This window comes from Gymnodraco acuticeps, unplaced genomic scaffold (genome assembly GCF_902827175.1).
Source record: "Gymnodraco acuticeps unplaced genomic scaffold, fGymAcu1.1, whole genome shotgun sequence".
Lineage (NCBI taxonomy): Eukaryota > Metazoa > Chordata > Actinopteri > Perciformes > Bathydraconidae > Gymnodraco > Gymnodraco acuticeps.
The window spans coordinates 450,086-594,264 of NW_022990502.1; the positions used below are offsets into that span (position 1 = coordinate 450,086).

The following is a 144,179-nucleotide window of genomic DNA, read 5'->3' on the forward strand; positions in this document are numbered from 1 at the left end:
AAACCGAAAAGCAGGTTTATTGCTCATGGATTATCAGAAATCATTCAAAGTGACACAGACACATTGGATTCACCTATGGATTAACTTCAGCATCGTTTTTATCGTTGTAATGCCATTGAAGACCACTTTTGACCAGACTACCACACAGGTGAGCCATTTTGCCGTTTTTAGCTAACTAGCTCCACATGTTTTGATGTACGTTTTTGTTGATAACGTCGCGAATTTTTATCTTTCAGTGTTAAGGTGGGCACCGTTAGATTCTGTGTCTCCTTGCAATCATAAACGATGTGTTGGATGTGCACCTAGGATAAGTAATAAGGGAGCTAGGAGTGATTATCGGTGCAGTAATAGGTTAGCATTTTTCGCTCGGGGGTCATTTAGATGCTTCTTATGAGACTTGTGTTTTGTTTTGGTAAAAATGGTTTGTATCGTCAGTTAGCTGAGATTATTCCCGTTAATCTGGTATAACAAATTAATAGGTTCTTAAATATTAAGATCCCCTGAGACAAAGTGTCGTGAGAAAAAAAAACAAGGGTAGGCCTACCCGCCGGCGGGGACCTTGGGGCTTAACAGGCTTTTAGCATCCTTGCCCTAAAGATGATGTCGATATGAAACTCCTTCTCAAATGGTACAATTATGGTTCACGCCACTTAACAGGACTCCCAATCATGTGAGTTTAATTTCCTCCCTGCAAGCAGCATGACTGCTTTAGAAAACACAATAACAACCAAGATGGCGATTGCCTTGTTTTGTGCGTTAATTCAGTTTTAACTTTTTGGGTTGTTTTACTTTAAAACATGGAGGTGTAAGGGGAGCATCAGTGACTGCAGTACAGTTCACACAGGGGTTAGGGCTGAAGGTTAAATAGAGAATGAACCATGAACCCCCCCCCCTCCTCCTTCAAAGCCTCTTTTCTGCAGCTTCTCCTAATTTACCCTGAAACAGAGGAATGGGTAATAGTGAGCCGAAAACAGGTTTACTTTGCTATCCTATTAAAAACACACATGGTGACAATGTCCTTCCTGTGCGATCACAGAGGCAGCACTAATGCTCTCGGCTTCACACACATGAATGCACAAGGTCTGGGTGGGAATCTCAAAATGAGAGGTGGGATCACACCGGTGGTATAACACTACAGTTACTCTCTTCTCTTTTGGAGGAGGGTGTCTGGTTGCTGCACAAACCTCTTGTTCAGGAGTCCTAATTTCCTCATGGTCCCACAGTGACAGAGACTTCATGGGGAAAGATTTTTTCATTTTTGTTATCATTCCCAACAATGGAGCTCACACAGGGACATAAATGGGTCACAAATGGATTATGTAGTTTGTGTTTGTTTGTTCTTTGACACTTCTTTCATTGAGTTCTATATTTAGATGGTGTCATTATTGTCCCTTTGATAAAGTGGCTGAGTCGTGCATACCGTCTGTCTGTCTGTCTGTCTGTCTGTCTGTCTGTCTGTCTGTCTGTGTGTGTGTGTGTGTGTGTGTGTGTGTGTGTGTGTGTGTGTGTGTGTGTGTGTGTGTGTGTGTGTGTGTGTGTGTGTGTGTGTGTCTCTAGTTTCTTTACATAATCTGCTCATAAATAATTGTATTATGTTTAAGATGTTCATTTATATGATCTGTTTATTTAGTTGGATAAAAAAACAACAACAATACAATAATAATAATATTAAATCAGAATTACAAATATATATATATGTATATAAACAAAAGAAGATAGTAAGAGTGTAATGTATGAGTGTAAAATAAAAATGTAATAAATATTAAAATATAAAATACAAATAAAATAGAATAAACAATTTTTTGGCATTTACTTGGCTTATTATTATACACTTAATACAAGCTATCAAATAATAATAGTAATATTATTATTATAAAAATAATGAATCAAATGAAATAATAATTATAAAATAGAAATGGATTTATACAGTGCTTTTAAAACATGTAATCCCATGTGCATTCACTGTGGGCTCCTGGATCCCTCCACCCTTTCCATCAGCAGAATGCTCCACTCAATGAGCAGCACCATGACAGTGGTTTGTCATCCTGCTGCCATTACTCCTTTTATGGCTCACCGTGTGGTAATTAGCCCGGCTGTCACCACACCAGTGGGAATGTAAGGGCAGCTCGTGACCTCTGGGTCAGGCCAGATCAAAGGTCACTTCAGGGCCATCCAGAGAGGTAAGCACAAATCACACGTACACTCACACAGGGAATCTCACACAGATCTGCCGCCCCTCATTATATTTGAGAGTGCATCTTTGAATTTAACGACCGGCAGTGTTACTCGAATCAGTAAAGGACGAGTAAACAGCGGCTTCTGAGCAGCTCTCCTCTTTGCTACATTACTGTAAGGTTGAAGGGTGAATGTGGCCCGGGGACACGAGCCAGTACATGGTGATGGGCTTACTGAGAGTGACATTTAAGATAGAAATGACATCAAGTGTGGCTCCGCTGTGCCCTGTGGCAGGCCACCACATGGAGACAATGTCAGCATGATCTGACTTAGCCCCAAAATGCAGCAAATCCCCCCCCCTCACACACACACACACACACACACACACACACACACACACACACACACACACACACACACACACACACACACACACACACACACACACACACACACACACACACACACACACACACACACACACACAGAGAGAGATATCTCTTACACACGTCAACGGCATCTCATGTCAGTGACAGTAAACAAGATCTGCCACCTTCCAGATGTGGGTGTGCTGTGCCTCAGGGGGGATTTAGCTGCATGAGGTTTATTTGAAATACACTAAAACATTTATTTTTTCAGTATCAGCAAGCCTCAAAATTCTTCATCTTATTCCCATATAATATCTTAAAGGTGCCACATTATTGTATTATATGGGAATATGAGTTCTACACAAATTAACTAAATGTTATCTTAAAGGTGCCACATTATTGTAACATTTAGTTAATTTGTGTAGAACTCACTGCGAGAACTGTAATCTAAGAACAATGCATAACATCTGATTTGAGTATATAGATATGAAACAAGTGTATTAATCTGCCAGTACAGTGAGATACTTAAAGGTGGGGTAGGTCATTTTGGAAAAACCAGCTCGAGTGCGCTAGAATTTGAAAATACACAGCCGAAAGAAATCTGCCACTTCCTTACAGAGCCCCTCCTCCAACACACACGAACGCGCACATGACCAATGAGGGCACGAGATAAGTTTGTGCACAGATGGAAGGCTGACAGGCAGGTAGGCCATCCAGTTATTTTAGCCGGGCCGGCTCAAATGATTGGTCGTGCTTTTTACAGTACCACGGCTTCCACAGATGACATTTTTTTAATGGATTTTTTGTCAAAGCACTTCAGATATTCATTGCTATCAGGATGTTGAGAGCATTCCATGGAATATAACAAAAAGTGTATCTCGAGCCGGTTTCTCAAACTTACCTACCCCACCTTTAAACCTAATAAGTATTCTTAAAATGAGAATATAAATAATTCTTCTAACAAGAAACATATCTGGATAAGTGACACATGTCCTGTTATAAGCAGAATATTCTCACAACTATCTGTCAATTCTTCCTTAATCTCTTGTTGTCTTTCTTCTTAATTGATGTCATATGATCATAACACCAGATTTTTTTACATTTTTAAATTACTAAAATGTCTGGATGCTATAAAAATTACAAATGTCTTGAAATAACCTGATTCCAACCACAGTTATAAGCCAAATATACCCAACACAAACTGCCTTTTACCATTTGTTTATATCTTGATTGAAATAAAGTGATCTTATCCTCCTGGGACCCAGCCCATTGACAGATGGACTGGGTCCATTTGTCCCCATGTTGTTAACATGCATCTCCTTTTACTCTTTTGAGGTCATCTATCAATCTCTGATGTACTGCACAGAGGACATCCTAGGCTTTCCAGTGAGATGTCATTGGTTAAAAATGCATGCTGGGAAGTTCCTCTTTCTTTTCATCCAAAATGGCTGGCATACCAAAAACAAAATGTTATAGAAGCAGGAGGAGAAGTCAAATATTTTTATATTAATTTATATTAATAATTGTTATTTTTAACATGAAAATCATATATGTTCTTGTGTATTAACATGTGAGGAACTATATAATTAGTTCTGAAAGCAATTAAATAATTCAAGTTTTCAAATAACAGCCCTTTTATAAATGTCCATTCTAGTGGACGTCAGGACCATCTTCATGGACTTTATGACTCAATATTGTTGCAGGAGACGGAACTGAAGCAGACATTTTCTGTACCAGATAGTTCAGGGAGATTAACATGTTGAGCTCTCAGATGATGAGACACGCTTTCACACCTGGGATAGAAGAGTGTCAAGAGGAAGGGGGGAAAGATGCAGGATGCTCCATGAGCGCACAGATACAGACAGAGAGACAGATAGGGACGAGCTGGAAAGAGTAGCATGCATGTCTTATTGTTGCTTTATTTTAAGTGGAGCCATGAAAAATGAGAGTTTCCTCAGGAATGCAAGCTTTGTTTCTATGAGCAGGTCAAATGGAGATCACATCCATCAAACTAGTCAAGATGACCCTACATTGACGACAAAGTCTTTGAAGATCTGGAAAGATTCACCAAAAACCAAACTAGTTTTTTATTGACCAAATAAACAGCAATGTTCAGATCAATTACTTATTCATGTTTTAAATAAAGGTGAATGTATTATTGTATTAATATCTTCTTCTTCTTCTTCTTCTTCTTCTTCTTCTTCTTCTTCTTCTTCTTCTTCTTCTTCTTCTTCTTCTTCTTCTTCTTCTTCTTCTTCTTCTTCTTCTTCTTCTTCTTCTTCTTCTTCTTCTTCTTCTTCTTCTTCTTCTTCTTCTTCTTCTTCTTCTTCTTCTTCTTCTTCTTCTTCAACACCCATATAAAACAGAACTGTAAACAGATTTACTTTTTCTTTCAACATTTATTTGAACAGCAAGTGGAGGCAAAAGTGACTGCACCCAAAACAATAAACCTGCTAGCTAACTAGCCTAAACTCAGTAACAGAATGTGGGCAACACGTTCTTCTCCACAGCCACGCGACCTCTGAGTCAGACGTCACTTCCCCCTTTTCTATCCTACGGGTACAGCCACTCCCCCTGAACCCCGTTTCCCTGCCAACCCATTGAAACTGATAGATAGAACAAAGGTAGCCTATCACAACGGCCCAGCCCAGCCCAGCCCAGTGGGGAACACTTACAAATGTGGGCCGGTAGGATTTTGATTTGAATTTTTTGGCCCTCCGGCCCACACACAGCACCGGCCCACCGGGGAAACTCCCGGTATTCCCAATGGCCAGTCCGCCCCTGGTTCCCAGGAGGATATACATTAAAATTGATGAACATGTTGAATGAGCCTAAGGTTATAGGGTATGTATAAATGTGATACAAACATTATGTGGACTTGAGTCAATATTTGTCATTATTTATGTTTTCAAATGACTTATAAGTGAAACGCGTTGACTTATACATCTCATAATCAAAGACTGAAAAGCAAAGAAAGGTGCTCTCTATTTTCACGCCCTCCCCCACAGGAGCATGGGAAATAGTTTTCCCTTTAACTGAGAGCTTATCTTGTAGTGCACTTTATAAGAGATCTGTTTTGTGTCCTACATAAGTCATCCGAACTACAACTCCCAAGGATAATAGCGATCAGATAGGGGGTCCGGCATCAAGGACAGGGAAGCCATTTAAAGGTGACATTTCAGTCAACGCAGCAGATGCTGCCAATCTGTCTTTCCTCAGCTCTATCTCCGGCTCCTTCCACATCCCTATCTCTTCCTCTCTTTTGACTTTCCTTTGCTTCCCTCCTCTGTCTCATTTTGCCTCCTTCCCCCCTCACCTCTCCTCCCCCCCCTGCATGCAAGCGCTAATGAAAGGTTGTGCGGGGTCAACACACTCACATACCTTTGCCAGGCAAGGGGAAGAGAGGTCATTTAGTCCAAGCGGACAAACTGTTTCACTTTTTGACCGGGGGTGTCAAGAGTTCAACAGGTCGCAATGAAGGACACCAGGTCGTAGCCTCTGGGCTGCGATTCTGCACGTCCTGGGGTCAGGGGTCAGCGCAGGAATGCTGGGTAAACGATAGGTTAGGAGCAGGGTCAAAGGTGAGTTCTCCGCCCCCCCCTCCCCTGCATGGACACATCAGAGTGTAATAAATCAACCTGTGTTATTCATATAGAGGTCAAACTCTACCTGCAGCTGTACCCTTTGGTTTCATTCCATTTTTAATTTACATATCAAAAGAAGAATTATGGCGTTTAATTTAATGCGATCAGGAATTACTGCATTGTATGAAATGTATGTACCTAATATAAAATCCTATTATACTCATTTTTCACAGACTCGAAATGTAGCGCTTTGAATGCAGAGCCTAACTTATAAAGAAACTGATGGGTGTTCAATGACTTATAATACCATTACATATTTATCTATAGAAGTTTTTTAATTATATAAACAAGATAAAAAGCTAAACATTTTAGTTTGAAAACATTTCTCAGTGACATCACTGATTGGAAAATATTAACAGTTGTTAGTTAGTAGAACTGAGCTGTATGAGTCTCTAATCATTCAGGAGGTGTGACACTGCCACCTGCAGGAGACATGGAGACAGACAGCGTTGCTTTAGAAGATGACAGTCTTAACCCTTTAACTGCCGGACCAAGAAAAAAGCTATGGAATTTTTTTTTTGTTGCAGTTTCTTATCAAATGGGCCACAAATAAGCACAAACTATTTTATTTTTTTTGACTGACCACACAGTTTTGTTTTTATGAGCCTCTACCAACTGGTCGAGTGCATTTTCAACAATCATCATACAGTACAGTATTTGTATGCATCAAACTCAAATAAAACACAAACTCAAATACATTTGTTTATGTTATGGAAAATGAGCAATATATACAACCAGATATATTCATAAAAGTAAAAAAATATATATATAGGGTCTATATCCTGTGTTGGCCTAACTTGCTCATCTGTGTGCAACTTTGGGCTGAATGCCATGCATGAAAGGTGCTATATAAATTATTATCGCTCTTTCACTCTAGATTTAGTAATATTACCATGAATCTAGCCATTTATTTACCATATTTTATTGAAAAACATCTCTGAAACTCTGAAAAAGTCATATTGCTAGCTTACCATAAAAGGCCAATTTGACCGATTGGTTGAGCATATTTTCAAAAAAATAATTACACCCTTGTTAAAACTTTTTTTGTGCATCAAGTTATCTAATTATGTTCAGTCAGTGCCCTGCCACTAAAATATGTCAACAATGATATGGTTACCTTACAAAAGTTGACCAAAAAGAGTGATTTCTTCAGCAGTGATTTTTAGCATTGCCAACTTTCTCAGAAGAAGCTAGCTGAAGGGCTTTCTGTTCAAACCACAGTGACATCTACAGGTTGTTTTGTGCATAACATGTCAACCAAAGTGTAGAGCTGGCTGAATCAGATGGAGTTCAACTTTTCTTTTTTTTTTTAACAAGATATCAAGACACAAAATGTGCTCTACCAAATGGTGGTGCTGGCAGTTAAGGGGTAGGTCCCATGTCATGCTTCTCTGGTTATTACCCGTCCCCTTGTGTTATGTAGCTTTTTCTGCATGTAAACGGTCTGCAAAGTCACAAACCCTCAAAGTACACCCTGTAGCGAGTACAACTCTAACACAGAAAAGATCTGTCTATGCTGCCCCAGAACGTGTTTGGGGGTGCAGGGGGGGTGCGGGTGCTAGTGGAGCCTCGCAGATGGGGGTGCTGCAGCCCCCTCAGCACCCCCCCCTCCCCGCTTCCATGGTGCTCAGGCTGAGTTCAGGCTGAGTTTCGCGACGTCTCGCAGACCCCACGCAGACCCCACGCAGCAACCAGGAAACAACACCAGTAATACAGCTCACACTGTCCCCTCCTCACAGCAGCGAGCCGCGCAACGTGCCGCCAACACGGCACCCAGACCCCATGCAGCATTCTCAGCTGTTTGTCATTACTGGTGTAATGGCTAACGCCATTGTAAAACATAATCACTGGTGTTCCGCTGTAACGGTGGTTGACTCACCAGAACAGAGTGGGCAAGCTGACCAATCAGAGCACAGTGGGTTCACAGGGTGGGGGGGGGGGGATAAATAAATATGGAATTAAGATCAGTAGAAATGGCCATGTCATGGGACCTTTAATGCAGTGATGAGAGTGGGATTGTGGGAAACAAAGGGATGAATGGTCATGTTTTGTAGATCTTGTCAATACATATATGATATATGGCAGAATACTGGATTAACTGAAGTCTGAAAAAGTGCATAGTATTTTATTACCACACTAGTGCATTGCATTTCCAGAATACATTGCACCTTACCTTGGAACAGCCCTTAATTTGAAGGTTTGGGGAGATAAAAAATACATGTAACAGGATGACGTTATCAGGATACAAGAAATAAGTAACTGTATTCTCTCACTATGACATCATCAAAGACTAATCCGATTACTGGAACACTGACTGGTTCTAGCAGGATTACAACGTTACAATACATTTGAATTAAAAAACCCAAAACAAATGCTTTCAGTGAAAACACAGCATGCTTTCAGTTCATTATTAAAAAAAAAAAAAATGTTTGTCCAAACAAAATAATACTGTGTATACCTGTTGATTTTTCTTTTCTCTTGTCTTTATTTGCATTGCATTTCATATTGAAGTAATCCAAAATGATTGGAAAGTAATGAGGTTACATTCATTTTATATTGTGATATTTACATTTTATACATTTTTGTTTACAGGTAATTAGTAATTGTAATGAAATACATTTAAAAAATGCTCCTCCCAACTAGGGGTGCAACAACTAATCGACTTAATAGATTAAAATCGATTACCAAATTAGTTGCCAACTAATTCAGTCATCAATTCGTTGGTGACGTCATCACGCGTGTTTTACGCGCCGTTAAACTCCAACGTTATTGGTCTTTTTATCGGTCCTGGAGACATTTAAAAAATATATGTCATGTATTATTGCTACATAAGCATTATATCGCAGTCTTAGTGTCGCCAACTCGTTTCTAATATGCAAAAAGACAAAAAAATGCGTCTATGATGTATTTTCGATCTTTCCAATCCAGAAGAGAGATCTTTCTCTCCCCGTCTGTGCGAAGGGGCGGGGCAGTTTACACACACGCAGCTACTACATGCATGCAACACACTAGGTAGGCTTGTTTGAGACAAGCGAGACCTGCGCAGACCTGCGCAATTTCGATCAACGTCTTGCTAGTGCGTTGCATGATGGTTAGTCATTTTGTCCGACTTGCTCTGGAGGCTCGCCTCCATGAGACGTTAAAATCTCGCGGGACAAAGACGCCCGCAGCCTTGAGAGCGAGGCGCGGCGAGCATGGATGTATAATAAGAACTGGATACAGCGTGGGAGGCGGGGCCTCATTCATTCCTATGAGAGTTGCTCATTAGCGCATAATGATAAAATGGCCCAACTTTTGAGAGAGCGAAACGTCACAGATTACCCGGCATGCCTGAGAAGTACCCGTATGTGCACTCATAGCGCATGCGCAACTTTAACCAAAATGCTCGTTTACATCAAGCACATCAATTTGCGTACACGTAACAGCACCGCACGTTCATGACAGCATGGTAATGATTTGTTATTATGATGGAGTCCGATTTAATCTGAGTCCGGCGCACTTCCTGGGGGCTTGGTCGTTTCCCATCAAGCATTTAGCTTCCGCAGCCCGTGGAGAGGAACTGCGCCGCCTCGCCGCCCAAGCCCCCAGGAAGTGCGCCGGACTCAGATGAAAATATTCGTGCTGGCCAAAGCAGCGGTACTACACTTCCGTTTGGTTGCCAGGCCCGGAAACACTTTTTCCCATTGACTTACATGGGGAAAGAGTGGTCTGTAAATCGTTGGATAATTTTTTTTAAACTAAATAAACTACCCAGTATGAACACTTGTATAGCCCTTATTAAAAACATTCGTTCCTCAAGTTGTAATAATGTGCTAATAACGTTATTCTGAGAGTTATTTCCCTCTGCATTATGAACGCGCATCTAACCCACGGGACCGCGCCGCCCGGCACGTTCATGTTACGTGTCCCGACCATGTATAATAAGAACTGGATACAGCGTGGGAGGCGGGGCCTCATTCATTCCTATGAGAGTTGCTCATTAGCGCATGATGACAAAATGGCCCAACTTTTGAGAGAGCGAAACGTCACAGATTACCCGGCATGCCTGAGAAGTACCCGTATGTGCACTCATAGCGCATGCGCAACTTTAACCACCCAAAAGGCTCGTTCACATTAAGCACGTGAATTTGCGTACACGTAACAGCACCGCACGTTCATGACAGCATGGTACTGGATTTATATTAACGGGGCGGCAGTTAGCAGCTAGTGGCTAGCTAGTAAATTATGCTAACTTACACATCAATCGTTATGTACTTTTATATTACGCTGACATCAGGATCTAGTGATATCCAAGCAACAGAGCTTTATTTAGCATGATACTTGTGTGGGTTGTACATGAAACCACTTGGTAATATATACAAATGTATATGTTGAAGCCTGTTATGATCAATTGTGAGTTAAAACTTTATCTAAAAAGTAAAGCTGATGATGGATTACTGTGGTGGAGTTAAAATAACAATAGCCTATTTCTTTTTGAAATGTGATGGAGTAAAAGGATAGTAACTGTGATTATTCATGTTAAGTAGCCCACAAGTAACTAAAACGTATAATACTTGAAGGAAAGGAGTAAAATGTTCCCATAAATACCAATATCACAGTACAACACCCCTTGTTGTTAAATACCAACCATGTGTATATATATATATATATATATATATATAAATATGCCGCTAAAACTGTGTAATATACCAGGCTTCTAAATCCTCCAAACTGTTGTTGCTGGATGTGTATTTTGTGAAATGTGTATTTTTTTTAAATTATAATTTCTTGTTTTGAATCTTTAATACTTTTATGCATACTTTGGCTCTTTTCTGCTGTAACAATGTAAATGTATTCTGATCTAATTGATGTTTTTGTCAGTTTGTTTCCCTATATTGCAAGGCAAGGCAGGCAAGGCAAGGCAAGTTTATTTATATAGCACTTTTCAACACAAGGCAATTCAAAGTGCTTTACAAAAAATGAAAGAGATTAAGAAAATGGCATTTAAAATCAGTCATTGCGACACTTATTTGGTTTAAGATTATTTCTCCTTTTTTTACAGACATCCCGAACCATAGTGGAATGCTGTTGTAAAGGATTGCATTGATCCGTGCATCAATACCTTCACCCAGCTTTGAGGCCTCCAATGAATGAACATCATCTTGTGGCTGGGAAAAATGTGAACAAATAAATCTCACAAAGAGTGACTTTCTGGTGTAATCATTATAATATCAAAGACAAGCACTTTAAGTAACAATATATAAAATCATTCAGCAGCAGAGGATGGGGTGGAAACAGCATTTCTAACTAAGATGATTACAATATTACAAGTTAAACATCAAGATGAACATACTATTATTAATTAAAAAAGTACATGGGAGACTTAAATATCCTGCAATATACCATTAGCAGAATTGGAACAAATGTGCCAAAACATTTCTAAAATAAACATAAACATAAACTGAGGGCTTTCTTCCTGAGCCGCTGGGAGTAAAGGTCCTCCATGGATGGCAGCTCCGCCCTGGTGATGTTCTATGCAGTTTACCACCCTTTGGAAAGCCTTACGATTGAGGGCGGTGCAGCTGCCGTAACAGGCCGTGATGCAGCCGTGTCCGTGATGGACACTGAGGAACCTGAAGCTGCTGACTCTCTCTACCGTAGTCCCATTGATGGCGATGGGGGGCTGTGTCCCTCTCTTTGCTGCTTCCTGCAATCCACAATCAGCTCCTTGGTTTTGCTGACGTTGAGATGGAGGTTGTTATCCTGTCACCAAGATGTCAGGTTTTCGACCTCCTCTCTGTACGCCGTCTCGTCGTCTGGGTGAGGCTGGTGAGGCTGGGGAAGATGAGTGAGGGAAAGAGAGAAACAAAACAGGGGGACTAAAATTAGTGAGGGAAAGAGAGAAAAAGACAAGGGGACTAAGATGAGTGAGGGAAAGAGAGAAAAAGACAAGGGGACTAAGATGAGTGAGGGAAAGAGAGAAAAAGACAAGGGGACTAAAGTTTAAGAGAGAGGAAGAACACCGAATGTGAGTGAACAATTTAATTAAATTACACATTTAAAAAAAATAGTGTGAGTAAGTGAAGACATCCTTACAAGGAGGACTGCCCTGTCAAATGTAAAAGTTATTCTTGTTAAATATACATATCCTGTTGAGGCTAGAATCCAAAATGCAGAACCACTTTAGATTGTAGCCTCAAGGGACTGTTTAAGGTTACTTAAAAACATATCATTTCCCAAATTGGTGAAATGAACTCCATCTCTTAGAAATATGCCAGGGCAGTCAAACTTAATGCAAGGATGCCTTACACTCTCTCCACCCAAACCACTAACACATTTACCCATCTCTCTGTTCACCCACATTCTGGCCTTGTTCAGCTTTCCCGGATTGGCTTTCCTCCAGTGACATCTCTCATTGATAGAAGATAGAATTATCTTCATCTCTGAGAAGTTGTCACTGAGGGAAATCAGGTCCTGCTTCATCGCTGTGACAAGCTCCACACCTTTGATGTTGCTAAGGTCGTTGCCGTCACAGTGGATGAGCAGGACATCCGGGACTGTTCTTCCTCTCAAGGACTGATAGAAAAAGGGAAGAAGGTTCCTCCACCTCAGACCACCCTTGCCAAACCACCACACACGGCAATTGAGACCCAGGTTGCTTCCCATGGTGTGTCTGGCTCTTTCTTCCCCACGTCTAACGTAGCTGCTCCCTATTATCCACACATTGGGACCTAGATAGAATAAAATATATTGAAAAAGGAAAAAAGTGTTTACTGGTGATCATCTTTTAGAAAAAGGCGGTACATGTAGCCTGAGTTGTCATGTCATTTTCATCATATTTTAAGACTACACAAGTTTAATTTGTATATTATATTACATATAACTCTATACTTGTATATAGAATCATGATGAAACTTTATAAGGATTAAGATTATATATTAATATTACATTAAATAATGCATGACGATTTCATGCATTATTACGAAGCAGGATGTATCAAGTCACTGACTTTTTGTGATAAGGTCACAATCAACTGATTTCACTTATCAGATGTAAAAATAAGGTACAATATATTTGTTTTTGCCATATGAAAGTAAAGGGTATGCAATCAAAAAATTACTGAAACAAAATGAATAAAAATTCTTATAAAAACTATACAGCACCTTGTCCAAGTATGGCGGGAGGCCCACTTTCCTTCAGGATTTCCTCTGGATGACGATCCGGCTATTTCTGCCATCTATAAATAAAGTACAAATGATTAGCTCTTCACGCCTCTTTAAAATAATATGTGTTCTTGAAGATTCTGTATGCATCGTCGTTTATAATGGTAGGGACATTGCATTGGAAATTAGTTGTGAAAAAGATATGTCATTTTTAGTTTTTTCATCTCACATTTATAGATTTTAAATAGAAATATATATATATAAAACGAATTATAAATGCAAAGTCTGGTTTCTAGAAAGTTAGCTAATGCATACAGAGTTAACATTGCAGAACTGCTGGCATGCATACATTTCTAGCATTTTGGTTAACTATGAAAAGTATGGAAAATTACTGTGCAAACACCCAACATTAGCTTAGCCACAGTAGCGGTTGCTGATGAGTGGTTTGGCTTATTTTACTCTTTTATATGAGAACATGTTACATTACATACAGACATTAAGGAGGCAGGTTAGAAAATAAATATGTTTTCGTATCTTACCTTTTGGAGCAAACTGTTGTCGGTTGTTAGCATAGACTGTATATATAAAGCGTTGTCTCTTTAGCCTCAGTGACGTGACAGTGAACACTGAACGTGACCGCGTGTGAAGGGGGAGGTGCTGAACACGTCACGTCACATCACATCACATGAACGTGCCGGGCAGCGCGGTCCCGTGGGTTAGATGCGCGTTCATAATGCCGAGGGAAATAACTCTCAGAATAACGTTATTAGCAGGGGTGCACATAACTTTTTTGCCCTGATTCTCAAAGGAGCACCTGGAGATGTTGCTTGGTGCTCATCCTTAAAATGAAATAAACCGTAACTTTTGAGGGGGTCTTGAACTTTATTTGCCAGACACACGGCACTGAACACACATGCAGAGGTGAACACAGAACACACATGCAGAGGTGAACACAAGACAACATTAGCACGACCAGTAATCCTACAAGCTGTCATCACTACCCTCCTGACTGTTCTCCTCACTGTCTTCCTCTCTGTCAGACATGGTAGCTGATGATGTAGGCCTACTACATTCTCTCTGGTTGAGTCTGCGATTAGCTGCTTGCATCCACAAGTCAACAGCTGGTTTTGGGTCGAAAGTCTCTGTTGTCATCTTAGAAAAGTGGATGTAATCAAATAAGTATGTGAACATAACCAATAACCTACCATAGCCAATAACAATTTAATGTAACTTATTTTATTTATGTTGTTCATTCATATCTTATTTTACCTTAACATTTATTTATTTATGCATATTTTTTTATCTCTCCAGTTTTAAAGGATATTTTTGGTTACTGTCCTATAGTATACATTGGAATGATTTCAAACCTGTTTATCCCAATAATTATAAAGGAGTGCCTTGGAAATATGTGTTTACATAAATTGTGACCAAACCGTTTGAACTTAGACTAAAGTTAACTATCTAAACACTCAAGAGTCCTTACCTCACTGAGCTGTAGTTATCAGCCTCTCAGTCTGACTGGAGAGGACTCTCCCTCCACATCATTGTAGAAACATCTTCTTCTTCCGTAACAGTCGTTAATTCTGCTGAACTGGGGCCTCATGGCCACGTATGTGGGCACTTACACTGCTATCTGGTGGTGTCAGAAGAGTACAACACACTACGGTAAAAATTCAAAATGGCGACAAACACAAGGGATCATTCAAGTGGCAGCTCCAAATACAAACCTCGACAAGGTAAGAAGTCCTATCATATTTCAAGGCTTTTTCTGATTTAGATATTTATCAAAGCATTGTACGTTTGTCATGACATGCAAATTTGACAAAAAATGTGTAAAAATAACAATTTGGTATGCTGCTAAACATGATGTATGTGTACATCGGGACTTAGGTTGGTCGAAAATGCTAATATATTAGTAAAAATGTGCACAAGTAAAATAGCTTATAGCCAGGGGTGCACATAACTTTTTTGCCCTGGTTCTCAAAGGAGCACCTGGAGATGTTGCTTGGTGCTCATCCTTAAAATGAAATAAACCGTAACTTTTGAGGGGGTCTTGACTTTATTTGCCAGACACACGGCACTGAACACACATGCTGAGGTGAACACAGAACACACATGCAGAGGTGAACACAAGACAACATTAGCACGACTACAAGCTGTCATCACTACCCTCCTGACTGTTCTCCTCACTGTCTTCCTCTCTGTCAGACATGGTAGCTGATGATGTAGGCCTACTTCTTTCTCTCTGGTTGAGTCTGCGATTAGTTGCTTGCATCCACAAGTCAACAGCTGGTTTTGGGTCGAAAGTCTCTGTTGTCATCTTAGACAAGTGGATGTAATCAAATAAGTATGTGAACATAACCAATAACCTACCATAGCCAATAACAAATTAATGTAACTTGTTTTATTTGTGTTGTTCATTCATATCTTATTTTACCTTAACATTTATTTATGCATTTTTTTTTATCTCCAGTTTTAAAGGATATTTTTGGTTACTGTGCTATAGTGTACATTGGAATGATTTAAAACCTGTTTATCCCAATAATTATAAAGGAGTGCCTTGGAAATATGTGTTTACATAAATTGCGACCAAACCGTTTGAACTTAGACTTTACTTCACTGAGCTGTAGTTATCAGTCTGAATGGAGAGGACTCTCCCTCCACATTATTGTAGAAACATCTTCTTCTTATCTCCGTTAGAGCAGCTAGCACGGCACCAGATTCTAATAACAACAGCGCTGGTACCGGTGCACCCTCCCTCGCTCACTCGCATTTTGGCTGTGAGCTGCGGGCGCCAGATAAGCCAACATCCCCCATTTTCATCACTTACAGCGCCCATCGTACAGGGCAAATGAAACGTGTAACCGGGGTGAAAAGGGTGTTTACATTTACTTAATTATGAATGTTGTTACATCAAGGCTGAAAATTAGGATGAGCCCCAACGGTCAAAATGTTTTTTTCCCTCCCAGAACTGCCAGCGCAGCGCCTCCACAGATCTGGCGCCCTAGGCGAACATCTAGCCAGTGCTACGGGCCGACCCTGAGTTCATATCATGGTTCATACATGTATGCAACTCGCAAATATCTTTCTCTCTCTCTCTTCTCTCTCTCATCTCTCCTCTATTTTCTCTTTTCTCTTCTCCCTTCTCTCTCTCCCTCTCTCAATGTTGGTACGCAAATGCGCTTTGTTTCAAATGACCCGGTGCTCTTTTTTTGGCGGAGGTGCGCATGCGCACCTGCGCACCAGTTATGTGCAGCCCTGCTTATAGCTAACTCTGGTGCAGCTAAAAAGCTGTACATTGTCCCGATGAAATAAATAACAATTAAATAACTAAATACATTAATACATACATAAATTAGTTGGGTTGAAAATGTTAATATGCTAGTACAAATGTGCCTTGCTATAGCTAATAGCTAGAGTTGTTTATAGCTAACTCTGGTGCAGTTGAAAAGCTGTACATTGTCCCAGTGAAATAAATAACAAAGAAATACATAAATGCATACATATATAAATGACATTGGTTTGTATTTGATTTTTTCATGTTTTTATTTCCAGAGCGTTTTTCTGTGCAAAGAGCATTGGAGCAACTTGAGTTAATCGATGGAGACAACTCAGATTTGGAAGACTTGTCTGACAACGATGATTCCATCCTGGATGTCAATTATCAACCCCCACCACAGGAGCAAAGCAGCAGTGAGGATGAGGATGACAGTAGTGATGATGAGGACCCCATTCCTCAGCCCACTGAGCACAGCAGAGGACGTAAACGTCTCCGTGGTGCAAATAATGGTTAGCCAAGACCCAGTGGATATTTGTTTATTTTAGGCAGGGCCTCAGGGCTAGGTGAAGGATAGGAAGCAAAATGTTAATTTACAACACTTGTTGACAGGTTCAGGGACAGAGACGGGGACAGGTTCATCCCGCACTCCCAGACGGCGCCGTCAAACTCAGCAGATCGAGGCTGATCGCTCCGATGATGACTCGGAAGAGCCAACACCAGGACCAAGCACTCTGGGACAGCCCAATAAAGGTAATTGTTATTATTTTAGCATGCCTTGAGGGTACATTTTCAAATTTCATATAAATGTCCACTCAGATTCAACTACGTTATGCACCAATACACCTCAGTGAATTGCTTGCATGGGTAAAAATATGTAACTTACTTTGCAATAAGTACTATTTGTATTCTGATTCTGGTTGTGCAGGACGTGGGTTGCGCTGGAGGGCTACTCCATTGATGCCAGACCTTGCCCAGTTTGAGCACGAGGACGACACTGAGCTAGACAGGAATGGCTGGACCCCACTGGACTATTTTGAACAGTACATAGATAGAGATTTGATGAAAATGATTTCAGATTGCTCTAATGCTATGTCACTGTCTAGGAGTGGGGATCTACTCAACACCTCTGTAGATGAGGTTTACCACTTTTTTGGTGCCTGTATTTTGATGTCCTGCATCCGATACCCAACAATCAGGATGTACTGGTCCAAAGCCTTGAGAATCACTGCTATCACTGACAAATTCACGCGCAACAGATTCTTTAGACTGAGGGGATCAATAAAAGTGCTAATTGATGATGATGTGCCAAAAGATCTGAGGAAGAGGGACAAATTCTGGAAGGTGAGGCCTTTTCTGGATCGGATTCTGCAAGGCTGCAAGTCTCAGAATCGACCTGAATGCGCATCTATTGATGAGCAGATGATTCCTTTCACAGGAACCTGTCCATGCAGACAATATCTGCCAATGAAGCCAAACCCAGTTGGCATCAAGAACTTCGTTTGTGCTACAGCAGATGGCATTGTGCTGGACTTTGATCTGTATCAAGGTAAAGGTGCACTGCTTGAGCAGGTCGAAGAAGAAGAGGTGGGCCTGGGGTTGGGAGGCTTAGTCTTGGCTCGGCTGTGTCAAACTCTGCATCGTGGCACGAAAGTGTATTGTGACCAGTTCTTCACAAGCATCCGATGTGTGGAACAAATGATGAAGAAGGAGATGTACATTACTGGTACAATAATGAAGAACCGACTCGCTGGCGCGAAGGAGAAGCTAGCCTCTGACAAAACCATGAAAAACACAGGAAGAGGTACCTCATCAGAACTTTCCACTGAAGACGGAAAGTTGTGTGTAGTGAAGTGGTACGACAACAAACCAGTATTGATGATGTCTGTTGTTCATGGCACAGAGCCTGAAGACACCTGCCAGCGCTGGGACAAGAAATTGAAAGAATATGTGACTGTCTCGCGACCAAGCATTGTCCGTGAGTACAACCTCAAGATGGGTGGAGTTGATTTGATCGATAGAATGATTAGCTACTATCGCATGAGCGCCCGTACTAAGAAGTGGACGATGCGGATGCTAATGCACTTCACGGATCTGGCTTTAGCCAACAGCTGGCTACTCTACCGCAAAGACCTCGCAATATGTGCTGCACCAAAGAAGAGCATCATGCAGTTCCTTGAGTTCCGTACGGAAATGGCTATGACCCTCTTGGCCCAGCATCACGGTCAAGGAAGCGATGCAGACCTCTCTGAACAGTCAGAGGAAGAAGACAACTCAAATCAAGGGAAGAAACGTTTTGTGACGGCAGTGCCCCATGTCTCGGTCCGCAGGAGGGCGAATGCCCATCTCCCAGAGATGATCAGCCTGAAGAACGCGGCGCGCTGCAGAGTAGCAGGCTGCACTGGAAGAACCCGAGTGCGTTGTGTGACCTGCAAAGTGTTCTTGTGCTTGCAAGGCGATCGCAACTGTTACACAGCCTTTCACACATAGGTGTGTACATGTTCCTAAAGAAAAGGGCATTCCTATTTATTTTTTTACATGACCAATGCAACATTTTCACATAAGCCATACTGTAACTGTTTTTGTTTTTGTGACTGTTTTGTTTTTTCACAATGATGTTCAAAACACATACAACAGTCGCCTATGTGGTATTATTAGATGCAACAGTGACAATGCAAAATGCTTTGAATGTTTTATATTTTGTTACAGGCATATGATGTCTTCCTGCAACTGTTTGTAGCGTTTTAAATGAGCCGTACTGTAGTTGTGACAGTCCAAAAGGAGCAAAAATGCAGTGTTTTCATGTTGTTTTTACTCTCAGATGTTCAAAACATGCAAAATGATGTGTGTATAAGTTATTAATACATGCAAAAGCAGCCAGGAAAAACTGCTGTGTTCAAGGTGGAAATAAAATAGTTTTTCACTCTATTACAAAAAGGTGACTTTTATGACTTTTTTGGAAATTCAGAACGAGTGTCCACATATGTGGACATCATTTTTCTCTAAAAGTACATCATGTCAAAAGATGATACTTAGTTGTTATACTTATCAGGTTCCAATAAGCCCAAATAGCAAAGAGAAATAAAAAATGCATATAAAAAAACAGCTTGGGTCTTAGGAGGTTATAAAAAGCAATGTTAATTTTGTTCAAAATGTGTTTAGTTAATTTAATAATGTATGTATTTTTTAATCAAGTATTCATCTTTATTGTCTTCATTGTTAGTTTCCACATGCCTAATACAACCTCAAGCTAAATCTAAAAGTTTATGGCTAAATAAGAGTGTTTGAGAAATTGTGCAAGGCGTAATAGTCCGAATAGTCCATTAATCGATAGATTAATCGATTATCAAATTAGTCGTTTGTTGCAGCCCTACTCCCAACCCTGGTTATGATGTGATGAGCTCAGACTACAGCCTCTTCCTCTCTATTGCTCTATGTATACCAGTGGCGAGCCGTGACTTTTATCATCACGAGCATCTATCGGCATCAAAAGTTGAACAATGTTCAACTTTTGAGGCTCGATGCTTGGCATCAGGCAATCAAATCCCGCGTATGCAAATCTGACAGTACAAGCGCTAGCCAATCAAACCGCGTGTATGCTGGGAGAGACTACGCAGGTCATTTCCTCATATTCAAAAAAATGGAGGGAAAATTCATTATAGCGGTAGTGAATCACCCGGTGCTGTATGATCAGTCTCTGTTCATCTACCGGGATACAAACTGGAGGAGCGAGGCATGGAGGGAGGTGGCAGAAACAGTGGATGAAACTGGTAAGTTTTCGCCTGCACTGAAAAAAGGGGCACTGGCCATCTGTTGGATTTATCCAAGCCTATTGTGTGAATGTTATACAATTGTATCATGTTCCGATGCAAAACGTAATAGTATAGTGTAGAATCTACATTGTATGAGCGTGTTTAGGTCATGTTGGGATAAAATGAGTCCATCAAATAAATGTATCAATTCCACCGCAATACCCCGCGAAATCGCGCGCAATGCATTTCTTTTTGGAAGAAGACAGTCAGTCGCAAGGAAGCCAGCTCTGTCACTCAGCTCTGATCGTTAAGTATGGATTGCTGGAATACATTGGAATATTAGTTAATGCGTAACCATATGTAGTATACTGCATTGAAAGTCACCAAAATGAGTTAATGAACTGTCATGAAGTTATTTGCTCTCGTGCTGTTGAATTACCGTGTGCTACGTTTACTCTGTGAAAATGTCCGCCCTAACAGTAACGTTAGTCAGTCGGGTGTGGCCCGCTGCAAGGTGTGTTGGTTCGTAGCTAATTAATGCTATCTGTTAATTTAGCCATTGTTAGCTAACGTAGCATTAAGATTAACATTAACTTTCAAACGAAAGCTTTGGTCAACGAGCAGTACGAGTTTACATTACTGTCGTTAAGAGGCTGGGGCGCTCACGTTTTAACCAAGCCACGCTCCAAAGTTATGCTAAATGTTGGCAAGGGAAAAACGGCCATGCTTTTTAATGTCAATGCTGTTTTTGCTGCAGCAGATTGCCGTCAGACGACCGTAGTGCCTCCGATGTGGCTCAAGTTCTGTGGTGAGTATGTATTTGATCTGTAAATAACAGGATTAGAAGTGTGGGTATTGTTTAACAGAATTATGATACCAGTAGGCTACCCTTAAAACCTGTTAAGCCCGATTGTCCCCACCGCGGCGGTGCAGATGCAACATCTTACAAGAAACTGTGTCTGAGGGCTTCTTAACATTTCACAAACTATGAATATATAATACCCAGTTATCGGGAAGAAACTCGGCTAACTCACAATATTAACAATTTTTACCTAACCGAAACAGAATTCCAACACCAAGCTCTAAATCACCACTTCGCGAAACGTGCTAACGGGGCTAACGGCTACTTAGGGGCTAACGGCTTAGCATGGTTAGCAGTCCGGTGCTGTCAGCTTTAGGGCATGTATATATGTGTGTGCGTCATTCTAGAATCTAGGTGATACAGATAGGCTATATGCTCTAGTTACCAGAAGCACATGGCTAATTATTATGCAGCACATGGCTAATTGTAATGCAGACTGACATCATCGGACTTTGACTGCGGTCAAGCCAGCCTCCACTTGGGAAAACACAGTCAAGCCAGCCCGCACGTGATATTGGGGTGCGCGAATATTAGAAGCATTACGGTAAAATCCCAGCGCTTACTCGGTCAATAACAAAAGCATCTATAAAAACAAACCAAACATATTAAATTAAGAAATATGTACTATATAATGTGATTAATAATTATTTAAAACAAACTACGTATAACTACCACGAGTAAATGTAAAATGTAAGGAGTTTTCAAAATAAAAGTCCTTTGAAATCTCATATATGAGCTATCAGCCCTGTGTTTAGATAAGAATAAAACGAAATCTCTCCCTGATCCAAGACTCATCTCACTGCAGGGTGATAGGACACCCCATCTACTCACCCAGAACAAATCAGGACATTCTGATGTGGAGTTTCAAAATAAAAGACCTTTGAAATCCCATATATGAGCTATCAGCCCTGTGTTTAGATAAGAATAAAACGAAATCTCTCCCTGATCCAAGACTCATCTCACTGCAGGGTGATAGAAGGACACCCCATCTACTCACCCAGAAAAAATCAGGACATTCTGATGTGGAGTTTCAAGATGGATGGATGGATACTTTATTCATCCCAAGTTGGGAAATTGGGTTGTCACAGCAGCATGGACTCATTGTACAGAATCAAAATAATCTTTAAATAGAAGAGAAAAAAGAAATAGAATAAATCTGAGCTTCTATAGGCTAAGACTGTCGGGGGACGCATTGCTTCTTCCTTCTTTCTGCCTGCACCTGTGTATTCTCATGTTCTGATTAACCCAGCCTCCCCCAAATTTCTCTTTTTTTTGTGTCTATATCTACGCCGGGATCCTGAGTCGAGGCTGATCCTATTGCTGTGGTCCTGTGTCCTGGATCCTCTATCCTGAGTTCTGGATTGAGCCCTGGACTTCGAGTCGTGGCTGAACCTGTCTCTGCGGACCTGCCTGACTCATCATACTACTTCCCTGATGGCTCCCACAGGATTGTCGACATCCTTGTGGATTCATCTTCTTATTATAGACACCTACGCTGTAAATGTATTATCTCTTCAATTTAAACACGGCATCTATTGCACGTCTGTCCGTCCTGGGAGAGGGATCCCTCCTCTGTTGCTCTCCCTGAGGTTTCTCCCATGTTCCCTTTAAACTGTGGGGTTTTTCTCTGGAAGTTTTTCCTTGTATGTGATGGTCTAAGGACAAAGGGTGTCTTTTTCTCATACTGACATTCTGTATAAACTGTGCTGTTGTATTTTTTGTTAAGTGTCTTTATTCTAAAGTATTTTTACTGTATGTACAGCTCTTTGGCTCGACCAAAAATCCTTTTAAAAATGTGCTATATAAATAGAACTTGAATTTATTTTTATTTTATTTGAACAAATATAGAGTAAAATAGAAGAGAAATAAAGGTTAAAGCAATAGTATCCATATTCACTGTACAATTTAAGTATCTACATCTAATTGCACACTATAGAACAGACAAGAATACATTTGAAATTCTCAAAATGATGCACTGCATGCACGATGTAAGTATGTAGCAGATGGATCAAACTAAGTTTGGTGCTGGGAGTTATCTGCTCTGCCAGGGATGAAGAGTTGTAGAGGGTTATTGCTTCAGAAATGTTTTTCTTTTTATAGTTATGTACACATGACAAATAAATAAAGCCTTTGAATTTTTGAAAAAAGTGGGTGTGGAGTCTCTCCAGTTCCTAGAATGCACTATCTTCCATGAGCTGAAACTAACATAAAATTAATATTAATGGATGCCAAGCATAGACTGTTTTTCCTAAGCCACTCCGCCTTATGTCCATTAGATATATTTGTAGGGGCACTGACATGATATGTTCACTTCCTATTCTTAAATACACTTGCACTAAGCATGTTCAACGCACACACCCTATCATGCAGCCTACCACACAAATGTCACATGTCCCTCTCTCCAGGAGCCACACCTATATATGTTCAAACTTCATCATCTCATGACATTCACACGAGCAGTCAACACACAAAGGTTAACTGTCTCTATAACCTGAGGCCTTCTCTGGACTTCCCCCATCCTCGGTGTCAGCTCACTTAAAATGAACACATCCATTGACAACCCAGAACGACCACTGTCTCTCCAACTCTGTGACCCAACTCAGTAACACACATCATATAGCTTACATGTGATCTTTAATGAATATTATAAATAGGCTTGTATTAAACATTGCTACAACAGTGGCCATGTGTGTTTCTTACCCTCCCAGCTGTGTCTTGTCCTTGTGATTAATTCCGTCTGTATAAGTGCCTGTCTGCCCCAGTGTTTCTTCTCAGTTCGTCGTTGTTCCAGCCGATGTCTTGCCCTGCGTATTCCCTCGTGTTGTCATTGTGGATTCCTGTTTCTCGTGCCTTCCTGGTTTGTTACTTTGTTTTATTTGTGTTATATTCTAGACATAATATTTACAGTTTTCCTCAGTTGCTAACACACTAAAAGTATACATAAAGCACAATTATTTTAACTGACACTGAAAGAGCAACACATCGGCTCAAATCTCCAAAACTAAACACGTTTTCAGCTTTTCACACAATTTGCAAATCAACATGGCACTTTTTGCAAACCACTGCACACGTTTCTCCACGTAAGACACAGGAATCTGACATTAAGTCACGTGTTAGCAGGTTTAAAACACTGATATTCAAAATGCCTCATAAATGGACCAATGATCAACAAACACGTTCCACCTGACCAAACACCTGAAAGCATAATTGTTGGTTCGTCAATCAGGGTGTTAGCACTATAAAAAGACCACAGGTGAGTACTTTCTTACAGCAACAATGGAAGCCAACATGGAAGCAAGAGGAAGAGGAAGAGCTGGGCTGAGAGTTGAGAGTGAGAGGAGGAGGAAGAGGTGGGGTGAGAGTGAGAGGAAGAAGAATGAGGGATAGAGGTGGAGAGAGGACGTGGACAAAGAAGAATACTCTCAAATGAAATGTTATCAATCAATCAATCAATGTTTATTTATATAGCCCAATATCAGAAATATTACATTTGTCTCAGCAAACTATGGACGGTCTTCATAGTTTGTACAGAATATCAGTATGACAATACGACACCCTCTGTCCTTAGACCCTCACATCGTACAAGGAAAAACTTCCAATATCAACCATGGTTTGACGATGAGAGAGGCTGGACAGAGGGTTCAGCCTAATCTAAGCCGATTTACTGTTGCCTCTGTAATCCGGACACTTAGACTTGATAACAGGTTACCAGTTTGTAGCTCTGCATAGTTCATGATATATCAGTGCTTATATCTGTTCTGTGAAACGTATTTACTTCATTACTGTAATTGAATTGTTGGCATGTTGCATACTATAACTGTACAAAAATCCTGCACAATGTACTGTGGTAAACTTACTTTTATGCAACACAGACACTGACCAACCACTATGTCTTTGTTGTTTATCTGAAGGACTGAGAAACAAAGAGGTGCAGGTGGAAGACTAAGGATTTTCAATGAGGCACAGGCAGCAGCAGTTAAAAACTTGGTTTTGGCAAACAATGCCATCACACTTAGAGAGATCCGAAGCATAGTAACTATGTGCTGAGATGCATGTTGCACAATGTTATCAAACTCATTTGTATTTATTCATTTACTGTATTTCTGTATACTCAAGCACTCTTTCTCTGCAGAAACCTCTATGTACAGAGCATAGCCCATAAAATATGTGGTCAAACAATCTAGTATTATGAATGAAGTGTGAATGAATATGTGGTGCTAAAGTTTGCATTTGGTAAGTGTTTAAGTAGTTTTGAGTGCAGTTCTTCACAGGAGAAATTAGGTGTTTTGCACTTTAGGTGTGTGGTTTTGTGAATTGTGTGCAATCGAGAAAAATGTAACATAAATTGTACACCTTGAAAACCATCCATTACAAAATAATAATATTCAAAACTAATAAATCAGAATATACACTTTAGCAAATACCACAAGTAAACTATAAGGACTATAATAGTGCATTTCTGTCTAAAATTTGATTTCACTTTTACCTCGCCTGCTCCTTTTTGTTTTTTGTTTTTTTGTCCTCAATATCTGCCTCCCTTGTTTTAACACTGTGTTTGGGTCCTACCTTACCATTTTATTTTGAAACTATATATCAGAATGTCCTGATTTTTTCTGGGTGAGTAGATGGGGTGTCCTTCTATCACCCTGCATTGAGATGAGTCTTTGATCAGGGAGAGATTTCGTTGTATTCTTATCTAAACACAGGGCTGATAGCTCATATATGGGATTTCAAAGGTCTTTTATTTTGAAACTCCACATCAGAATGTCCTGATTTTTTCTGGGTGAGTAGATGGGGTGTCCTATCACCCTGCAGTGAGATGAGTCTTGGATCAGGGAGAGATTTCGTTTTATTCTTATCTAAACACAGGGCTGATAGCTCATATATGGGATTTCAAAGGTCTTTTATTTTGAAACTCCACATCAGAATGTCCTGATTTTTTCTGGGTGAGTAGATGGGGTGTCCTTCTATCACCCTGCAGTGAGATGAGTCTTGGATCAGGGAGAGATTTCGTTTTATTCGTATCTAAACACAGGGCTGATAGCTCATATATGGGATTTCAAAGGTCTTTTATTTTGAAACTCCTTACATTTTACATTTACTCGTGGTAGTTATACGTAGTTTGTTTTAAATAATTATTGATCACATTATATAGTACATATTTCTTAATTTAATATGTTTGGTTTGTTTTTATAGGTGCTTTTGTTATTGACCGAGTAAACGCTGGGATTTTACCGTAATGCTTCTAATATTCGCGCACCCCAATATCACGTGCGGGCTGGCTTGACTGTGTTTTCCCAAGTGGATGCTGGCTTGACCGCAGTGGACTTTGCCAGTGCCCCATGTAGCAGTGATTATTATGATAAGGATAGGTATCCTTTGACTTGAGAAGTCGATACTACTTGGTACCAGGTTATTTCGGTAGGTACCCAGCCCTAAATATATATGTACATTGAAGAAATAAATGGTGTCATTTACATTTTCAGATGCAGAAATGTATATTGGCTATTTGTTGCTCTGCTATAAAAAAGATTGCCATCATCCCTCAAAAAAACATAATCTGTTGACCTGTAGAGTATTTACTATTTGTGTTTATAGAAATACAGTTTTGCATTGTATAAGTGTTTTTTGTGTTGCTCTTTGTTGCTGCAGATTGAAACGCGAACTCTGCCTGTCTGGAGTCTGCGCTTTTACTGTGGGCTCAAATGTATGTGGTGAGAATACAATTGTATTTTGGTTTAACCCCCTTCCACTCGGTTATGTGATTGGCCATTGTGTGATGTGTCACACTAAATGCTTTTAAAACAGTTGTGTCACTACTGTTACTTAGACCTTCCCCATTTTATTATTGATTGATGTTTCATATTTCATTTTGACAGCTTGTCTTGCATTTTTGTCAGCATTTTCTCATTTGACATTAATCCTTCTTTGTTTTCATTTCTCTTTTGCAGTGAATGGTGCTGCAAGTTCTCCAGAATGTTGCTGTGAATGTGGCGTTGTAAGGCCTGCCCCTCAGTTTTACCAAGTAGGTCCCAAATATTAAAACATTATCGAGTGAAACATAGATATTATGGGAATAATAATCGTTTTCCTTGTGTATATGTAAGCTGCCCCTGCACTTTTAGGACGTGGAATGCGCTTTTAATTCATTTGAATAGATTTCATGTGACTAAAACCAGTTATCAATCCAAGAGCTGTATATTTAGGTGCCAGTTATGTAATTGTAAGGATCTTGTCTCGGAAAGGTATTACTGGGCTCACATTAATGCACACCTTAAGAAAAATGAGGTTGTAACTTGCATGTTTTTAGATTGCAACTTTCAAACAAATATCTACGGAACATTTAAATCCCACAGGAGCAGAAAACATAGTTCTTATTCAGTTACAGATTTTAAACCAGAAATTGTGACATCAACCACCTTTGTTTCTCTGGAATCTGCGCTAAATACTTCAGATGATGAAATAGGTGAGGCATACTCTGATGCACAACCAGATTGCAGTGTTTATGCCCCGAATGACCTTCCAAATGTAATTGAACAAACTTTTGCTGCGGCTTTGCTAAAGTTAGAACATTTAACCCATGTACCAAGCACAGCAATCAATGATTTTTTGCTAGAGCTTCACCACTTAACTAGCTCTCTCTCTCGTTCCCACACTGATGGCGTTCTAGTTGATATTTTTCAGAAGCACAAGCTCCAGGTTGACAGAGCTATCAAAGAGGAAATAACCACCTCTCTGTGCACTGGGAATCCTATAAATAAAGCCATAGAGAAGGGTGGTCCTTTGAGTTCTACATATCAACGTAAGCAGTATTACAAGGCAAACTTTAACATTGTTGAACCAGTTGAATGTATTTTGGATGCTAAAGAGAACAAAACCTTCCAGTATGTCCCCATTCTTGAATCTCTACAGGTGCTGTTGAATAGGAAAGATATTGTGGACAAGTTAGTTTGTAGTCACGAAACGCAAAGGGAAACAGAGACAGCTAAAGAAATTGTGTACAAGTGTTTCAGGGATGGTCTACATTGTAAGCAAAACAGTTTATTGTCAGGTCAAGAGTTAAGGGTATCTATTGGTTTGTATGTTGATGACTTTGAGGTCTGCAACCCTCTTGGCACCTCCCGTAAAACCCACAAACTTTGTGCTGTGTACTGGGTGCTGAGTAACTGCTGAGGGTCTCATTCCTCTTTGTCCTCCATTTACTTAGCCATTTTGTGCAAAACAGACAATGTTAAGACCTATGGCTATGACAAGGTTTTAGAGCCACTTCTACGTGATCTCAGGTCTTTGGAAGTTGATGGATTTTGTCCCACAACTTGGAACATCGCTGAAAGGTACAGTTCAGACTATTGCTGCAGACAATTTAGGAGCTCATGGATTAGCGGGCTTTGTTGAGAATTTTTCAGGCACCTATTTTTGTCGTTTTTGTACTGCAACAGCTTCAGACATTGCATCGAATGAGGTTAGAGCAGGAACTTTCAGCCTCAGAACAAAATAAATACATGACACTCATGTCAGAGCAGCCCTAGATAGTGGCAGTAGCTATTTTGGAGTTAAAAGAGCTTGTCCTTTGACTAAAGCGCTTTCTCATTTTAATGTCATCAGTGGCTACCCTCCTGACATTGCCCACGATCTCTTTGAAGGCATTGTGCCTGTTGAAATAGCACATTGTCTCACATTTCTAATATCAAAGAAGTATATAACCTTGGAAGATATTAACAATTCCATTCTACATTTCCCATACAAGTGGACAGACAAAACAAATAAGCCTCACATTTTGCCACAAAATCTCTCACACAGGAAAACCATAGGTGGTAATGCCCATGAAAACTGGTGCTTGTTAAGATTGCTCCCATTTCTAATTGGGCCTAAGATTCCTGAGCATGATCCAGCATGGCAGGTCTTGTTGGACCTAAAACAGATTGTTGAGCTTGTGGTTGCCCCAGTTCACAACGACGAGTCTATTGCATACCTTGAGAGCAACATTTCAGACCATAGACAAAGGTATCGAGAGGTTTTTCCTAACAATAGACTGCGGCCCAAACACCACTACATAGAACATTACCCACAACTAATAAAGTTTTTTTGGGCCTCTTGTGGGACTTTGGACTATGAGGTTTGAGGCAAAGCACAGTTTTCTTTAAAAAGATAATCAAACACACCAGTTGCTTTAAAAATGTGCCCCTATCTCTGGCTGTGAAACATCAGTTTATGATTGGGTACCACTTGTCGTCTCCAAGTATTGATAATCAAATGCTGGATGTCTCAGATGTATCTACTGTCCCGTTAGATGTTTTGAAGGAGGAGCTAGTTCAAGCTTTTAAACAGAAAGATCCTGACATATCTGAAATACACCTTGCAAAAAATGTTTGGAGCAAGGGAATAAACTACAGGACAGGTATGGTAGTTGTCCATGGGTCTGAAGGTGGCTTGCCCGAATTTGGGGAAATCCATCAAATATGCATTTTGCATCAGAGAGTGTTTTTAGTCTTGAAACTGCTGTGTGGATGGTATAGTGAGCACTACAGAGCCTTTGAGGTGACTCCATCTCCGTCACGAGAACTTGCTCTTGTGGAAGTCTGTGAACTGGTCGATGAGTGGTTGGATGTGTGCGGATGGTGACTTTGAAGAGGTCAATCTGTGTCTGAGGTAAAGTAACAAATGAAACACTGCTAGTATGTACATACTAGGGGCTTAATGGTACACCAAATTCATGGTTCGGTATGTCCCTCGTTTTTGGGGTTGTGGTTCAGTTTGTTTTCGGTACAACAGGGATATTTCTAAAAATCCAGAACATATATATATATATATATATATTATTTTGAATAATGTAACATTCTTCCTGTTAAAGTTAAGGCACTCAAATACTGGCATATAAGAAAAACATAAATAACTAAAATAAATATTACAAATGTCAGGAATGTAATGTTAATTGTGGAAAATGCAGTGACTTTATTTTTACTACTAGAATTACATTTGTTTTTATTACAGACTAAAGTACCGAAAATAGGTACCGTTGGGTACTGGTATCGGTACAAATGTGAACAGTACCCAACCCTATATATTGGTCCAATACAATTCCAGATGTTTTTCACAATGAACCCTTTAAAAAAAATTACAAGCGTTCACTCTTCTCCTACCAAGCCCCATGTACTTGAAATAAACTAATTCTAAACCTTTTATTGTTTATTTACTCTCTTTCCTAACAGACGGTGAAGAAAGACCATGATGACATCAGCTGTTCTCAGAGTAATCCTAGGAGCAGACAGCTGTCAGAGGGTGGTGATTTATGCTGGCCTGCCTTCAACTGTGAAAGAACTGGAGAACGAGATAAAGACTCAGTGTAATGTAAAGGAACCCTTTCGGCTGCAGTTTATGGACACGCTTTTTGGCAATGAATTTATGAACTTAACTTCCATGGGAGAAATACAAGACAAAGCTACAGTCAAGGTCATATACACATCCTGCAGACCTCTCAATGCTGGTGCAGATCGATGTGTGGACAGTTGCTCCTTTCCAACCAGTCATCCTGATGAAACCACATCTTCTCTAGGCGACAGCACCGTGATTCTCACATCTCCAGAGTCCACTTCTTCGCGGTCTTCATGGCCAGATTTCTTCCATGTTCCCCGTTTTTCTTATGATGCAGAGATTATGCTTGAGAAGGCCCACGGAGTTCTCAGAGAAGAAGGGACACTGTTGATCCCTGATTCAAAGCTCAAAATTCAAATTTAGGGAGGAATTTGGGCCTAGAGTTAAAAGAAAAATACCGTGATGTCACAAATTAAAATGACTGCAAGTTTTGTGTAGCACAAGTTCTTATTATACCTCCTTGACAACAGAAACACACAGCCCATACTGCTGGTGTTATGTCCCTACTGGTTTTCAGACTAACTGGTTTCCATATGTTGTGTTTACCGAACGCAGCAGTTGTGGTCTGCCTCTGTCACCAGATTCGTCACACATTCACAAACATATTATTGGCGATTTTCCACATCTCGTATCTACTGTGGTGAATATGATTGTATAAGTTAGCACCACATCAAAGCCGCCGCCGCCAAAAAAAATGTTTGTCGAAAATATATCTTTTGCAAGATCGCGTCGAGCTGGATTAGATCTCGGTAGAGCATTCACACCCAATATTCCATAGCAGAAATCAAATGCTGAGCAAACATGCATAGTGCATACAGTTATGTGATTGGCTGGTGTAAGTTTAATGAAACAAATGTGTGCATGTCAGTGGGCCGTGTTGTTAAAAAATTGTTTCATTTTGTTTCAGGTTAACGCAGAGTTCAAGCGGATTACAACTATGCCTCTACAGTCAAGGTTCCTGTCACAGCTTGACCTACACTCCGCAAGTCTGCTGAGGGTGTTCTCGAAACAATCGGGGCAGCAGGGCAAGAAGTTAAAAGACATGGCTGCCATGATGACAGTAAGAACTGTGTGTGTGTGTGTGTTCCTTTTCGGCTTTAGGTCAGTCTAAAATCAATTACAATGGTAGATTATCCCAAAATGTGACTACTCCATAGGTTCAATTTGAGTTAAAATGTCCCTATATTCTTTGTTTTAATCCTTAAGGAAGACATCGATGCTGGCAGGGAGTGCCTCATTAAAGGACTCTGCATCTACCTCAACGAGGATCCTGAGGATCTGGTGAAGGAGTACATGGTGAGTGTGTGCTAAAGTAGTAGGCCACATTAAAAAAAATGTTCGTTTGAACATGTTTTTAAGAAAAAAATAGCCTCAGTTAAAAGAACCTCATTTGACCAGATATACCAGACCATATTACCAGACCTTTTACATAGCTGTTTTCCTGAAATTGATATTGACTTATAATTGGTTTTGTTAGAATTAACATGGTCTATCAAGACTGAAAATTGTGATTTGTGTTTTTCTGATTGCAGAGACACATTCTAATGCAATAGTCTTAAGGACAGCTCTATCTTCCTCAGGCTGCAGTATCCTCCACCTGTGGGGTTTATATTACATGGGGTGTATTATGAATCAGGAGTAGGACCTAATGCTTTGCTCATTAGTCTCCAGAATTTGGTGTCATTGCATTTCACCTGTTTATTCTCTCTAACCTTCTCCTCTTTTGAAAAGTCTGTGATATAAGATAAGATGGACCTTTATTAATCCCCGTGGTAAAATTCAGTTGTACAAGCAGCAACAGGGTAAGCGTGAATAACAGGACAGCACAGATTCACACAAATTAATAAAATAAAAAATAAAATCAAGAAAAATAAAAGATAATAATAAAAGATTATGAAATAGGAGATGAGTAAAGAGTAAAATAACGGTCAGCATATATACATATTCGGTCATATAAATTATGAAGTACGAAATTAGTTAAAGTGACATCTGTACATATAGTGACATCAATCTACATATTTGGTCTACTACTAATATATTAACATGGGTTGTGGAAACGGTGTGTATTTATGTCCAGTGATTTTTTTTACATTATTGATATATATATATATTTACCAATAATAATTACCATTCACCTGTGTTTATTCACTCAATTTAATCTACAATCTGTTAGCCAGGCTGGTGAAACCCACAGGTGAAAACAAACCAGGTCTTCTTCGCAAGCAAGCAACTTTCTGGATGCATTGTGCTAATTTGTGGAGTGCTACAGTGGAGTGTACCAGTATTGTCAAATTAGCAAATTGTGTCTTAATGAGGTCTGAATAGAATAAAATAAATCTTATCCTTAAAGAAATGATTTGTCTTCCACCAGGACATGACTGAGGCCAACACACTACGTGAGGTAGAAGGAACAACAGTGGGGATCTATGTTGCCAGAGAGACTCCCAGCAATGACTATTCTGATGTGGGAGTAATCCTCGAGGGTGTGGTGGTGCTTCACGATCTGGAGAGTGTGGCTCTTGCAGCTGCAATGCTGTTTGGACTCATGTATGCCCTAAACATGAATTACCCGTTGAAGCTCCGCTACACCTTAGAAGTTCTTCAAAAGGTTATAATGGAGTTGGATGCATCTGACCTTTCAAGAAAGGCCCAAAACTTGAAAAGGAAAATGCACTAGTGAAGAGAGCTCACTGTCCATGTTCACGGCTCACTGTTCCTACACTGTTCCTGTAGTTGATTTAGATGCAGGTTTAGAGCTACAACGTTAAGGGATGTTCGCCAGCACATATACTAAGAGACAGACCCAGGGTTATGGTGCCTCGAAGCGGGCAAAATGTGAAGTTCACCACACCTTTTATTTTGTATTTTACATGGCACTTTATTGAAAACAAATTAAAATTAAAAAAACACAAGTGGTCATTCATTAATAAAAAAATGTTAAATTATGCATTCCTGGACTAAGTGGTGTGGCTGGTTCTCCTACCACCATTCCGGTTATTGATGCCTTGTGCAGGGGATGCTTTTTATATATATTTGTTTTAGTTTTGTTTACCTATTGTAACGAAATTGCTAAACAATATGTAAGGTCCTTTTTAATATTTGTACTTCTCAAATTGGAGATTGGATGTTTTAGAAAGACTTGAGTGATTCTTTAATCTCCCAGGAGTTCAAAACTTTTAATCCCTATCTGATCAAATCAGATTTGGATTTTGGGGAGTTCAAAACCAAAAAAACAGGATTAGGATCACTTTGATATCCGATCAGATCAGGAAATCCAATCCAAGCTTTAATCTGAATCAAATCTTCAAAACGGGTAGTTCAAACCGACAACACAGGATTGGGATCAGTTTGATCCCAAAAAACTGGATTATCCTGATCCCACCAGAGGGGTGGATTTCCAGTGGATTACCAGAGCAAAATGTACTGTACAATTTATTTTAAAATATGTTTCAATTTAAATTAGATGGCAAAGTTTGTTAACTGAAATAATACACAATTTTTAGCCTTCATGGAAAATACATTTTATTTTTCCATTTTTTGCTCACGTTTGTGGTGGCCTATTTTGTTTTCAACCAAATGTTGATGACATAAATGTTTATGCTCATAAAAGTATCACAACAAAGATTGTCAATCACAAATGTAATTTCCATTAAATTAAAAATATCTTCAACAAAAATTGGAATTCAGTGAACAACCGGCTCTCTCTGAAGATACGTGCATCGTGGACTGACCCAGGCCATCTCACAACACAGTTGGTGATGGCAAGGTCAGCATCTCCCACAAGTTGCACATTGATGCTGTGCCTCCCTTTCCTGTTGACATATTCCACTCCCTCTGACGAAGTGCTTGAATATGTACATGGGTGCAGTCGATCACCCCAATGGTGTTGGGCATGTCTCCCAGAAGAAAAAACTTCTGCTTCACTTTGGCAATCTGGCCATCAGTGGGAAAAGTCACAAAGTGATCCAGCAGGCGAGCCAGTGCATCAGACACAGCTGTCACCACTTCACCCACTGTTGTCCTGTGGACTCCCATGCTGTCAGCTATGACCTCATAGAATGTTCCACATGCGTAAAAGCGCAGGGCAATGAGGACCTGTTCCTCTACAGTCAGAGCATGACTCCGCAAGGTTCTGCACTGCAGTTGTGGCCTGACCAGATCAGCAATGTAGTTGATGTCATCAAGTCCAAATCAAAAACGATTGTACAGTTCTTCTGTTGTGTACTGTTGGATAGGTTTGGGGCGCTCGGTGTGGACCCTTTGGCGGTAACCTCTCCTTCCAGCATGGAAGATGTGAACAATCCCTGCCATGACTGTGTTCTGACTGTTGTTTCTTTCAGTCAGTAGGCCTACATCAGTCTCTGAATAACAATTAATTGCAAATACACACCTGGAATGAATGTCCAGATTGGTTAGGGCCTGTGGTTAATTATGTAATTAATAGCAAGGCCATATAAAACTAATTGCTGACCTGACCAAACCATTGAGTTGGAAAGATGGTCAAAAAGGGGCCTAATTTTACATCTGCTGAGACCCATGCACTGCTGCTGGGTGTAAGGAACAATTATGACTCCATAGTTGGTTGCTTTAACAGAGAGGGTGGAGCGACTAAAGTAAAGAGCGGAATATGGATGGAAGTTACAGACAATGTGAATGCCACAGGATCTGGACACAAGAGGACGGTGGACCAAGTGAGGTTGAGGTGGAAGAATTTGAAGCAGCAAGCTACCAAAGACCACAGCCAGGCTAAAAACCCACAGACGGGTAACAAACCACATAAAAGGGGACAATACACAGATGTGGTACTTGATATCATTGGTGGTCAGCAGTCACAATCTTTACATGGAATACCAAACGTTGTACTGGATGGTGAGTCGCAGGTATGTGTGATTTTATCCTTGTTCCTATAGAACTACAATTATTATCTTGTATAATTGTTATTTTCATAGTACTACAATGGCTATATGTCTTATAGCATCCTAGTACTACAATTTTCCAGGTTGCATGCTTGTGATCATCTTATTAAGGGGTATAAAGTATATTGATAAACTTTCATTTCAGGTCGTCAATGCCCCTGATGTGACACACACCATTGAAGATGAGGTCCTCCTGACCCATGTGGATCCAGAAGCTGGACCTTCAGCCAGGCCTGATAACACACTGCAAGAGCCACCTCTAAAGAGAAAATGCAAGCGCTCCAGAAAACCAGAGCAGAGGGATGATGCCTACGAGACTGCTGAGCCGTGAAACGGAGAGGGCAGAGATGCAGATCCGTCTGGCCGAAAAACAAATACAGCTGTGCCGGCTTTAGCAAACTGAAACCTCACTGAGAATTCAGCTCCTCAAAGCACGCCTGGATGATCCAGCTGCCTTTGAATGAATGCTTTATTGTTGTTACCCTAGTGGGAGTATTTTTTTTAATTACAATTTCATTATGATTTGATGTCCTTTATGTATTTAAAAATATAATTAAACATTATGTCTCTGCAATGTGGTCTCTTGTCTTCCTTGTATTATTTTTCATATCCACTAGATGGCGAACGGTAGGATTAAAGCACTGATATTCAGGATCTAGTCATCTTGAAAAATCGTAATCTGGATCAGACTGATCCTATCCTGAATTGCTTTGAACTCCAGGGACAAAATTTGGCCGACTTGTCTGATCCTGGATCACAAGAAATGGGATTTCAAAATCTGATCGGATCTGATTGAGATTAAAAGCTTTGAACTCTTGGGCCCTGGTTCTGGAATAAAGGATTTGAAACTAAACTAATCGTTTTCAATGGAAAAAAAGTGGGTTATGTTTAGAGTGATCAAGAAAAAGTTAATTGAACAGTATTAGACAACAAGAACACATGTATTGCTGACATTTAATAGTTTATTGTACTTTTATTTAAAAATCTGTTTCATATTTACATTAAATTATATTTCTGAATATAATGTATATTTTTATATAAAACAAATTACAATTCTGAAAACATGTAATTCACATGGGAATATTAAAATAACAAATAGTGTTAGAATAAAAGGGATTGAATTGTGTTTGAATAAAGGGATCAAATTGAGTTAGAATAAAAGGGATTGAATTGTGTTTGAATAAAGTGATCAAATTGGGTTGGAGTAAAATCATGAAAGTGTTTAATTTACTTTATTGAAACACATTTCAATAACTTTGAATCAACACAAAGTACTTGCGTTGATTGGACATACATCGTTTGTGTTGATTTAAAACAATTCTATAGGCTGCTACCAAAGCAAACTATTGGTGTGCAACCAATGTCCACAATTGAATTGAGTAAATCCAATGTGTTCTTTTTTTCAGTGTGTTTGGGGATTTTATATCCAGTTTACTTCGTTTTAACATTGCTATTGCTTTGTATGCCGGGGGCGGGCGGGAGATTCCTGATTGGGTATTGGTCGCCTTGGGCGTGAGAAATCGCCAAGCCTCAGACACGCCCAGCTTCAAGATTTTTTTATGCCTGTGTAGACGGGCCGTTAGGCCTATTTGATGATCAAATCACTGAAACACAAAGTCCATCCTCCTGTCCTTTTAGATGAAGCACTTGCGGGTCATTCAGCTGATCCTTTGCCACTCCAGTTTATCATTGTAACTCAATCTTGAAAATGACTCGGTTAATAATTTCGCAACGATGTCATCATCACTATCACTGAAGTGAGCCATCATGAACGAACTTATGCTAATTATAAATCTATCGATCATAAATCTATCGATTAGATTTATGATTCAAAAATAATAAAGGTAGGATAGACATGTGGATGTTATCCGGCTGAACACAACGTGCATTTATCAAACAGGTTCGTTTTCCACAGATCTTATTTCGAGCTATTTTCCAAAACCCTAGGGAGAAATCTCACTGCTTTCTGTCGAGGGAATCCGAGCGCAGCTTACTTCCGGGTTTTAGGACGTGTCACTGCACCACTTGCATAGACCCAAGCCCCCAGGAAGTGCGCCGGAGTCTGATGAGAATATTCGTGCTGGTCAAACGGCGGTACTACACTTCCTTTAGGTTGCTGGGCCCGGAAACACTTTTTCCCATTGACTTACATGGGGAAAGAGTGGTCTGTAACTCGTTGGATAATTTTTTTTAAACTAAATAAACTACCCAGTATTAACGTTTGTATAGCCCTTATTAAAAACATTCGTTCCTCAAGTTGTAAAAATGTGCTAATAACGTTATTCTGAGAGTTATTTCCCTCTGCATTATGAACGCGCATCTAACCCACGGGACCGCGCCGCCCGGCAATTTCAAGTTACGTGTTCAGTACTACATGAGTTTCTCTTTACCCATGGATGCACAATAACAACGGACCATATCGCCTTACTGCCATCCCACGGAGCTGTAATAATGGATATATTGCACATGTTTGCTGTAATTCATCATTTGTAAAATATTATACTTAGGGATGCACGATAATTATCGGGCCGATAATTATCGGTCCGATATTAGGAATTATGACGTCATCCCGATAAACCCGATACCAGTATTAATAGCCCCGATAATATACAATATATTTTTTGGGTAAAAAAAAAGAAAAAAATACTGCGGTGTGGGTGGATTGGGATGAAGGGCGCTTGTTTTTTACTCGGCTCCTCCCGTTTTGCCAGTACTGTGGTATTAGTGGTTTAGGAAGAGGGGAGTTCTTCACAAATCCAGCGCTCCCTAACTCATGCCTGGCTGTGACGTAAATGGTGTGCGGCCGTGAAGCCAGGACAGTAAACAAACATGTCGTCGGTGGTATGGGCGTTGGAGCTATGTGCAATTCAAGGCATATGCTCGAACCGGAGCTGCCTGGATGCTGCAATCATGTTGCGCACTATCCGTGCTGAATGTGCTGACTTTTCGTACAATGTCCCACTGTCTGGCTTCCTGCATAAAGTGAAGTGCTCGGCGCAGTTGTGGCGAAATGTCGCTCCTCTGTTTTCATTTAAACAGCTCCTTATATCCGTTAGCGCAGCTAGCTAGCACCAGATGCTAACAACAACAATGCACGTAAGGTCTCTCGCTCGCTTGGGCCACACATACACACACCCTCCCGGTCCTCCAGATGGCCAGTCGGTGCCTTTCTATATACAGTCTATGGTCGGTGCCTGCCGGTGAGCGTGGAAGTGTGGTCTGCCACAAGCGGGCGGCAGGAGCGGGACTGTCAGCATCAGCTTGTAGATGGTATTTTAAACTCGATGCGCTCTGAAACTACGGGGCGGCCAAGGAAAAAAAATACACATGCGTTAATCGCGTTAAAATAATTAGTGGCGTAAACATTTTTTTGTTATTGGTATCGGTCTTGAGAAGCAGGAAGTTATCGGTATCGGTATCGGTTTCAAAAAACCAATATCGTGCATCCCTAATTATACTACATGGGCTGTATGATGTAAATCTTGTACCGTAAATGTTGTATTAAATAAAGTTAATATTACCGACGTAGATTAATGTTCCTGTAGCTTCTTATTGCATTTGCAATTGTTTTAGTTACTTGTGGGCTACTTAACATGAATAATCACAGTTACTATCCTTTTACTCCATCACATTTCGAAAAGAAATAGGCTATTGTTATTTTAACTCCACCACAGTAATCCATCATCAGCTCTACTTTTTAGATAAAGTTTTAACTCACAATTGATCATAACAGGCTTCAACATATACATTTTTATATATTACCAAGTGGTTTCATGTACAACCCACACAAGTATCATGCTAAATGAAGCTCTGTTGCTTGGATATCACTAGATCCTGATGTCAGCGTAATATAAAAGTACATAACGATTGATGTGTAACTTTACTAGCTAGCCGCTAGCTGCTAACTGCCGCCTCGTTAATATAAATCCAGTACCATGCTGTCATGAACGCGCGGTGCTGTTACGTGTACGCAAATTCACGTGCTTAATGTGAACGAGCCTTTTGGGCGGCGTGGTTAAAGTTGCGCATGCTCTATGAGTGCACATACGGTTACTTCTCAGGCATGCCGGGTAATCTGACGTTTCGCTCTATCAAAAAAGTTGGGCCATTTTGTCATCATGCGCCATTGAGCAACTCTCATAGGAATGAATGAGGCCCCGCCTCCCACTCTGTATCCAGTTCTTATTATACATCCATGCATAGACCTCACAGCGGGCGGAACCTGTCATAAAGTCCGCGAAAATAAAGCCCGCCCATTTAGAGGGAAGATATGATTGGTCAATTGTACTGTCATTTGACATTACTCTCTCATTGAGTTACTATAGCTGGCCCTCTGTGAATGTAGAGAGGGACCAACAAGCTCTCCCGTCTTCACAGTAACGGTACGTCCACACAGCAGCTTTTCAAAAATCTCAAAAATCTTGGAGCTGGGCGTGTCTGAACGCTTGGGGATTTTTTGCGAGCAACGCAACCAACAACCAATCACATGAATCTCCCGCCCCCGACATACAAAGCAAAAAACCCCGGGGGTTTTATGCGAGTAATATATATATATATAAACTCCCCAAACAGGCGAAAACCTACCAGTTTCACCCACTGTCTCTGCCACCTCCCTCCATGCCTGGTTCCTCCGGTTTGTATCCCGTTAATAGTTCTGGTCGTAAAGAACCGGGTGATTTGCTACTGTAATTTCTCGTTTGGAATATGAGGAAATGAACTGCGGTCTGGTTCTCCCTGCTTACACGCGGTTTGATTGGCTAGCGCTTGTACTGTCAGATTTGCATAAACGTGATTTGATTGGCTGACGCTTCCAGCTCAGCTTCAAAAGTTGAACATTGCTCAACTTTTGAATCCTGGAAATCCTGGAAATCTTCGCTTCGCTCCCCCACAATGCAGTTCGGCGAAAAGCGAGGCAAAGTGACGTCATCCCCATTCAAAGTCAATGGGCAGAGAAGCGTTGGAAGCGGTGGAAGATTCGTCTAAAGCTGCTGTGTGGACGTACCGTAACGGCCCCTACATACGGCGGCGTGCGTTACCGCGTTGGCGGTGGGCGTGTCTGAAGCTTGGGGATTTTTTACGAACAACGCGACCAACAACCAATCACATGAATGTCCCGCCCCGGACATACAAAGCAAAGCATTCATGCTACATCCATGCTGGCTAAATATACTGTCTATGCTTGCTAGCTGTCCATTCAAACGAAGTACACTGGATATAAACTCCCCAAAAAGGCGAAAACCTACCAGTTTCACCCACTGTCTCTGCCACCTCCCCCCATGCCTGGCTCCTCCGGTTTGTATCCCTGTATGTAAAGAGGGACTGGTGGTCATATAGTACCGCCACGATAATTTTCTCCTCCATTTTTTGACATATGGGAAATAACTGCGGTCTGGCTCTCCCAACATACACGCGGTTTGATTGGCTAGCGCTTGTAATGTCAGATTTGCATACGCGGGATTTGATTGGCTGACGCCTCCGTCGAGGCGGCAAAAGTAGAACATTGCTCTACTTTTGCAGCGAGCACCGCGAGAGAAGCTACGCTTTGCTCCCACAATGCAGTTCGGCGAATCGTGACGTCACCCCATTCAAAGTGAATGGGCAGAAGCGTTGAAGCGGCAACGCACGCCGCCGTGTGTAGGGGCCGTAACGGTATGTCCACACTGCAGCTTTAAACAAATCTTCAACGGCATTTAACCCTTCACATTCCAACAGAAACTGAACAGGCAGATTCGAAGGATTTATTTCTTTGGAAATATTATTTTAAATATAATTAAATCAAGTTATTTTGGTAAAACTAATGAAAAATGTAACAACAAAAAAATATAAAAAATAATGTTTTTTTTTTAATGTTTTCAAATATTATTTTTTAGAATATCTTAGGCCCTCAGAGAGGGCCTAGAGGGCCCTGACGGCTCGCCACTGATGTATACGTTATGTTTAATAAATGCAGGCTGATAACTCCTACGAATCTATCTGGCAGCTTGCCATTTTGAATGTCTTAGTCTTACCTGAACACAAAATCCAACAACAGAGACTTTTTTTATTTCCTTTTCGCTGATTTAACGTTTGGAACATATGGATTAAAGTGAGGCCTGCTGAGTTTGTATAATGATGTATTTCTGTCCAACCTGTAGAGGGCAGTACAGGCGGCCACAGTTACAAGATGAAAATGGCTAAAATATTTCTATATGATAAAACTTAACAATACTTGTTGCCATTTCAGATATAATGTAATACTCAGCCATAACAAAAAATTAAAACTCTACCTTTTTCTATGTCTTGGATTCTTTTGGCTATGTCAACAACAAAAAACTATATTTTTCAGAATCAGAATCAGAATACTTTTATTCGTCCCCACAAAGGGGACATTTAAATTGTTACAGAAAAAGTGAAGATAGAGACAAAAAAGACAAACATTATGAGATAAAATAAAAGGGCATGCACAATACATATTACAATACAAATTAGAATTGTTTTTAAAGTTACATTCAAAATAGATTCTTTAATTTACAAATTGCACATAATTGTTACTGCACAACAGTGGTCTCGTAGTCTTGTTTGTTATTTTGTTTGTTAATTTTTCAACGTATCACAGAGTTTAAGGAAACAGTCAACTTGTGACAGTCAGTTGAAGTTGTTGGCTAAATGTCAAGGGAATTGTAGCCCTGGGTGTTACAAGTTAAAGACATATCATATCAAATAAAAAAAAAGGCTGAACACAATCAAATAACTGTTTCATTTGAGGTCTTTCTAACAAAAATGATTCTTATTATGAATGAATACATGTTACATTATATATGCAATATGCAATACAGATAATATTTGTTTGGGGTGCAGGTAGGGTGCGGGGTAATAAGGGGCACACTCTGGACTTAATTATCTCAAAGGGTCTGAATATCTCTAAGGTTGTGGTGACTGATGTTGCACTCTCTGATCATTCCTGTGTTTTCTTTGAGAGCTCTATTTCTGTTCACAAAAATGTTCAAAAAGAGGTAACCACAAAGCGATATTTAACTGAAAATACTAGGGAAATGTTTACTGAGAATTTTTCTTCCACACTTGCCCCTGCTAACATCTCAGTAAATTAGCTAGTAGATTATTTTAATTCAAAAATGTAAAATGTTATAGATGCCATTGCTCCAACTAGGGTAAAGGAAGTGACTGGGAAGAAAATATCTCCATGGAGAAAGGCCATGACCGTGAGAACAGAGAAAAAAGATTGTCGAAAAGCTGAACGCAGGTGGCGAAAAACAAATCTCCAGGTTCACTTTGAAATCTATAAAGAGAGACTTGGCCTTGATCATTTAGAATTGAAATTTGCCCGACAGTCTTTCTTCTCTGACATAATTGCCAAAAACAACGCACGTGCCTTGTCCGCTACCGTCGACAGACTAACTAATCCCCCAGTGTCAGCACCAGGGCGTGCAATGAATCCTCCTTCACTGACAAAATTCAGAAAATCAGACAAGCAGTCAGTGCCTCTGCATCAGAAACAGCAAATGTTTTGTCTCTGTGTCCACTTAAAATCAATTCAAACACCATGACACAATTCCATCAGATTAATGATAAAAACCTAGAGGACATTATTCAACTTCTGAAATCCTCCTCTTGCTGCCTTGATATTATTCCAACAGGGTTTTTCAAAAATGTTTTTCCTTGCATGGCCTCAGATCTACTTCATATAGTAAACAAGTCTCTTCACTCAGGTGTTTTTCCACAGGCCCTGAAAACTGCAGTCATTAAACCGCTCTTAAAAAAGCATTATCTACAGTAGATGCTGCTGTAATGAACAATTATAGGCCCATATGAAACCTCCCATTTCTAGGTAAAATCATTGAAAAAGTAGTTATTCAACAGTTGAGTAATTTCTTGCATTTAAATAACTGTTTGGATGTGTTCCAGTCAGGCTTTCGTCCAAACCACAGCACTGAGACTGCTCTTGTAAAGGTCTTCAATGACATCCACTCAAACACAGACAGTGGCAGTACTTCAGTGTTAGTATTATTAGATCTCAGTGCTGCGTTTGACACTGTTGACCACAACATATTACTAGACCGACTGGAAAACTGGGTGGGACTTTCGGAAACAGTTCTAAATTGGTTTGAATCCTACTTAAAGGACAGAAACAACTTTGTTTCTATAGGTAAATACAAATCTGAGTTGACAAATATGACATGTGGGGTTCCTCAAGGCTCCATCCTGGGGCCTCTTCTCTTTAACATCTACATGCTACCACTGGCTCAGATAATGAAAAACAACAAATAAGTTACCATAGCTATGCGGATGAGACACACATTTACATAACCATTTTACCAGGAGACTATTCTCCAGTTAAAACACTGAGTAAGTGCATTGAACAAATCAATGATTGGATGTTTCAGAACTTTCTCCAATTAAACAAAGATAAAACTGAGGTAATGGTTTTTGGAGCCAAGGCAGAACGTTTAAAGGTTAGCGCTGAGCTTCAGTCTGCAATGTTCAAAACAACAGACGAAGCCAGAAATCTAGGTGTAGTCATGGACTCTGACCTGAGTTTCAACAGTCACATTAAAACAATTACTAAATCAGCTTACTATCACCTAAAGGACATATCTAGGATTAAAAGACTAATGTCACAGCAGGATTTGGAAAAACTTGTCCATGCTTTTATCTTCAGTAGACTGGACTACTGTAATGGTGTCTTTACAGGTCTCACTAAAAAATATATTAGAAAGCTGCAGCTGATTCAGAACGCCGCTGTTCGAGTCCTCACTAACACTAAGAAAGTGGATCACATCACTCCTGTTCTGAAGTCTTTACACTGGCTTCCTGTGTGTCAAATAATAGATTTCAAAATACTGCTGCTGGTTTATAAAGCTTTGAATGGTTTAGGCCCAAAATACATTTCTGATCTTCTGCTAAATTATGAACCATCCAGATCTCTCAGGTCTTCAGGGACTGGTCAGCTTTCTGTCCCCAGAGTCAGAACTAAACATGGTAAAGCAGCGTTCAGTTATTATGCTCCAAATATCTGGAACAAACTCCCAGAAACCTGCAGGTCCGCTGCAACTCTGACTACTTTTAAATCCAGGCTGAAGACTTATCTTTTTGTCGCTGCTTTTAATTGAAACTGAGCCGTTGTGTTCATCAGTAAAGTGGAACTTCTGTGTGAACTATTCATATCTTAAACTGCACTGTAACTTTTTATTCATGTACTTTTTTATTCATGTAGTTTTTCTTTTAATGTTTCTTTTATTATCTTTTCTTTTTAATGATTATTTTTAAATGCCTTTGTCTGAATGTCTTTCATTTTTGTAAAGCACCTTGAATTGCCTTGTGTTGAAAGCTCTATGGTTGAAAGGTGCTATATAAATAAACTTCATTTCATTTAATTTCAAACCTTTATTTAATCAGATTGGTCCCTTGAGATCATAGATCTCTTTTTCAAGGGAGACCTGCAGCATTTAGGTTCCACATGAAACATAAAACAATAAAGGACATTATACATTATATTTACAGGATACATTTACATAGTTATAGACATTTACAAGTGCCGATAGTATCAACAAGCATTTCATTTAGCCTAGCTTTAAAAACATGCAGAGGAATGAGATTGCTCAGTTTCAATTCTTGCTGAAGATTGTTCCAAGCAAGTGGAGCTGCGCACATAAAAGCTATCTTACCTAAGACAGTCCTTGCTCTTGGCACATCTAACAATACTACATCATGCGATCTCAGACAATAGCTGCTTGCAACTCTCTGTGTTATCAGAGAGCAGATATAATACGGGAGTTTACCCAACAAAGCTTTATAAATAAACATGCCAATGACTGAGCCTCTTTACAGTAAGTGATGGCAAACCTGCCTTGGCATACAGGGTACAGTGATGAGTAAGTGCTTTACAATTTGTGACAAATTGTAAAGCTTGCCTTGCCTTGTTCTACAATAGGAATACATGGTCAAGCCAATCTAATTTCAAGGAAAAGATTCACATTCACCTTCACATCTGTAATAATCATAATATTGTTGGTTTAAGTTAGGGAAAGAGTATGTGTGATGTATCACTAAGAGACAGGTACATGTTTCTGTGGAAACATACACTGGTTCAAAAGAATCAGAAACAGATACTTACTGAGGTTTACTTTATTTTGTATTCATGTATTCATTTAATTAGGGACAGTGAACGTTAATCAACATTTCTGTAAAGTTAACCAAGAAGTAATTTTTCATCTGCAGTCCCTGGACAGATTTTGTAAGTCACCCTAAAGACAAATATCATTTTAAACAAGTAAATACAACCAATAAAAACATGCAACATACAGTACTGGAAATGTGATAGTTGCTCATTTTAGAATGTAATAAATAAAACATAAATAAGAAATACAAATATAATAAAATTGACATAAGAAGTGTAAGAAGGGAATACAACAATTAAATAACAAATAAAATAGAACACATATTTATATACACATGAAGAGTAACATCTCGAAACAGATACAAATGATATACTCACCATAGAAATGATGTAATGCAATGCAATTTACTCTAACTGTCAAATCCATATGTTTAGAGAACAATGGACAAGCCAGGATTAAAATGATTCCTGGACAGATGACAAACTGTATTATGTAAACCTTAGCTTTAACACATAAAACACATTGGACAACACGTGACTGACCTGTTCCTCATGATTGATCAGTCAACAGAAGTCTAAAGCTCAGTGATGACTTAATCTCAGTCAAGTCATTATCATAATCATTTCAGACACACAGCAAACAAAGGCGGCCTGTTATTGTTGTTTGGGCTCTCTCTGAGGCTGGAGAGAGGGCTCTCTGCTTCTATTGGATTATCGGAGGGATTTGAAAAAAGGATTAGGCCATTGGACTGTGGACAGCATCAGGGCTGCATCACAGGGGTGTGTTAGGGAGTGTGGGTGACAGCCAGTGTGTGAAAGTGTGTTTCCAGAGGCCACAGACCATTGTCTTTGGCGCAGACCTTCAAACATGAACCTGTTCTGCTTCTCTCTGGTAAGATTCAGCTTCTTCACAACTAGTGTCAACTCTGGGTGTGTGTCCGGAGTGTTAGTTTAGTCCCTGCTGCCTTAAGGGAGCAGCATGGAGGTCAGCGTCCCGCTGTGTGTTTTCTTGTTGATAGGGATCTGGAATGGTCTCTCTTTGTACAGTAGGATTTATTAAGCTCTTCCTCTGCTTTCATACTCTTTGTTGTATGGAGCTACTTACAACACTGTAATATATATTTATTAGTGTCCTTATATAATGCTATAATACTCCTGTCAACATTACATGCAGTATTTTGTTGCCAGTTTCTAACTCTGCCTAATCCAATCAGTCATGCATAAGTAATTATTTAGTTCCTTACGAGTAAAGGTATTAAAGAAAGGAAGAAAATACATCTGCTTTGTTTTAACGTACAAAAACTCATTAGCATTGTGATAAGAACATAAGAAAAATATATGAAACGTGAATTCATGTTCATGGTGGAATGAAGATTTATTTATTGGATTATTACAGAAGTAATGAGTGTTATTGAAAATGTTTTGGCCATTGGTCACTGTGACTCTGAGGTGTGGTCGTAAGGTTGTGGGTTTGATCCCAGCCTCTACAGTGCATGTTGATGTATCCTTGGTCAAAATACTTAACTCCAAATTGATGGCATGGCCAACAGTGTGTGTGTGTGTCTGTGTGTGTCTGTGTGTGTGTGTGTGTGTGTGTGTGTGTGTGTGTGTGTGTGTGTGTGTGTGTGTGTGTGTGTGTGTGTGTGTGTGTGTGTGTGTGTGTGTGTGTGTGTGTGTGTGTGTGTCTCAGGCTCTTTCCCAGGGTCCTGTTGTTCTCCAACGCCACGCTGAGCCCTCATTTCTCTGCGTCCTCGCCTCGGGTCTCGCTGGGCCCTCGTCAGTCTCTGTCCTCTCTCCTGCTGTCCTCTCGTCTCGCTGTGTGCTTGTGTGTGTGCGTGTGTGTTTGTCTCCCTGAGCAGGTGGAAGCTTGCATGGCAACCTGAATGGGTGAAGGTTGACTTGTATATGTAAAGAGTTTTTAGTGGTCGTTCATTTTTGTGATCTTGATAGATCAGGTAAGATGAGGCCCCACGCAGTCTGCGTGATCTGCGTGTAAGGAGGGGCGGGCCTGCGCTGACTCCTCTTCCACTCAAAGCACGACTCAGGGCTTTACTGTCAGGTAAAATCCTGAATTTGGCAACACACACAGCACAGAATATAATCAGCCTCTTGGACTAAAATCTCTGATAACACAACAGCTTTACATAAACACACCATGACAGATTGGGTTTATAGATCACATTGGTGACAACTAAAAGACTCTATAAGTTAAAGGTGGGGTAGGTAATTTTGGAGAAACCAGCTCGAGTCTGCTAGAATTTGAAAATACACAGCCGGAAGAAATCTGCCACTTCCTTACAGAGGCCCTCCTCCAACACACACAAACGCGCACATGACCAATGAGGGCACGAGATAAGTTTGTGCACAGATGGAAGGCTGACAGGCAGGTAGGCCATCCAGTTACTTTAGCCGGGCCGGCTCAGATGATTAGTCGTGCTTTTTACAGCGTCATGGCTTCCACAGATGACATTTTTCTATGGATTTTTTGTCAAAGCACTTAAGATATTAATTGCTATCAGGATGTTAAGAGCATTCCATGGAATATAACAAAAAGTGTATCTCGAGCCGGTTTCTCAAGCGTACCTACCCCACCTTTAATGTTAATCTAAATGTTATGAGTAGTATATACAGTATCATGTTGATATTTTATGTTGAAAATAAGAAGACATTTAAAAAGGAGGGTATATTAAAAATATTTAAATTCCTTTTGTTATTATTAAGAATTAAGGTGAATAAAATGCTTATGTGAAAATACATTAGCAAAAAATGGAAAATTGACTGCATTTATATGGCACTTTTCCAGTCTTTATGACCTCTCAAATTACTTTACATTTAAAAGTCAGAATTCATAGATTCACATATGCACACAGAAACAGGGGCTGCCATGCAATGTGCCAGCATCTCAAGAAGACTGACATCTAGACACCGTTGGCCCAACCCTAACCCCCCCATGCCATCGGGAGCAATGTGGTCTTCTTTAGACCCAATACATTCACATGTTGTTGACTGCAGAGTCTGGGATAAAACCCAGCTGATTGGAAGACAACTGCATACAGCCACAGTCACTCATTTTAAGAATTGAATTAAAAGTATTTACAGATTGTGATGTCTTCAGCTCTGCTGGTGGTCCATTCCAAAGGCGAGAGCAAAGACACTCAATATGTTTTCGTCCTCACACTGGAAATGTCAGCATTCAGGTGCTAGTCCATGGAGTGATTTGAACACTAAAAAGGATCTTAAAATATGTTCTAAAACTCAAAGGCAGTAGCCTATGTACGTACACGTGTTGCTCCATTTTACACAATCTCCAGTTTATTTAAAGCTATAAGCCCCAAAGCCTTTTTTTTTTTCACGACACTGTGTCTCAGGGGATCTTCATATTTAAGAACCTATTAATTTGTTATACCAGATTAACGGGAATAATCTCAGCTAACTGACGATACAAACCATTTTTACCAAAACACAAGTCTCATAAGAAGCATCTAAATGACCCCTGAGCGAAAAATGCTAACGCACTTTGGCACAGAACTCAAGATAAAAGATACCCTTATTATTTATCGTAGCTGCACATACAAGATATCCGATTAAAGCTGAGGTTCCACAGATTATTTAGGTATATAGTATCATCACTGAGTGATCCGAACTCGCGACAGGGGAAGCAAACACAGACATCACAACACGTACCTTTACGTAGCTTTTACGGAAGATCGTCTCACCGTAGCTGTCAATCTGATCAAAAGACATGTTCAATGGCATTAAAACGAGAAAAAACGCGGCTGAATCGGTTAATCCATAGGTTGATAATGTTTTATTTATAACCCATAATTCAATTTTTATGTAAAAATCGTAGAGTAAAAGTTAGCTGCTAATGGTAGCCACCAGAGTTATCGCAGCTTCCGGTTTTGGCTATGTGTCAGTCTCACATGAGTCTCACATGAGTATGAGTATGTGGGAGTATGTGGGAGTTCCCCTCGATTCCATTGGCTCTGACGGTTAGAAAGAGATGTCAATCAGCAAAATCGAGCAAGGGGGGCCAGAGATAGGTCAAATCCACCCAAATGACCCCAGAAGTGTTTTTTTTTTGCTAAATCTCTCTAAAAAGGTCAAATTTCACTTGTTTTGCATCAATCTTGATACAGTGTACTTATTATATGTTGTTTGGATTCCTAAAGCTTTTAGTCTACCATCCCATCATTCAAGGGTGGTTTTTACTATAAGTAATTTTTTTTTTTTGGACGGACAGAATAATTTAATTTTTTTTTTTACCGTGTTCAATCTGAATTTACTTTAAAATAAAAACATCTATATTGATTCTGACACTTCTACATCCAACTCACAGGTGTAACCTTGCTTTGAGAAAAAAGATTATTCATTTAACCCTTTTAGAAGGGAAGATATGGTAATTGGTTCTGGGAATGTTCGAGCCTGAGACCTGAAAAACAGGCTCGGGGCCTAACAGGGAAGATCACAAAGTCAAGCATTGCAGTAAACTTTCTAGTGATGAAGATGATTAGATGATTGGCTGACTGAGCTCCTTACTCATAAATCCCACCCTGCTTTGTAAATAATATAGTGGCTGTTGAGACGTCACTGATCCCATAGATATAAGTCAAATGACAACAACAACCTTTACATCAGGATGTCTTCTATCAATTTAAACAATAAGTATGCATCTATCACAAAGGGTCATGAAATTATGACTTTCTAAGACTTGCCCCATCTCAAGGGGTAAATTGATCCATCTTGGGGGGTTCAATTTACCCCACAGCCACTTTTTTTGAAAAAAACGGCCTAGCTTAGCCATTCATGCTAATCTTTAGCTGAATGATTCACATCGTTTTACAGCTTGTTCAAATTATACCTGACATATTGAAAATGTACTTTGACAAGCACAACATGGGTTATTGTGAAAGAAAACACATTTACCACTTCTCCATGTGCTTCTCTCCTTCACAGCCAAGTAGAAATGATGGGTGCTTCCTTTATTTAGGGTCACCTGACAACAAATATGTACAGTTCAATAGATAAAGGGTGTTGGTCAACTTACCCACCGGCTCATCTTACCCCTCTCCCCTACACGTGAAAACATTTAACACTCCACGCCAAATGGTGCTTCGTTCTTTGTTTGATTTGAACCCTTATGAGCATATTTTGGTTTTAAACCTCCACTACCATAAGGCTGAGGAATAGAAAAACAAAAAGTAAACGTGTGTGTGATGAGTTTTGATTGTATGTGTTTTATTGAGAAGCTAACAATGATTACTCCAGTGTAAATGCCAGACCATTATTTGACAGGACACATCTCTCCCTGATATAAAGCTTTTCATTGATTTTGTATTATTCAGTCAGACTGATGATTGATTCCTGACAATTCCTTTTTGATGAGCCTCAACATCTGGATTATCCTTAGTCTCTCTTCAAACGTAACCATTCAGTGTGCTTTAGTCATTCAATCTGGCTGCTGTCACCATGCCGACTGTTTTTATTTCCCAGGAGGGCTCGTCAGATAGCATATATGAAGCACCCTACAGGCAGACACGTAAGGAAGTGCTCCCAAAGCACCAGTGCAGCCCCTCTCTCCAGAGGCCTGAGTGGGGGGGCTCAGATCCATCCATCAGTTCTGTGAGTTATCATCTTTATGTTTTATTCACACCATGACCTGATCAAACAAATGGGTCACAGAGTGGACATTTTCTGAACATTCAAACCAATTAAAAACCACAAAGGAGACTTTAGTTCACTATACAAACAAAGAGTGACAGTGATACAGCCACGGTAATCTTCTGGAACCCCAAAGAGCCGCTGGTGATTGGGCATGCTCACTGTTGCACAGCTGATGCAGGGTATTGCAAAGGAAAGAATATTAAGAGTCTTAAGGCACTTCCTTATTAGCACTAAATACACAAATCAGTTGACAGCGATGAAAATATCATGAGTATTGTACTATTTGGTCATAATCAAAGTACCAGACGTATCTAATACATCTAGGTTTTACCCTGATGATGTTACTGAATGAAAAGGGTTTAACCCTAAATCATCTTAACTGAGACTTTGCGATTTAATGGTTATCGATCCAACAAAGTCCCAAATGTGAACCTTGGGGTGTCCCTTAAGGACAGATAATTACTAAAGTCTTTAGGATTCATTGTCTTGTATTAGTTGAGATATTTCGCAGCATAATTGAAAGTGTTTACCTGCTGGTGATGTCTTGTAAAAATTCAGGTGATCACCAAATGCTTCCTGTCAATTTCTGTACTAAATGTCATGCCTATGCATCCAATAGTTTGAGACATTTCAGTGTGGACCAAAGTGTTGCAGTTGGCTGAATACCAGTACATTATATGTTATTTCTACATATTTATTGTCTTTCTGATTTACCTAATGTTGTGTCTGTCTGTATTCCACCCCAAGGACCGACCACAGACTACAGTCAAAGTAAAGAGGAATAATAGGTACGTGAGTTTTGTAAGCTCTTTTTGCATTTGTATTGTCATTATTTACACACATGCATTTCCAAACATTTGGACTACCTATGTTGCAAATGTATTATCTTTTCAATTTACACACGGCATCTATTGCACGTCTGTCCGTCCTGGGAGAGGGATCCCTCCTATGTTGCTCTCCCTGAGGTTTCTCCCATGTTCCCTTTAATCTGTGGGTTTTCTCTGGAAGTTTTTCCTTGTACGATGTGAGGGTCTAAGGACAGAGGGTGTCCTTTTTCTCATACTGATATTCTGTACACACTGTGAAGACCACTGAGACAAATGTAACATTTGTGATATTGGGCTATATAAATAAACATTGATTGATTGATATTTTTAAAGGGCATTGCTTGAAAATTAATCCATGATTCCATTGCATTTTCTATAGTTTCATTTCCTATTTAACTCATTTAAATAACCTAGGAAAATAAAATCATTATCATTTGTCATTTCAGGTCACATGTGCCAACATCACACTTGGACAATGAAACATTAGGTTGGTACAAATTAACCACTGATGTGCTTGGTTGTCTTTTTCTTAATAGAAATGAAGTTATATTTTATATTTACAATGTCCTCTTTTCCCTTTACCTTGTCTACAGACATTGACCGTGCCTGCTGGATGTCATCAGGCCACAGACAGGACTTATGTCATCAAAGCAAAGGTAAAGACAGGCTTTACCTGGGCAACTTAAAAGTACTCATACTATTAGATGAAAGAAGAATGTGTAGAACATCAGAGAACTTATCAGTGCATGTCAGCTTAAGGACATCAGATGCAAAAAATATAATGTTTACAGTAAGACTAGCTGGCGTTATATACCTCATATCATAGATTCATGCTAATGACATATTTGACAGTACAGTGTGTGAATAAGTAAGATGTTAATCATTGTGTGGCCTGTGTGCATTGATCCTGCAGAGATGTGTAAAGCTCCGTGTCAGAACAGCAGGCTGACGAGAGATGACAGGACACGGACAGATCTACCAGCTCAGGTGAAACCACATGACTTTCTCCTAAGAGCGGCTTTAACCCTCCAGTAGAGCCCATTATGGGGAATACAGTAGAGAGTAGACCACAGACTCCATGTTAGAGGTAGACCTCCAAGAGCTTCACTTTGTGTTGGAAAGTGTTGGGGATGTAGGGGGTTCAGACATTTTTGTTATGGTTTTCAACATATACACGTTTAGACAATTGAAAGGGGGGGCAGAGATGATAATTACAGAGATTGGGGGGAAAAATAAACTATTTAAAGAAATGCTAAATGTTACTGTTCAGTAAATGCATGATGTTTTGGTCATTAAGTAATGAGTAACCTCAGGGGGATTTTTCTTTGATGACAATGCACAGTAGTATATTCTATATTTACATTGCATTTTATGTTTTTTCACTTTGCAAATAAACCTAATTAACATTTCTTGGTGCAAGCTTTTATTTAGGCAAATTATTATTAATTGTATTGTAAAAAAGTAATATCTTAAAAATCTGCATCTTTCATAAAGTGGTATGGACATGTCCGCAGCGTAATGTAACCCTCTATATATTTCTTTTAATAATAATCACTTTAAGATTGGTGTCACTGCATAAAGAATATATTATATATAAGTACAAAATGATCACCAGCCAAACAAACTTCAAGTGTCTTAAAGGTACTCACTCAGCATTAAAATATCCTTTGTGGATTATGTAATAGTATATAATACTATTAGATTGTTATACAGGCTGTTGTTAAGGTGGAGCTAGTTTGAACCCGTATAGGCCCTGAGGATCTTTATAACATTCCTCTAATATATTCCTGCACTTTATTACAGGGCGCTGAAACGGCTGACACAGCAGAATCAATATGCTCCACAGGGAGCCTAAAGAGGCTGAAGAACCTCCACCTGCTGCACACAAAGAAGGGACATCAGAGGGGAGCTGCAGCAGAGAAGAGGACCTCTGAGAACAATGGTGAGTGTTTGTGGATGACAACTTGTTCAAGAAGCTGTTATCATTACCAATAATTTCTGTTCATCTGCAGAGGTGGGAAGTAACTAAGTGAGAGCATTGAGAAAGCATTTACTCAAGTACTGTACTTAAGTAACATTTTGAGGTACTTGTACTTTACTTGAGACTTCCATTTAACCTGACTTTTTGCTTCTACTCCACTACATTTAAAAGGGAAATAATGTAATTGTACTCCATTACAGCTATAGCTACTTCTAACCAAATGCATCTCTAAAAATGTAACTATTGTCCTGACTCAAGTCACAAGAGTCCCATTATTTGCATATTTTACAAAAAGTTAGTCAAATCAGTAAAATGCTACTTGATGCAACAATATTATCTGTCACACATACATATAATTATACACTGAAAGAACTAAAATGTTGACTTTAATAAATGTATTATGTCAACACATTTCATATAACTGTATTGGTTAGTTGAAAGCAATAATATTAAGTTGCACCTAATGTTTTTTATTTAAACTTAATATTATTGCTTTCAACTACCTAATACAGTTATGTGAAATGTGTTGACATAATACATTTAATTAAAGCCAACGGTTCAGCTTTTTCAGTTTTTATGCACATAAAGGCAAATGTTCTGCACTGTGATTACTTTGACTTTTTATACTTTAAGTACATTTTGCTGATGATACTTTTGTACTCTCTGACTTAAGTAAGATTTTTGAATGCAGGACTTGTACTTTTAATTAAGTATTTTGACATAATGTATTGGTACTTTTACTCAAGTAAAGCATCTGAATACTTGTTCCACCACTGTCAGTTCATTTAACAGCTGAGTTTGGTAACAACAATCCAGTGCTGAGCTGCATCGGCCTGAGGAAGAGAACAGAGAAGAAGCCTCCTCCTGCTCCATCACCACAGCACAACCACACGGCCAAAGACAACCATGTCGATTCAGAGGAGGAAGGAGGTTGGAGCCCACAAACTGGGAATGATCTGTGGAACCCCTTTGAGTGTTCTCAGCCCTGGACCCCCCTCCACCACACATGCCACCAACCAGGACATGAGCTGCTGGTCTGCGGGGGCACCCTGACGCCACACGGCTCCACACAATGGGATCGTTTTGAGAGTTTAATACAGGAACTGGACAGCAAACAGTCTGATCTGTGTCCTCCAGAAATGACCCTCTCCATCACAGACCTGCAGCTCTCACAGGACACAGTAAGAGAAACCATGGTGCTATCATCGTCAGAAAATAAGATGGGCTTAATGTAACTTTATGTCTAGTGGCAGAGAGTAAGATGAAAACATTGACTTTCATATATGTCTCTCAAAAATGTAGGTTTCTGCAAACCAATACGGATACACTAAAGTACATATAGATATATAAGTGACTTAGTATATTGAAGGAACGTTAGTAAGAGAGATGTGGGAGTCAAAAAACCCAAACATTAGTTAGCTATTTAGCACTTCCTGTTCCCTTGTCTTAAAGTTGTGCTTTATTTGTGTGTTTTGGGTATATGCCTGAAATAAGGTCTGTGGTTAACACAAGTGTATGGGAAGTTATAGAGAACAGCAGACTGGACCTAAACATTGAGGAAAAAATAAACACTAGGGATAAGGGCTGAAATGTTAGAAACCAGGAACGAAAGAGCGTCCGCTTTGGTTTCTGACCTGACGTTAACCATTTTATGCCTTCTTGTCTACTCGCTATTCTGGCTTGTGACAAGGATAGCGAGTGCTCAATCTAGTTATTTGTCCAAAATTCTAAAATGCCTTTCAAGGAGCATAGAGAGAAGAGATTTGCTACTGAAGCTAAAAGGAAGCAAACACCACTGTTTCAACGTGTTTTTTGGCACCCAATATTTGAAAGACGTGTAAAAAAAGAGCTGGATTAATCTTAAACCACAAGTTATGGACCCTTTTAAAATGATAAAGCTCTCTGCTTTAGTTTCAATATTAAAAAGAGCTGGTTCCAAGCTTTCTTAACCAGGGTGGAGATGTATGATGACCCTGTCATCACATGAGCATCTCGGCTTGCAAGAGTGTGCAATTTTGTTTCTATTTCTCTAGTACTTGTAGTGAAAATATCAAAAATACAAAAGTGAATTGCTGAAGCACAATATTGAATGTTTCACTGAGATACCCATAATTTGTATAAATGAGTTTTTCACAATTGTCAATAGGAGAAAATACACTTCATAACATGTTTGTAAATTGTATCAAAGGGCAAAGCTAATTTATTTATGCTTATCCAACCTATTAGTGCGTGACAGTGAGGCGTCACTTCACTAACGGTCAGTGTTGGGAATGTGCCAAGAGTCAGTGTAACAGCTGTTCTGAGGACAGCGCTGAATGACCGCTAAACTGTTATAAAATCTAAGGTTGATACACAATAACAAAAACAACAGTGAACTTCTGCCCACATGATACTGAAATATTTGTTAACATTACAGATTAAACAGTACACGATCCACTCAATGTGATCAGTCAAATACAAGACCTAGGAAATAAAAAAGACATATCTAGGAACTGTATGGCTGCCAGGGTTTAACCTAATTCAGAAAACAAATCAGAAACAGGGGATAAAAACAAACAGTTTTTTGTTGGGGATAATACACACATGAACACACACTCAGATAATGTGCCCATCTGTCCCCAGAGAACACTCATTTTAATCTCTTTCACCCAAACAGTTGAGCAGGTTCGGGAGATTTGACGCCTTCAGACAGCCCTCTCCTGTAATGAAACCCCAGGATAATGAAAGTGCTTTGGTAAGAGAACCATCTTACGCAAAATCTGCCAGTTTGGTTATAAGTAAGATGTGAAGGATCTCTATTTACAGTGTTTTGTTTTTAAAGCAGGGGGAGACCTCATCAGACTGGAAGCATGTGAAGACCTCACCTGAGAAGAAGCTGGCAGCCGTCTCTGTATGTCATGCCATCTACAAAGCTTATGTTAATATAACCACTTTAGAGGCACCCTGCATTCACTGCAGTTGACACCCAATAGAAAAACATCTGCAGGCAGACACAGCTGTCAGCACAACACCTGCTCTGCCAGACTGCAAACTACCACTCAAGCTATCGTTGACCATTTTACAGACAGGGTGCTAAAATTAACAAAGAAAAGTCCAGCAGCTAGTGACACATTCAACATGCATATGGATGTTGTGCCATTGTATGTGGTTGATAAACAGCTGCTGGAGTGATCGTCCACCAATAGCAGGGTTGGTGGTTCGATCCCCTTCAGAAGGATCCCTGAAACCCAAATTACTCCTTAAATCGGTGAGTGAGTAGGTGTGGATGTTTCCTTCTAATATAGTACCCTCTGCACCTGTATAATAGCCTCGTTCACACCAAGTACTTTGCCGTACTTAGTTCCCAGCACTTAGTTCCCCTATGGAACTAAGAGCAGATCGCGTTCACACCGGAATAAGTTTCCAGAGGGAAGATTACGCAAATGAGCCGCTGACGTCACTTCGTCTTCTTCTGCTTTGGGTTTACTTGCAGGCCGCAAACAACTTCACGGCGTATACTGCCACCCGAAGTCCCTGGCCGGAAGTCCCCGGAGTTGGGGACTGGCTGAAGCCTTCCGAGTAAATCGCCAGAACGCCGACACCTCCTCATCTCCACCGCTCCCATGTTTTCTTTTGTGTTGCCCTAAGTTAGTCTCTCTGCGTTTGTGCGCTGGGCTAATGCTAATGCTAATAATGCAAATGTGAGGATTATAAAATGGCGGCTCTAAAAAACATTTCAGAGTTTTACGGGGCGTGGTTTGCAATTCGCCCAGCCAATCAGAACTGAGGCACTTTTTTCCCCCAGGAGAGTACCCCCTCTCAGCAGGCACTAAAAATGGGGGTAAAAGTTCCCGGCACTAAGTACTCTTTTTGGTGTGAACGCGACATAAGGGGTACTAATGGAACCAAACAGGAAAAGTACGGGGAAAAGTACTCCGGTGTGAACGCGCCTAATGTATAATGAATGATAACTTGTGTAAAAGTCAAAGCACTTTGAGTGGGAGCAAAGACTGACAAGCTTTAAATATGTTAAAAACACAAGCACACAGCCTACAGGGCGACAAAATAAGAGCCAAGGGACAGTTCAGTGATTCATTTAAAAAGATACAAAAGCTCATGGTGATGGGTAGCTAGTCCAAACATTAATTGGTAGAATAGTATTGGTAGAATTGGTAGAATTGGTAGAATTGGTAGAATAGTAGAATAGCACGAAAAGAGCAGGGGAAAGTACAGACAGGCAGACAGACAGACAGGTAGCATATGGTAACTTTGATTGTCTGGATCAGGGAATGAAGGAAATTGGGCCGTTATATGTGGGTAGGGGATGAGATTGAGGAGGTGGGGTGTGCATGGGCAGCCAGGAAGAACATATGAGGGTGGGGAAACAGTTGAGATCGGTGGCGCTGCAGGTGATGGGGAAAGGAGTGTGAGTTCGACGGGCATTTTCTGGATGGATAACAATGGCAATTATGGGCCTAAAGAAAAGGGAATGATGCTGCAGAAGAGGGACAGAGACACGCACTGAGACAGTACAAACAAATTAATATAATACCAAGGTATATTTTTGGATAACCTAATGCATATTCAACACTTTTAATGAAAATGTCAATGTTTTAATGTAAATTTGATCCTGTCATCCATGCAATGTATGTATGATGAAACACATGCTTAAGCGATCATAGCTTATACATGATGATGTAAGGATGTTATAGGAATTCTTGTCCCTCAACACAAAGTCCATACAGTACATGCATGCATACAGGTTGTACAGGTTGTGATATTTGTAGGTTTAAAATACTTTTTTATGGTGGACATGCTGGCTAGAGATGGAATTTCCATAAATATGTTGCATGTTGTGGAAGTCCCTGAAGAGGAAGTTAAAAGCTGAGTCCAGGTCGTTGAGGATTAAGCTCGCTACACACCTCCTCAGCTATAAAAAGAAAGGAAACTCTTGCAGGATTAACTATTTTTGCTTGCCAGAGGAGCTGCTTGTCCCAGTGTAAACTGAATATAGAACTGTTCCGTCACATGAGGAATCAAACAGCACGTTAGGGTCTTTACTCTGGTTGGTTGCAGTTTCTTGTTTGATTATGGTGAAGTAAAACAAATTGCAGGGATCCAAAATGATATCAAGCAGAATAACAATGTGCCTTGGTGTTTTTACTGCATAGACTGGAAACAAACAGAGAGATGAAGCGGAGAAGAGGAAAGTTGGAGTTGGGCGATCCTCTCGTAAAGCACACAGGCGTTCCAGAAACTCTCTGGAGAGCCTGTACAGCCTCCACAGTGGACAAAGCTCCTCAAGTAAGAGCCTCAAGCACAGAGCGTAATGCACTTCACACTACAACCTGATGTATTATGCAACCCTTGCTTGCACTACCGGGTATCCTGTTATTTATTTTGGACGCACTAATTTGAGCTACACATACCAAACAAATATAAAGACACAATTTTCGACTCGCCTGTTTTATCAATCACATCTTTAAGAACTGGAGTATAAAACTGTTAAAGCGAATGCAGTGACTACATTGCCCTTTATTAAACCCTTCTGTTTTCCCTCTTGGTTTCCAGGTGGAGTCACCAGTGGGTCAGACTGCTCCAGTAACAGAGACAGTCTGAGGCTGGAGGACGATCTGTTGTGCACAAGACAGTTCTGTGGGCGAGCTGAAGTCCATACAGACTTTGTTCCAAGCCCATATGACACGGAATCTCTCAAACTCAAGGTAAAGAAGTCTAAAAAATAAATGAATGAATATCAATGAAGTTAACCAACTATAGAACTGTATCACTACACTGTAACATTTTTGGCTGTACATTTACAGTAAATTACTGGCTACTAGTTGCATGGATTTCACAGTAATTTACTGTAGATATTTTGCAGTAAATTAGAATAAAAGTACAACTACATACTGTGACTTTACAGTTGCCATGCCCATGGAAGTACTGTGGTATCGCAGTACAGAGCTGTGGTATTATGGTACCTTGCTGTACATAAATTACAGTAATTACCTGTATTTTCACACTTTTACTGTAGAAGTAATGCAACACAGATGCCAGTAATCTACTGTAAATATAAAAATTTAAATAATACTATAATATATTGTAAATGTGACTAGTTAACTGGGATTTTACCATACACAATTGAATCTGCTCAATCAACAAAGAAAAACAAAGAAAATACCCATTTTAACTTTGTATTCCTCCATTCAAGTGCAAAGTACATTTCATATTACACTTTCTACAGACTGTGAGTGTCTTACTTTAGTCCTGGACATGTCTACATAGACATCCACTCGAAGTCAAGGAGTTTTCTAAAGAATGTGCTGACATGGGGGTTTAAAACGCCATGCTTCTTCTTGGCTTTCGAGCCCGTCTCAGGGTTAATGCCCAGGAAGCACCTGACAACAATAAGCCAAGACAATAACTTTACATTTTACATAGATTTATATGTTGCATCGTTTATTTTTTAAGGCACATGCAGCTGCGCCCCTTTCAATTTAAGTAAAACCTGCACCTTTTTTCTAACAACGTTTACCTCTCTTCTTTGGACGGGGGCAGCCTTTGGTTTTGCATGCGTCTCAAATTGGTCGCAACACAGCAATGTGAAACCTGGGATCAGAGAAAAAACACATTAACATATACACATTTCAAATGTTAGAAGAAAAAAATATCAGGGACAATAATGTCGCAGTCAGTGCAACAGACAACACCAGCAGAGTTTCCGTTACAATTTATTTTTGCCGGTCAACATGTCCGTTAAAGTTTAAATCTTCCGGACAAAATCAGAAAAGTGCCTGTCAAAGGTCTTCTTAGTTATTTATTGAGTTTTAAAAGAAATTGATAACGACTCTATATTAAACAAACTAATTATAGTAGATTAACTAAATATAATCGATAGATTTATGATTCGAAAAATATAAAAGTAGGGTAGACATGTGGATATTATCCGACTGAACAAAACGTGATCCGTCTCTTCAATGTGTGTCAACCACAGACCTTATTTCGAGGTATTTTCCAAAATCCTATGGAGAAATTGCATTGCTTTTTTGTCGAGGGAACCGGAAGAAGCTTACTTTTTTTACTTTTAGGACGCGTCACTGTGGCACTCTTACTAGTTTAGGTTGTTCCAGAGGTAGATAAAATAGCTAAGTGTGTTAGTTCTAACTTGAAGTGTGTGTTTTGCTCCGCTCACCAGTCCGTCACAGCGGACAGAGCTGCATAATGTAGAGCTGCATCATGTAGAGCAGGGGTTCCCAAACTTTTCAGCCCGCGACCCCCAAAATAACAGTGCCAGAGACTGGCGACCCCTTTCAAATTAATTAATTAAAGTTTTCCGCACCCTCGCGGGAATATCTCCGCAATGGAGCGAGCTTAAGTTTCTGTAGATTGCATGATATAGCCCAGCGCAACACCTTCGTCACACATGTAGCCACTTGTTTGTAACATTTTCTGGCGATTTGTAATCTGTTCTAGAAAAACGATGTGTTTTTTAGGATTTCAAGAAGCATATAGAACAAACAATGGACGTATTTTATGAACATTTATCCATGCTGAAAGTAGATTTAGATGTTTTAGGAGTGAGATAGAGATTATAATATATGCATCTGTAGTGCCGAGACTCGGAGGCGGGGTATCGAAGGTACAAGTTAGACTTTCATTTAGCATCTGAACCTATGATCTGAACACACATGTAAACAACTTCATGCCCGGGAAGCGAATACCGGCGGAAACAGGAAGTCCGGTTCACTAAAATGTCTGTGCGGAACAATACCCAAACCCATAGATCCGTGGGTGAATAATGTCAATCACCACACATCCAATGAAGCATTGCATGAAGTCTGTTGATGATCAGAGGCTGTTGTTGGGGCTGCAAAAACGTTTTTTAATTTTTGTTTTGTAGGCAGACCATGCAGGCCAGCCCGATGGTCACCAAGGTCCATGTTTTAATAGCATTTTTACAAAAAAAGCCCAGGCGAGCCTAATATGTGAAAAAATTGCTTAGACCTCAGAGAGTTAAACTTGGGCCTGCAACCATAGTTTTACTGTATTTTGTTTTGAAAATCCACAGCGGAGGTTTGTGTCGTACCACATGCGGTGTATTTTGCATTTCTCTCAGTAGCCAATACGATCTGTGAGTCTGTTGGCTCGGACATAATCTCCGTAATAAATGTAGTCTACATTTCATAAGAGGTGTAAAACCTGTGAGCATTTTAAATCGCATTTGAACTAAATGCTTATATAATCTGTAGTTGTATTTGTATTGTTGATTTATTGTGTGAACGAGGCGATATAGAGAAGGATAAGCTGTCATTATTAGGCTGTTATGTAGCCTACTGTTGGAGTGGTAAGCAGGCCTATTCTTTTTGGATATTTGTGGAGTTCGGTGGTCCGTGAGTGTTTTTGTATTGGTTAAGTGGTCCTTGGAATGAAAAGTTTGAGAAACACTGGGCTAGTGGATTATCAACGGGTGGAGACTCGCTGCGAGGAAATGAAAACATTTCTATGCACACGTTGTTATGATTAATAATAATTTAAAAAAAATTACTTTGGGATTCGGAACCCCTGATGTAGAGCTGCAGGTGATCATAGAGCTGCATCATGTAGAGCTGCAGGTGATCATGCAGAGCTCCGTGTCTCCGTCAGCAGCAGCTGATCTGATCTCTGATCTCTCTCTCCCGTCCGATTAGACTTCACTCACGTTTATGTCCATATCGATCAGATCTAGCTAGTTCTAGCTAATGATACCAGTACAGCTTATCAAAGGACACCAAACAATAAGCGTTGCTTGGCAACGGGGTGTGGCAAAGTATAGCGCAGCATTATGCATTTGTTTACATGAGGGGTTAAAATGTCCCCTTCAGGAGGATACATCTCTTTCTCCACATTAAATGTTAGACATTAGAATTTACTGTTCTTGTCTGTCACATAAGTGGCGCAACTGATGCGATATTGCGCTAAGGGGAAATTATTTTGACCGGAGAGATTTAGATTTGCCGGTCTTCAGCATATTTTACCGGACTATGACCGTTACCGGCTAACAGGAACTCTGAACACCAGGTATTTCAGACTGTCTGCAATCACATTAAACACAACTGGAGCAAGTCTAAATAAAAGCACACATTTTCATTTAAAGGTGGGGTAGGTAAGTTTGAGAAACCGGCTTGAGATACACTTTTTGTTATATTCCATGGAATGCTCTTAACATCCCGATAGCAATGAATATCTTAAGTGCTTTGACAAAAGTCCATAAAAAAATGTCATCTGTGGAAGCCGTGGCGCTGTAAAAAGCACAACCAATCATCTGAGCCGGCCCGGCTAAAGTAACTGGATGGCCTACCTGCCTGTCAGCCTTCCATCTGTGCACAAACTTATCTCGTGCCTTCATTGGTCATGTGCGCGTTCCTGTGTGTTGGAGGAGGGGCTCTGTAAGGAAGTGGCAGATTTTTTCTGGCTGTGTATATTTCTAGCGCACTCGAGCTGGTTTCTCCAAAATTACCTACCCCACCTTTAAGTAAAGGGGAACAACATGCGTTGAATTACCTATCAGAGTAGTGACGGGTGCTTCTTCTCGTCTTTGATTGGCGCAGAGTGACTCAGTTACTTGCCGTTCGAAATATTTTGCGATCCTACAATGCAGCGCGGTTCACGTAATTTGTTGTGTTATCACCTTTATATACAGTCTATGGTTATCACCTTATCACGGAGGATGGAATACAGTATTTTACTATAAAATGATACAGTAACATGCTGTGAAATCCTGGTAATAATTTATCCTGTACATTCACAGTAATTAACTGTGCCTGCATTGATTTCACTGTGAAATTAAAAATTACAGCATTATATTGTGAACATTACAGGTAAAGTGGTAAAACAGTAATTACATTTATTGTAAAATTACAGCTAAATATTTTGAAATTATGGTAATATTTTACAGTGTATAATTTTGTATCTGCGGGCTATAGCTACTGTTGTTAGAATTACATTAGGCTAAAACAAACACTGTATAATAGAACCACTGATTTTTAGATCGTCTAATGCTAGTTTGCAATTTGTCCATTTCCATCTCAATGTGTACGGTAGTGAGCAGACGCATAATTCCATTGTTGAGGTCTACTAGAATAGATTTACATTGTTCAATGTTCAAAAATCACATTGGTTTCTCATACAGCATCTCTGTATAGTGTGTGTCAGGGACGTGCACAGGTACGGTCTAATGTTGCCCGGGCAACGGCCCGTTTGGCCTTTTTGGCTGACCTGCCCCTCTGGAGAGAGTGAGAGTTTGTTTTTCTTTTTTCTGTTGTGGCCGAATCAACATGATAAGCCCACAATTAGTCTTGCTGCGGGAAACACACTTTGTCAGCGCTGTCATCTGCCGGTGCGTTAAGACCACCTCAGTGTCGGATTTTGGAAACTTGATTTTGAGATGTCTCATGGCAGTTAAGAGTATCACAAACCAGGGTACTTTACTTCCTCTTGATACCGTCGGTCATTTACAAAAAACACCTAAATATAGCCTACTTGTTGTTATTGTGCTTCTGTCTTTTCATCTGTAAACTCCCTCAACGGGGCCGCTCGCTCTCTTTTCTTGATCGCCCTCTCACGGGTGAACAGTTCAATGTCCCGCTTCATTGTAGGATTTCTGCCATGTCTCTACCACTTTAGTTTGACCAGCACTGTTACTAAGTTATGGAATACTAAATAAATAAATAATTAGATACCTTACCGTCACTGCGCTCATAAAGAATGATAAGAATAAGAATAATGCGTATTGGTTTAATTAATTAGTGAGTTTATTTAAGGTAATTAATTAGAGGCCCTATTTTATCAGTATGTCCTGCACAGCAGTTACAATGGTCAAACTACATTAGAACATAATTGTCCCCATTTTGTCTTTAATAGTTAGCCTACTAACATTAGATATTTTAATGAGATATGGACCGCAAAACATTTTTAAAATCAAGTCACCGAATGCAAGTAGTCGCCTTATAGCTTATTTTGTTATGAGATGTGAATTACTGTTCAATTTAGTTGATGTAAAAATCGTTTGGTTTCAGTTACATTAAAAACAAGTTACAATTTTCAAAAGGTCTTATGTTTTTTTTTCGGGGGGGAGACCCTTTTTCCAGTTTAGAGCAATAGCCCCTCCAAAAGTCTGTGCACGTCCCTGGCATGTGTATTCACTCTCTGTCCTAAACGGCTTGTTGGAGCTCCACACGGAGCCGTTACATCACTTTACTCAGGAAGAAAAAATGGAAAATGATAAATCTCCAATGAGGCGTTCTGGGGCAGCATAGACAGGTATTTTCTGTGTTAGAGTTGTACTCCCTACAGGGTGTACTTTGAGGATTTGTGACTCTGCAGATCGTTTACATGCAGAAAAACCTTCATAACACACAAGGGGACGGGTAATAACCGGAAAAGCATGACATGGGCCCTTTAGCTGTGATCTAAATTTGGATTCTAATTTTGAATAGCGATACCATTAACAGCCAACTTCCTTAAGTGTCTGTTAGTACAAGCAAATGCTGAATAATGCTGAGATAGCAATAGGCGCTTTCACACCGGAGTACTTTTCCCGTACTTTTCCAATAAATAGTTTCGATAGTTCCTGGGATGTTGCGTTCACACCAAAAATATATTTTTTTTCACTTTGGGTTAAGTGCTTACAAGTAAATGTTAAGATGCTAATACACTGAACTAATATGGTGATAATACAAGCTAAACATCAGCATGTTAGCATTGTCCTTATGAGCAAGTCAATATTATGCTGATGTTAGCATTTAGCTCAAAGCACCACTGTGCCTCTGTGAGTCTGAATCTTAATAATGAATGGACAGCTTCTTCATCATATCAGTTTTACTTAACTTTTTCCAAGATGCTGCTATCTGCTCAGCAATTTAGCTGCTCATTGAACACATTTGGACAGTAGCTAAAGCTAATCTGGTACAAAGCATCTCTTCTCTGTCTATGTGATGTATGTGTTTTGTACATGCTCAAATAAATGTCATGAAACTAAATTACAATTTCATCTTTAGGAGGGAGATGTGATTGACATAATCGCCAAGCCCCCCATGGGAATATGGACAGGCATGCTGAATGGCAGAATTGGAAATTTCAAGTTCATTTATGTGGAAGTGCTAACAGAGGACAGTCCTGATGCACATAAGGAAACCCAAACCCACGAATTGAGACAGAACTCAACTGTCCAGGAAGTGTTAAAGTGCCTCAACATGGAGGTATTTGTCTTTTAGATATTATGAAGTAACTATCATCTTCCATTTAATAGGCAGATACTTCAGCTTCTGAGTGGTGTCTTCTCCTTTGCCTCCCCAGGTGTATTCCTCGTCTTTTCAGCAGCACGGTTACAAAACAGTGGGTGACTTGTTGAGGTTCAGGGAGCATCACCTGACGGAGCTGAATGTGACGGATCCAGAGCTCAGGCATCGTCTGCTGGCCGCTGTCCGCTCCCTGCAGCAGCCATGCTGTGAGTAATGTGACACACAGAAAAGGTCATCCAAAGATGGTGTCATAACACACATTTTGTGACGTGATAAATCCAGAAAAATCTCACAGAGGTTTAAGATTCACAAAGTAAAAGGGACAGGTGATACTGCTCCTCGAGAGAACACTGGGAGATATGCAGGCCACAGGTAAAGAGGTTAAAGATAACAGGATAACCCTAAAGAGTGTTACTGAGAATAGAGCAGGACACACAGGGATATTAGCTGCTGACAGATGAGCTGTTGAGCCTCAATGCAATGGAGTACTATAGTTGTGCAGGAATGAGTCCCAGACCTGGCAATGAGTTAGCATTTTAGCATTTCTGGGTTCCCTAATCAAGTCGATTGATTTTTGAGCATGTTTTTGGCTAGATCCATGTAGTAAGGTCTGTGTTCACATTTTCTTCTACCACGTGAAATATGTCAGTAAATACCCCACTAGTGCATTTCAAAGGCTTCTGCGTGTCTTAAAAAGATGGTCGCTAACAACTGACTAGAAAGGAACATGACATTATGCCAAACATTAGCTACCTTTAGCTTAGCTGCTTTGACCTGAAGTCATGCGAACATGATATAGATCGTTTGGCATAATGTTTGCTATTTACTTCCAGCATTTGCATTTACTATTATAAAAGTGGTAATTAGACAAAAGGTCTAAGTTTCATAAACATGTGTAGACCTTGTTTTTTGCAATATTCCAAAATTCAATGCCAAATACCATTGGTTTTTGTCAAGGTAGCCATTGCCATGCTAGCTTCCGGATCAGACAAAAATATGTCAGCACAGCATCACTCTATAACTGCTCATCTATTAAACTATGGGACAGTTCATGCAACAAACCTGTCTTCTCTGCTTCACAGCTGATCATTTGGCGGATGAGTCCAATCAGGAGGCTGGAACCTCCGGCGAGAACACGAAGGAAGATTTGAACAACTGCCCAAGAGATTCGGGCTGCCACATGCCCTCTGACAGCACCAACAACATCACCGAGGAGCCAGACCTGGAGTTTGTCTCTGACTCTGAGGACCCTCTACCAGCTGAGCAGACGGCTTCATAACAATAATCTATAATGTCCCTGTGCTGTCTGTCTCACTTATAATGCTGCTTTTCAGATCACTTGAGAATAAAACACAGTTTTTTATTCAGGAAATTGTGTCATTTGTCATTATGTAAAATAAATTGCCCAACCTTTACCACTGCTAATCCCAATAGAAATGTACATTTATATTTCATGTATTAGCCTGCTTAGTTAGCATACTGGGAATATGCATGAAAACCAAAAGTTAGGGGCTCTGTCTCAGGTCGACTATTTTCATTTCCTCGCTCCTCGGTCTCACCGGAAGTTGATTTGTCTGCGCCATCTTGAGTACCGTCCCATGGCTCTTATTTCTGCCGGAGGACCGAGGATCGAGGAGCGATAATCGAGGAACCACCAGACCATCCTCCGATGAAATCCTCAGATACTCGCCCCGCCCCCTTACTGTGTATCGCTCACTGATTGGACGATGCAGTGCATGCACTGATCTCATGCTTCTTAACATGAGAGCAGTTTCCCAGCGGAGTGAAGAAAATAAATGAAACTCACGAGAGTCACTCCTCAGTTTATACTGTGTTTTGTTTCAATTCATGTATCATTTAGTTACAAATATGTGATATATCTGAACAACAAAGTGGTCAAAAATCATTTTATTCATGTGTTGGAAACATTTTCATGATCGCTTTTTTCGTTTTGCATTTTCATTTATTGTCATTTCCATTCAGTCAGTCATTAAGTGCTATTACAATGTTAATGTGCTCCATATCCACACAAACAAACAAAGTGTGCAATCCAATGAATGTTAATCTAACTGGGTTTTGATAGATAACATATCTCTTTTTCTTCTCTCAATTATTTTATTTCTATTGTGCACTCTAATCAATATTAATCTAACTATTGTTCGTTTATACATTTTAAGAATGGCGTTTATCTTTTTTGAGAACGAGTTCTTATTTTATTTTATTTATTGTGGTCTACAACAGATGATACAAATGTTTGTGTCAGCAGTAAATGTGTGGCGGGGGTGTGTGTGGAAATAACGGGGACAGAGCTGGGCTGCTTCTCAGGTCGACTATTTTCATTTCCTCGCTCCTCGGTCCTCGGTCTCACCGGAAGTTGATTTGCCCGCGCCATCTTGAGTACCGTCCCATGGCTCTTATTTCTGCCGGAGGACCGAGGATCGAGGAGCGAGGAGCGATCATGGAGGAGCGATAACCGAGGAACCACCAGACCATCCTCCGATGGAATCCTCAGATACTCGCCCCGCCCCCTTACTGTGTATCGCTCACTGATTGGACGAGGCAGTGCATGCACTGATCTGATGCTTCTTGACATGAGAGCAGAGTGAAGAAAATACATGAACCTCACGGGAGTCACTCCTCAGTTTATACCGTGTTTTGTTTCAATTCATGTTTCATTTGGTTACAAATATATATCTGAACAACAAAGTGGTCAAAAATCATTTAATTCATTTTTTGGAAAAATGTTCATGATCGCTTTTTTCGTTTTACATTTTCATTTATTGTCATTACCATTCAGTCAGTCATTAAGTGCTATTAAAATGTTAATGTGCTGCATATCCAAACAAACAAACAAAGTGTGCAATCCAATGAATGTTAATCTAACTGGGTTTTGATAGATAACATATCTCTTTTTCTTCTCTCAATTATTTTATTTCTATTGTGCACTCTAATCAATATTAATCAAACTATTGTTCGTTTATAAATTTTAAGAATGGCGTTTATCTTTTTTGAGAATGAGATCTTATTTGATTTAATGTATTTGGGTCTACAACAGATGATACAAATGTTTGTGTCAGTAAATGTGTGCTAACAGAGGCAGGGGTGTGTGTGGAAACAACGGGGCCAGAGCTGCTGTCAGACGATCAGCTGTGCAGCGTCATCACAAACGGACGTCGCTTCACGTGACGCTCCGGAGGAAAGGACGTCCCATTGCTCTTAAAACTCATTTCCCTGCTTCTCGTGGTTTCCTTGCGTCCCTCCATGCTTCCCTGGAGGGAGGGACTAGAGGCAGGGAAACGACGTAAGTGAGGGAAGCAAGGATTTCATTTAATCGACCTGAGAAGCAGCCCTGCTGTCAGACGATCAGCTGTGCAGCGTCATCACAAACGGACGTCGCTTCACGTGACGCTCCGGAGGAAAGGACATCCCATAGAGAACCGCAGTGACGCGTCCTAAAACCCGGAAGTAAACTTCTTCCGGTTCCTTCGTCAAAAACGCAATGCAATTTCTCCATAGGATTTTGGAAAATAGCTCGAAATAAGGTCTGTGGTTGACACACATTTAAGAGAGGGATCACGTTTTGTTCAGCCGGATAATCTCCACATGTCAACCTTACTTTTATAATGTTTGAATCATAAATCTAGTCGCCAGAAGCAAAATGCTAACGTTATGCTATAAACGAATTACAAGCTAGCCAGCAGCAGGGTCGCACGACTTCAACGTCACGCCAACTTAAGATCGTTTCAACTGACTTGCACTGAAACTGCACTTTGAACACTTTAAATATATTATTAACATTTTAAACTGCATACCCCGGTTATATAGGCCATTTTTTGTTTGTTTAATGTATACCACGTTTATCTAGGCCCTTTTTGTTTTGTTTTATGTATACATGTCACCCTGTGGGAAACGATATTTCTGGATGTATAACACATGTAGAATTGTTGACAATATAGCTGACTTTGACTTCCGCGTGCTTGCATATTTTAACAAAGCTTTTCATTTTAGCCACACTGAATTTAACTAGAAGTCATGGCTGTGTCAATTACCAGTCTGATATCGTTTTACAAAGATGACAAGAAGAGTGTAGATAGAGAGAACCAACCACTACAAGTCAGGACACGTACAACAGTGCAGCCTAGATGAAGGTGTGCTTACCGGTGTTGTCAGGGCTAGCATGAGGGACAAGGTTTATAGTGTCGGTGAGTAGTGATAGCAAGAGTACCGTTAACCTAGAGTTAATTTATTCACATTAGTGACATTAATTCCCATCAACAAATCCATTTTATGTGTCACATGAAATCTTTATTACAAATATTACACACCAGAAAACACAGAAATATCCATGAAATAAACATACTGTATAGGCTATAAACAATTAAAGGGATAATTGGGAAGGCATTACAAATGTAAATATATTTTAAATAATAAAACAATCCCACCACCACAGGTATCTACAGGAGAAGAGGGAATTCTCTCCACAAAATGTGAATGCCCACGTGGAGAATGGAAATGCAGTCATGCAGCCGCATTAGCCATCTTTGCCATCCACAATTTCAGCTGCACTGACACCCCCTGTCAGTGGAAGAAGCCAAAGGCAGCTAAACATACACATCCAGTGGAGGAGCTATTTCCTCTAACCAATAACTAATTCAACCCGCTGACAAGAGAGCCCACCTCCGAAGATCGTGACTGGCTGAGGGACAGACTCGGGGGCAGGTTCTCAGGAATTTCTTGGCTTCTCTCCCCCGAGCCAGAAGAGGAACACTACAGCTTGGAAACACTTACTGTTCCTGAAATTATCAAATCTGTTGGGCATCAGGGACCTGAGACAATTGTGGCAAGCATGGCATTGTCTGAGGAGCAACAGAGGGCAATTCAGGTGGCTACCACTGGTCAGCGAACCAACCCAAACTGGCATTTGTTCAGGAAAGGAAGGTTGACTGCCAGCAACTTTGGAGCTGTCCTGAGGTCAAAGCGTGTGACTGCTTCCCTTATTGCCAGGGTAACAACAGGCCCTTGATGGTGTTTTGTCTGTACAGTGGGGGACTATGAATGAATGTGAGGGCGTCAGGGCATTCACCACTGCAACCCAGATGCAGGTCCATGAGTCAGGTTTGTGGCTCTCCCAATCAGGATTGTTGGGGGCATCTCCAGATGGTCTGGTAGGGTCTTCCGCTGTGCTGGAGGTAAAGTGTCCCTACGGAGCCAGGGAAATGACAATTGGTGAAGCATTGTAAATCAAGGGCTTCTGTGTCAGTAAGGAAGGAGTAACATTCAGCCTGCGTGAGGAGCATCTTTACTGGCACCAAGTGCAAGGTCAGCTTCACCTCACTGCAAGAAAGAAGAAGAAATTGTGAATCGTTTTTAATTTACATTTACTCGCCTTTGCAATGTTGTGGTTGTTAGAGTGTTAGGTTTCCTGTCAGCTCGTCTGTTGGGAAGATATAAAATATTAGTTTCATGGAAGTCACACCGTCACATATAAGAGCAGTAAGACATACAGTACATAGGCTAAAACAAAAACATCTAAAGATATAACCTTGCACTTTGTCTCGTGAACATTTTCACTATTTTGACATTTTTATAGATCAAAATTGAACTAAAGAAATAAAGGTAGATTAATCCATATTGAAAATAGGTGTCAGCTGCTACACTAATTATAATAGTTATATTTCTAATGAATTAAGATAAGATATTACTGTATTGATCCCAATTTGGGAAATGTTTGTGTTGTAGCAGCATAACAAGAAAAACAAAATATAAGTTATTATATATACAAAAGTATGTGAGGGATGGAATATTACATTGAATATAAATGTAAAATGTACATGTGATTTGACGTCCAAGAGAATCTATGGAGCAGAGAGTTCTCTGCCAGCCAGAGGTGATTTGTTATTAGTTCAATATGTCAAACTGATTTCCCTGATTACATGGTGAAACATTATGCTGCTTGTACTAATTAGACTTATCATATAAGCCACACAGGTTTTAATAGGATGTATTCATTATCTTTACTTATGTTGCGGTCTTTTCAGCAGTGCCATCTCTAAAACGACCATACAGTCACTACCCATCATTTAAATTTCACCGTGACATGGACACAAATGTAACGTCAGCTTACCTCATGCTACGAATCCAGACTCTCCTTTGGAAAACATTGGCCGGGAAACGATAGAACGAGCACGTTTCATGCAAAGACCTGTGGCTGCAACCCGGAGCAGAGCAACAAACCATTGCGTAGCTAACTAGTAGCGCTAGCTTTAGCTAATGTTAGCCAACGAAACGAACTGCCGAGTAAAATTGGAAAACACTGGTAATTAATTGTTCTATAATTTGTAAAACTACGGTGTTAAAAAGGACAATTTGAAAAATACAGATTCTAATGGTCAGATATAGATATACAGATACTAAAGATAGGCATGTACTTGCTTTCACGCAGAACACAGGGGGAAACAAATTTAGCGGGAGTGTTTACGTGTTCGGCGTAATGACGTACAACGGCCTCGACCATTTCTGTAGTCCTATTCAGCCACTCGGTAACAACCATCGTTTTTCAGACACGTAAACTCTTCAAAAATCACCAGTGGGGTCACTGCTGATGTATTTAATGTCGTAGAACAAAACGTGATTTATCTCTTAAATTTGTGTCAACCACAGAACTTATTTCGAGCTATTTTCCAAAACCCTATGGAGAAAATGCATTGCTTTTTGACGAAGAAACCGGAAGTGCTAAAAATGCTAAGATTAAGATTTTTAGGGTTTTAGGACGCGTCACTGCGGTTTATATTGCTCTTAAAACTTATTTCCCAGGGTTCTTCTCACTTCGGTTAAATGGATTCCTTGCGTCCCTCACTTGCGTTGTTTCCCTGTGACTAGTCCCTCCTACCAGGGAAGCATGGAGGGACGCAAGGAAACAACGAGAAGCAGGGAAATGCGTTTTAAGGAGAAGGGTCTAGCTGCGGCCGCGGACAGTACACGATGGTACACGATGGTACACGACACGCCCACCTGACACGACACTACGGTGGCTGAGAAGGGTCTAGCTGCGGCCGCGAAAATTGTACTTCCAAATATGGTCAGAAGAGAGCACGCCCAACACGTGAGATGCTGACGCAAGGATATTTAAGGAGACATGGAGGTTTACAGACAACAGACAACAAACAATATGGCGCACCGAGTACAGGTAATTATTAAACGTATTGTGGTTTTAGATATAATTACATATACTATTTAGGTTCTCGTTTGTTTGTCGATGTGGCAGTTTAGCGCAGTGTAATTGTGTTTATTTTGCTATTATATATATATATATATAGGCGCTATATTTATCTTATTATTAATACATCATTGGAACGGTACCTCCAGTATGCCTACATGACAAGCATTTTTATAATATACAGTAAACTTGACTTATTGCAAAATTATAAAATGAAATTCACCCCTGCTGTCATTCTGGCTTTCACTGTTCAAATGAGATGTCAACCATCAAAATGGGATAAGGGGTTCCAAAGGGTTCCAAGGGGTTCTCAAACGGATAGGTTATTAATTTATTTGCCTAATAGTTGCTTAAAATGCTACAATAACATGCCATGTACGGTCTCTCAGCCACCGTGGGCGGCGTAGTAGGGGGCGTATCGTGTAGTTTTCGTCAATTCGCTTTTCATCTGCCATGCCTCTGCCATGCCTCTCAGCCACCGTAGTGTCGTGTCAGGTGGGCGTGTCGTGTATCGTCGTGTACCGTCGTGTACTGTCCGCGGCCGCAGCTAGACCATATAGAGTGGCGAAGTCACGCCCATCTACTTCCGGTCCATGGGACCCCGGAAGCGAAAAATTATACATTGAATTCAATGGAGAGAGAAAACGTATCTTTTGATCCCGTTTGAATTGTGCCACGAACTACACATATGATGTTTGTCAATCTTAAACAATCATTTCCATGTCAAAAAGTCACATTTTGTCGTAAAACTGTTGAAATATAAGACTATGAAAAATACGCGACTACAAAGACTACAAATCCCAAATCCCATTCTGGGTCGCGTAAGTGATGTCACAGGCGATAATGCTCCAAGTGGTTGGTTCACTTTTACAAGATGCCTGTGTGCTTTGTACCAGGTTGTAATCACAAAAGTGATCATACCACTTGCTCGTTCTATCGCTTCCCGTCTGATGAAAGGACCAGGAGTCGCTGGATCAGACATATCAGGTAATATCATAGGTAATATACATGTTGTGCATGGAACATAGTCAAGTTAGCTACCTAGCTAGTAGCGACGAGTAGCGAGCACGTTAGTTAGCATTACATTACTTAGCCTTGTCATTTTTAGTAGCCTTACCATGAAGTTATCATTTTATTACATGAAGTAAACCAAAATGTTAAACAGTAACCAAACATGATGGTAAGTATTTCGTGAAACATTTGAAGAGTAGCCTACTGCGCCCTCCACCGGGTGCTAAGGAAGCAGTTCAGGGAGAGTCGAAGGCAGGCAGGGAGCTTTGCATGACATTCTTCTGGACGTGTTTCATTGTGATGACAGTGAGGGTGAGTCAATCTGTTTGTTGGAAAGACAGTCGTTGTGTGCTTATTGAGAGAAAATTGTTAGAAGAGATAATTATTCAAAGTGTTGTTACTTTAAACTAAGTGTTGTTACTGACCTTTTTCTCTTTTATTTCTTTACCTCACCTGTAACTGCTGAGACGTTGAGGAACATGCACACTGACCTGCTCTGGCAACCTGATTTCCACTGTACGTAATAGTATTTGGTTATGGTATATTATTTATATACATCAAAGGCACAATGCACCCCCCAGAGACACACATGTATTGAGTGTGATATTTTGCATAGGTCATGTGAAATCATCTTTACATACTAGAAAACTGTAGGAGCGGCAACTTGTTTTGAAATTGAATTTTTAATATCCGATAATAAAGTTGATCTGTTTTCTTTATTCTTCTCTCTTCCCAGCTCCATCCATCACCATTCTCTGTTCCTGCAGGTCCTGCTTGCTAATCAATGCTCATATTTTTTTACACAATTACAAATAAAGTCATTGACATGAAGTTGTGCTTCATTCGGAGTCAATAATAAATTCATTCTGCCTTCAACTGCACAATGATTGTGGACTGCACCGACATCCATGTAGCTGCCCCCCAGTAAGATGAACCAAGCAAAGAGGGTCACCATTAGGGCTGCACGGTATTGAAAAAAACTGACATCGCGGTTTCCCCCCCCCCCCCCTGCGGTATATATTGCGTTTTTTTTAACCTGTTAAACCCCAAAGTCCCGGCGGGTACTTTACTTTTTTTTTTTTCAAGACAGTGTCTCAGGGGATCGTAATATTTAAGAACCTATTAATGTGTTATACCAGATTAACGGAAATAATCTCAGCTAACTGACGATACAAACCATTTTATACCAAAACAAAACACAAGTCTCATAAGAAGCATCTAAATGACCCCTGAGCGAAAAATGCTAACGCACTTTGGCACAGAACTCAAGATAAAAGTACCCTTATTATTACTTATCGTAGCTGCACTTACAAGATATCCGATTAAAGCTGAGGTTCCACAGATTATTTAGGTATATAGTATCATCACTGAGTGATCTGAACTCGGACAGGGGAAGCAAACACAGACATCACAACACGTACCTTTACGTAGCTTCGAGGGGAGATGTCTCACCGTAGCTGTCAATCTGATCAAAAGACGTGTTCAATGGCATTAAAACGAGAAAGAAAAAACGCGGCTGAATCGGTTAATCCATAGGTTTTTAACGTCTCTGTATAAAAAAATGATTTAATTTATAATCCATAATTCCATTTTTATGTAAATATCGCAGAGCAAAAGTTAGCTGCTAATGGTAGCCACCAGAGTGGCTGCTGCTTCCGGTCTTGGCTATGCGGAAGTCTCTCACACACACATTACCAAATAAGGACTGTGTGATTTCCCCTCGATTCTATTGGCTCTGACGGTCAGAAAGAGATGTCACATGTCAAAATCCAGCAAGGTGGGCCAGAGATATGGAAAATCCACCCAAATGGCCCCAAAAGAGGGTTTTTTGGTGCTAAATCTGTCTAAAAAGGTCAAATATCAGGGGAAGTTCTACACACACCAACACATGAACAAATAAGGAGTGAGAGTGACGCGTAGCCAAAACCGGAAGCTGCATACCACCAAGGTGGCTACCATTAGCAGCTAACTTTTGTGATCCGATTTTTACATAAAAATTGAATTATGGATTATAAACAATTGCTTCAAAGCCACAGATACATTATCAACCTATGGATCAACCGATTCAGCCGCGTTTTTTCCTTTCTCGTTTTAATACCATTGAACACGTCTTTTGATCAGATTGACGATCTCCCGTAAAAGCTCCGTAAAAGGTACGTGTTGTGATGTCTGTGTTTGCTTCCCCTGTTGCGAGATCGGATCGCTTAGATACTATACTTAAATAATCTGTGGAGTCTCAGCTTTAATCGGATATATTGTATGTGCAGTTTCGATAAGTAATAAGGGTATCTTTATTTTTAATTCTGTGCTAAAGTGCGTTAGCATTTAAAAGAAAAAAGAATGAAACCGCACGTCCCTGCGGTGTGAATACCGCGCATGCGCATACCGCGGTTATCGCCATGACACGGTATATCGTTCAGCCCTAGTCACCATCATGCCCAAGGACATCCAGCTGGCCCGCCGCATCCGTGGAGAGAGGGCTTAGACTGACCTGAGACCAGCACACCCAAACACAACGGCTCTTTTAAGAGCCACCTACAGTTTCAAAGAGTTGCAATCCTACGTTATTATAATGATTAAACTGGTTCATGTATCACTTAGTTTACTGAACCGTGATGAATGAAAGAAATGAGTGAGGTAGTGGTTTACTGAAGTTACAAAGACATTAATATATGAGTAACAGGTCAGTGTAAACACAAGCTTCTGTCAATTATGGATCATTTATATAAAAATATGTAATAAAGTTCTAAAACAAGTATTCGGTATATTCCTTGATAGCTTTTGGAGAAGGTTGTTTTTAAGTTTACTAAAATCTATCGTTTCAACTGTTTCACTTTATAAAAAGGGAACAGGTGAGTAGAGCATCATTGAGTTTCTTATTCTGTCAGTAAATTATCCAAATGAAATGGTTTTCATTATTTTAGTCAACCCTAAACAAATTGATTGTACCTTTTTAATAATGACCTTACATGGTCGGCAAAGTTAAATTAACTTCAGAAAATCAAATCTGTTCTGAGAAAAAACTAATAAATGTTTAAAGATAGGAACTTGCCATCCCACTGAAAAACAGTCCGTAGAGATTTAAAGGCGTAGTTGTAGTTCAGTCCAACGTTTCATTTGGATTCATTTGACAACAGTCAACTAATTTCATAAAGAATATATATATTTTTCAAAGTCAACTTTATTGTCAATCTTACTCAGTTTGTGTTTATAGACAGAGAGATCAAAAAGACGTTTAAATAAAATTATACAATTTACAGATATGTATGCAAATATATATATATCTATATACACCATCATGTATAATGATGGTGTATGATGTAGAAGGAAGTGTGGTAGATAACAAGTAAATATACATACAGATCCATGTTACAGCTAAAGATGGAATAACTAAGAAGCACGCAGTATAATAATAATGACATGCAACAATTAAATAACTGCTCAGCATCTCCACCACAATCCCAATCTGCTGTGTCCTGTTTTCCTCCCCTCTGCATAACACCCCATCACACATACAAAACACAACGCAGAGTCCGAGGGTGTTAAGAGTATGTTTATTTAAATGTCATCCTCTCTACTGGCCAACACAGGGAGCATATGCTGGGTGTATAATTTTTCCAGGAGGAGGATATTTCCATGCCATGCAGGGTCTTTGGGGATGGGGATGATGATCGCCTCCTTCGTGGTCCACACAACAAAGTTGCAGAGACTCCGGTCTGTGATGTGCAGCTGCCCTTGGACCTGGTGCCAGTATGGGTGATTCTCCTTGAGAATATATGACCCACCCTCCTCACCAAGACAGAAGGATGGTAACTGGACTGCCTCCGTGATGGTCATGTTCCTCTGGCTGTGTGGACACTTCACCTCCAGCAGGGCAGATGGCTGCACAAGTCCATCGGGTGATGCTCCCAAAACACCCGACTCACTCACAAAGAGACCAGACTCGATTCGAACACTGTCACTTGATAGGCCTCCACAAAAGCCTTCACCCCTTCGGCCTCGTTTACAACCCCCCAGTTGACAGTTGGCGATGTCTCTGGCCAGTGGGTTGTATGTCTCCTCTCGCTGTTGGTAAAGTTGAGACACCGGCTGGACTACTTTTTAAGTGCCAGGCTTCCTCCGCTGGCACTCAACATCTGTGGAGCTGATCTGCCACATGGCAAATATTGCCAATGCTGCAGCGTGGCTGCATTTGTACATCCCCTGTGCACAATCACAGACAGCGCTCTGCATCGCGCCATCGTCTCCCATGCAGATCTGTAAAAATAAAGTAAGTACCATTTGTTAGCATGCTATAATAGATTGAATGAGCAATAATACAAGGATGGTCCGGATCTGGGGGTGGGAGGGTTTATTTTTCCATAGTTTTGTCCTCTTGTCTGATTGTTGTTATTGTTTGTTTTTTCTGTATTTTTTGTAATTTGTGCTATATTGGTTGTGATTGTACATTGTATTTTTCTAAATGTGTATGAATACATTTTTGAAAAACATTTGATCAACAATAAAAAAGGATTTGGTCAGGATCTAGACTCAGTGTGTAGTTTATTAATTAATCAATGCTCTCTACATTAGGAAAACACATACCGGTGTACCAGAGGGAGTCACACACAGCTGTGCCTAGATAACCAAAATCCTTGAATCTACACACAGCAAATAAACTCAAATGACACAACGAGAAAAAGGAGATCACACATACAGAATAGTCGATATAAAACTGGCCGCTTCAATCTGAAGAGCAACTAAAACAAAACACGGGAGTGTATCTTGTTCTTGTGAACACTAATGTTATCCACAGCATACACAGAGACCACGAATTTCTTAAGGAGAAAACTAGTTACTAAAACAAAACACGTTAGTGTACCTTGTTAGCTAATGTTAGCTAGCTGACATTAACGTTACACATTGCACTCATATTACTCACCGAAACCTTGTAAAGCCGGTCCCGCATGCTGGCTCTTACAGAACCGACTAACTCCCCTTTCGTGTATGTACAGCTCTCAACATGCCCAGACTTGTAGTGATGTTCACCTCGTTTTATACTTTTCGCCTCATTCTGAAAGAAACAGGTGAAATTTGCTAACGTGACGGCCGTCTTTGTGATGGTGACGCGTTTTGTGCGAGACCAGAGACCTGTAGTTCACTGAGCGGTTTCACACAAAAAAATGTGTAACTTCACAGTTTTACGACACATTTTAATTTTTTTGACTTTTGACTTTTTTTGACTTGTTCTTTTAAATTGACAAACATCATATGTGTCATTCGTGGCACAATTCAAACGGGATCAAAAGATAACCTTTCTCTCTCCATTGACTTCAATGTATAATTTTCCGCTTCCGGTAGGGGTGGGCGGATCGATCCCAAAATATCGATACCTCCGATATTACGTTACGTTTCAAAATATCGATACTAGAGCCAATATGATCGATACTGTTATACTTTTTTCTCGTCTCCTCTACTCGTCAATTTCTTCAAAAAACTATGTGCAGACGAACACAAGTATATGCTCTTTTCTTCTCTCTCCACTGCTGTCCTCTTCTCCTCGAGGCTCCCTACCTGAACGCCGATTATCAAGCTGACTGACAGCAGCCAGCAGGGCAGGACAGCAGCAGCCAGCGACTCGCGAGTGCAACACACACACGCGCATGATGGCTGAGAGAAAGAGCAGCGTTGTGTGGAGCAATTTCACAACTGGCCATTAAAACTTAGCGAACTGTGATGTGTGCAAGAAGACAGTTCGCTACTTTGGCCACTTTGTATTGTTATTTTTCATGTTTGCACTTTAAATTTGCAAAAGTAAAACGTGTATTTGTCTATAAAAACTGTCCTGTCTTTATTCATGAAAATGAATTCAGATTTAGTCTATTTATGATGATTTCAGCTCAAAAATCATGTCATGCAGCTCTCCCCTATATGAAAGTACATAAGACGCTTTTCATTAAAAAAAGTATCGGTATCGATATCGGTATCGGCGATACTGGCCCTGAAATACTTGGTATCGGATCGAATCCAGATTTTGTGGTATCGCCCACCCCTAGCTTCCGGGGTCCCATGGAGGCGCCCGGAAGGGGAGGGACTTCGCCTCTCTATTGGTTTTAAGAGCAATGGGACGTCCTTTCCTCCGGAGCGTCATGTGAAGCGACGTCCGTTTGTGATGACGCAGCACAGCTGATCGTCTGACAGCAGCCAGCTCTGTCCCCGTTATTTCCACACACCCCCCGCCTCTGTTAGTACACATTTACTGACACAAACATTTGTATCATCTGTTGTAGACCCAAATAAATAAAATAAAATAAGAACTCGTTCTCAAAAAAGATAAACGCCAAATGTATAAACGAACAATAGTTTGATTAATATTGATTAGAGTGCACAATAGAAATAAAATAATTGAGAGAAGAAAAATATGGGTTCAGAACAGTCTCATAATACACACATGCACACAGAAGGATTCAAACTTGTATTTCCGGATCCATACTTGTGTTTTTCAATGCACACACAAATGTTTTCCGTTTCATATACATGTAAATAAAATCCAAATACAGAAAAAAGTTTTATATATGTATTTTTGATCCTCACTTATTAGTTTCCCGTTTAAATCCCCTGAACCTGCAAACATAAACAGCTTTCTGTGCACGGATCGCTTTGCATTCGTGTGTGGGTTTTTTGAGACTCCCCTGACGGTCAGCCGATTCGTACTTGTAATTTGTTCTATCTATAGCCAATCAGATGTCTCCTTCATTCTAAGCCAATCACATGAGCGCACCCCCACGAGGGTAAGATTACTTCATATACGCATTTTGCGCAGTCCGGTCAGCTCGCTAAACAGAGGGCGGAGCATCAGGTGATCATGCAGAGCAGCGTGTCTCCATCAGACTCACTCAGCAGCTGATCTGATCTCTCTCTCGCGTCCGGTTATACTTCACTCGCGTTTATGTCCATATCGATCAGATCCAGCTCTCCTGATCGGCCTTTATAGAGAGCACCGATCAAACTATTAAGAGTGAATATCGGCCGATAATGACCGGCGGGGCTCCCCCCGTTAACAGGTCACTGTCTAGCACTGGCTTCGTAGTGCACTGATCGATTAGGCTAAGCTAACCTGTAGCTGCTCCCTCCACACTCACAACAACTTCATACAGACATAAATAAAGCAGCTGTATTCGCCATACAGGAAACACTCATTTAAAACGGGTTTGCCTGCCGTTTTTGTGTACACAAGCATTCATCAATGGTTCGGAAAGTGGCGCTGTACCTTAATAATATAAAGGCTTGTATTTGCGTGCATTTCCTGTTCGGAAAGTGGCGCTGTACTGAGAGTGGAGGGTGTCCTGAGATTAGCGCCTGCAGGCAGGCTCCATGGAGCTGTCAGCTCCGGACTGCGCAAAATGCGTACATGCAGCGCTACGTCATGAACGCAAGAAATCTACCCTCGTGGGGGCGCGCTCATGTGATTGGCTTAGAATTGAGGAGACATCTGATTGGCTATAGATAGAAATAATTAAAAGTACGAATCGGCTGACCATCAGGGGAGTCTCAAAAAACCCACACACGAATGCACAGCGATCCGTGCACAGAAAGCGGTTTGTGTTTGCAGGTTCAGAGGTTTTAAACGGAAAACAAATATGTGAGGATCAAAAATACATATGTAAAACTTTTTTCTGTATTTGGATTTTATTTACATGTATATGAAACGGAATACATTTGTGTGTGCATTGAAAAACACAAGTGTGGATCCGGAAATACAAGTGTGAATCCTTCTGTGCGCATGTGTGTATTATGAGACTGTTCTGAGCCCATAGCAAAAGAGATATGTTATCTATCAAAACCCAGTTAGATTAACATTCATTGGATTGCACACTTTGTTTGTTTGTGTGGATATGTAGCAAATTAACATTTAAATAGCACTTAATGACTGACTGAATGGAAATGACAAATGAAAATGTAAAACGAAAAAAGCGATCATGAAAATGTTTCCAAAAAATGAATAAAATGATTTTTGACCACTTTGTTGTTCAGATATATCACATATTTGTAACTAAATGATACATTCATTGAAACAAAACACGGTATAAACTGAGGAGTGACTCCCGTGAGGTTCATGTATTTTCTTCACTCCGCTGGGAAACTGCTCTCATGTCAAGAAGCATCAGATCAGTGCATGCACTGCCTCGTCCAATCAGTGAGCGATACACAGTAAGGGGGCGGGGCGAGTGTCTGAGGATTTCATCGAAGGATGGTCTGGTGGTTCCTCGGTTATAGCTCCTCCATTATCGCTCCTCGGTCCTCGCTCCTCCGGCAAAAATAAGGCCATTGGGACGCTACTCAAGATGGCGCAGACAAATCAACTTCCGGTGAGACCGAGACAGAGGAGCGAGGAAATGAAAAATAAGAGAAGTGAGAAGGGCCCCCTGCTTCTCGTGGTTTCCTTGCGTCTCTCCATGCTTCCCTGGTGGGAGGGACTAGTCACAGGAAAACAACGCAAGTGAGGGAAGCAAGGTTCTATATCGTATAAGGCTTCGCCCTCTAAGGCTATCGCTATTGGGTTAATCCCACTGCACGTGTGCAGCACTGACAGACTTATTCCACGCCCACCTATGACGTAGGCCCCACCTACGGGCTCACTTCCGTATAAATAGGAAGTAGGCCCTACAATCCACTCCTACTTTTCTTCAGCACTCCGTTGCAGAAGCATTAACAGGCAAAACAAGTTCTTTTAAGAGCTACTTACTAAAAGAGCAAGCATTGCTGGTTCCCCTGGGCCCATCCTCCCTCTCCTCCGGACGGGGGAAACACGGTGGGGGCAGGGGCGGATCTACCGGGGTGGCATGGGGTGGCAACTGCCACCCTAAACAATAGCCTTGCAACCCCAGCTGCCACCCCAGTTGGCATCTTTGTTTTGAAAGAAAGTTGTGGCTCATCGGACATTTATGAGAAAAAGTCTCTAATGTCCGGGTGCAAGTGAATGCAGCACAAGATGCACGTCATGTAACCCCTCCCCCGGTCCTGGCGCGAGAGTGGAAATATGATTAGTGGCGAATTCACTTGAACGGGGGGACGGCGCAAAACGAGAAGCCTTTCGGACCCAAGCACTGAAGGAATGAGGTAGTTGCGGTCTACACTGACAGAGAAGAGACTGTGAAGTTTGGCTGTACTCAGCATTGAATCAAAACGCACTACAGCTGTTGATCTTAATAAGTTTGTGAGGCGTTTTGCTGAACAAAATAATAATCGCCGCATTCAGCTGTAATAGACAACTTGATGCTCTGCTCACGGATGACTCGATGAGAATAACAAACTGTTAAGATGATGACCTTGTATGCGTGTATATATGTTTTTCTTTGAGGGGGTCTGCCCCCAAAAAACAGTTTTAAGTCCTGAGAAGGTAAAATAAGACGGTGTGTAAAACTACACTGCCCAGCCGACAGAAAGTAACCACTTTGATTTAACTAGGCCAGTAGGTAAGGACCTTCCACTGGATAATAACTGCAGCGATGTTTTAGCTGAATACACGTTTTTTAACCCTAACTGATGCAGTTAGTCACTTCTTTAATGTTTGTTCTTTCTGATGTAAAGTCAAGGTTGTAACTGTATATTAATAATGATATAATTACTTGTTTTTCAAATTTGAAGGAAGGTGAGCAAGCATCTTGATGAACATTCATCATTAACATCATATAGTTTATTCAATAATAAATGAATATGTGAATCATAACAGTTCATTATATCTGTAAAGCGTCTTTGAGCACCTGTAAAAACGCTAACAAATTAAATCTATTATTATTATTTATTAACAGTGATTGACAGCTGATAGGAATAATATGATTGTTAATAGTATCATATTCATTCAGACAAACATCGATGAGACAGTTAATTAATGTACTTATTGCAGCAGTCTGCATAGATTTGGTAACCCTGCTGGTCTAAGAGTGAAACAAACTCATTCAATTATTGTTCAGTTAAAATTCATTAAATTACGTCTGCCACCTTATAAGGCTTTACTGATGTGCCACAATGATATCACCTATGTGATTGAGTTAAAATATTAATATTGTGGCTTTCCAAGTTAACATTGATTGTAGGGGTGTAACGGTTCACAAACATTTCGGTTCGGTACGTACCTCGGTTTTTAGGTCACGGTTCGGTTCGGTACGTTTTCGGTACAGCAGACAAAATTATCACAAAACATTCAATTTAAAAAAAAAAATTATTATTAAACTGTGACTAATGTATTCAAATAAATACAAAATATAGTAAAGGTGCAGCATTTCGATGAACTGAAATAATCTGTATTTGAACTGTACTAGTACCTAAGCAGCCAGGTTGACATTAGGACTTGCTTGTCATTGTATTTTCATGTTGTTTAAAGAAAGATGAACTTGTCCACATTGCTTGCTGAAAGGGCAGATCTGCTGGCACTAACAATGTCTCCTGCTGTGGAGAACACCCTCTCTAGGGACAGTGGCAGCAGATACAGCTAGGTAGCGCTTTGCTAACATGAAAACATAAGGATATTTGGCGTTTGTAATAGCTTTGGCTCGGTCTGAACTCTTTGCGAGTGGTGGAGGCTTACATGCTAGTGGGAGTTGGGTTTGCACTTCAGTCTTTTTTCCTTTGGTACCGGTGATATTCACATTCGGGTGATGCCTTTTCAAATGAGTGATGTATTGCCAGCCGCGTAACCAATGATAGTTGAACAATGCCGACAAACAGCTTTGGTTCGGTCCACCTGTCTTTGTCCGTCATCCTTGTACGTAACTGCGAAACCAAAATGTTCCCAAACCGGAGACTTCAATGATGCTGGAGGATTTTCAGCTCAACTTTATCTGCGTTCGCCATTTCGACAGTTCCTCAAATTACTGACTACATTTGAACGCATCCCTGTGACCAGCTCTCATAGTATGCCTCTCGTCCAATGAAATGACTTGGTCGCTCTATGATATAGATTACTTCCAGAAAGTTGTTCATGTTCTCAATTTTTTATGTTTAACGCTATATTCGTTCGGTACACACGTACCGAACCGAAGGGCCCGTACCGAATAATTTCAGTACGGGTACGTGTACCGTTACACCCCTAATTGATTGATATGATTGCGATTTAAATCAGCATATACTTCTGTCAGAGGATGCCACCCCTCAAAATCTCCTGCCACCCTCTTACCACCCCATGAATATTTGTCTAGATCCGCCCCTGGGTGGGGGCCCAGTGTCAACCTGACATATGAGTTACGACCGGAGCTCACGGTGTGAGTTTTGCCGGGGATTAGAGCACGCAAATGCGGCTCTCACTCCCCAGGTGTCGTGCACTCATTGTGTCCGTCTCCCTCTGGCCCACAGGCAGTGGAGAGCGGACGCTCTCGCTGCTGCGGCCGAGGATGATTGGCTAGTCCAGGAGTTTTACTCTGTGGACCAAGCCTTTTATTTATTGGATCCGAGTGGCGGGCAGCAGTCAGGCGACTCCTTCCACTCCATTCACGGATCACCATGTGGTTCCCCCGCCCTGTCTCCCTCTCCCTCGGCGGGGGAGACCGCGCGGGGGCTCGGGGTCAGCCCGGTAGCCTAGCCTAGGTTCGGCTGCCGGGCTGACGACGGGTCAACGGGTCCCTCTATCCGCCATCACGGCTCTACCGTCGATAGGCGGTATTCTCCAGGAACTCCCGGAGATCATCGGAAAGGCAGCTGCCTAATGAGATCTCCCCGTTCCCCCGGTTCAGGAGAGCTCTCCTCCGGATGACAAAAAAAGCTGCATAAGCGGCTGCCTCACAGCCTGTCGGTTGTTAGGCAGCAAAGCTTACGGCTCAAACCAGCTGTCTTTAAAACCTGTCGGTTAATTAGACAGCCCGGGTTTGTTTCCTATGTCACAAATGTGCCTCCTACACACACCTCCGCTCATTCCTCAAGCAGGTTTGAGCGTGAACCTCAATGTCCGTTTTACGAGTTTTCTCCTAAACGACGACATGAGGAGAGCCGCTGTGTAATACAGCGTGTGGAGGTGCATAAGCCAGCTGTTTGTTACCTGTACGGTTAACAGACAGCGGGGCTCGCCGTTTGAGCCGGCTGTAACCTGTTGGTTAGCGCGGCAGCGGGTCTCGCGGCACAAGCCAGCTGTAATTAACCAGTAGGTTATTAAACAGCAGGGCTTGACGGTTAAACCTGATGCTCCTAGCCTGTCGGTTATAGGCAGCACGGTTTTTCTCTGTCCCAGATGTGCCTATACTACACACGGTCGTAATGAGCCTAGGGCTGTTATTACGCACTGTGTGAATAGCACTGCACACACCTCCGCTCATTCCCTCAGCGGGTTTTGAGCGTGAACGCGCTTCAATGTCCAGTTTACCAGCCTTCTCCGAAACAGAGAAAAGGATGAGAGCCGGTGTGAGATGCAGCGTGTGGAGGGCCCCTCGCAGCCTTTTCGGTCCGGGCCCCTCTTGGGCTGCTTCATGGGCAACGGCGGCGAGGGCTCTGACGTGGCTCGTCACCATGACAACCACAGCACATCCAAAACATGCGTGCGCTGAGTATTACTCAGAGTGGCGACGCGTGTGTTCGATGGACAGATTGATAAAATAATAAGCAGCAAGGCCCACCGGGTAAGCCGGCTGCCCCTAACCTGTCGGTTATAGGCAGCATGGCTTACTGCATAACCGGCTGTCTTTAAAACCTGTGGGTTTTAGGCAGCTCGGATTTTTTTCCTCTGTCCCAAACCTACCCCCTACACACGGTCGTAATGAGCCACGAGTGCCATTATTACAGTGTGGACAGCACTGCACACACCTCCGCTCATGCCTTAGGGGTGTTGAGCGTGAACGCACCTTAAATGTCCGGTTTACGAGCCTTCTCCTAAACGCGACATAAGGAGAGCCTGTGTGAAATGCAACGTCTGGAGGGCTCTGGCGTGGCTCGTCACCATGACAACCACAGCACATTACATTACATTACATTACATTGCATTTAGCTGACGCTTTTATCCAAAGCGACTCACAATAAGTACACCCGACCAGGAAGACACAACCTTGAAGAAAACAGAACCATATAAGTACATCAGGTTCCATAGAGCCAAACATTTCAAGTGCTACTCAACTGGCTTTAGGTAAGCCAGTCCTTTATTAGTATAAAAGTGCTTCGTTAATAGTTCTAACGCTCGAAGTGGAGTCGAAAGAGATGAGTTTTCAGTTTGCGCCGGAAGATGTGCAAGCTATCTGCCGTCCTGATGTCAATGGGGAGCTCATTCCACCATCTTGGAGCCAGGACAGCAAACCCACGTGTTTTCGCCGATGGGAACTTGGGTCCCCCTCGCAGCGAGGGCGCAACGAGTAGTTTGGCTGATGCAGAGCGTAGTGCACGCGCTGGGGTGTACGGTTTAACCATGTCCTGGATGTAGGAAGGGCCAGATCCATTCGCAGCATGGTAAGCAAGTACCAGTGTCTTGAAGTGGATTCTAGCAGTTACCGGAAGCCAGTGAAGGGAGCGGAGGAGCGGAGTGGTGTGGGAGAATTTAGGAAGGTTGAAGACCAGACGAGCCGCTGCATTCTGGATGAGTTGCAGAGGTCGGATGGCACATGCAGGTAGACCAGCCAGGAGGGAGTTGCAGTAGTCTAGGCGTGAGATGACGAGAGCCTGGACCAGAACCTAAGTCGCTTTCTGAGTCAGCTGGGGACGTATCTTCCTGATGTTGTAAAGCGTGTATCTGCAGCAACGGGTTGTAGCAGCGATGTTTGCAGTGAACGACAGGTTGTTATCTAGGGTCACACCCAGATTCCTTGCAGTCTGAGTCGGGGAAACAACTGAGGTGCCGATGTTGATTGTTAGGTCAAGAGTGGGACAATCTTTTCCCGGGAGGAAGAGCAGCTCAGTCTTGTCAAGGTTGAGCTTGAGGTGGTGAGCAGACATCCACTGAGAGATGTCAGCTAGACAAGCAGAGATGCGTGCAACGACCTGGGTCTCTGAGCGGGGAAAGGACAGAATTAATTGGGTGTCATCAGCGTAGCAGTGGTAAGAAAAACCATGCGGGCTAATGACTGATCCGAGCGAGTTTGTGTACAGGGAGAAGAGGAGGGGACCAAGAACAGAGCCCTGAGGGACCCCCGTAGTTAATTGACAAGGGTCGGACTCAGACCCTCTCCAAGTCACCCTGTAGGTACGGTCTTTCAGGTATGAGGTGAGGAGGGAAAGTGCAGAGCCTGAAACTCCAAGTTTTTGGAGAGTGCGAAGGAGGATCTGATGATTCACCGTGTCGAATGCAGCAGACAGGTCCAATAGGATGATGACAGAGGAGAGGGATGCAGTTTTGGCAGTGTGCAGTTCCTCCGTGACAGCAATGAGAGCAGTTTCTGTGGAGTGACCTGCCTTGAAACCAGACTGGTGCGGTACATCCAGAGCAGGTTCGCGCCTTGAGTGACGGCGCGTGGGTTAGATGGACAGAGGGAAGTTAATATGCAGCAAGGCTCCCCGGTTAAGCCAGCTGCCAATAGCCTATTGGTTACTTGGCAGCATGGCTCGCTGCCTAAGCCGGCTGGGTTTTTTAACTTATCGGTTGATGAAACAGCTGGGCTTGCTATTCAAATCCGTCTACCGTAAACTTTTTGGGTTTAGGCAGCATGGATTTTTCCTCTGTCTCAGACACCTCCTACCCACAGTCGTAATGAGCCCACGGAGGGCCATTATTACGCCTCGTGTGGACAGCACTGCACACACCTCCGCTCATCCCTTAGTGGTGTTGAGCGTGAACGCGCAGTTTACGAGTATTCTCCTAAACGACGACATATTGAGAGCCTGTGTGAAATGCAGCATGTGGAGGGCTCTGGCATGGTTTGTCACCAACCACAGCACAGCCAGAGAATGTACGCCCGGCGCTATCAGAGTACTGTATGGTACTCAGGGTGGCGGCGAGTGTGTCTGATGGACAGATGGATGAGCAGGCGGATGGGCAGAGGGTAGCCTCTGCAATTCGCCTCTCCCCGCCGCAGTTCTTCGGGATACAGGAAGTCCTGTCATCCCAGGAACAGTGTCTCGCGCTCCGTGCAGAGCGGCAGGAACTCTGGTTAAAGAAAGCCTTTTCCCGGGGTTCCTCAAAGGGAAGAAAATCAGGGGTTGTTACTCCCGCTATTTTCGGGTCCCGAAAGAGACGGGGCGGGGGGAATGAGACCCATCCTCGATCTGTCAGTGTCCAACAAGGGAATGGCCTTTTCCCATGCTGACGATCAAACAGGTGCTGGAGTGTGTTCACCAGGGAGGTGCACATCCATAGTCCTGAAGGATGCTTACCTCCACGTAACCATCATCCCGAAACACAGCAAATTCCTGCGTTTCTCATTCCTGGCTCCACACACTTTTTTCAAAGTGGGTGGAGACGGTTGGAGCAGCTACTCAGAATGGGGATGAGGGTTATTTTGCCTGGACGACCGGCTGTGGCTGGCTCGCTCCAGGGAGGAAGCGGTTTTTTCAGACGATACAGTTCGTATCTCATCTGTCAAAGCCTGGGTTTCATTATCAACTCCCAGACATTTAACTGGGAGTGGAATTGAACTCAGCCCGCATGAGAGCGCGACTCTCACAGCAGAGAATGGAAAAAGTGACAGCTGTCCTCCGGTGCAGCTGTTAACCTGTCGGTTAGCAGGCAGCACGGTTTTTCCTCTGTCCCAGATGTGCCTACTACACACGGTCGTAATGAGCCCAGGGCTGTTATTACGCACTGTGTGAATAGCACTGCACACACCTCCGCTCATTCCTCAGCAGGTTTGAGCGTGAACGCGCCTCAATGTCCAGTTTACGAGCCTTCTCCTAAACAGAGACAGGATGAGAGCCGGTGTGAGATGCAGCGTGTGGAGGCCCCCTCGCAGCCTTTTCGGACCGGGCCCCTCTTGGGTTGCTTCACGGGCAACGGCGGCGAGGGCTCTGATGTGGCTCGTCACTATGACAACCACAGCACATCCAGAGCAGGTCGCGCGCTCTCAGAGTATTACTCAGAGTGGCGACGCGTGTGTTCGATGGACAGATAGATAATAATAAGCAGCAAGGCTCACCGGTTAAGCCGGCTGCCCCTAACCTATCGGTTATAGGCAGCATGGCTCGCTGCATAAACCGGCTGTCTTTAAAAACCTATTCGTTTTTAAGCAGCTCGGACAGCTCTCCTCCGGTGCGTCACACCCCGCGGGGCGGTGACAGCCCTCTCCGTGATGCAGCTGTTAGACATGATATCAGCTGGTCACGTGGTGATCCCCCTGTGTCTCCTTCACAGTGAGGAGACTCCAGAGGTGGTTTATTTGCCTGCGTATCGACCCCGTGCGTCAGAGGAGACGCATGGTGTACATTCCTGCTTCCGTGGGTTTGGATTGAACCCACTGGAAAAATCTCCACGTCAGTGGGGGTGCCCCTGAGCAGAGTGACGTCTCACACCACAGTGTTCACAGACGCATCTCTAGCAGGCTGAGGAACGTGCATGTCGCAGGCAGTGGGGGGACAGTGGCCGGGTCACCTGTCTCTCCATATAAACGTGCTGGAATTACTATATGGAAAGTAATCCAGCACTTCGCCCTGTTGCTGTACAATCAACATGTGTTGATTCGAACAGACAACAAAGCAGCGGCGGCCTACATAAATCACCAGGGAGGTGTTCGATCAGCGCAGCTGCTGAACACACATCCTACACAGCCAAATGGACAATGTTCCGTTTGGGGTGTAGGGAGAAGCCTGGACCCCGTTACAGGCCCCCTGCCTCGTGCTGTCGTTCCTCCAGCTGTTGCTGGACAGGAATTGGCTTATAGCACGGTCGAAACATATGCTGCTGCCATTTCATCTTGCCACGTAGATTGGTGTCAGCACGGTGTGTAGTCACCCTCTGACAAAACGTTTTCTACGGGGAGCACAGAGACTCAGACCTGTGTCACGCACTTTGGCGCCTCAATGGGTTTCGGCTTTAGGGTTACGCGCACTGAGTAAAGCTCCATTTGAACCTTAGATCAGGTCCCCCTGAAGTTTTTGTCAGCCAAAGTAGCTCTGCTCTTGGCTCTGACATCAGCTAAAAGGGTGAGTGATTGGTCTGCTCTCTCTGTGGCTCCGTGATGTCTCCGGATCCAAGGAGATGGCAGCTTAGCTGTTTTGCGCCCTAACCCGTTTTTTATGCCAAAGGTTATCACAAGCTCGTTTTAGATCGAGAGTGATAACTTTGGATGGCTTCTTTCCTCCTCCTCACCTCCTTTACGGCGTTGCACGGAGGAATGACAGTGAAAGACATTTGCACTGCTGCATCTTGGTCTTCCCCCTGTTATTGTATTCGTTTGTATTTGAGGGATTTCTCCCATTCCTCTCTGACACATTCAGTACTGAATAGCCTGCCAGAATGAGTAATGTCGGGGTTTTTCAATTACATGCCCTCTCTCCTGCCTGTCGGCACTTAGAGAGCTGCCTTTTTTTCCCCTCTCTTGATCGTTTTTAACAAGTGAGACTCGATCTCTACTTTTTATAAACGACAGGTAGGCCGAGTAAGCCTACCTTCGTTCCCTGATGGAGAATATTCATTTTTTAATGCTATATTCCCTGGGAATGTGATGCTCAATTTACGCATGGCGAAATGGACATGGGTTATTAACTGAGTAGGTGTGTTTTGTGCTTCTGGTAACGGACGGAACCTGTGGGGCGTAGACTACATCCTGCTTCGCCCTTAACCAAATAGCGATAGCCTTAGAGGGCGAAGCCTTATACGATATAGAACTGGGGTTACGTAATGTAACCCAGCTTCTATGAGTATAGGCGCAGCCCTCTAAGGTTCGGGCCCTACTGGCTCCGCGAATAGCTGAAGAAAAGCTTTTGGAGTGGATTGTAGGAACTACTTCCTATTTATACGGAAGTGAGCCCGGAGGTGGGGCCCACGTCATAGGTGGGCGTGGAAAAAGTCTGTCAGTGTCAGCTATCAGATTAACCCAATAGCGATAGCCTTAGAGTGCTGCGCCTATACTCATAGAAGCTGGGTTACATTACGTAACCCCAGATTTCATTTAACCGACCTGAGACGGGGCCAGGGTCTGAAGGTGTATGGAGCTCAGTTTTCTGAACTATTGGAAGAGAATGATATTGTAAGTATAGTACAATATATGTAATTAAATAATCCTCCCATTTTTATAAATGTCACAAACCACATCACATTTTTTAAAGAAAAAAAGACAACTTTTATTGTACAGTCAACATGTCTGCCACTAAAGCTGTAGTTGTAACTTGAAATTTGTACCATTATTACTATTAAACCAAAACACGAAAACAAATTCTACACTCTTCTACCAGTCCATTAATTCAACGAAAAGGCAGCCATGTGAAAGTTGGAATAGCTAATAGACTACACAGTAAACAATCATGGCATGACAGAGAAGAGGCAGAAGAAAAGATTAGAAAATGTTCCACAATATTCTTTTAACCCCCCCATAACTACTCGTGAAACTCCAGGAAGTACAGTAATAATGATTACACATGAAAACAGAAAATACACAGTTAATGTCCAAACCATAAAAAAGAAAATTATATTTACATCAGTGTATAATACAGAGCACTACATGGTCAAGTTCCTCAAGTACAAAACAAAAGAGAGGAACATAATGTGGATCAATACAACATTACAGCCTTATGAGCTCAAATGTTACTTTTGAGAAGCTCATTCAAGCAAACAGACTGAATGTACTGTATGTCTGTATTACTTTCAATCAACACATCAATATTGGTTGGTACTGTTGTTGAATGAGTGGATGTCATGATTCTACATTAAAATGTGACATGATGTTATTTTGAATGGTTAACCGCATCGGCAGGAACATTATTGGTCAGCTGACCACTTAAAGGTGGGGTAGGTAATTTTGGAGAAACCGGCTCGAGTGCGCTAACATTTGAAAATACACAGCCGGAAAAAATCTGCCACTTCCTTACAGAGCCCCTCCTCCAACACACAGGAACACGCACATGACCAATGAGGGCACGAGATAAGTTTGTGCACAGATGGAAGGCTGACAGGCAGGTAGGCCATCCAGTTACTTTAGCCGGGCCGGCTCAGATGATTGGTTGTGCTTTTTACAGTACTACGGCTTCCACAGATGACATTTTTTTATGGATTTTTTGTCAAAGCTCTTAAGATATTCATTGCTATCAGGATGTTAAGAGCATTCCATGGAATATAACAACAAGTGTATCTCGAGCCGGTTTCTCAAACTTACCTACCCCACCTTTAACCGATGAACAGAATGTGTTCCCAGTAAAGCCTTTTTAAAACTTTTGTGCTCCCATTTATAACAAAAACAGCAAGAAACAAAACTTCTTACAGCAACTTCAAAGGAAAAAGGAGATTTATTTTGAGAAATCTTGCAACAACTTGTCTGTATATTAAGGTAAAAATTCACAATCAAATTATATTCACACATATATTACACATAACTTGCACTCAAGTGTGTATACGTTAATTGTCCATATTTTAGAAACAATTTGATTTCCATGATGTGTTCTGGGGTTAGTTCACTGATATCAGTTCTGTAATCCAGGGCTGTAGCTGCAGTGTGGTTCAGTCCCCGAGGCCTCCATGAGAGTATATGGCATAACCGTTCTCAGGAAACAGAGAGATGTCCTCTGTGCTGCTCAGCCCGTTGTTGAGTTCTGAAAAAGATGAATGATGCCACTTTTTCTTTAATAAACGCAACACAACAGTTTTCTCTCCTGCACTGAATACGGAAATGTGGACCTTAATTAAATGTATTATGTCAAAAGATGTCACATAACTGTATTAGGTTAGTTGAAAGCAATAATATTGAGTCAAACTTAATATTTCTTATTTCATCTTAATATTCTTGCTTTCAGCTAACTTAATACAGTTGTGTGAAATCTGTTGACATAATACATTTAATTAAAGTCCACATTTCCGTTTTTTCAGTGTGGCTTCAAACAGTGGCTCCCCATGACATCAGGAGAGACTGAAAACCTGTTTCTATTGCACCTTGGTTTGGCTTATTAAAAGCTCTTGTTGTTGCAGGATACTTGCTGTTTGATTGCACTTAGTGAAATGTAATGAAACAGCTGTTGTCCAAAGTCCAAAGTTCATATGTGAAGAACATGTATCTCTGTCTGTTCTTTCCAAAGATGTATACAACTCTTAGTTTATTAAACACATACTTCTTTGTCACAACAAATGATATTCATGCATCTTGATTTTTTACTAAACGTATTAAAGATCTTTTGGAAATATGATAATTTAGCTTTTGGGCATGGCCTTTTAATCAGAATCCAAATCAATAACTTTTAGAACTTTTAGAATAAAATACAAGATTCATAAATAAAAAACTAAATGCAAATATTCATACAAACATGACAAGTTTAAGTAAGAATGTGCTGATAAAATAAAATAAGAAATCATAAGAAAAAAAAGGTAAATGATGAATAAAAGATAAACTAAATAATAATGTGAATATTGTACTAAAATAAATAACATCAATACTACAATGTATACAGTGATCTATAAGTATTAATGTATATTAATGCTGAATTGCAAGTCTATGGACTCAGAGTGCCTGGTGCTTCTCTGAGGACATTTAAAGCCTCATTCGATCACTCATCAGACTGTTTCAGGTTGTGAATGGAATCAAATCTGCACCTGAGAATATGAGCTTCTCCTTCATGACGTTGAGATCCCGATTAGTCCGATTGGCCACAGCGCTGAGCACGATCTGTTCCGGGTTATAGTTCTGCATCCCGCTCATCTTCCACCTGGCACAGCACACACACACAGCATTACATGGAGGCAACGAGTGTGCCATTAAAACTATAACATGTATTACTTCTGGGATACATATAACATTATCTAAAAAATAAATTGAATGTCCTTTGATAAACAAGAGGTAGACAAGTAGAGAGACAGAAAGGAACAAGTCGGCCTTGAGGTGTCTGGCATGAAACACACGGAGGGACCGAGGAGGCAGAGAGAAAGGCAGAGGGTACCTGATCATATGATAGCTGACAGACGCCGGGGGGCAGGAGCAAGGTTGCATGCAGATCAGGCAGAGCACAGGACAAATGTTAAAGGACAAGAGAAAGAGAGGACAAAGAGAGGTTATAGCATGGAGGACACATATGGAAACATTGAGATTAGGAAAAAAAGGGAAAATAAAATGAAGAGTCAGTGTAGAGGCTGAGCTCAGGTCAGAGGATGGTGTTCACACAGTACAGTCACTCTACATGTATCTGTGCTGCTCCTGATAACATTCGTGTGTGTGTTGTCAGTGTACATCTGTTACACTCAACATGACCACAGAACAACTACTTACTTCTGAAAACAGAAAATCCCTATGACTAAGGCGATGGACACCAGATCTGACGAGAACCAGATGAAGCGGTAAGCGCTCCGACTCTGCAAGAGAAGAAAAAAGAAGAGCAGTTTTCAGTCAGCGCCACTGGAGGTCAGCATCATCATGTATTTCTCCTGAAGCTTACACAGCACAAAGTCTATTCAGCACAGAGCGACTGTGCAGCTGTACTCTGTCTCTGATTATCTCAGACTCTTTCCCAGGGTCCTGTTGTTCTCCAACGCCACGCTGAGCCCTCATATCTCTGAGTCCTCGCCTCGGGTCTCGCTGGGCCCTCGTCAGTCTCTGTCCTCTCTCCTGCTGTCCTCTCGTCTCGCTGTGTGACCGTGTGTGTGACCGTGTGTGTGACCGTGTGTGTGACCGTGTGTGTGTGTGTGTGATGTCAGATGAGAGACAGAGAGCAGAGCTGTTTACCATGAGCCAGATGGGGTAAGGCACCTTTCGGAGGACTTGTGGGGCATCAGAGGACACAGAAGACACCCCGCTGCACCACAGGACGGAGTAGAGCCAGGGCGCGTTGACTGCGGACACAGTCACACTCACATTATGGGCCAGATACTCCCTGCGGGAAAGGAAAATTAAAATGAGGAAAATAATCCTCTCGTTTTCACTCTCGTTTAACTTCAGGCTAAATAATATTGTCACTCTAGATGTTGTCACTCAACAATGGCCCATTGACACAGATTCTTATATCCTCCAACAGACACCATGTGAGCCCTTCCTCATTCAAATCACTGTGAACCCTGCACACTCCTCTGCATATGTTGTACAATGCTATGAATTAAAAAATGTACCCCTTTAAATTTCGATATACTACTTATATTTTAATTTTCAGAGTAACTACTATTATTGTTGTACTTACTTTTTATTATATTTCTTGTATATTTATATTTCTTGTAAACATTTATTTTCGTAATTTTATAATTTGCTAAATTACCTGTAATAGTTTCGTATTTGCTTCTCTTTCACACATTTTGTTTTTCACAAATGATTGTACATGTGTAAATGTACTTGGCATGAACCTGATTCTGGTTTGGTTTATCAGACATCTATGCATTGTGACACTGTGACACATACAGTACAACCTACAGTATTTCACCTAAATATGCTATAACGTTTTTTGTTCCTGAAATCATGAAAGTGGATTACACTGTTGACATTTAGTATGATGGTTATGCATATAACGATATATATATATATATAAAAGGCACTAAAAAAGTTAATTTTGTTCAATAAACTTAAATTATGTTGCATATTTCCATACAACAATCACCAACATCATATAAATGAAAATCTGGTGATAAGTTGTGGGGTTGTTTGCTGCATCAGAAACAACTTCTTTAAGTGGGTAGTTACAAACATTTAATGCTGACTCAAGTGAATCACTTGAGGACATTTATCACGTTCCTCTGGAGACACTTAAGGCTTCACTTCTGCAGTACTCTTCAACACGAGAAAACAGATTCATGTCTAAAAGCATTCTCTTTAATATTACATTTCCAATGCTTCTTGATTTAGTTCCCATTTTTAGTATGCAGTTGCAAGGGAACATGGAAGACAAAAATAAAATATAATCAATACAATGGTTGTCTCCAGCAGTGGATGCTCACTGTATGTCTGTGTGGCTGGCCTTGCTGTAGTGCAGGGTGAGGCTTGTTATCCCCCTCTGCCGTATCTCTTCCAGTGACAGCTTCTCATTGGCGCTCTGCGGCAGCCCTCGCACCCTCCCCCTGTCCGTGTCGGGGGTCCACGTCACCTGGCACACACACATATGACATGGACAGACCCTGGTCAGGAAGATTGCACTGCTACATATCTAGAAATGTTACACTTTTATAGAAGAAGGCGTTGCTTGTTGAATATATTTTAAATATAATTTGATATACAGGAATAACTTTATTACATCTTACCACCCATTTATTTTTGATGGTCACTAAGTTGGAAAATATATTTATTTTGGGTTTCCAACCTAACCCCACTTCATTGGAAAATATAGTTATTTCTTTCAGTCCTGAAAGCACTCTGCAACTGATTTCAACTAAAGGAAGAGTAAATGTGATTTGCTTTGTGGAAAAAAGCAATCCTTTATATGTCCAACTCCCACAGTATTCTGACAATTACCACACTACATGGACAATACCAGCAGCCAATCTCAGTGCACTGAAAAAACTGAAACGTTGACCTTAATTAGTTGAAAGCAATAATATTAAGTTTAAATAAAACATTTAGGTTCAACTTAATATTATTGCTTTCAACTAACCTAATACAGTAAAGTGAAATCTGTTAATATGAAACATTTAATTAAAGTCAACATTTCAGTTTTTCAGTGTGACAGCTGTTTACTTCAGCATGGTTTACTGGGGTTCCTACAAGCAGCACCTTTTAGTAATGGAAGGATATTATGGAGGGACCTACAGTCCTCACCCTCTTGGGGGAAATCCCAGCTTTCTGCACGGCCCACAGCGTGTCCATGAACCAGCTGCGGTGGCGCGGATGCTCCGGTGGAGGCCGGCGGATGTCGAGCAGAGCGGAGCTGTTGGCCCTGGCTGCCAGACGCAGCATGTCCACCAGACTGCAGACCGTCTGGTTGCCTATCCTGAGGCGGTCCCTGGCAGTCAGGGTCTCTACGGTCCAGTAGGGGTCGCTCTGGGAGCAGAGGTCAGAAGAGAGTCAGACACAGAGATAGAACGTACAGTATTTTCTTCGGTAGACAATTAGCATATATAATATTTGAAACATGCTTGGTTTATCTTAAGATTTTAGACTAGATTTAGACTTGTTGTCTTTGTATGGTCATGTCTGTCTTCTAAACCAGAAATGGTCAATTCCTTTGACCACCAACTACAATTTCACAATACAAAAAGGGAGTTATTTGTAGCAACAGAATATGGGAGTAATGTTGGGTCATTGATGGGAATTTGCCCAAACAAATCAAACAAAATAATATGAGTTGAGGTGAAGTGGATTCCAGTACCTTCAGAAACCACTGGCCTGCGTTTAGAGAGTGAATCTCTGTCCAGTTGAAGAGAGAAGCATCCTCAAACTGCCGGGCTGGGAACACCTTCCCAACGTCTGTGGTTCGTCTCAACGTGCGGTCCCGCATCAGGAAAGGAACACCGTCTACACTGGAATGACAAAATGGTCAGAAATTATGTATTTTAGAAAACAAATTATGTTTAAGTATTTATCTTAGTAAAATGAAACCTTTTCCTAACAATAAAAACAGCAGCTCATTGAAACATTCCAGACGAAAGGCAACATGTGACTATATATATATTAGGGATGCACCGAATATTCGTCCACCGAAAATTATCGGCCGAAAATGGTTAAAAAGGAAAAAATATCACCGAATGTCAGAACAGGCTTACGTTGGTAACCTAACGTGTTGTTGTGATGACGTAATAAAGACGCGGCGACCATGCTCCCGGCTGGCTCACAGGGGGGCGAACATTGACCTTTGTCATCGAGATTGCCTTGAGCCTTTAACAAATCGTATTAAATAATCTGATGACAGACTGTAAACAGAATAGCTGAAATTTTAACAAACTAAATAACTCAGTTTCCTCTAATCATTAACCCATGTTTGTATAATGTAGTTAACTCCGTGTGTTGCTGCTAGCATACATAACACCTGACGTGGAAACGTTACTCGTGGATGGTGCTACAGAGCTGCTAGAAAGACGGTCGAACCCGGTACATTCCTCCGTCTGCATGCGGTGCACTTTTGCTAAATGTTTAGACAAATTGCTCGTGCTTACATGCTAAACTCTTATTGCACTTATGGTAACAAGTATTCTCCACATCGAGACGGGTACAGTTTAACCACACCTCGGAGCGCGTTCTCTCCGCCATCTCCGCAGTGTGCTCCGCTGCATGTCGCAGCTGCGTGTGTGTAAACTGCCCCGCCCCCTCGCACACAGACGGGGGAGAGAGATCTCGTCTGATCGAAAATACATCATAGACGCATTTGTTGTCTTTGCATATTAGAAACGAGTTGGCGACACTAAGACTGCGATATAATGTTTTTTAGCAATAATACATGACATATATAAATGTACTGATGCATTCAAAAGTGCTGAATAAATGTTTTATGGACCCATAATAGTGATTATTATTTAAGTTAAGTTTTGCCATAATCATGTCTATTTCCATAATCAGGTAGCTGAACAACATTGGTAAAAAATGTATACATTATATATATATATTTCTATTAATAATTTTCAGCATTCGGTTTTCGGCCAACTGTTTCCTATTTTCGGTATCGGTTTCGGCCAAGAATTTCCCATTCGGTGCACCCCTAATATATATAGCATCTCTCTCATTAAATCGAAATGCTTCTATTTCTCAACTGTGGAACTTCAGAGCACTCTAAATTCATGAAATTAAATAATCCATGATTAAAATGTTAAAGTGTGATTAATAACCTGATGGTGACGTCTGCCTCCAGGGAGCTGGCTCCATTCTGCAGAGCTCGGTTAAAGGACACGATGGTGTTTTCTGGGGCCAGCTAGAGCAAAGGGGGGGGACTATTGTTAGTCACTGGGGGTTGAAAACACATCAGGAGGATGGGATATAAAGGCACATTTAAAAACCCAAGCATGAAACAAAACTTTGCGGCATATCATTAAAGTAAAGCCTAAAAGGTGTAACTAGTTGCATCATGCATATTTACACACCACAAATAGGGTACTATATGTTGATTGAAATTCTCTATAAACATCAAGAAGAGAATACAGAGAGAGAATGACACTAAGACAAACAGCCAAGAAGCCAACTAGAGTTGCCATTTTCTTAATCTCTTTCATTTTTTGTAAAGCACTTTGAATTGCCTTGTGTTGAAAAGTGCTATATAAATAAACTTGCCTTGCCTAGAGTAATGAAAGCTAGCTGGTAAGATGGCCATGCCTTGCTAAAACTAAAACTATATTTACCGGTACTTCCCTATTGTTTTTTTGACGAGCCAACATTTTTGTTAGTTTGTTTCTTATTTAACTTGACTAATCCTATGATATTTTGCCTTTTCAGAGATGAGTGACAGAGTGACAGAGTGACAGAGTGACTGATCAAAGTATCCAACAGAATGCTGCATTGATGATGTATTTGTGTAGGCCAACCCAGAAATTAGCATTACAAGGGCCACAAGATCCGTGACTAACACATGTTTATGGTAATTGCACATTTTTGTCTCAAAATATAAACCCCACTTTTAGAATTGTTGAAGTGTAGCCCAAATGCAATGAGCAGAAGTGAAAGTTAACGTAATGCTTTAATCCAACTACATGACTTCACGCTACCACCACTAAGCTAAAAGTGGCTAATTTTCTGCTTGATGGTGTTTACCTGTCTAACATAGACGTGTAAAATCTTCGAACATTCACAAGCGGGGCGCTACGTTTTAATTTTATGTCGTAAAACAGAAGGTATTAATCTAAGCTTGTGTTCAACACATACCTTATTTTGGAAATCTAACCAAAAACACACTTTCCAAAAACCAGTGACTTTAGGCAGCCTAAAAATGCCAGAATACTAACTCCTTTTCCAGGTTTTGGACTCATTCTTGCAAGACTCTATGGAAATTACCCTATGATATTGTTTCAAAATGAAATAAAATAGAACAATATTCAGTAGAATACATATAAAGCAACTGATCCATCAGAAGATCAAGTAAACAACATCTGACGGTGACACGTTCACACAGAACAATGAACTCACCATAGGAGCTCCCCGTCGACCAATGATGTCTGGCCGGGGTCGGAGTGTGTGCCGGTCCATAATGCAGGGGCAGCTGAATGTGAGTGGTGCCAAATAGACAGCCAGAAGGATGATGATGTAGATCACCAACACCGTCACCTGAAAATCTAGGAGGGAGGCGTAAGAGACTTTTAGGTTCACTTCCTTTATCTTCTGCATGTCTCATCTACTCATTATGTTAAGAAATGTTTTTGTTGAAAGTATTTAAGTGCGGGAGTGGCCTGCGGTGGCCTGTCGCATGCTTGGCTGTCTTATCACTGGACCGTCTTCCTTAAAGGCCCTGTCACACTGTCCCGAAATTGACACCCGATGGACACACGATAAAGGAAATGTTCAAATTCGGCTGTGATCGTAGCAACATCGGGCCATTCGTGAGGGCATCTTAAGCCATCGTATGACCGCCGGTGGAGTTTCTCAGGCTCCGGCAGCAACTTAGTGAGCGGCAACTTCGTAAGGCACTCGTGAGGACATCTTGTCAAATCGTGTCATCTTTGTGTTATCATCGGTGCCATCGGGCATTCGCCCTCACTCTGATCGGGGCGAATGCCTGATGGCACCGATGATAACACGATGCCCTCACGATGGCCTTACGAAGGGCACAATTGACACACGAATTCAACACGAAAATGAACCTTCGCAAGGTCCTTCGGCAATTTTTTGGCATGCCAAAGATTTTGCCACCGCTCACGAAGTTGCTGCCGGAGCCTGAGAAACTCCACCGGCGGTCATACGATGGCTTAAGATGCCCTCACCAATGGCCCGATGTTGCTACGATCACAGCCGAATTTGAACATTTCCTTTATCGTGTGTCCATCGGGTTGTTTTATTGCACAACAAAATCATGTAAATATATTATGTAAATAACCCAATTTGTGTTCTGTGAAACTAAAAAGGATATAATATATTATTTTGAAGGACAGTTGACAGGAAGTTGTTGTTGTTATGGAAACAACATTACGGAGAAAACGTAATATTTTCTACATATAACGACGGATAAAGTAAAGAACAAAGTCTGAAGATATCAGTACAGTATCATAGTACTGTAACACAATTGTTTTTGGTACTTTCATTGCAGTTGTATGTCTTAAATGTAATGTAAATGTTGCCTTCGTGTGTGGTTCGGGGCCATCATCGTGCGAAATTCACAATTCCATATTCGTGTGTCCATCGGGTGTCAATTTCGGGACAGTGTGACAGGGCCTTAACAGTACGCACGTGAGCAGATGCCTAAAAGTCTTCCTGTTCGCCAGCACTGCTAACAAAAGCAAGCATTTATTGATGTGTTGTCTCTCCACAGTCGACTTAAAGGACACCTATTATGCAAATTGCACTTTTTGATGTCTTTTATACATAAATATGTGTCCCCATGTAAAGAGACTCACAAAGTGTCAGAAAATACAACCCTCTCTTTTCCTCCTTACCCACATCTCTAAAACCGGGGGTAAAACGGAGCTGATCCAGATTTGCTGAGAACTTGACGCCATTACTGAAATGTGGGATGGCTTTACATTGAACTCATGGCAAAGTCCAGGAGTTCAATGTTCAATGTAGGGACGATAGGTTGCGCCGTGGCAGTCGGCTAGCTGAATCCCCTCCCGCAGCTTTGTGTCTGTGTATTCAACAGGATGTCTAATGCCCCTTTCACACCAGCGCTTTTTCAGCTCCGGCTCGGAGCTGGAGCCTGAAAAGCGCCGGTTTTTCCTGTTCACACCGCAGCGGCGCCAGCTCTTAGCTCCGGAATCCGGTTCACTTCCAGCTCCAAAAAATTGTCGGTCTAGAGGCAAGAGCTTCGGAGCTAAGAGGTGGCGTCGCTTACGTCTCTCTTACGTCGAGGCGTGCAGGAAACTAAACCCACCTCCCCTGAACATGGGTCGACTGTCATGCCTGCCTACAAGCAGTAGTGCTTATAAACACACTTTATAAAGTCAGGCAACACTAACCAGGCTTCGTGTGATTCTGTTTATTTGTACCTTACTTTGACCATCCGTTCACTGTTATTGATCATTGTGGAGAGAGGCAGACGTGTTGTTTTGTATTATAGCAGCTATCGGATTGAATCAATACATGGGCTGCACAGGTTGTCGTGTCCGACTATCACAAGTAGAATCATAATAAAAATATGCCGGTAAAATGTGCCTGTAGAAAACGGTTTATGCCACAATAGGATAGCAATAGCAAGTAGTCAGTTTAGCTTCGGTTGCTATGCTAACATCACCCATTTTATACCAGAGAAACTTTCATAACAGCGTTGTGATGCCAAACAGCGTCAATTCAGACTGACCCACATTCACTTAGGCTAAGGGGAACTGGGGATATGTATCAGCTGCTTGTGTGAGTCGGACAGTGAATACTTTAGAGCGGCCGCTGCAGTGTGAGCTAACCGGGAGCTAACGGAGGAGAATAAACTCCCGTGGAAGAGCAGCCAACACTGCAGCGGTCGGTAAATGCTGCAGAAACACATGAATAAACAATGAACCACGGCACTCTGGAGAAAAGCATAAGGTTGGAGAAGTCGTTATTCAATTTATTCTGGCTTCGTGTGATTAAAAGCAACACGATCATCGACCCGACGCAGTTCCCCGTTGTTGTTGTGAGCGCCGTAACGCCGTTGGTGAGCAAATCAGCGATGTAAACGGTGACGTCATGACGCAGCAGCGGCAGCACCAGTCGGGTGCTGGGCGGTGTGAACAGAGCGGGAGCAGAAAAGGGAAACCGGAGCTGAACCAGAAAAGCTCCCGCTCTGAGCTAGAAAGGGAAAAGCGCTGGTGTGAAAGCCGCATAAGAGAGATGTTATCACGTTTAGCTGAGTTTCTGCTGGTACACAGAGTTCTCTTCACAGAGCTCACCGCTTGCATGCGGATAGGTGATCTTTAACTTCACAATTGCAGCAACAAGTTAGATCAGAACCAATGGCATACTGCAAGGTAAAAAACAAAGTGACAACTATCCTCAGCCTAGCCACAGCTTACTGACCTGTAACAACTACAATTTGACGGGCAGCAACCCCATTAACACAGACAGCTAAGAAGCTATCAGCTAAGTAGCATTTGAATTCACGGATTGAACATCTCCTGGGCATAGCACATTTTTAAGTACATTATCTTTTCACAGCTAAGTAAGCATAGCACCGCCTATCTTATGTTATGTTTCTACATGTGTTGTTTGGTTTTATTCACTGAGCTTTAATGTATGATCTGTGTGTTGAGCTAACATGGTTGGTTATCCAGTTGATGTTAGTATTGTATTCATAGACAATACTGCATGCAAACTAACAATCATCTTAACCCGGCACCATTATAATACCTATAGAACATTAATAATCATATAACATTAAAGAATAAATAATTACTTTTCATCATTTTTTATTATTCTGATTTTGGTATTTGTGTGCTAATGCAACTACCTGACAACTAAACAAAATCATGATTTCATTATTAAAAAGAGCTTCTTCAGTCCTGATTACCATTATATATTCCAAAGAACTCTGAATCTGTAATGTGCCTGGTTAAAGACAGGGAGTGAACACTTACTGGATCTGTCTCTGCGGACCACATATCCAGCCACCAACCAGCTGATAGCTGTGACTGTTGCAAGGGCTCCAATGTGCAGGAAAGGTGCTGTTGACTGGGAGGAACACAAATATAGAACACTGGTGTTAATTGGTCGGAACTTATTATTAGAGAGAACAACAGAGTAGAAGATCTCATATGTTCACCTGAACCCTAGGACCCAAGACCCAAGACCCAACCAGGGAACTCAATACGTTTGAGTCAACGGTTTATAAAGTCGGTGGGTCAGTCTCTGTTTTGCATTAAATGTTGTACCCTAAAGGATCTGAGCAGAGCCAGGCGTCGGCGGAGCTGACCATGATGGGTGAGCTGTGTGGGTCAGAGGTCAGACTCACAGATGATAACAAATTACCAATGCTAAAGATAGAAGTCATCTACATGCTAGATACCAAAAACAGCAAAGATTTGTTTTAACAGGTGTCCTTTGTCATCCGTTATTGTGACAATTATTGTGACATTTTAGCTGAAATAAAAAGTTAAATAGCAGGGCTGTTTCAGGTTCTTGTCAAGGCTAGATTAAATGCATCATGCCCAAGAAGAAAATTAGAGGACGTTACATTAAGAAAGACTTGTTTTGACAATTATACTCTAACTGTGAAAGCTGTTAAAACTGTGCCGACTGGGTCTGCCTCTACTTGGGAAGTGTGTTGGTCTTCATGGATAACAGCTTTCAAATAATAGACAGGTTCGGTTTGGGTCTGGAAACTCATTTTTGGACCCGTGACTTTTACAACAGAATAGAACTTTGAGGACATGTAGATAATGAATACATGTGCCGAATATAGGTAACACTTTGATAATGAGACAGGATCATTAGGGTAATAAAGATGTTGTCTGTTTCTTCAAACAAAGAAATAGAGACCATCTTGCGATGGCATCACACCGACAGCAATGTCAAATTAAGCTCTTGGCTTCTTGATTCCTCAATGCTATTAAACCTCTTTTTCACTATTATATACTCTATGTAGTTCTAGTCAAAAAGTGAAGAATAAAACACGTAAAATACATCGGCAAAAGAACATCTCAAGGATTATTATTAGTGTTCTAGACCAACCTGCAGTGATACAAGCAGGATGTCCCACTCATCTCCCCATATGTCATCAACAGAGACGACACCAGAAATAGTGGTGAACAACGTCGCCAACACTCCAATCTGTGGAGAAAGACATTATTATAATAGTGTGTTTGGAGCCAATCAAGAGCAAAAATGTGCGATGTAAATCACAGCACCTTGTGAACCCAGTAGAGGTTGAGCTGCTGGCCCAAGGATATATGGAAAAGTGCTAAGATCTGAAAAAAGTTGACATATTTAGTCAGTTATGTTGTATCCTTGCAATTAGCATGTTTGCTAACATCTAGGGGTTAAACAAGAGTGTTACCATTAAGAATGTGATGTAGCTGAATCCCACAGTGGTGGGTGCGAGGATGGGGATGGTCTCGTCGCTCCATGCTCCAGAGCGGTTGTATACTGACCTGCCATGTGAACAGGGAAGGTCAGTCTGGTTGATGCTGATGGTTAAACTAAAAGGAGAACTTGGACCAGATGCAGCCATCAAATATTCTTATCACATATAGGGAAGACTGACTCACCAGTTGAACTCGTTGAAATCATTTTGAGCCACCAACCAGAAGTACGCCCAGAAGAGAACCAGTAGGAAAGAACTGCACAAGATGATGAACCATGTACACTCCCACTGTAAAGCAAAGTACAAGCAACAGATGACCTTTTCCAGTTGTATAATGACACCGTTTCACACATACTCTATACGCAGGAATATGAAGAGTGTGTTTAAGGCTACTCGCCCAGCAACAAACAGCCAACAGAAAAAGTTAGCTGTTGTACATAATATAGCATTTGGCTGGTTAAGAGGCAGATATGTTCTCCAGCGCTCGGTGGAGATTATAATCTGAGCTCAAGGGGGCAGAAGATTGGATTGACATTCCAAATGAATGCTAAAGATGCTTATAAGAACTGCGGACTGTGCCAACAAGCCGAAGCACTGTGGAAACTCTACCTAACAAAAGAAAAAGAGCTGTGTAGATAGAATGATACAAACTAGTGAAAACAAGAGTAAACCTTGGACAGACATTCCCTTGATGAAAAAGCGCCAAACCATCATTGAGCGGACATACTTTCTACAACATCAGTTAGACATAAAGAAGGAAAACACAGAAAGACATCTGGCTGTCATTGTGACAGCAACACTAAGAATAATGTGTGTGAGAGAAACTCCCTCTGGAAGGAACACAATGATTTTAGCCTTTGCAGACCATTTACATGTACAAAAACCTATAGAACACACGAGAGGAGAGGGAAAGCCCTAAATGCATAATAGGGCCTCTTGAATATGATGTTGGTTGAGCCATCTGTTCATAAATGACTGCAGTTATCCCTGAAGTTAACATACCCACATCTACTATTTTCTCAAAGCGATCAGCTCATGATACATTCCTGTTTCCAAAACATTGCCATAATCACATTTCTATAATTACTCATGTACAAAAATGACTTATACATGTTTTCTCTTCCTCAGTCCTCTGGCGTGGTCTGTGTGACAAAGGTACAGAGGAGAGCCCGTGCTGCACTCAAGGACTTTTCCCTCCAGTAACTAACATGATTAGGAGCTAAAACCATGTGAGGGGAGGTGTAGTAGAGTATGACAGGCCAGTCAACAGATCCTGTTGAGCGTTGACACATCTTGCCTGGACTTAAGGTTTCCAGCGGCTTATGTAAGAGGCTGGGAGCTAATTAAGATAATTAGTGTTTACAGGTAAAGAGCAAATAGCAGCAGTATCAAGCAGTTTTGAAAGTGTTACTAGCCCGTAAATGAAGAGGACATGAAAATGAATTAAGCAATTTATTCTGACATGTTGCAGCCTGTAACAAGAAGGCAGTAGAGGTGGAGACATGTCATTTTATTGGTATAACAGCTACCTGAATACAAGGGATTTACCAAATGTAGTGGATTTTTAAGCCAAGTCATTCATTTTTTATTATTTTACGTTATCTATATGCAACAAGCTGTTTGGAAGAATATAAGATTCAAGTTTGAGACATGGTCACAGGTGGGGTCAGAGAGAGGTTGAGACTAACGGCCCGTCTACACTACAGGCGTCAAAAAATGCTTTCAACGCTTCGCCCATTCATTTGAATGGGGTGACGTAGGATATTTTCAAACTTCGCCGAACTGCATTGTGGGTAGCATGGCAAGGCGTTGCAAGCATCGCGAGCGTCTATCGGCGTCAAAAGTTGAACAATGTTCAACTTTTGAGACTCGATGCTTGCTCGAAGCTGGCGTCAGCCAATCAAATCCCGTTTTTGCAATTCCCGCCAGTACAAGCGCTAGCCAATCAAACCGCGTGCAAGCTGGGAGAGCCAGACCGCAGTTCATTTCCTCATATTCCAAACGAGAAATTACGGTAGCAAATCACCCGGTTCTTTCCGACCAGAACTATTTACCGGGATACAAACCGGAGGAACCAGGCATGGAGGGAGGTGGCAGAGACAGTGGGTGAAACTGGTAGGTTTTCGCCTGTTTGGGGATTTTATATCCAGTTGACTTCGTTTTAACATTGCTATTGCTTTGTATGTCGGGGGCGGGAGATTCATGTGATTGGTTGTTGGTCGCGTTGCTCGCAAAAAATCGCCAAGCTTCAGACACGCCCAGCTTCAAGATTTTTTGATGCCTGTAGTGTAGACGGGCCGTAACAGGTAAAGTAATCCCTTTCTGAGGAAATCTCTTTCGTGAAGAAAGTAATGATGAGTTGAATAATTGAAGGAACTACTGTCAAAATCTCTTCATGAAAACATCCAACACTGCTCCAGTGGGAGTAAAGATGTTTGTGGGTTAATCTTAGTGTCTTCGCATTTACTGCATTTCAGCCATTCATCCAAATTGTGGTAGTAATCTTGATATCGTACTTTTTGAACTTTACCAGGACATTCAAGGAAGCTGTGAGATATTTACTGTCGAGTGCATGGCCTTCAAAGGTCTCTCCATTTATCTTCCCTTCTTTCAGTGCTCATAAATCCTGATCTCTGTGCTGACTTCACTATCCCTCCTTCTTTCCTCTCTAAACATAGACTCTAATAAGGCACATGGGTCCATGCACTATGCAGATTACAGGTATGCAAATATAAAGTATGAATATGTTATATTTTAATGGACATGTGCCATGTAAAAACAAAGTACCTGACTAATTATATCCTTGATTATACTGATTGCATTTTAGTCTAATGTGTGCCAGAACAGAAACAAACAGAGACAATGAGGTTTTAATAGTTGGAAATAACTAATAAAAAGTTGGCCCCTTGGGTGCTGGACAACAAACGACTGTATAAATACAACCTATATATTCTGACTAAACAATTTGGACATTCAGTGGTCTGCTCTTTCTTTATATCAGACCTTGGCTACACTCTTATCAAGGGACCATGTGCATATTATCATATCAATCTGCAGAAATATTTTGAATGTTGATTTTTATATTTGTGGAGAGCAAGCAACTTTGGATTCATGATGGCCAAAATGTCCCAAGTAAAGAAAGAAAAAGATAAATCAAACAAGAAATAAGCACAAGAGAAGGAAAGAAGTTAAAAGACAGAACTGGACTAAAAAACAGCAGGACATCAGACAGGAAGTATACACTAAAGAGAACAACAGAAGAATACAGGCAGGAAGTAAACACTAAAGGGAACAGCAGAAGAAGACGGGCAGGAAGTAAACACTAAAGGGAACAGTAGAAGAATACAGACAGGAAGTAAACACTAAAGGGAACAGCAGAAGAAGACAGACAGGTAGTAAACACTAAAGGGAACAGCAGAAGAATACAGACAGGAAGTAAACACTAAAGGGAACAGCAGAAGAATACAGACAGGAAATAAACACTAAAGGGAACAGCAGAAGAATACAGACAGGAAGTAAACACTAAAGGGAACAGCAGAAGAAGACGGACAGGAAGTAAACACTAAAGGGAACAGCATACAAATACAGACAGGAAATAAACACTAAAGGGAACAGCAGAAGAACACAGACAGGAAGTAAACACTAAAGGGAACAGCAGAAGAAGACGGACAGGAAGTAAACACTAAAGGGAACAGCATACGAATACAGACAGGAAATAAACACTAAAGGGAACAGCAGAAGAACACAGACAGGAAGTAAACACTAAAGGGAACAGCAGAAGAAGACAGACAGGAAGTAAACACTAAAGGGAACAGCAGAAGAATACAGACAGGAAATAAACACTAAAGGGAACAGCAGAAGAATACAGACAGGAAGTAAACACTAAAGGGAACAGCAGAAGAATACAGACAGGAAGTAAACACTAAAGGGAACATCAGAAGAAGACTGACATTAAGTAAACATTAAAGGGAACAGCAGAAGAAGACGGACATTAAGTAAACACTAAAGGGAACAGCAGAAGAAGACGGACATTAAGTAAACACTAAAGGGAACAGCAGCATAATACAGACAGGAAGTAAACACTAAAGGGGACAGCAGAAGAGGAAAGGCAGGAAGTAAACACTAAAGAGAGCACTGTATGGGCTCTGTCAACATTTGTAGACTGATTCATGGAAAATGTCAATAAACTTTGATAGTAACAAGGCAGAAGACCTCAATCAGTGCTGCCGTCATTTTAAATGATGTTGCTATGGCCGCAGTTCAGCCTTTGCTTTACAGTGGAACTGAACGTTAATTTAGAAGCGGAAGATATACTGTGTTTAAATCAATATGTTGTGTCAAATTATTTATTTATTTAGTAAGTAACTAATGTAACAGGATGATATGCAGTGAGTTGGTCATCAGCGAAAGAAACCTTGACAGGGTGAGCAGGACACAGACTGTGGGTGTTTCTCAATCTCAAGTACGCTTGCTTGGTAGCACAAGTCTTCCGAGCGTCTTGCTTCAGAAGCGAGGCAAGAATACTTCCTGGCATTTGGAAAACAAAGTTTGGAACAGGCTAGCAAGTGTGTAGGTGTGCTTCATATGAGAGGCCCCGCCTTACATTTTCCGCCACAGATTTGGGGAAATTGGTCCGTGCGCAAAGCATTGTGGGGATTTTAAGACCGCGGAGTCTACACATGTGCAGCCTCGAAATTTCTCCAAACAAAGTACGCCAGGCTTGGTAGATTTCCAAGTATGCTGGACATTGGAACAGTACTTCAGCGGCACTCAATGACGTAGTATGCTTGAAATAGCAGCTTTACTCACGATTGAGAAACACCCTGAATATATAAAGGCAGGACGCCAATGCGAAGTAGGAACCTTACATACTGTAAAGCTAATGTGGTTAACGTGTTGGAAAACAGTAGCACTTCCATCAAACACAGAACATTATTTGCGTTCATCCTGGAGTCTCCAGGTATATGTTCATCAGTTACTTACTTACTTTGTTTGTAGGTTACGTGTGGCTGGACAAGCAGTGGTTTATCAGAATGTTCTCATGTTGTACTATGACTTATAATATGTCAGGAAATACCCCACTCCTAAATGTGTGAAGCTTTTATGTGTCATAAAAACAGGCGGAAGCTAACAAATGTCCAAACGAGACTACTGAATGTCAAAACACTGAACACCAGTCTACCTTTAGCTTAGCGGTGTTGATGCGCAGCCATGCGACCGTGATGTTGTTTGTTTATACGTTAGCTTTTTACTTCGATCTATTGCATTTATGCTTCAAAATAAAATTAATATGGGGAGATTATCCTGCTGAACAAAAGGTGTTGTTACCATAGATGTGAGTTTGCAAAAGATTCTGCAATACTCCAAAATTCTATGGACAATCCGCGAGGGAGTCCGTGCGATGCTAACCTCTGAGCTGGCCTACAATGCACCACCCTATTCTGTACACAACCTCTATTTTCTTGTAGTAACTGTGTGATGCTCTTTTGGGCCACGATGTTTTAGTTCAATGTTTCCATTACCCCTCACTGACTGAGTGAAATAAGCAGAAATTCAGAGTCCCGATGATGTATAAGAGAAGTAGTAATTTACTAAAAAAGGACTGTGCTTAATAATAAAGTTACACATCACTGCACATGTTGCTAAGCTCTCTGCTTATGTGCTAGCACTTTGACCACAGACAGCTTTGTAAATAGAGACAGGGGGGAAAAGAGGCAGCTGTGTCCCTGCATTTTTCCTCTTGGTCAGCACATCATCAGTGCCAGCCTCACACATTCAGTTAATGGACAGATTTACTGCAGAGCCCTGGCTCTTGTGATAAAGAAGACATCCAGCAGCAGTGTCTGTAGCTGCCCAGCATGCAGCTGGGTGTGTGGCCTGGTTTACACACACTGTTTCTGTTACTTGCTTTATTGTGAGGGATCTTTCCCCCAGTTACTATGGCCTGCTCTAAGAGTCACTTAGGAATTCAAAACTTCTGTCGCATCAATAAATACTCTAATTTCTAAAATATCCAAAGATGTACTAAAGTGAAACTCCAATGAATGAAGCTCAACATGTATTGGATACTCTACAAACACTGTACACAAATGTCTACGATATCATTATCAGATTTAAGTGTTTTATGTGTTGAATACTGCCCAACATCTTACTGAACTCTTAATGAAAGACCTTTCATAAACCATAGGCTCTTCTTTTCAAGGCTTGTTTAGATCCCTATGTTTGTATGTTATGTCTATAGAGTGGTGTACAATACAAGGCATGCTACTTGAGGAAAAGACTATGGTAACAATTTATTGAGCAAATGCAATGCCATATTAAAGGGAACGTGCACTTTGAGTTACTGTTGTGTCATTTTTTTGTTTCATACGAACCCTGACCTACTTCTGGCCTGCAGAACAACAAAAAGGAAAACAGTTCATTTATTCCTGAGGTGCGATCAGGTTTCAGTGCAGTGTCAGCAGGATTGTGTTGTCTCATTAGCAGCCTCTGTGTTGTCCTGCTGCACACTATGTACAGTTAGCTGAAGGCCATACACACTTACCCAATATATCTGTTAAGACTGGTATTAGGCCTTTATCATACAATCAATTAAATGTATTCACACTATTTCAATCTTTTTTTGTTTGTTCTCGTCAATTTGACCTACAAGACCTCATTTTACATTTTATGCTGTGTCTCAATTTGGATACCTCCCTTCGTACACTGTATGTTGTGCACCGGTAAAACATGCACAGTGTGTGACTTCAACCATGTACTGTTGTCTCATATTGCTGACTGCTGCTGTCTCCGCATCGGAAGTGACATTGCTGCTGTTAGCTATCTAGCAAGCAATGTTATCGTTTGCATGAATGAACGGTGGCTTCTTTTTCAACCCTAGGTTGAAAGCCCTCGATCCTGGGAAATCTAAAAACAGCTTTAAAATCCAGATTCAGGGAATCAAAAAACAGGTTTAAATATCCTAGGTTATGGGTATCTAAAAACAATAGGTTTAAAATCCAGATTTAGGGGATTGCTTGGAAACTTAAAAAGATCTTGAGGAGGAATTAATAGAAAGCTCTATTTCTTAATAATAATAATATATTTATTTTGTTAGCGCTTTTACAGGTGCTCAAAGTCGCTTTACAAAGATAGTGAAAAGAAAAGAACAACAAATAAATATATAGTTAAAGTTAAAGACAAATAATACAAAAACAATCACACATTAAAAGCCAGATTGAAGAGGTGAGTTTTTGTGAGTTTGTTGAAGGTGGTGAGGTCAGTGCAGTCTCTGATGGGTTGGGGGAGTGAGTTCCAGAGGGAGGGGGCAGCGACGGAGAAGGCTCTGTCCCCCCAGGTCCGGTGCTTGATGCCAGTGGGGATGGATAGGAGGTTGGCTTCTGATGAGCGGGGGCAGCGGGAAGGAGTGTGGTGGTGCAGCAGGTCTGTGAGGTAGGGGGAAGGGGTGTGGTGGTACAGCAGGTCTGTGAGGTAGGGGGAAGGGGTGTGGTGGTGCAGCAGGTCTGTGAGGTAGTGGGAAGGGGTGTGGTGGTGCAGCAGGTCTGTGAGGTAGGGGGAAGGGGTGTGGTGGTGCAGCAGGTCTGTGAGGTAGGGGGAAGGGGTGTGGTGGTGCAGCAGGTCTGTGAGGTAGGGGGGGAGGGGGCTGGTTGTTGAGGGCTTTGTGAGTAATCAGGAGGACTTTGAAGTGGATTCTTTGACGGACGGGGAGCCAGTGGAGGTTCTGGAGGACGGGAGTGATGTGGTCTCGGGAGCGGGTGTGGGTGAGGAGGCGGGCAGCAGAGTTCTGGATATGTTGGAGTTTATTGAGGAGGTTGGATGGTATGCCGTAGAGCAGGGGTTCTCAACCTTTTTACACCAAGTACCACCTGAGAAAATAGATGGCTCTCCAAGTACCACCATATGACCAATGTTAAAATACAGTCTATGCACAGTTCATGCAGGACTCGGAGGCAAATCCATTATTTATTGTCAGCCACAGCTACATGTACAAAGGGCAGTCTTTCTCTCTCTCTCTCACTCATCACTCACTCACACACCACAAGTGAGAACATAAAGAACAAAATAATAACTTATTATTACACAACAAATGACAACTGTACATACATGTCATTTCCTATACCAAAGTTTGAATGTAGGCCTCCTGCAACAACCCACATCGTAACAGAAAATGTCCTATTGGGAATTCAGTTCCACAATAATAATGAAAGCCTCCAGGAGCAGATGAGCCTAAGGGCTAATAGCTCATCTTCAGTCTGCTGATGTTTGCTATTGCCATTTCTGTGGTGGCAAAAAAGAAAAGAAAAGAGATAACAATTAAGGACAAGTGTGTGCTTTTTCAGCTTTTGACCTCGGTCACAGCCTTCTCTCCATTCTTTGTGCAAATGCCTTCTTCCTGAGTCACTTCTCTCCGCCATCACAGCGTTGTGACTGTGCATATCACTTTTGCGTTGCTGGCGGAGCCTGCGCTTTGTGCTCCGTTGATGACTGTCCTCCTCCTCATTCACTTGTTCACTTTCGCTGGTAATATTCTCCTCTGTACCTCTCTTCTGAATACCTCCCGTTATGAGCCATGTTTTTTAACATCATTCAGCTTTCTTCTTTCTTTAGCTTGCTTGCAACGTTCGATAATCGTTCGCGGTCGTCATTAGCAATGCCAGAAATACATTTAAAAAAATGTGTAGCATTTTGATAGTATGATTTATTTTTTAATTAATGTTATTCAATCAAGCCTCAAACTGATGGCACTTGTCCCTATAGCCTGTTTTAAATTAAAGTTGTCTGAGGTCCTTACCACCAGCTGCTCTTGCAGTAATAAGTAGTACCTTTCTTACTGTCCCAAAGGTGCACAATGTAGTGACTGCTTTTCGTCTTTTTGTTTACTTAGTTGTGTTCTCTGTATTTTTTATGTCTGTGTTATGTGTAAGAACTGTTGCTGCCTTCTTGGCCAGGTCAGCATTGTAAATGAGATGTTGTCTCAATGTTTTCATATTTTTAAATAAAATGTAAAAATATGAGCCACCAACATTTCAGATTCCTCCGCGTACCACTACCTGGAGCTGGCGTACCATCAGTGGTACGCGTACCACAGGTTGAGAACCACTGCCGTAGAGGATGCTATTGCAGTAGTCGAGTCGTGAAGTGATGAATGCATGAATCAGGGTTTCAGCAGCAGAGGAGGAGAGTGATGGGCGGAGACGGGCAATGTTTTTGAGGTGGAAAAAGGCGGTCCTGGTGATGTGATTGATGTGGTGGTTGAATTTGAGCTGACTGTCGAAGATGACTCCGAGGTTGCGGATGTGAGGGGAGGGGGGGGGGATAGAGTGTTGCCGTCAATGGTGAAGTTGAAATTCTGGATGTCTTTGATACGGGATGGGGGGCTGATGATGACGATGTCTGATTTGGCACTGTTCAGTTGGAGATAGTTTGTTTGCATCCATGCTTTTATTTCTGAGAGACAGTTGGTGAGAGTGGAGTGTGTTGTGGGGTGATGGTTTTTGTTGAGATATAAAGTTGGATGTCATCGGCGTAGCAGGGAAATTGAAGGTTGTGGCGACGAATGATTTTGCCAAGGGGGAGCATGTAAAGGATGAAGAGGAGGGGGCCAAGCACCTCTTAATGTCTTTTATTTTTGTAAAGCACTTTGAATTGCCTTGTGTTGAAAGGTATTATATACATAAACTTGCCTTGCCAGTATAGTTGTAGGCCTATGTGTTGTTTTTTAAATAGTTAAAGTATATTTTTTATTGGTGTAATGTTGTGTTTTTTGGCGCAACCGTATTATGGTGGTCACGTATTTTCAAGATGGCGGTCATTAAGAGAAAGAAGTGAAATGAGTGCACCTTCGGGGTTATCATAGTGCACTGTCCTACATTGCATCAGAACTCAAATATGCACTCGAATCCGCACATGTAAGTACAGAGGAACACGGATTGAAACACAGCATTACTCACACAGAGACAAACATTTCTGCTGCAACTCTCCAGAGATCCGTTGACTGAGATGTAAGCTAAGACAGCCCTAGCATTCAGCACAGGCACTGTAAATACTATGGCTTAAGCACCTGTGATTACCATAATAACCATTGTTCTTCACAACAATTACTACAGTTGAAGTGTAATAAGCAGTTTGGATGTTTGTCTATTTCATGACTTAAGTAAGGCTTGAACTGACTTGGTGGAGCCCGGGTTAGAGTTTGGGGGTTGGGGCTAGCTACTACCAATGTGATGTTTAAGGTTTAAGACCTTAAGCTTCTTTTGTTAAATGAAAAGACTTTCACAGAAAATCATGCTCAGCATTCTAAAAAGTAAGTTGTCAAAAAATTATTGCATTGGTCCCAAAATATTAGTAAATTAAATATGACAATCCATCGACAACTGCATACAATAATAGTAATACAATAAGGTTGTGGCAGTAACAGAACAGTGTTGCTATGTTTTGTATACACAACTAGTCATATATTCAAATACATATTAGCATATTATCATGATAACCATACATATTGATCAGAAATCATTCTTACCCTTGAGCTGTCTTCTTGGGAACGCTGGTAGCGTTTCCAGCGGCAACCATAGATCCCAGTGACGAAGGACACAAAGAGCTGCTTCTCATAGACCTGTAATGGTTGGTGTTTCACCATGCTCCTGCAGCCAGTCTCTTAACATCCCACACAGGACTGGGAACCCTGAAGAAAACACAACATACTTTCAGAAAATTAACTCGCTTTTCATACATACAATTATATATTCCATCAACATACCATGTCACGTCATGTTGCTCAGGTGTTTTTCACTAAACAAAATGAATATGTTGACAGTCCTGTGCCTTGTTTGGAGTTACAACACCTGGGAGGCAGTTAACACACTATTCAATAGTGACTCACATCAGGGACAGACATAATAATATGGTATATGCTTTACAGTCAACCTTAAGGTAAGCAGCTTTATGGGAACGTCTTGATCCTTTAACAAGAAGATCATCGGAGAGAGGGAAGAGTGAGATGAAGTCAGTGTGTTGCTCCCATACTCCCCGCTGCCTCAGAGAAAAGCTTGTTGCCTTGGTGGCAGGTAAAAATGTCTTTCAGCATTCAAACGACTTAATTCATCCCAAGTAGGGCAAGTTTATTCCAGCTTTACCCAGTCCATACACAACATCCAAACTCACAAGCAAGGAATTTTTCGTAGTCAACAGTAAATACAAAAACGTTTTAATAAACTTCAAATAACCAAGCTTTCTGGAAAAGTTGGTTTTGTGCCATGTCTTTTTTTGTAGTGATCCTTGTTGCTCCTTTTTCCTTGTTTTTAAAAAGCATTTTCAACCCATTTCTTAGAAGCTTGTATGAAATGCATGATTGTAGCAAATGTAACATACAGTACACTGAGTGGTAGCTACATGATGTCTTTCAAAAGCTGGTTACAGAGAACAAAGCATGTGGCCTTGAGGGCCTTTCTGTTCTGGGTGAGTGACAGTTAAAGATAATGTTGATTTCCAAATAATTATATATTTTTTCTTTTAGCAGCATGGTGACATACCACAATTTAAATCTTAAAAACTCATTGAGTATTGTGTGGATTTAAACATTTTTGTACATACATTCATGGTCCCTAGAGGATGAATCCTTGTCATGGTTTTTATATTCTTTTTATTTTGAATAGTTTGCTTGTTTGTGTGATTCTTCCTCACTCCCATTTGCCTGCTCTCTCGTCAGTACATCCTCCTCACCAACCAGTCATCTGCTCTATTCCTAATCAGCTGGTACGTATACACACACCGATCAGACACTGACCAGATTGTCTTGGTGCCACTTGCCAAAGCTTTCCAACGTTGTTTGTGTCTTGCCAGTATCTGTGCTCACCGTTGCATGTTTTTTCCCGGACTCAGATTTGACCTAGTCCTAAACTTGTGTTTGCCTGATTGGATTTATGTATCTTTGCTCTACTTTTTATAAGTAAAGACTTTGTGGTTTGCACCTGCCTTTGCTTGAATCATGCTTTGGGGTTTTGGTCCTTCAGTTGGGAAAATTCTCATGACTTCTCTCTGGTACCATAATAAAAGACATTTTTAGTTCCAATTAAAAGAAATTGGTTTGAAACCAAATGCCCATCAGTATGAAGGTAGGTGTCCTCAGTCATTTGAATGAGGCCACTGCTTTGGTACAGCACATATGACTGTGATGAGGGCCTGGCATTGTCACTAACAGAACCATTTGTTCCTGTGGGCTCCTCTGTTCCGGACAGATAGAGGGAGATCAATGTGAGTTTACGGGTCAACAGACCTCACCAACAACAAACTGCTCCTTTGTATTTATCACTTGTCTTTAAGCACTTGACAAATCGCACCATGACAGTGTGACCGAGCTAATTGTGTTTCTGGCTAGCACTGTTCAATTTATAAGCAGATCCATAGAGAAACAAGACCTGTTTCTACAGCCCTGAAGCAGCTCAGTGAGGCTGCACTGAGACCTAGCAGAGCTTTGAGCTAAATGCTAAAATGCAAACACAGTAAATAGCATTTGTAACACTATTCTAGTTTTCAAACACACTAAATACTCCTGGATCCAGCACTTTCATCAACACTTGACAGAAAATACAAATGTGTGCACTGTGTCTTTGAGGGAAAGTCTTTAACAGTAAAACCACTGTGACACGACAACACTTGACTTCATTTGTGTTTCGATCAACATGCATTTACCTAGGCCTAATTCAAATATGCATTAATGATATAATATAAATGTTTAAGTATTTTTAGCAATTTAGTAATCTGCTGGTCATTTTCTTAATGTATTTTTTATGGTTTCTTTTTAAAATGACTGCATGTAGCACTTTTCTAGTCTTTACCACTATTAAGGGTCTTAATTACCTGCTGAGGGAGACCAATATTCACACACAGTCCAGCAACATTGGCCATGCCATCAGGAGCAATTTAGAGTTACACCTTGCCAACAGACACATCAACATGTTGACTGCAGGAGCTGGAACAACTGACGTTCCAATTGGAGGATGACCATCTACTTCGTCAGCCTAAACCGACCATAACATAGTCCTGTTAGAACAGTATAATCTCTGTATCAGGACAAGTGTAGAAAATGTACTTTGTTGAATTTTATAGATGTCCAATAATTCCTCAGCCAGGTTAGCTCAATTGACAACAAAGCTCTTCTAGCTGGCCTTAGACCAGGGGCCTATACTACGAAGCCGGTTCAACATAACCTGGATATGTTTGAGTTAGCCGGTTGGCCTAATCCAAAACATACGCGCTCTTGCTAAACTGTCCTACGACGCTGGTTATCAAGCGGATCGCTCAAGCCAGCCGTGTCCTATCTAGTTAGGTGCGCGTTCACATAAAAGAGGTGGTATTTGGAGCATTCGACCAATCACAAACATGGAGAAGCGTAGGCTACTGACAGCGCAGCGTCATACTTCCTGAATGAAAAGTAAACTATAATATTAATCAAATATGAATTAGTTAAACTTTAAACATCCATGACTTAAACACTTGATCCAGGATCAAAGCCACATAGCTGCACCTGCAAGGTGAATACAGCTGGTAAAAGAAAAAGTGTTTGAATGCGTACATTAACAGGTTTATGATATCACTGCCCTGTCTAAGACACGAGTGGATCTGACTTTAATTACATTTGACTCGAGTACTTCGTCAACTTAATGTGTTGCTTAAAATAATTCTGCATACAGTACGTGACACTGTGAGTGTTGCACGGCCAGATACGGCTCAAGAAACTGACTCAGATAAGGAGATAATACATTATGATGTGATATGAATGATAACGGGACACATCGACGTCTGCACTCACAGTGCCGCGAACTGTAGGCTACGTAATGTTACTTTGATCCGGTTACTTATGTTGTGGCAGATATTTAATTAAGCTTTCTTAACATAATAGTATAATAATAGTATATTAGTTATAATAGTCAGATTGCTCTGAAGATGGGAGGTGATATTCTATTCATTTTCACATTCACACAGTCGGTGATTTTTGCCGGCCGTCTTTCCTGCAAAGGCAGTTTAAACTGTATTTCCTCCGCACACTGAGCCCTAACGGCCCGTCTACACAGCGGCGTGCGTTGAAGCTTGCCGGCGGGCGTGTCTGAAACTCGACCAACAACCAATCACATGAATCTCCCGCCCCTGACACACAAGTAGCGGTTTGATTGGCTAGAGCTTGTACTGGCTTATGATTCGATTGGCTGGCGCTTCTGCCGAGGCTTCAAAAGTTGAACATTGCTCAACTTTTGCAGCGAGCCACGCCAGCAAACCTCTGCGTCGCTTCCCACAATGCAGTTCGGCGAAAAGTGACGTCACCCCATTCAAAGTGAATGGTGAAGCTTTCAACGCACGCCGCTGTGTAGACGGGTCGTGATTGGTCAGCAGGCGGTGCTTTCACTGAATGTATCTCTTATCCTGGAACCTATCCTGCTCCGGAGCAGGCTAGCCGCTCAGCATAAGTTATCTAGCCCGCTAAAAAGTGAACCAGCTTCGTAGGACTGGAAATCCCTGAAGTTAACTTGCTAAACGAAAATCCTGATTCGTAGTATAGGCCCCAGGTTAGCCGCTCAGCATAAGTTACCATGGAGATCTAGCCCGCTAAAAAGGGAACCAGCGTCGTAGGACCGGACACCCCGAGTTTTCCCTGAAGTTAGCCCGCTAAGCAAAAATCCTGCTTCGTAGTACAGGCCTCAGTTCCCTCTCATGAACCTGAGAGGATTTTACTACTCTCCTTTCCTCCCTGCCAGCTTCCAGAAGTTCCCTGGTGAGTGTCAGCACGCCTCCAAGGCTGAGGAACCTTACTGTGTCATAGCTGTCATTAAGTAAGATGTATGTTCTCATTGAATGATAATACAATAATCCACCGAGTCTCAGCCAACCAATTGCCACAGAGCCTCTGAGAAACTAGTCCATTATTAGGCTTTTATCTCAGTCACTGTCGCCTCATTACAGGCTCCCATCTTTCACTCCTTCATGAAATGTATATATCCATGCATTAAAAGTATCCTTAATCTTTCTGTGGATTAAGCCAAAAATAGAGATTCCATTAGTGCCACTCGCTGATTAATCATGTGGCGTATGAGGGCCAGAACCCTGTGCTAACCTGCGTCCATCTACTCGTCACAAGCTGCCCTGCACGTCAACAGCCAGTTCTGTGGAAACCTCAGACTTATTAAAGATGGTTCATTCTAACGGATGCAGCAGGTGGCCCGCAGGGAGCCAACCACTGAGCGGGATGCCTAAATATTGATGCAGGAATGAGTCCTAAAACCCCAGGAATTAGTTATCTTTTTACCACTTCCGGTTCCCTCGTCTCAAAGTCAAGGTTTTAAGCTAGATGCCTGGAATAAGAAGTATGGTCAATCTTAACGAGATGTCAACATCAATAAATATCTCTCTGCTGAATGTACAACGTTTCTATGTGTCTTAAAAACAGCAGTTGGTAACAAGTGACTAAATGAGAACACTAAATGTCATCAACAATATAAACAGTGGTGACGCGCAGTCATGGGACTACTTTGTTTATATGCTAATGTGAGCTATTTACTTCTGACAATTTTATTTACGCTTCAAAAACCAACAGATGGTGTTAATATAGATTGTCTTGCTTAGCAAAATGTGCAAGTATCACAAACATGTGTTTGGCAAAGGTCCTATTTTCCTATCAAAATCCAAGGTAAAAATCCCATTGCTTTTTGTCGCGTTGTCACGTCACGTTTACCTACAAATATACAGTACGTCATCACTGTACCCCTCTATTGGAAGTCAAATATGTCTTCTACTAACCACATGTAAAAGCACATGAAGACACACACATTAAAGCTTGGTTCATTGGCTTATCAAATACTTGACAACTGGATATTTGCAGAGCAAATGGATTACATCATATGTTCAGTGTTTACCATGCCATAAGATGCATACATGATGGGACATGGAGTCGGATGCAAACCAGTAATGGAAAGCAACTAAGTACATTTACTCAGGTACTGTACTTAAGTACAATTATTGACGTACTGGTACTTAAGTATGATCACTTTATGATACTTCTACACTTACATACTACTTCTACACCCCTACATTTCAAAGAGTAATAATGCATTTACTGGACTTCAGTTATCAGACAGCTTAAGTTACTTTTCAGAATAAGATTTTGCTTTGTTAAATAAAAAATACAGGACAGACTTTTAACATTATACATCTCTAAAGACTTAAACCGGTAGAATAACTGTTACAAAACGGTAAAAAATTCAGACATATTACAAAAAAGTTAGAAAGAAAGTCCTACAGTAGATATGAAACCGTTGAGTATCATATAAAATGTTACAAAAGCAAACCTTTACTTGATACTGCAATGTCAACAATCAATGTCATTCCATAATATTTTCTCAAATGGAGGACTTCTACAGCAGGAGGAGTACTTGTACTTGTGCTACTTCAAGTAAATTATTCTGACAGTACATTTTGAATACTGTAATTTGACATTGATATATTGGTACTTTTACTCAAGTAGAGGAAATGACTACTTCTTCAACTACTGATGAAAACAATCCGGCCCAAAGTGAATTAATGAAACCATTTCTTACTGTTGTGTACTTCCAAACATTGACATTGCTTATTTTCCCAGGGTAACCTACACTGTATTAAGTAAACTGTTAATACTACAGGAGAACACATGGGGACTAATGATGATCAGTTTGGTCCCTGTAATATCTATCATAATGAATAATAATAAGATGACCCTAATGCTGCTGAAATTGCCAATAAGAGCACAGAGGGTTTCACATTTGATCAAGGGCATCACTTTGTGTTAAAAAGTAGTGGGATATAGGTGATGATTTAGAAATAGTCTTCAATATACAATGTTAGGCAATGCAATGTTAGGGATCAATTTGACTAAGATTGGGAGAAAAAAACAAGGAACTTTGTCAAGACATTTTCAAAGTGACCAATCCCAGCATGCATGATTTTGGTCATTTTATGGTGAGTAAAATAGGGTAGGATATTCTGTTTAGTTGATGACGTTGAACATTAATTCATTCTATATATATTAACATTGTATTTTGTGTTTTCATACTATGTAAACAAACCTTTCTAAAAGTATTTGTCATTTGTTAATTATCATTTCTTGGTGCAAGTTTTTTTTACGTGTTTACAATATTATACTGTTAAAAAGTAATAGGGACGAAATCACAAAAGGGTTTGGGACCCGTCCCAATAGTCCTCACTGTAAATGACAAATATGCAACAGATTGAAAAGATAATAAAAGCTTTAACACCAGTGAGCACAGAGCACTGGTCAGTGACAGCCGCTCAGATTACAATTTAAATGGAGATAATCCGATAAAGTGCGCACAACACGCAGCCTGCTTTACCTCCACGACAGCCTTTTATCCCGGACAGAGTTGGAGCTCTGGGTTACTCAGTTATCTCCATGGTGGACATCATGTCTCCCTCACAGTTGGACTTTAAGGACGCATGCAGGTCTTCAGAGAGACTTCCTGCGGCCGCATGAGGCAGGTCGGCGGCGCACATCGAGAAGCTGCAGGACTTCAAAACTCTCCCATAGTTTGTCCTTGGACAGAGACACACACAAAAACACACGCACACACTCACACAAACACACACCTCAATTTCACACTGCAACAGAGCTGTAATCCTCTAACACTCTGTGGGTGGAGCTGTGCGGCACACTGCAAATAATACTGCATCTATTCAGATTAACACCGAGCACAGGGCTCAGAGGAGGACACTTTTTACAGTGTGCATCATATCAGTGACCAGGGGAACGCACCTGACTGCTACTGGAGGAGGGAGGTTCACTTCTGATGCCACGAAATGCTTTTTACTGTATCTTCAAGACAATGATTTAAATGTGTTAAATTACTATAGGGCAACATACAGTATAAGAAACAAATATAGAGTTTTGAACAAATGTGATTTGTTTTTAGTTCTGAGATTAAAGTTATAATTCTGACTTTAATCTCAAAACTAACAAACAACTCTTTTGTTCAGGTCTCAATAGTACGGTGGCCCTGAAGTGCAAGTCAAAACAGCATTTCAGGAAACACCGCAGCATTTCAATTTATACGGAAAGGGTATTCCTTTTAGGAGAACACTTCTTGTTTGTGATTGGACAGAGCCAGCCAGAGAAGCACTGCTGTGATTGGTTCTTTTTGCTGCCAGTCAAGAAATGACGCTTTGTGATTGATCTGCTCCCTCTGCACCCGACAGCGCAACATGCCCCGAACAGAGTTGGGTGTTACGCGTTACAAAGTAATGCGTTACTGTAATAATATTACTGGTAACGGAGTAGTGTAACGCGCTACTTTTATAATTCAGTAATCACACTACAGTTACTAACATTGCCCCGACACGCGTTACTTCGTTACTTTCTAAAATCAGTCATAATCAAACCTCAACAAACACCTGCAAAGAACACATGCTAAGGTGAAGCTAAGGCACAGCTATTTGTTGTTTGTTTATATCACGTAGTCTGTTCTTCTTCTCTGTTTTCCGGTTGTTGCCTGTTTTGAATGACGAATACACACTACCGCCGCCTGCTGGTAAGGAGAGTTATTGCCACTCACGCATGCGCAGTTCGTACGTGCTCGGCTGAAGTCTTGGCGGTGTGTTCCAGTGCAACACATGGCCAACACGCAGGAGAACACGCCGACGCAACAGCGTGAGCAGAGATAGACTGCGCAAAATATACAGATAGCAGGAGACAGAGGACAGCCATGGTCAGATAGGAAAACATTCAGGAGCTATCTGGATCAGTCGTCTTATGCGACAATGGAAACTGAACTAAAGAGAACATTTTAAACTTTAGCAGTCTGCGTGATCTGCCTGCAGGGAGGGGCGGGCCGGCCCTGCGAGTAAAGTAGCGAGTAAAGTAGCGAGTAAAGTAACGAGTTACTTTATGTAGAGAGTAACGAAGTAGTGTAATATATTACTTTTTTTTTAGTAACGACCCCATCTCTGGCCCCGAAACATCAGCCGTTAGCTGTTAGCACACAGAGCTCACAGCTCCTATCTGTTCAGAAACAGGACAAAAGTTAAACATGAACAAACCACAGACTGTCTATGTCATGGTGAATACAGTCGCTGCTTTATGTATGTCTGTATGCCATTGTTGTGAGTGTGGACGGAGCAGCTACAGGTTGGTTTATCCTGATCGATCTGATCTTCATTCAGGAAACACGCATTTTAAAAGGTTTTCGCCTGCCATCTTGTCTGCATCAAATGCTGGGGTGTTTTTTTTTATTTATTTTTTTTACACTTGATGTGAAGAAACCCGGCGTCATGGGCGGGTCCCATGGGGCCGGGCCCGCCCATCCAGGATTTGGGCCCGCCCATCCAGGATTTGGGCCCGCTGTTTTAATCAGGGCTGAATACCACATTTGTATTGTTTTATTATTATGTTTATTGTTGTTATTTGTAGGGCTTTGTCCTAATATTTATTTTTGTATTAGTTTAATATAATTTTTTTATTTTGCTAGGAAATTCTGAATGAAAGGCTGCGCGCAAGACTGGTTTTTTGCTGGGTTGAGTCGTGTGGGTTTTTGAGTGAGATGCGGCACAGCAGCCTGTCAGTTAGTTTACTCTTGCTAGTGGTTCACGAAAGGAATATGGCAACTCAGCGCCAGATGCAGGCACATTAGAATAAATCAGTTAGGCCTACGTTACCAATGAGTAAGCAAGTCAGCTGGCAATCAATTATATTTTGAAGAGAAATTTACTCTCAAGCCGGCTCTCTCACAAATTCCTGCTCTGTGCGCAAGCAGACCGCTGCACAGGCTCTCTGCCTCGCTCAATCTATCTCTCTCTCCCTTTCTCTCCATCGCTCAACCTCACTCCACCTCTCACCCTGTGTGCGCTCAAGTTTGCCTGCGTGCTTGCCCAAGTTGGCACAGCGTTACAAATGTGCCACAAAACCAACCAATGGATACATAAGAACGTCAACAGCCTTATGGCAACCTAAAACCCCTCTCTTCAAGAGATTGATTTCTATTTTATTAATCTAGGGTTTAATAAAGGATTTATCATTCTGATTATGAGGAAGTTACTCAGATCATATACTTGAGTAAATAAGTGTATACATAATCTGTTACAATAATAATAATAATACATTTATTTTGTTAGCGCTTTTACAGGTGCTCAAAGACGCTTTACAGATATAGTGAAAAGAAAAGAAAGGAACAACAAATAAATATATAGTCAAAGTTAAAGTCAAATAATACAAAAACAATCACACATTAAAAACCAGATTTAAGATTATACAACTATAAAGTAAAATTGTTTCTTGGGTAAAAGTACCAAAGTCTAGGCATCAAAATATACTTTAGGATCAGGAGCCTCATTTATAAAGGGATATACGCTCAAAAAATGGTGTATACGCCAGTTTCTACGCAATGTTTGCGATTTATAAAACACTAACTTGACGGGAAAATGTGCGGTCTTCCACGCAAACTCTGACCCATGCGTACGCACTAAGCACAAACACGGGAGAGACGAGAAACTGCGACACCGTTGGCAGAAGGAAGAATGGAGAGAAATATACGCAAATGTTATTGATCACCCCTCGATTATGTTCTCTTGTTAAGAAATGTATTCTCATAAATGATGCGGTAAACAGAAGGACAGAATTACTTTAAACTGACGCCCTTTTGCATTTATATACGTTGTATAGATACGAGCATGGTTTTATACTATCATGTTTAATCGTGTTTTATACCGTTCGCCAATAGCCTACTTGATAAGTCGCTCGTAAAACACAGGAGGTATGGAAACTAAGAACACCATATGTGGTAAATTGTACAGCAAATATAACACAACACATTAGTTATATTTCCTTTAACTGGTGGATTATGGATATATAGTTGCTGATCGACAGCTGGAACACAAACCACCAAATACAAAAACATAATTCAGATCCAGTCGTCATGACTCCACTCCGGAGGGATTCCCCGATCATTTCTTACAGTCTCTCATCAAGGGGGTGTCTCCTGTCCCCGGTACAAACACACTGCCTGAGGAAGGCTATGTGTATTTCTTTTGTCATGAACCTTTTTCGGACCACTTATTTATTTATTTTGGTGACGATCCGACCTCCATGCTACGACTCTGGTTCAAACGGCATCCACCAAACAATATGATTTATCTCCACCTCCCCAAAATAACCAGAATCTGACACGGTGTGAGATGTTTTTTTTTAGCTGTTCTGTCGTCATTTCCTGCGATCTTCTTCATAAAGTCAGTCAGAATGAATATTAATACGGGGCGTTTCTTTGACTATTTATAGGCAAATATGGGCGTTACGTCGTGAAGCCCGCAAAAGCTGCGCCGCATCTCGAGTTGATTTTGATTTATAAAGGGAAACCGGCGTAGGATGTGCCGTACGCAGTCTTTTATGAATCGGAAAGTGTCGGTGCGTATTTATTTGCATTGTCCTACGTAAGCAACCTTCCCACGCCAATCCTACGCAAGGCTTTATAAATGAGGCCCCTGGACTTAAAGGTGGGGTAGGTAAGTTTGAGAAACCGGCTCGAGATACAATTTTTGTTATATTCCATGGGATGCTCTTAACATCCCGATAGGAATGAATATCTTAAGTGCTTTGACAAGAATTCCATTAAAAAATGTCATCTGTGGAAGCCGTAGTACGGTAAAAAGCACGACCAATCATCTGAACCGGCCCGGCTAAAGTAACTGGATGGCCTACCTGCCTGTCAGCCTTCCATCTGTGCACAAACTTATGTCGTGCCCTCATTGGTCATGTGCGCGTTCGTGTGTGTTGGAGGAGGGGCTCTGTAAGGAAGTGGCAGATTTGTTCCGGTTGTGTATTTTCAAATTCTAGCGCACTCGAGCTGGTTTCTCCAAAATGACCTACCCCACCTTTAAAACTATTAGCATGCATACACATCTCCATTGCTTCACCGATCTGCCATTTGTTCCCATGAATGCCTTTTTAAAAGATTGATAAAGAATAAATAAATGTGTTACTAATTATTACTGACACCATAACTTTGAATGCATAGAATACATCCTTTCTAAAGTGTACTTTATTATTTATTTTTGTATAATTGTATTCAGCTGTAAAAGTTAATCAATTCAATATTGATTTATTTCAAATGCAAAACATAGCAATAGTACTCTGAAAAGTGAATTGTTCACAGCACATTTCTTTTCAACGCTACTTCATTTGCCGTCAAAGCTTTAATAAACAAATAAGACCTACTAGTTTGAGACAACGTAACAAAATGTGCACCTCTTTCTGTTGGCGGTCTCCGACCTTGTTTATTACATTTTTGACCTGATATTTCTCACACGCTGCAGGTGAGAGGTGTTTTGAGAGAGTTACGGTACGTCCACAGCAGCTTTAAACAAATCTTGAAAATCTTGGAGCTGGGCGTGTCTGAAAACTTGGGGATTTTTTGCGAGCAACGCGACCAACAACCAATCACATGAATCTCCCGCCCCCGACATACAAAGCAAAAAACCCCGGGGATTTTATGCGAGCAATATATATATATATATAAACTCCCCAAACAGGCGAAAACCTACCAGTTTCACCCACTGTCTCTGCCACCTCCCTCCATGCCTGGTTCCTCCGGTTTGTATCCTGGTAAATAGTCTGGTCGTAAAGAACCGGGTGATTTGCTACCGTAATTTCTCGTTTGGAATATGAGGAAATGAACTGCGGTCTAGCTCTCCCAGCTTGCACGTGGTTTGATTGGCTAGCGCTTGTACTGTCAGATTTGCATACACAGGATTTGATTGGCTGACGCTTCCAGCTCAGCTTCAAAAGTTGAACATTGCTCAACTTTTGAATCCTGAAAATCCTGGAAATCTTCGCTTCGCTCCCCCACAATGCAGTTCGGCGAAAAGCGAGGCAAAGTGACGTCATCCCCATTCAAAGTCAATGGGCAGAGAAGCGTTGGAAGCGTTGGAAGATTTGTTTAAAGCTGCTGTGTGGACGTACCGTTAAACTAAGTATGTTAGCAGTTCAAAGTGTCAGGACATGCCGGGGAGAAATCAATGGGGGATAACATTGAATAATGTACTCAACCTCACCAGGCATCTTGAGGAAATGTTAGCGTTTCCTGGAATCTACCAAGCAGAACTGCATTAGTGAAAGAGTGGACGGGCTTCATGGAGTCAAAACGTTCCATGAGCCTATTGGTGATCAGAAAATACTCTCAACATCAAGTCTCAGTGTTCTAAGTCCTAATTGGATAAGAACATGCAGTGATCTACACGGCTCTCCTTTTGGTGTCACTAAACTATTGAGATGTTGTTTTGTTGTGTTTGTAGCTCACTTAACACGACACAGGAGGCATATTACCAACACCTGTAGGGAGAAGATGTAGAGCAACGAGTAACGTCTTCTAACAGATCTATTCCAGGCCCAGCAATCAGAGATTAACCCTTGGCCTGGGATAATTACGTCACATCCCTTTAATCCCAAACAATTTAGCAGCAGCTGCAGTCAAAAGACAAACTTCAGCAGTGGACATGTGGAAACATGTCAGGAGAGGAATTCTAGCAGTACCAAATACATGCCAGAAGTGCTTCCGATGTATAAAAGTGTGATTTAATTCAAATGACCACTGAAGTGAAATAATGTCTTGTTGTTTTGTAAAAGTACGAGTAAAGTATGAAGATAAAGGTGGCAGTTACAGAACCAGGAACCTCTCAGTTGCACAAAAGCAACAATAGTAAAATAGTGTTTTAATGTTAGCTCTATGTGGACCTCTAGTGGTCATAAAGGGAACTCACACTCTAAACTGAATGTCAGTATTTATCAGTTATATCCAGCAGAGGGCGCCACTTGTGATCACGGAAATAATGTGAAATTAATTAGTTTCAGCAATCTGGGTATTGTAGTTTTTTTGTAATTGTCAATTACACATGACTCAAGGAAATAATAAGTGCTAAACTTAACTATCTTTAATATTGCAAACGGGTTACTTAAATGTTCCTGTTTATACATATTACACAATCATTATTTAGGTCATTTTATAAAATGTACCCTTTTTTTTATTAAAACATAATTGCTTTTCAGTAAAAGTGCCAAAATCAAAAGTTAGAGTATAGCTGAAAGTAATGTATGATCGGAATATATAATCTTGTGTTTTGTTTAGTTACCACTTCCGAATTGGTCAGAATATTCTTCTATTTTTCAGACAGCTGGGTCCTGGCTTTTTCTTTCTTTCTTTGCTTTCAGTGTGTTTTAGTTTTATGATGTTTTGTAACATTTGTACATATGAATATGTGCTTTTGTGCAGTTTGTTGGGGTCTGAGGCCTCACAGTTAGTGTGTCCCCACTTTTACACTAACATATAATTTAGCTGACGCTTTAATCCAAAGCGACAATAAATCAGACATTGTAGGATTACTGTAATCTAATAGTGGAGTGAAGCCTCTGTGAACCATTACCCTACCAGTAATGATGTACAGAGCTGTAGAAGCTGTGCAACTTGTGTTTGTATTTTTTACCAAAATAGTCTCTAAAAGGGAGTTCAGGAAGAGGATAGCAGGTCCTCTCTCTTGTAATTCAATGCAATTAAATATGCTTTTTTGGGAACAGCAGGTGTCATATTCTGTACAGATTGCTAAACCCCCTTGGAGCAAATTTGTAATCTGTGAAGTTGGAATATAAAATTAAAATAGACTTGATTTAACAGGTGTTAGAGGGGACATGCATCCACTTCTTCTGGATCTTCCTGCTGCCTGATCCTCTTTGAAACACACACACACACACACACACACACACACACACACACACACACACACACACACACACACACACACACACACACACACACACACACACACACACACACACACACACACCACACACACACACACACACACACACACACATCATATCCCCAAGCAGGGGGAGGATAAGCATAACATCTAATAACACCAGGAAGAAGAGCAGGAAGCATTCATGGGAAAGAATGCAACCATGGTGTTCCGTTGCCAAATCCCTTCCCACATCTATATCAGGCAGTACTGATGTATAATGGATTAAATCAAAACATTTGTATTCAAAACTGGATATATGTATTGAATACACAGATAGAGGCACGTGCACACTGACCATCTTCTTATGGGCTCTATTATCATACACGTGACCTCACAATAATTAAGAAAGCCAAAACTGTACTGATATTATTGCCAACTTATATTATCTGAAATAATTGACCAGCTACTGATATAATAATTGTGTTTTATAGTTATCAATTTCTTTATTAATAAAAGTTCCTAGTTTATGGTTAAGTAGAGGGTTTTTCGGGACTAGATTAACTGGAAATAGTTGTTCTTAGACATAATAATTGATTGGCAGGCGTTGAAACATTACAGTAAGATATTAAGTGACTCACCTTTCTAAATATGAAGGTTTGGTTTGGTTAATTCACTTTAGACACAGTTTCTGACCCATTCACTCATGGATCAACACCACAGTCGAACACATTACTTTAGCAGTGCATACTCAAGTGTGGGATTGGTCAAATGTATAGACCTGGTGGCAGAGTCGGAGAGGGACAATTACGAGTGGGGGGGGGGGGGGGGGGAGGAAATGGCTGTAAAAGCACTTTGACAACAACAAAGGTCCTTAACTCTCACTGTAAGTGTCAACATTTTCTTCATGACCCAACAAGTTTGTATTTTGGCAATTACATGAGTTCAGAAATGAAGCCGTCACTAAAACAATAGGATAGAAGTATGCATTGTAATTTTCACACCAATATACTACTATTGTTAAGCTATATTTGATGTCAATACAAAAAAGATAGTTCTACCATATTTACTTTGTGTATAACAAACACAACTTTATTAATTGGATGAGTAAACATTAATGAAAGTGTTTAAGATCCTAACAAGAACACTAATATTTGGGTGCAACCATAATCAATGAGTAATACAGGGTAACTTTAGTATAGGTCACAGAGGGGTGGTTTGCTTCAACAACTTCAGGCTTTAGGACCTGGGGGTTGCAGATTCTTCTCCCACTGCCCCTCACTATGGGCGGAGGAAGATTCCTGAGCAGAGATTTTAATGCTCTGTGAACCAGGCAGAGCAATTCCTGCAATTGTCTCATACAATTCTATGTTTGACTGCCATTTACATTATCCTCACATACAGCAGATCAGGGGATCTTTTTGCAGAAGCTTCAGGACAACCTACTGAACTGTTGAAAGAGCCCAATAAGGTAAGATAAAAGTTCTGGAAGTAAGGGGGGGAGGGAAAGTATGCAGTGTAGTGTTCAACTTGTGGGAAATGCCCAGGCATGTGAGAAGAGGCCACAAACTCAGATCTGGGATAAGGAGTCAAATATTCCATTGTAGTCCTAAACTGTGTGATTCTTGCAAGTTGTTTAAAAAAAATTACAAAACGTGAAAGTATGTTGCTTGCAAGTAGACATGCACGTGAGTTCAGAGAATTAGGAGGTGGCTGTAGAACATGTAGAAAATAACATAAAAACCAAATGGATTTTCATTAAAAGAAACATAGTATGATTATCACATGCAGTGTTACCTTAACATGCTATTCAGATCATATCATCAGCAGTTGATGAATCTATTCATCCTTGATCTTTCTGTTTTCAAGTTGCAGCACAATAAAAAATGTATCTTCCAACACTAATCATTTCAAATAACTGGAAAGGTTGCTGTTAATTGAGTTATACAGACAATAAACTCTAAAACGTAGCAGTTTGCCATTGATCTCTTTAATGCACATTGAAGTAAGCCCATCTCTAACTCTAACCCTGGCATTGGTTGAGTGTGTGTCAGCATGTGATCACTTTTTCCACGTCATGGGAAACTGATCAGCATCAACCAGACTCTTTCCTCTAGAGATTATTTTAGAAAACTTAAATCGTGTGTGTTGACATGAAGAATTCGTAGCTGGCCGCATTTGTTTCTTCTTGACATCCTGTAGCTGCCTACGTGTCTGTGGTGTAGGTCTAGCCCATAGGTCTAGCCTCAAGGTTTATTTGGGAGAGACGTTTTTGAATGTCAAGGCTTAAAGGTGGGGTAGGTAAGTTTGAGAAACCGGCTCGAGATACACTTTTTGTTATATTCCATGGAATGCTCTTAACATCCTGATAGCAATGAATATCTGACAAAAAAATCCATAAAAAAATGTTCATCTGTGGAAGCCGTAGCGCTGTAAAAAGCACGACCAATCATCTGAGCCGGCCCGGCTAAAATAACTGGATGGCCTACCTGCCTGTCAGCCTTCCATCTGTGCACAAGCTTATCTCGTGCCCCTCATTGGTCATGTGCGCGTTCGTGTGTGTTGGAGGAGGGGCTCTGCAAGGCTGTGTATTTTCAAATTCTAGCACACTCGAGCTGGTTTCTCCAAAATTACCTACCCCACCTTTCACTGTAGTTGCTGTCATAAGTCATTTGTAGACTAAGTGGCAAAAAGTGTTTCTAATAAGTTAAGATATGCGAAACTAAAACAGAACAAATTAGCCAAGATAAGAGTTTGGCTCGCTTAAATCAGTACATTAATACGATTTGCTTTATATCTTTCTTTTTCTTTGATTAGCATTCCAACATGTGGGTGCAAAGCCTGATGGCCCTGGTCCTCCTGTCTACTTCTGCTTCAGCTGCTACCTCGGCTTCACCAAAGAAAGTCCTGAGCAAACATGCCACCATCCTGGCTGACAACAGTGCAAAGTTTGCCTTCAGTCTCTACCAAAAAATGGCTAAGGAAAAGGACGTAGAAAACATCCTGATCTCCCCTGTAGTGGTGGCCTCCTCTCTGGGTCTGGTTGCTCTTGGGGGCAAAGCCTCCACTGCCTCTCAGGTGAAAAACATTCTGAATGCGGCTAAAGTCAAAGATGATCAACTACACTCTGGTTTGGCTGAGCTCCTGTCTGAGGTGAGCGACCCAAAAACCCGCAATGTCACCTGGAAGATCAGCAACCGTCTCTATGGACCCAGCTCCGTCACCTTTGTGGATGAGTTTGTCAAGAGCAGCCAGAAGCACTATAACTGTGATCACTCCAAGATAAACTTCAGAGATAAGAAGAGCGCCGTGAACTCCATCAACGAGTGGGCGTCCAAGTCTACTGACGGCAAACTGTCCGAAGTTACCAAGGATGTGGAGAAGGCTGATGGGGCGATGATCATCAATGCTATGTTTTTCAAACGTGAGTATTAAACCTGCAGATTTGCAATATAATTCCTTTTAAATGCTCTTAAAACTAACTGATTTGTATTCCTCACAGCTCATTGGAACGAGCAATTCCATCATAAAATGGTGGACAACCGTGGATTTGTGGTATCCCGTGGCTACACTGTTTCATTACAGATGATGCACCGTACCGGTAGGTTGGGACAGTCCAAGTATATATTCAGAAACAAAATTCATTAAAATCTTTTAGGGAAATATTCTCAAAGGTTCTCAATACAACATACAGAGCAGCTAAAAACTATTTAATATGTAAAGATATAGCGGGGTAATGTCTACCTGACTAGTAACTAATGAAGTCATATGATAATTTCTTTATTTAGGTTTTGTATGGATCAAACAAACAATATATAGAGTGTTAATTAATCAGCAAAAGAGCTGTTGGTGGATGCAAATTGTAATTTGGACAGAGCCAGGCTAGCTGCCCTCGCTTACAATCTTTAAGTCAATTTCTTTTTTGAAGTTAGGAGAAACACAATAAAAACAAAAACAACTTAAAGGCATTTTAATTCAGTTAAAATAAGTCAGCAGTGATGTGGCAGTGCAGTGTGTGTAGCTTATTGTCTGTGAACAAATGATACAACTCTTCCACCTGCTGATTTAAAGTGAGGGTGCTCTGTTAGCCCCCGAGCTAGCAGCGACAACGGCTCAAGCTTAAGGTGGAATTACTTTTAATGTGGGCAAGCTATTCCCATGTGACAAGCCACTTTACTTTTAGTCAGTACACAGAAACAAATAAGAGTAGCTAAAAGAAACAGAAACATCTTATGACCAGAAAAAGAATTATGTGTAATACATGTCATTTATTTCCACAGGTCTCTATGGCTTCCTTGACGACAAAACTAATAAGTTATCCATCCTGAGCATACCTCTGGCTCATAAGAAGTCCACTGTGGTGTTCTTTATGCCCCACCATGTGGAATCTCTGGAAAGGCTGGAGAAGCTGCTGACCCAGAAGCAGCTGGATAAGTGGATGGGCGCGCTGAAGCAGACAGCAGTAGCTGTGTCTCTGCCCAAAGTCAGCATGGAAGTCAGTCACAACCTGCAGGTAAGACACTAAAGATGACCACATCTCTTGACTTCTGATTTAATTGCTGTTTTATACAATTTGAATTACACACTAACTTCCTGCTCCCATTCATAGAAACACCTCGGGGAGTTGGGCCTGACAGATGCTGTAAACAAATCCAAAGCTGACTTTTCCAACATGTCTGGGAAGAAGGACCTCTACTTGTCCAGTGTGCTCCACGCCTCAGCCCTGGAATGGGACACTGATGGAAACGAAATGGACACGAGCATCTTCGGCACAGACAAGCTGAAAGACCCCAAACTGTTCTATGCAGACCACCCTTTCATCTTCCTCGTGAAGGACAAGAGCACCAAGTCAATCCTCTTCCTCGGCAGGATGGTCCGGCCAAAGGGTGACAAGATAAGAGATGAATTGTAACCATATAAAGTAAAGCTTAACGGTGTGTGTATTTTTTGTCTATATGTTTTATTTCGCACTAGAGCAGCGGTTTTCAAAGTGTGAGGCGCGCCTCCCCTGGGGGGCCCCAGAGAGCTTCATGGAAGGCGCAGCGTGAGACAAAAAATAACGAGAAAAAGACGAGTAAAGTGACACTTGCCCACTTTTGGCTGTCTGTGGAGACCGAGTTCCCCCACCTCGCCAAAAAGGCTGTACAAGTGCTCATTCCCTTCACCTCCACCTACCTGTGTGAGTGAGGGTTTTCCGCATTGACTTTGATCAAAAGCAAGTGCCGGTCAAGGCTGCAGCCAGAGGATGATCTGCGTTTATCCCTGTGTGCATCAAAGACGCAGACTCATAGTTCCCACTAAAGTAGGGGTGAGTGTAATAAGGAGGCAAAGTTGACGTTCAGTGTGTTGCCGGGAGCATATAAGGATGTATCTATGATGTTGAAAATGTTAAAAATGTTAAAAAAATATGTGTTGAGAACACGGCGTGCAAAAATATACGGGTCGTGCTGCAGCTAGATTTGCCTGTCCTCTGTAAGAAGGTGTCGGCGACTGACATGCAAGGAAGAACGGCTGTCCACAGGCTGTTCCAACTTTATTAACTTCCAGGGTAGTGAATTGAACATGCAATTGTAATTGCGTGTGTGGTATATTTTCATGCACGCACACGCATGTTCCACAACACACAAACTGAACAACACTCAATTGTCCGATCGCTACCAGTGTCCTTGCGATCTTGTTATAACAACAAGTGCACGTTACTGATGCAATATGGTATTCGGGCTTATTCTAGAGGGGTGCAAGGAATAGTCCAAGTAGTGGGGGAGTTTTATACAATATGTTTAAAACATAAAGATAAAAAAGTTATTGTTTAATGTTTTAAGGAGGTGACGCTACTCAGCCAATCAAATCGGTGCAGTCAGTGAGTCAGCACAATAGATTCAAACACACACACACAGAGACAGACAAGACAAGAGGAGAGAAAAAGTAATAATAATAATAAATTATATTTCTCTAGCGCTTTTCTTGAACCCAAAGACGCTTTACATTTGGGAGGGAGGGTAAACAAACAAAAAAAGTAAAACAGTAATTTCAAATGGCGGAAGGTAGACAGCGAAAACAGAGCATTTAATGACATTTTCTCTTACTGGACCTCTTTGAAATGCAATTGAATACCCCTGCATTGTAGCAACAATAATAATAACAGCAATAATAATTGGGAGGGGGGGCGCGGCTGTTCTTATGTTCTCTGAGGGGAGGCTCACCTTCCCACACTTTGAAAATCCCTGCACTAGAGCATTCCTTCACATCACAGGCCGACAGCATTCCACAACACACGGCTAAAGAGATGTGTTTAAACCTTTCATCCTGTGTTTGGTTAGCAAAGCCTTTTGCACACCAGATATCTTTTTATCTTGATGAGTATTTCATATCACTATATGTCCCATTTTAGTTTGCATTGGCAGCACACTACGCACTGAAAACTTAATTCAATAGGATCATCATGATTATTGCATAAAATGTAAATGCATTGGTATTGTGCCAGCACAAAAATTGTCTCACTCTTAATATTTTTTTGTAAAAGCTGTACAATAATCTTACTTTTGTAGAGCTGTGCGGTGTGATCCAAAAAGTTTGTAAAGCACACTGCTTTTTTATGTGTCAACTCCAAGGACGTTTCTCGTACATCCTTTGCACTGCTTTCAAACAAAAGTTCTACAATATTTATATTTGACCAAGAGGCTGAAATGCTATTATAAGGTTATTGATCCTCTCTGGATGCACTCATCTAAACTGGTAAACAAACCAAATTGTGACCAATTTAAGACTTATCTATAAAACAATTTTTCTGCAAATGATTTGACAGTTTCAAACTTGAATGGCTTTACACTGTTACAAATGTCCAGTTTTTGCAATAAAAGTATATATATATATACAGAAAAAGGTGTCATCCCTGTTTCAGATATTTTCTGTTTAAATTGTTCCTTTGTGTTAGAGAAGACTTTCTGTTTGCATTAGCAGTTTAGCCTGGCAGGTCTGTTGCCTGCAGTGGGATTATCCATCTGAATAACATGAGAACATTCCAGAGAGGGGGGTTATGTGACCCCCTGGGCAGCCTTACTTCAGCAGGAAATGTGATAGAGGTGCAATGGTGCCATAGTAAACATTGCCTCTTTATCAATGAACTGTAAATATTTAGACAAAACAAAATATTCAGGAACATCCAGCTGGGTTCTGCAGCTGCACCAATGAGCAAAGCATTTTAAGTGCCACACCAACATCCAACATTAGGTTCCCAATGAAAACTACAAGAATAACAGTCAACAGTGAGCAACTCCTTCATTATTTATTGGAAAGGGTTTAAATAAAAGATCTGAATATTATACTCTAGTTGGCTAAGGAGAAGACTAATTCTGAGATGAATAAAATCAGTAAACATGGGAGTTGTATTGTCACAACAATGTGTTCCGTGAGCTTTTGAGTGTATCACACCATCTAGAGGACAACTGGGTTCATGACAGAACAATGATTGTTTGTCCTCTAGTGGAACACTTGAGTACTTAAGCAAAACTATATCATAAGACATTTATTTATGCTTCAAATAAAAATGTGCACTCAATTAATATATCAAAGTATTGTCTATATGGTTGGCATAAAGTTAGCAAATGTCAGCCTGTATCTTATTTCAAAATGTTTCAAAGGAAAACTGATATTTAACTATTAATTATAGATCCATAAATCAATCCAAAAATGACGTGACAATAACACTATAACAAATCAAATAAAACGTTATTAATATAGCATTTTTCATACATGAAGGTAACTCAAAGTGCTTCACAAAACAAACACATGTATACACAATTTACAATACTAGCTCCCCTTTCCCAGGTAAAACCAGAGTAACACATAGCCTTGTGATTAAAAAGAACACTTAATACCAATGCAGGACTGAATAAAACAGGAATAAAATAAAATAGAATTCAGTTTTGTGTTACAGCATTATGATCAGCAATAATTTTCTTAGAAATAATGCCTGATTTATTTGTAAGAATTGTTTTCATTACTATGAACATTTATGGTGATTGCATTGTTAGAAGTTCATTGAATTCCAGTGAGTGCTTCAAAGCATGGACTCCTCTTTAGTGGTTCAGTGTAATTAAGTAGGAGTTTCTTCTTTTCTTTTTAAAGGTGCTAATTTCCCTAGAAAGGATGCTGTTAACATTAAGACTTCACCCTTTTATTATTGTGCATTTACCCAAAGAGCAGTGTTTAAAGAAAGAGTGGTTGTTAAATGCTCTTTAATGGTGGGAGATAAAGGATCACGAAATGCACTTTTATAGGGGGTTACTGCTGGTTAAAGGTCTTCTTATTTCCTCTTTTATTACTGATGTTACTTCCTGTTTACTTGTGTCAGTGTCATACAACAGAGCCTGGCTCAATAACCATGCTCTGTCGGTGGGTGCTTTAAGCTGGGTTATGATCAGTTACACCGAACGTGTTTATTATTAAATTGTTTAAAAGATAAAAAATAATGGTGATTATCATTTAGGACACTCGCGTATGATAATGTGTATTCAGTGAGTACACTAGTTCCACTTACTTTATTAAAAAAACGTTTGCATATTTGAAAATGTAGGTGCATATTTTAAAATGTGAACCCTGTTCATTAACTCCATTTTAATTTAACTCAAAAATATCAATTTTTCTATTGATGCCCCAACCCCAATCAACACAGAGCCCACCCCCATTATAATTCCCAACATAATGTGGAGGAAGTACTCAGATACTTTTGTAGCAGAAGTAAAAGTACTCATTATGCCTTAAGGCCCATTTTAGAATCATATATTCTTACTGGATGATCAGAGGTGAAAGAAGTACATTCTATTAATGTCAAAATACTCCATTACAAGGAGAAAGCCCTATATTCTTAAATAAAAGTAGGCTACAGATATTTTATCAAGAGAAGATGCAGTACTGAACAATCTGGTGCCACTAAATGTTTTTAAAGCTCGGTTGGATGCTAGTCAATCGGAAGCTATTGGTACCTGTTTATGTGGATAGTTATGTAAATGATGCTGTATGATGTCCTTTTGTTGTTCTATTTATGTTTTTATGTTTCATGTGGAACTACTTGAGCAGGTCTCCCTTGAAAAAGAGATCAATGATCTCAATGGGATTTATCTGTATAAATAAAGGTTTGAAATTAAATGAAATGAGTAGTAGCCTACTAAGTACTAATTCTGCAAAAATATCTTCCATATGCAATATATTATTACTAGGGCCGGGACTCGATTAAAAAAAGTAATCTAATTAATTAGAGGCTTTGTAATTAATTAATCGAAATTAATCGCATTTTTAATCAAATATAAATATTTGACCTGAGAACAGTGAGAAGCAATTTTTTTCACATGGATTTTAGTATACCATTAGGCGCATTCACACCGCAGTACTTTTCCCACAAAGGTTCATGAGAACTTAGTTCATGAGAACTCTTTGAACCTGGGGGTGGATTAGGCAAATGAAGCCGCTGACGTCACTTCTTCTTCTTCTGCTTTGGGTTTACTGGCAGGCCGCAAACCACTTCACGGCGTATACTGCCGCCTAAAGTCCCCGGCCGGAAGTCCCCGGAGTTGGGGACTGGCTTCAGTAGAAGCTGCTGGGAGTCCCAGCAGCTTCTACTGAAGCCTTCCGAGTAAATCGCCAGCACGCCGACACCTCCTCATCTCCACCGCTCCCATGTTTTATTTTGTGTTGCCATAAGTTAGTCTCTCTGCGTTTCTGCGCTGGGCTAATGCTAATAATGCTAATGCGAGGATAATAAAATGGCGGCTTCACAAAACTTTTTGGGAGTTTTACGGGGCGTGGTTTGCAATCCGCCCAGCCAATCAGAAATATAGCTCTTTTCTCACAAGAGAGCCGTACGAAAGTCCCTGCTCTCTAGCAGCTCTCTGCTCTCTAGCAGGGACTTTCGTGGGGGTAAAAAGGTTCTCATGAACTAATTTTAGTACCGGCTCTTTTTGGTGTGAATGCGATAAAAGAGGCTAACGTCCACGCTAGCTTCCACGCTAGCTGCTATATGTTTTGCATTGAGGTGATACTTGAGGCTTGATGTGCTGCGGTGATATGCGAATTCCTTTTTGCATAATTTGCACACAACCGTGCTCTTATCAACGCTTCCATCCGTCCGTTTTTTAAAACAACATTTCCCACTGTTGTTCACTGTGGTTTGTTGTTGTCTGAAGTCATGAACGTTAGTTGGTGCTCCAGTATAATCGGTACGCCTGAAACTCATCCAGTGAGAAACTCATCCAGTGAGAAACGTTCCGCGGTGCAAAAATAAGTGCGATTAAAATGCGTTAATTTTTTTAACGCGTTAATTTTTGTGTAATTAATTAATCTTAATTAACGCGTTAAAGTCCCGGCCCTAATTATTACTCTATCTTACATTATTAGATTGTGGAAATGTTATATGGGGCATTCTACCGAATTAGTACAAAGTGCGGTCCACAACAAGAAAAACTATTTAACAAAACAATTACGTATTCAGACATAGATATTTTTTTCATAGATATGTTATGGTCTATTTAAACATGAGGCATTACATTAGTGATAATCTTAAGGGTGGGGTAGGTAATTTTGGAGAAACCAGCTCGAGTGCGCTAGAAGTTGAAGATACACAGCCGGAACAAATCTCCCACTTCCTTATGTTAGTAATTCTTGAACCCTGAGAGCAGGACAGACTGAAGCTTATAAAAGTTAACAGCATTTAATTACACAAATGCGTTCGGTCAGCCGAGGTCAGGAGAAGAGATCGATTCTTGGCTTGCTCTTCCTGTTGTCATCCGAGGCAGAGCCCTAGAGAGATAAGAGTTACGACACTTTTTGATGTCGCCGCCAGCCGGTCACGTGGTTTATGTATGCCGGGATAGTTCAAAACGCACTTCCGTTGCAATGCTTCTCTATGGCAAAAACAGCACAAACATGGTCAAAATAGTCATAGATTAAACCAACGCTGTTATTTTTTAAAGATTGCTTTCATATTTACATGATGTGGTTACACTTTGTATGGATTGGCACTATTTATAAGTTTCGTTATTTAACGATATTTTGAGGGGAAAGTGTGGTAGCACAAGCAGGCTATGTTGCTGTTACTGCCAGGGCAGTCACGTCCGTAGTATAGTTGCGCTGCGCTGTCATGTTCTTCTATGGGACAGACAGACAGCAGCGATTGCGTTATTGAAAGGTAAATATATATATAAAAAAAACACACACACCCAAGTACTTTTTCAGCTGTAATTGCATTATTGCATACTTTTTATTGACAGTTTTGCATTTGGAGAGGCAGGGTGACAACGGAAAGCTTGGTAGCTTATTACTTAGATACATTTTTGGAGGGAAACGCTTGTGTTCATGTTAGCATGGGTAGCATGATCATGTTAAGACTATGAATATCATTTTACCACAACAGTGGATGAACAATTGATGTGTTTGAACAAGTGACGTGTGTTAGAACAAAACAAAGTCAAATGAATGAGAAGGAGAACAAAGAGGGTTAGGGTTCAACAGAAAAAGATTAATTCAGCCAAAAAACACAATTTTGATTAATCTAAAGTGTAAAACAATCTTCAACACAGACCAAATTAGTGCCTTGGACAACAAAACATATGGTGGGGCAAAGAAACGATAAATTAAATTGAGAGTGGGAGACTAAAAATGATTACTATGATAAATATTCAAACTATTTACAGAAGCTCCTGTTGAACCAGCAACAAAAACAGGTTTGTCAACAATAACGAGGCCACTTTGCCAGGGGGAGGTGATCCAGCGACGAGACAATAAAGCAATTCATATTAGGTTCTGTCGAGACACTACAGAATATAAAACCTTCCAAGCCATGACCTCTGCCTGAAATCAGGACCACTCAGAGGCAGTGGCGAGCCGTGACTTTTCTACCTAGGCCCTCTGACCCCACCCCCCTCTTCCCTCGAAAAAAAAAAAAAGAAAACGTTTTTACGTCACAGCCTATAGTATACTTCAGCGGAATATCAAAACAGCGGCCCGGGGTGCAAAACGCATCAATGACAGCGACCCTCTACCACACAAAACAACACCATTTATATAAACACCTATCATGACAGGACACCCACAGCCAAGTAACAATTACAAATGAATTAAGTCGATACGGCGGCCCACATTGAAAATCACTTTGACTTACCTTTGATGATCAAATCACCTAAACACAAAGTCCATCCTCCTGTCTTTTTGGATGAAGAACTTGATGGCGTCGTCATGCAGCTGATCCTTTGCTTTTAAAGCAATCAGCAATTCCTTCTCGATCGAAATTAAGGCCAAGTCTGACAGTCGGATTTGCCCAGTCGTGGACCTCGAGTAGCTTTTTATGCGCTTCAGCGCAGAGAAGGACCTCTCCACAGAGGCAGTGGACACAGGTATTGTCAGGATGATGCATGAGAGGGTGTACACCTGTTTCATGCTTTCACTCAGTCCTTTTTTGAGGAGAAACTGATGAATGTCGGCTGGGCTTTTCCCCAAAATGTCAGACATGCCGTACATCACGGCGAGTTCCGTGTGCAGTCGAGGCTGGTCGAAATATCCGCCATAGCTCTCCATCAAACTGTTCAAGGTAGCAGTTGGGAAATAGTTACAGTAATGACCGAACTGTTGCGGGTCCAGAAGGGCCAGGAATTCCAGCTTTTTGTGGTCACTGAAGCGGTTGGAAATCTGGGTTAGCAGGCTGTCAATTACGCTGCAGTGGAGCTCCCTGTACCGTGCACGAACGTCTCCTTGAGCTCCACGGCCGCGCGGAGGACCAACCAAAGCCTGGGTTTCATCGTAGACGCTGTCAAAG

At 41.0% G+C, this 144,179-nt stretch overlaps 4 protein-coding genes and 1 long non-coding RNA gene across 12 annotated transcripts; 3 read left to right on the top strand and 2 right to left on the bottom strand.

Annotated features, from left to right (window-relative positions):
* Positions 1 to 12,055: 12,055 nt before the first annotated feature.
* On the bottom strand, positions 12,056 to 13,975 carry LOC117553080. Its single transcript, XR_004570074.1, has 3 exons — positions 13,869 to 13,975; positions 13,330 to 13,403; positions 12,056 to 12,897 (listed from the first exon to the last, which is right to left on the bottom strand). It is a non-coding gene; the product is annotated as an uncharacterized LOC117553080 (long non-coding RNA).
* A 1,032-nt stretch (positions 13,976 to 15,007) lies between these two features.
* LOC117553058 (piggyBac transposable element-derived protein 3-like) lies at positions 15,008 to 33,269 on the top strand. Its single transcript, XM_034226825.1, has 7 exons — positions 15,008 to 15,065; positions 16,885 to 17,118; positions 17,219 to 17,359; positions 17,535 to 19,021; positions 31,500 to 31,652; positions 31,799 to 31,888; positions 32,964 to 33,269. The coding sequence occupies exons 1-7, from the start codon at positions 15,008 to 15,010 to the stop codon at positions 33,267 to 33,269; spliced, it is 2,469 nt and encodes an 822-aa protein (XP_034082716.1).
* A 13,108-nt stretch (positions 33,270 to 46,377) lies between these two features.
* Positions 46,378 to 67,769, top strand: samsn1b (SAM domain, SH3 domain and nuclear localisation signals 1b). 3 transcript variants are annotated; one of them, XM_034226839.1, is made up of 16 exons: positions 46,398 to 46,514; positions 47,573 to 47,681; positions 51,116 to 51,244; positions 52,034 to 52,074; positions 52,560 to 52,600; positions 52,707 to 52,769; positions 53,027 to 53,100; positions 53,917 to 54,055; positions 54,875 to 55,275; positions 56,751 to 56,828; positions 56,916 to 56,984; positions 59,245 to 59,377; positions 59,645 to 59,796; positions 66,109 to 66,309; positions 66,407 to 66,557; positions 67,434 to 67,768. In XM_034226839.1, the coding sequence occupies exons 6-16, from the start codon at positions 52,727 to 52,729 to the stop codon at positions 67,628 to 67,630; spliced, it is 1,638 nt and encodes a 545-aa protein (XP_034082730.1). In that variant the 5' UTR covers positions 46,398 to 46,514; positions 47,573 to 47,681; positions 51,116 to 51,244; positions 52,034 to 52,074; positions 52,560 to 52,600; positions 52,707 to 52,726; the 3' UTR covers positions 67,631 to 67,768. The 3 variants fall into 3 exon arrangements, with proteins under 3 accessions (XP_034082728.1, XP_034082730.1, XP_034082729.1); XM_034226837.1 differs by lacking the exon at positions 47,573 to 47,681 and having other exon boundaries at positions 46,378 to 46,514; positions 67,434 to 67,769; XM_034226838.1 differs by lacking the exons at positions 47,573 to 47,681; positions 51,116 to 51,244 and having other exon boundaries at positions 46,414 to 46,514; positions 67,434 to 67,769.
* Positions 67,770 to 93,876: 26,107 nt separating this feature from the next.
* Positions 93,877 to 124,415, bottom strand: gdpd5a (glycerophosphodiester phosphodiesterase domain containing 5a). 6 transcript variants are annotated; one of them, XM_034226773.1, is made up of 17 exons: positions 123,997 to 124,415; positions 117,144 to 117,305; positions 106,809 to 106,912; positions 106,598 to 106,691; positions 106,449 to 106,508; positions 106,273 to 106,371; positions 105,180 to 105,273; positions 101,611 to 101,756; positions 100,323 to 100,405; positions 98,873 to 99,023; positions 98,323 to 98,544; positions 97,509 to 97,654; positions 96,313 to 96,460; positions 95,860 to 95,942; positions 95,534 to 95,548; positions 95,190 to 95,302; positions 93,877 to 94,198 (listed from the first exon to the last, which is right to left on the bottom strand). In XM_034226773.1, exons 2-17 carry the CDS (start codon positions 117,258 to 117,260, stop codon positions 94,107 to 94,109), a joined length of 1,767 nt encoding a protein of 588 aa, XP_034082664.1. In that variant the 5' UTR covers positions 117,261 to 117,305; positions 123,997 to 124,415; the 3' UTR covers positions 93,877 to 94,106. The 6 variants fall into 6 exon arrangements, with proteins under 6 accessions (XP_034082664.1, XP_034082668.1, XP_034082663.1 ...); XM_034226777.1 differs by having other exon boundaries at positions 96,337 to 96,460; positions 98,314 to 98,544; XM_034226772.1 differs by having other exon boundaries at positions 98,314 to 98,544; positions 123,997 to 124,414.
* Positions 124,416 to 132,666: 8,251 nt separating this feature from the next.
* Positions 132,667 to 138,256, top strand: serpinh1a (serpin peptidase inhibitor, clade H (heat shock protein 47), member 1a). The gene is made up of 5 exons (XM_034226764.1): positions 132,667 to 132,845; positions 134,192 to 134,798; positions 134,877 to 134,975; positions 135,655 to 135,887; positions 135,984 to 138,256. The coding sequence occupies exons 2-5, from the start codon at positions 134,201 to 134,203 to the stop codon at positions 136,284 to 136,286; spliced, it is 1,233 nt and encodes a 410-aa protein (XP_034082655.1). The 5' UTR covers positions 132,667 to 132,845; positions 134,192 to 134,200; the 3' UTR covers positions 136,287 to 138,256.
* Positions 138,257 to 144,179: the final 5,923 nt, after the last annotated feature.

Coding starts and splice junctions, on each gene's coding strand:
- LOC117553058 (XM_034226825.1), top strand. CDS start 15,008: ATGGCGACAAACACAAGGGATCATTCAAGTGGCAGCTCCAAATACAAA. Junction 19,022..31,499: donor GCTGCACTGGAAGAACCCGA/GTGCGTTGTGTG, acceptor ATTTTGTTTCAG/GTTAACGCAGAGTTCAAGCG. Junction 31,653..31,798: donor ACATGGCTGCCATGATGACA/GTAAGAACTGTG, acceptor TTAATCCTTAAG/GAAGACATCGATGCTGGCAG.
- gdpd5a (XM_034226772.1), bottom strand. CDS start 117,260: ATGGTGAAACACCAACCATTACAGGTCTATGAGAAGCAGCTCTTTGTG. Junction 106,372..106,448: donor ACCTCTACTGGGTTCACAAG/GTGCTGTGATTT, acceptor CTTTCTCCACAG/ATTGGAGTGTTGGCGACGTT. Junction 99,024..100,322: donor GAGGCAGACGTCACCATCAG/GTTATTAATCAC, acceptor TTGTCATTCCAG/TGTAGACGGTGTTCCTTTCC.
- serpinh1a (XM_034226764.1), top strand. CDS start 134,201: ATGTGGGTGCAAAGCCTGATGGCCCTGGTCCTCCTGTCTACTTCTGCT. Junction 134,799..134,876: donor CAATGCTATGTTTTTCAAAC/GTGAGTATTAAA, acceptor TATTCCTCACAG/CTCATTGGAACGAGCAATTC. Junction 135,888..135,983: donor AAGTCAGTCACAACCTGCAG/GTAAGACACTAA, acceptor TCCCATTCATAG/AAACACCTCGGGGAGTTGGG.
- samsn1b (XM_034226837.1), top strand. CDS start 46,491: ATGAACCTGTTCTGCTTCTCTCTG. Junction 46,515..51,115: donor ACCTGTTCTGCTTCTCTCTG/GTAAGATTCAGC, acceptor TTTATTTCCCAG/GAGGGCTCGTCAGATAGCAT. Junction 52,075..52,559: donor AAAGTAAAGAGGAATAATAG/GTACGTGAGTTT, acceptor TTGTCATTTCAG/GTCACATGTGCCAACATCAC.